This window comes from Panthera pardus, unplaced genomic scaffold, assembly GCF_024362965.1.
Source record: "Panthera pardus isolate Hobbes unplaced genomic scaffold, ASM2436296v1 HiC_scaffold_17, whole genome shotgun sequence".
NCBI classification, from domain to species: domain Eukaryota; kingdom Metazoa; phylum Chordata; class Mammalia; order Carnivora; family Felidae; genus Panthera; species Panthera pardus.
In genome coordinates, this window is record NW_026526732.1 from 32,098,520 (window position 1) to 32,208,168 (window position 109,649).

Sequence of the window (109,649 nt, forward strand, 5' to 3'; positions counted from 1 at the left end):
GAGCTCTTTTTTTTCCAGGTGGTCACTGATTAACACTGGGAAGAGACACACAGGAGAGCAGGGAGCTCTCTGGTTCATGCGGGAGTGGGTGGGGATCACTCTGGGCTGGGGACATCTTTTTCACACAGATGATGACAGTTGCTCTCCTAGGCTTCTCCCAGATGCTTATTTCCATTCCATTTAGTTCAACCCAGTTCCAGGAGGCTGGAGATGTTCTGAGCAGCAGACGATCCCCTTGATCTCTGGATCAAGGTCTGGATTTCCTCTCCAGGGGCTATGACATTCAGATCCCAAGATTGTACCAGTGCCCCGGACTCTTCCATGCGGGACATGGGCATCTTCTGTCCTGATGGTCTTGTGCTGGCTTTTTCTAGAATTCTTCCCTCTCTTTCCGAGACATTTGTCTGGTGACAGCATTAGTACCTGGTGGCCCCAGCCTCCTCACCACCCTTCACCCCATGCATGTTATGTAAGCGACCTCTGCCCCCTTTCTCTAGCATGAGGAGACTACAGAATCACCAGATCCTGTGAGTTTCTCCACTCCTACTCACGATGACTCAACAAACAAGCTGTCTCTCTGGAAGTTGTTTTGATCCTTATCTTTTAATACCACATGATTTTTATTTCTTTGACCTCTTTAGTCTCTCTCCTATCTCCCCCCCCCCCCCCCCCACTTTATTTACCATGACTTATAAATGAGGAGCTCTGATAGACTCACTCCTCAGAGCAGCGACTTCCTCATCTAAATTCTTTCTTTGGAGAGTGAAATCCTTCTTTTGGCTTCAGCTAGCATTCCTGAGTCAGCAGAGTATAATCTACAGGTGAGCAAAAATGTTTTTTTCTTCTTATGGGAGCCAGTTTGGCCACAGAACAATGGTTAGGACTGATAGTTAAAAAAATAAATGTTTTATTAAGTTCTGTGGCAAAAATATATACATTCTTACAATGTAAATAACTGTACCAATCAGATTCACGTCTGTAGAAAGTTGAAAGTGTTCTAGTCAGTAAGTATTAAATAACAAGAATTCAACTGAGTAAATTTAAAGACCAAATTGGCTTCATTCAGTGATTTATGAGTCCAGCAGCATTTCATCTAGGGGGGAAAAAACAAAAACAAAACTCCATTGAGGTTTAGAAAAAGGAAGGTTTTTAAAGGCAGAGAGGGAGTGGAAAAAGAAAAATTATTATCAAACAATGCATTATTTTATTCAAGGTGGCTCTCCTACGGGGAGCTTAAGGATTAAGTTCTAGTACAGCCCAGGAAATTTCAGGTTGTCTGGTTAAAGTTCACATTTCTGGGAGAAGCTGAAGCTGCCAGTTAGGTTAGGTATTAAGTCTTGGCGGGGTTTAGAATAAGTGACTCCGTTTTGGAACTGCTGTCTTCTTTTTAACAATATTAATATCTAGGCATATATATTCAGTAGCAACACAGAGGCAGATTTCTTATCTTTTATCATACATAACATACTCTAACTCTGACTCCGATCCCACTTCTGATCACCACCTACAATTCTGACACCCAATTCTGAGGTGGGGGAGGAGGGTCCCACACCATTAAGCAATTGTCTGACACCAGCTGGAGGTCCTACAATTCAACTCAATTCTGATACTATATACCTAGAGACAGTGCTGGGTCCCACAGTTGAGGGGCTTAGCCCCACAAAACTGCCCTCTCCCCACTTTAGACGTCAAGCCCAGATTGTCACCTGTGCTTCTGACTGACTGGTTATACAAAGGAGGGTCCAAGGACCCCCTCCTTCGGTTTGGTTAATTTGCCCTAGTGGCTCACTAGAACTCAGAAACATTTTACTTACTGGATTACTAGTGTAAAAAAAACAAAATTCAACCGAGTAAATTTGAAGATCTAATTGTCTTTGGAAATGATTCATGAGTCAGGCAGGCAGCCTCCCACTGCAAGTGGAGGGGAGCTCCCCGGAGCTAAACAAGAAAAAGCTATTTAAAGGCAGAGAAAGGGCATAAAAAGAAATAAGTAGAAAAATAAAGTAAAATAAAATAAAATGAAATGAAATGAAATAAACTAAACTAAAATAAAATAAAATAAAATAAAATAAAATAAAAAAGAAGAAGAAGGAGAAGGAGAAGAAAGGAATTTATTAGCAAGGAATGCATTGTTTAGGCCAAGTTGCCCTTCTAAGTGGTCTAGAATTGACCAGGAAATTTGATGTTGACTGGTTACAGGTTACATGGGGTAACATTTGGGGTGTTGCAGTTGCAGTAGGTTAGGTAGTAAGTCTTGGTTTACTTGATGGGGTTTTGGGGTGATGATGGGTTGGTCCAGAGCCAATGGCCAAGGAAGAATTCTTGAAGACATCTTTGGTGCAAAAAGGTGATTTTATGAAAGCACAGGGACAGGGCCCGTGGGCAGAAAGAGCTGCACTGGGGTTGTGACGGGTAACTGATTATATACCTTCAGGTTGGGAGGGGGTCAGGGATAGAGTAAGTCTCTAAGGTATTTTGGAAGCAAGGTTTTCAGGACCTTGAGGCAGCTGAGCTCCTAGAGGGAGGTCACTCTGTCTGTTTCAAGGACTTGTCGATGGGCCATAGGCAGTAAGGGGATTTACTTTTTCATTTGCCTTTGTTTCCCACATCATCATGGCAAGTACTTAAACCCCCTTCCATCTTGATGAGGGTGATAGTAGGGCTCCAGGAAACAGAGTCTATAGGTTTCTGGAGATTAAGCTACGGATAAGATTGCTTTTTTCTTGCAGTTTACTAAGTTATCTGTAAACTGAAGGCGACTCCTGTCCTGCATGACTGTGATCTCTATCAGTCAACCATTTGCTTTCTTTCCTTTCCCCTGTTCTTGGGCAGCCAGGGGTGTCTGAGAAATATCACTCATATCCCACCTAGTGATGGCAGGGGCTTCTGTTAGCCTGTACTTTGCCCTCAGCTTGCCCCAGGCTCCCTCATCCTACTTGATTTGGGGCCTTAACCTAAGTGATGCCATTTTGGGTCTGTGATTTTCTTTTTAACAATCCCCTCCTTTTGATCAGACTTTCAACTTACCTGAGAGATGTGATCAAAATTTAAGGCAGTAATGCCACTGCTCTGAAGTTCTTGAAGCTTTTGTTGATTCTTTGTGTGGCGTTCACAGGTCATGACTTTTTTCTTTACCTCTGTGATATCTGCGGATTATGAGTTTAGGTTTGCACCCTGTAAGTCAGTCATCCTTGGTTCCTTTGCTGATGCATTTAAAAATTTTGAAAGAATATCAGGTACCAGGAAGGCTATTATGATTACTATAAGTGGGATAATTCCCGACGTTTGGAGTGTACTTTGAAGTCATAGTCCCTGCTGTTGGGTCGTTGAGCGCAACAGTCAAGAAAGAAACCTTGAAACATTTTTGGTGCAAAAAAGGTGCTTTTATTAAAGCCAGGGACAGGACCCAGGGGCAGAAAGAGCTGCACTTGTGATGGTGAGGTGTGACTGATTATATATTTTGGGGTTTAACACGCAGGGATTTCTGTATGTTAAAGAAAACTTCTAGGATCCCGGAGGTCTGGCTATTGTCAAGCTAAGGTTGCTTTTCGTCTCTAGCAAAGCATTAACATTAAGGCAGTTTGTGAGTTCCTTAAGGAATGTCACACTCTGCAGGTCTCAAGTATTTATCAATGGGCTGCAGGTTGTAAGGAAATTTTATTTGCATTTTTTTGCCTTTGGTCTCTTCATTATTCTCTTCCCACCCCCACTCTCCACACCCCCCCCAACAATTTTGACCCTTAAATCTTTGAGATTGCTGAGGTGGAAGGTCTTGTCTTCTGTAACCTTTTCCTATGTAGAGATGTCCCTACCTATGGGTCAACATTGGTCAGTTGGGGAATTTATATAAAGGAGTTACGAAAGGCAGAGGCAGTCAAATCCAAGACAGACAACACACATGAATCTCTTTCATCTGTCAGCTTGAAGTCATGGAAGTGAAGGAGCTTAGGCACCAGGCAGGGAGACACTGGAAGAGACCACAAATTAAGATCAATATTATTATGAGAAAAAGAAGCCTAATAAAGAGACCTGTGGTAGTTGGACTGAAATTTTCCTTCCGTCCAGGAGTTTAACCAATCATTAAGGGAGAGAGAAGGATGATGTAAAGTGCCAATTTGGGGATTCATATCTTTTAGCAATCTTGTTATGTGTCTGTGATAATCTGGAATATATCTTTTAAATATTCTGGAATATATACACTACATTCCGTTTTGATAATGGCACAGGTAACTACTTGTGCAGCTGTTAAAGCAGGTAAGGTCATTTAATTTTGTAGAACTGCTTTACATATCTGCTTAATGTCAGCACTGAGTAAGGAAATACTGCTTTGTGAGTCATTTAGTGCTTTTACAGTTTATTGATTAAGGGCTTCCATATGCCAAATGACATTCTCTAGTCCCATTGATGGAACAAAGATGGACATTAAGTGATCATATCGGTGAAGTATTGATCGTGTCCATTGTTGTTTTAAATTTGGAAGATTAGTCAGGGTTGTCATGGTTTTGATAATACACCCATAAGCCCAAGCAAGACTCAAGGGGCAATGACCTATTATCCATCCTGGAGGAAGCCAGGGCCATAGGTTAGATCCACATAACCATTGGATCCCGTTTGGAGCTACCCATCCAATTCTGGGCTACCCTGTCCAATCAGTAGCAAACCAATCAGAAGTAAACCAATCAGTAGTCTGGAATACAATGGTTTGAGAACAGATTTCTAGAGATAGCCAGCCCAAATGTCATGTGCTGTTTGTCCAGGTATCATATATATGGTTTCTTTGTTTCCAGTGTAAAAATGCCTTTTGACTGAGTTGTCCAATGAAGGGGTGTGAGCCATAAATATTAATCCCAGATTTGGTATATATATTGTCCTGGGTAAATTGATAAGTAGAGTTTTATGATCTAGGCACTCCTTGATGGGCATTAACTAGTGGGCTTGTGAATTCAATTAAAACCTTAGTAGTTGGAGGGTATGAAAAAGTCTGGTTATGACCTGGAAAGTTCCAAGTCATACTGATCATGGGCCAAGAAGAAACATTATGTCTAATGATAGAATTATCACAATACATGCTAGTGTTAGGATTATGTATTATTCTAAAACATAAGTGCATAAGCAGTACTAAGCAGTGCCTTGTAAAGGAGAAACACATCAGGGTAACCCAGACATACGTGACATGGGCAAAACTCCACATATCCAACAATCTATTTGATTCTGAAGTCCAGTATAATGTTGTGCCCATTGTAGAAAGGAATTGTCTATTAAAATGGGTGCACAGAGAATGAAAAGAAATTATACAACCTACATCGTCATTTGACATCTTCTACAGGTCCACAAGAGTAAGAAGTCACATTAGTTTGTTCATTGTTTCCTATGAAGGAGTTACTGGTTTTATTCTAGATATGTGAGTTCAGGAAGAGTGTCCCTTTAATTTTATTGCAGTGGGAGTACATAATATGGCCTGATATGGACTTGGGGTTTAAGCCCTCTACTATATTTGACTTCCAATATTTTAAATAAACCATGCCTCCAGGGCTTGCATGGGGTAAGCTTTCAGTTATAGTTAAATTAGATTTGGGGAGCATACGTTTGGTATATGAAGTAATTTATGAATTAACCTGGCTTCAAGTGAGTAATTTAATAAAGTATTATAATCTTTATCTAATAACAGGTCCACTGTAAAATGGTTTTCCATATAAAAACTCAAAATAGCTTAGTCCTATAAGTTGTTTTGGAGCAGTCCTCATTCTGAGATGTCCTATTGGTAAGAAAGTAACCCAATTTTCTTGGATCTCCAGACTAAGTTTAGTAAGGTGTTGTTTTCAAGTATGATTAGCTTGGGGCACCTGAGGGGCTTTGTTGGTTGAGCATCTGACTCTTGATTTCGCCTCCGGTCATGTCTCAAGGTTTGCAAGATCGAGCTCCCTATCAGCTCTGCACTGACAGCATGGAGCCTGCTTGGGATTCTCTCTCTCAACCTCTTTCATTCTGCACCACCCCTGCTCATGCTCTCTCTTTCTCTCTCTTAAAAAATAAAAATAAAAATAAAAATAAATAAATAAATATTTTTAAAAACTGAAGTATGATTAGCTTTCTCTACCTTGCTCCAGTATCTGATGGCCACACCTCTAGCATGGGATCTTACCTTGTCCTTTGTCTGATACCTGCTTTTACTTTGGCTCCTGGTTAGTCTGGCATTGTGGCGAATCTGTGATAGTGGCAGCCAATATTTGAGCCTGTATTTGTCCCTGCAATTTAGCTCTTCAGTCCTTTTCTTGTCTTAAAACCATACTGCTATTATTAAAAATTCCAGTAGTCCTACCTCAAGAAGCAAGAAAATTCTCATATACACAGCTTAACCTTACACCTAGGAGCTAGAAAAGGAACAGCAAAAAGGAATGCTGAGGAAACTCAGCAGAAAGGAACTAATAAAGATTAGAGTGGAAATAAATGATATAGAAACAAAAACAACAACAAAAAGCCCAGTAGAACAAATCAGCAAAACTAGGAACTGGTTCTTTGAAAGAGTTAACAAAATTGATAACCCCCTAGCCAGACTATCAAAAAGAAAAGAGGAAGGACCCAAATAAATAAAATCATGAATGAAAGAGGAGAGATCACAACCAACACCACAGAAATACACACAATTATAACAAAATATTATGAAAAGTTATGTGCCAACAAATTGAGCAATCTGGAAGAAATGGATAAATTCCAAGAAACATACAAATTTCCCAAACAGGAATAAATAGAAAGTTTATTCTATTTATTCTATTTATTCTAAATAGAACAGATCCGTTACCAGAAATGAAAGTGAATGAGTAATCAAAAATCTCCCAAGAAACAAAAGTTCAAGGCCAGATGGTTTCCTAGGAGAATTCTACCGGACATTTTAAGAAGAGTTAATTTTTCTTAAACTGTTCCAAAAAATAGAAATGGAAGGAAAACCTTTGTTCCAACCTCATTATAAGAGGCCAACTTTATTTGATTCCAAAACCAGACAAAGCAAAGTTGGAGGCATCATGATTCTGGACTTCAAGCTATATAACATAGCTGTAATCATCAAGATAGTATGGTACTGGCACAAAAACAGACACATAGATCAATGGAACAGAATACAAAACCCAGAAATGGACCTACAGCTATATGATCAACTAATCTTTGACAAAACAGGAATATCCAATGGAAGAATGACAGTCTCTTCAACAAGTGGTGTTGGGAAAACTAGATAGCAACATGCAGAAGAATGAAACTGGGCCATTTTCTTACACTATACACAAAAATAAGTTTAAAATGGATGAAAGACCTAAATGTGAGACAGGAAACCATCAAAATCCTAGAGGAGAACATAGGCAGCAACCTCTTTGACCTTGGCCATAGCAACTTCTTACTAGACATGTCTCCAGAGACAAAGGGAAACAAAAGCAGACGTGAACTACTGGGACTTCATCAAGATAAAAAGCCTCTGCAGAGTGAAGGAGACAATCAACAAAACTGAAAGGCAGCCTATGGAATGGGAGAAGATATTTGCAAATGACATATCCGATAAAGGGTTTGTATCCAAAATCTATAAAGGACTTATCAAACTCAATAGCCAAAAACCAAATAATCCAATTAAGAAATGGGAAGAAGACATGAATAGACACTTTTCCAAAGAAGACATCCAGATGGCTAACAGGCACATAAAAAGATGCTCAACGCCACTTATCATCAGGGAAATGCAAATCAAAACCACCCTGATGAGATACCACCTCACACCTGTCAGAATGGCTAAACTTAACAACCCAAGAAACAACAGGTGTTGGCGAGGATGCAGAGAAAGGGGAACTCTCTTGCACTGTTGGTGGGAGTGCAAACTGGGGCAGCCACTCTGGAAAACAGTATGACATCCCTCAAGAAAGTAAAAATAGAACTACTTTACCATCCAGCAATTGCACTACTAAGTGTTTATCCAAAGGGTACAAAAATACAGATTTGAAGGGTTACATGCACCCTGATTTTTATAGCATCATTAGCAAGAATAAGCAAACTATGGAAAGAACCCAAATGTCCATTGAGTGATGAATGAATAAAGAAGATGTGGTATATACATATATAATGAAATATTACTCAGCTATCAAAAAGAAGGAAATCTTGCCATTTGCTGTAATGTGGATGCAGCTAGAGTGTATTATGCTAAGGGAAATAAGTCCATCAGGGAAACAAACCAAAAGAGACTCTTCGAATAGAGAACAAACTGAGGGTGGTTGGAGGGATGTGGGTGGGGGATGGGCTAAAGGGGGGATGGGCATTAAGGAAGGCGCTTGTCTTGTTGAGCACTGGGTGTTATATGTAAGTGATGAATCACTAAATTCTACTCCTGAAACCAATATCACACTACATGTTAACTAAGTAGATTTTTTTTAAAAAATTGGAGAAAAAAATAAAAAAATAAAATTTACCCTTCCCCCCCCGGAAAACTAAAACAAACAAACAAAAAAACGAAAGCAAAACGAACAAACAAACAAAATTAAAACAAAAAACTCCAGGAGGTACCTCTAGTAGACACTGGGTGGGGGTTTGAGGCCCTAAAGCCACTTTAGTCAATTTTTGACAGATGTCAGGTGCCAACTGATTTTTTATAAAATGTACGTTCAATGTAGTTGTTCACTCAGGTGAGGTTGGGTCCAGATTTATATATTTAAGTATGGCTTCTCCAAATGACCCCGAAATAGAGCTGGATTTTCATCAGCTCCTGGAGTAATTTTCTGAATTTTAGCAAAGTTTACAGGTTTAGAGAATCCTTTTTTCATTCCTACTATTGAACAAGTGATCATATGGTCTCATGTTTTCCTTCTCATCCTACCCTCCTGGTAATTCCAATGTGGTTTGGTATTTGGGCCAGCATTACCCTACTACATAATGATCTTTATCTCTGGGTGCTAGCTCATCAGCAAATTGTTGAGCTCTTGCCCAGAAGGTTCTTTTCCTGAGGGGTGCAGCCATGAGTTAATGTGATATATATATATATATATATCACATTATATATTGATATATATATGTCAATCTTGCCAGGTCAAGTGAAACATAATAGAAACTTGTTGAAAACCCTCAATAAATTGAGAAGAGTTTTCAGAATATCATCCTAATTGTTTTGTATGAGTCAAGTCTTCCATGAAGAATGGGATGCGGGTTCTAATAGTGCCCATTTCTCCATGAACAACGTCCCTAAGGGGATATAGTCCAGATGTAGGAGAAGCTCCTGGAAGATGGGGGATTCTGCTCCTGTTATGTCCAGCCAGGCTGGGAGCAGGAGAGTCTTTAGGGTTTGTAAGGAGGAGGGATAATAACAGAGCCAATGTTCTCCTTGTTTGAACTGGCCGGTGATTCCTCCAGTAGCCCAGGTTTGTTAGGAGGAGGGGGCCTATTTACACAATCATTATCCAATATGTCAAGAGTAAACCTTAAAAGAAAAAAAAAAGAGGGAAATCTTATGTTCCTATAAAAGTGCGTAAGTTTGTTACCATAATTGCCTCCCCTCCCCTGGTTCCTGGGTTGCATCCCATTCAGAATAATGTCGAGGGTTCCTGGTGTTCAAAGCAACCAGAGGCATCCCTCGAAAAGCTGTTTCGAACACCAGCTTGTTTACTGAAGTGATGTTGACGTCTCTTTGCTTCCCTATTTTTTTTTTTTTCCGGGACACAATAGGTGCCAGTAGATGGACCAAAGGCAGACTGCCATTTTAACCCATGGAGATGCTAAGAATTTGCAAGAGCAGAAGTACCTAATATTACAACTTAAGTACTCAGTAGGGGACATTGATGAGGAATAATAAAGTGGAAATCCATCACGGTCTAAGCGACATTCCGACACATGTAGTCTTTAAAACTGACTTCCCCACGTAACACTCCCTGGTTGCAACGGTTTTAAATTCAGTTGCGTACTGGTTTCAGCTGGCTTTAAGCAGAGGTCTTTTGGCCAGAAGTGACTAGACTAGAGATGTGGAGGGGATTGCAGTGACCAATGAGGAGGAAAACTGATATTGGAGTCTTAAGATTGGCAACCATCTTAGTGACTTAGGTGACTGTCCTGTGCCCAAGAAAGACAGCTTTGTATAAGAATAGGAATGAAGAGAGGGCATCAAATATCTGGATAAATATCTGGCATAAAAAGGTGCTTTCGTTAAAGCGCAGGGACAGGACCTGTGGGTATTGAAAGAGCTGCACTGGGGTTGTGAGGCATGACTGATTATATATTTTGGAGTTGGGGTGGTAGAGATAATGGAAGTCTCTAAAAGTATTTCTGGATGTTAAAGAAACCTTCTAGGATCCTGGAGATCTGGCTATTGTCAAGCTAAGGTTGCTTTTCGTCTCTAGCAAAGCATTAACATTAAGGCAGTTTGTGAGTTCCTTAAGGAATGTCACACTCTGCAGGTCTCAAGTATTTATCAGTGGGCTGCAGGTTGTGAGGAAATTTAACTTTATCTACATTTCTCTTGCCTTTGTGTTCCTCATCAGTCCCCTAGGCCCAATCTAATCAAAACCAAATAAAAAGACCTCACAGAAGGAGTCACCTTTTTAATCCAAATGGATCGCTTTGTGACCTTATGTAACGGAGTTTTAACTTCTGCAGAAGTGTTAATCCAGGTATAGCAGGAGAAATTGGTTACAGCAGACACCTCCTTGCTCAGCCAACAGATGATCAAGGGCTATCCTGTTATCAAGAACAACTTTAGCCAGACCGTCTAAGGATCTTTGTTGGGAAGCTATTGCTTTCGCAGTGGATTCTGCAACAATTTCAAGAATTAAAGAGGAGCTGCTGATCACAGCCTCATTTATATTTATCCCTTGCCAGAGAAGTCGGAACCTGCCAAAGGAGTGAGTCCCGAATCACGAGAGCCTCCTGGTAGGCCTTTTCTAACTTGATGATATAAATTCAGGGGAGTCAACCAACGAGATGTAGGGGGTCATTTAGATTTCAGCTTCCTAGCCTGAAATAAAAGGTTGTTGTTCTCAATTCCAGAGGTCACCCATCTCAGAAATGGCCTGGGAGATAAAGATGAGGGGGTTATTTTTCCCAGCCAATTCCAGAGGGAAGGAAGGGGAAGAAGTGAAGAAGAGTGAAGAAGGACAAGGGGTTTCATGTTCAATTAAAGGAGGAAGTCTATCTGGCATCTTGGGTGGAAACAGTCTCCCTCAGCTACTTCTCTTCCCTGTCACTTTGATTCAGAGCTCTCTAGTGTCTCCAGGACCAGGGGTCAGATTGAGTCTTCTTCACCTGTGCAATATGTACCTAAGGCTCTACACCTTCTAGTTTTGTAGCCGTGTCAGTGGTCAGGAACACCTGGTAAGCTTCTTTCTAACGGGGCCGGAGGTCTTGCTCTGATGACATATTCAGAATACCCAATCACGGGGCTCTAAACTGGGACCAACGGGATCCTTTGAATTGGGACCCAGGAAGGCTTCTTTACCCTGTTGATGACAGGCTTGAGCATAAGGCATTAGAGACTTACAGTAGTAGTGGCCATAATAGCATGAGACAGCAAGGAATCAGCAAAAGGTTATATATTGATAGAATTCAAGAAGTTTGCAAGGTTTTCATTAAGGCTCAGATGCTTCACCCAGTGAAGGGGGTGCCTTGATCACTGGAGATTAAAGAAAGTATACTCAAAGTGGGAAACACAGTTTTCAGCAGCATCCCACCCCCATCCCATGAGAGCTTCGACTCATCTGGGAAACATGCATACAATAACAAGGACATATTGGTAACCCCTACTAAGTGGCCATTGAATGAAGTCTAGCTGTAGGTAGGGGTTCAAAGAGTCTACAAGGAGATGGTCTGAGGACACTGTAGACAAAAATCAGTTTTTTTCAGGATTATGGGTCTGACACGTTAGACATTTTGGTAGACTGTTTTTGCAATTTTAGAGAGGCTTTCCCACTAATGTCTATGTATAATTTGAGTCATCTTAAATGCACTACAGTGGTTGAAGGAACACAAAAATCAAAAGAAGGGGTTTGTCAAGGACCTGGCAAAAACGAAGCAACCATCTTGGGTTTCCGATGGCCCCAACTATTTACAGCCATTTAATTTACAGCCATTGTCTACCCACCTCAATTTCTCTGATTCAGGGGCAGACTGTTGCCATGTTATACGGATATCAGGATGACAACAGCCTGGCAATGAGAAACCATTTTTGCAGAAGCAGAATGGACCTCATCCAGCTGTGCTATAATCATTATAGATTCTGTTGCTGCAGGCTTGTCACGGAAGCCAACTTGATCACATATTGAAAGTTCTTTCCAAATTCCTTTTTTTTTCTATAAACCTTCTATAATTTTCTTTCTTTAACTCAGATTTGTCCTAGGTTTTCCCTCTTTAAATAACCAGCCTCACTTTAGGACAAAATTACTTTATTTTCCCTCAACAAGAATGCATCTCTGTATCTCATAATTTTTTTTCACTGAAAACATCCATCTTATTTTCTTTGCATACAAAGCTTTTTCCCTTATTATTTCCGGTGGTCTAATACATTACATTCATTAGAATTTTGAAGTCTTAGAAACCTTCATTTCTAGTGAACATTAAGTAGTGATTGTGAACTGTCTGTCTTAGCACAGTTCTTCAGATTTGCACATTTATGAATATATTTCATAATTTTTAGAAGCATATGCCTTTTTAAATTTTCCAGTGGAGCATGAACAGATCAGGACATCTTTCAGTTTCTCTGTAACTAGAAGTCAAAAATACATAAACCTACATTTAGTAATTAATGTTTTAGTATCTTGTTTTATTTGGAAGTGATCTAGATATTTAATGAATTTATGTATGTATGTATGTATGTATGTATGTATGTATTCTCCATACCCAGCATGGAGCTCAGTGCGGAGCTTGAACTCGTGACCCCGAGATCAAGACCTGAGGTGAGATCAAGAGTCAGACACTTTTTGGACTGAGCTACCCAGGCGCCCCGATATTTAACAAATTTAACTGAACTCATCGTTTAACCTAACTCAGCAACTTTTCAAGGTTCTAGGTGACCAGTAAGATTTAGGAAAATTATTTAAAAGTTTAGTTTATTTATTTTTTTTATTTTAGTTATGCTTATTCAATTTACTTGTTCTCAACAATTTATGCTTAGGTTACTCATAAAAACTTTGTGATACATCAAAGTCTGTCTTCCAAGTAATTTTTCTTTTTTGTTAATTATTTTATTTTATTTTTTATTCTTTGAGAGAGAGAGAGAGCACAATCGGGGAGAAGGGCGGAGGGAGAGTGAGAGAGATAATCTTAAGTAGGCTGCATCCTCAACATGGAGCCTGACACGGGGCTTGATTCCATGACCCTGGGATCATGACCTAAGCTGAAACCAAGAGTCTGATGCCCACCCAACTGAGCCACCCAGGCGCTCCTCCAAGCTATTTTTTTTTTTTAATATTCTGTAACAGAGATAATACTGATTTATAGGACTTTAAGTAAACCCAGGCAGAATAAAAGTTTTAATTTTATTTTGCTGATAGCTCTGAAGACATGTTTATTTTAATCAAACCAACAACCTTAAACCAGCTTTCATATCGAATATTTTCCTGGATCACATGAACTTGAAAAAAAACACTTGGGTTAGTTTCTATCTTTTTTGGAGGTTTAGAATGGTCAGTCCTTATTAGCACTGGTCTTCAAACCAACTAAATAGAGCTCTTTTGAAAATTAATTTTGCTACAAATATTTGTGGAGATTTTTAACATTTGTATTTGTTCCTAAATTAATCTTAAGAAAGTTGTGTTGGGGTCTGGGCACAAGAGCCCTTTTAGCAGTTACTTTTATTTATTTATTTATTTATTTATTTTTTGAGAGGGAGAGAGAAAGAATCCCAAGCAGGCCACACATTCCCACATTCTGTGAGACATACACATGTCGTATTCTGACATGGGGCTCCAATTCACAAACCGTGAGGTCATGACCTGAGTCGAAATCAAGAGTCGGACGCTTAACCAACTGAGCCACCCAGGGGCCCTGGCAGTTTATTTTAAAAAAGACTCTTTTTCTTTCTTTTTTTCCCCTTCAGTCTCAGGTAGTTTGGGGCTATATTTACATTGCAAAGACATGATAAGATGTGTAACTTTAAGGGGAAGAGAAAAAAAGGGAGTTCTCCCAAGAAGGACTTTGGTTTTCTAAGGCCAATGATTTACAGGGTTTTTCAGGTAAAGAAGAGAAGTTTTGGGATTGGTAAAAGAATAGGCGAATTTGAATAGCCTGTAGACTGACTTTTGTTTTGTAAAAGATTTATAAGAATGTTGTTTTTAATTCCTCAAAGAACTGGGTTATAAATTAAATGACTTTATAGGTTAATCCATCTATCCTACTACATTATCCTCTTTTTTTTTTTTCTTTCCCTCTGGATACATAGCTTTGTTGTTTTTTTAATCCCAGTATAATTAGCATACAGTGTTATATTTGTTCCATGTGTAGAGTATAGTGATTCAACAATTGTATATACATTACTCAGTGCTCATCGTGATAAGTGTACTCTCAATCCCCTTTATCTTTTTCACCCATCTCCCCACAGATCTCCCCTCTGGTAACCATAAGTTTGTTCTCTGTATTTATGAGTCTTTTTTTTTTTTTGTCTCTTTTTTTTTTCTTTGTTGGTTTGTTTTGTTTCTTAAATTCCACATGACGAAATGACATACTATTTGTCTTCCTCTGACTGACTTATTTCAGTTAGCATTTGCTATATAGTTCTCTTTTGTGACCTCCTTTGCTGCATCTGAAAGGTTCTGAACTGTTATATTTTCATTTTCATTTGCTTCTATGTGTTTTTTTTTTATTTTTTCTTCAATTTTCTGGTTAACCCATTCATTATTTGGTAAGATGTTCTTTAACCTCCATGTATTTGTGGTCTTTCCAAATTTTTTCTTGTGTTTGATTTCATGTTTCATAGCATTGTGGTCTGAAAATATGCATGGTATGACTTCAATCTTTTTGTACTTGCTGAGGCCTGATTTGTGAGTCTGTATGTGATCTATTCTGGAGAATGCTCCATGTTCACTCAAAAAGGATGTGTATTCTGCTGCTTGAGGGTGAAATGTTTTGAATATAATTATAAGTCCATCTGATTCAATGTGGCATTCAAAGCCATTGTTCCCTTGTTGATTTTCTTTTAAGATGATCTGTCCTTTGTTGTAAGTGGGGTGTTAAAGTCTCTTACTATTATTGTATCGTTATCAATGAATTTCTTTATGTTTGTGATTAGGTGATTTATATATTTGGGTGTCACCACATGGGGGGCACATATATTTACAATTGTTAGATCTTGTTGGATAGACCCATTTATTATGATATAGTGACTTTATCTCTTGCTACAGTTCTGTTTAAAATATAGTTTGTCTGATATAAGTATGGTATGGCTACTCCAGCTTTCTGTTGATGTCCATTAGCATGATAGGTGGTGCTGTATCATCTCACTTTCAATTTGGATGTGTCTTTAGCTCAAAGTAACCTTCATGCCAAAATGGCCCTTCTTGGGACAGCCTCCCTTTTGCCCTACAGTCCCTTTGTCTGAAACTTCCCTGAAGTTTCACACATTAATAAATTGAGTTGGTAGATGATTTCATATTTTCAAACCAGTCTCTTAGTCCTGACAACAGGTCAATTTAGTTAAACTCATTTCAGGAGGTCATGATAAAGGTATATTCTCAAAGTTTGGCCTTTGGTATAAACAACCAGATATTAAATAAGAGACATTTTTATGGAAACAAAAGAAAACAATGGTTAAGGTTTGTATCAAATTATAGAGCAATTTCTGAGTTTTGAGGGTAGCCAATCAAGAAGATTTTTATATGTCAGGCTATCTTTTTTTTTTTTAATTTTTTTAATGTTTACTTATTTTTGAGAGAGGCAGAGACAGCGTGTGAGCGTGATCGTGACCTGAGTCAAAGTCAGAGGCTTAACCAACTGAGCCACCCAGGAGCCCGTCAGGCTATCTTTTTGAGCGGTCCACAGAGCAAGAGGCCTGAAGATTGTTTATACATGAGCTATGGTGGTGATTTCTCTAAAATTTATACCAAGTTGTTTATATTATTTGTAGAGCTTCAGAAATAAAGGCAGTTTTAGTTTTTAAACGATTTCAAGTCAGAAAGGTGAGAGAAAAAAAATGTTAGTTTGGAGAGTCATAACCAGGCATTGGAGAACACTAGAAGAAATCAGAATCTGGTCCAGTTTATAAGAAGCAGTATTAAAATCCAATACAGTAAAACCTCGTGTTGCGAGTAACTTGCTCGTGAGTGCTCCGCAAGATAATATTTGCTTATCTTTTTTTTACATTTTTTTTACATTTTTACATTTACATTATCTTTTTATCTTACATTTTAACTTGATAAAAGAGAACTGTCTTACAATATGAGTAGCACATGATGCTGAATGCCACATGATCATAAGTGAGCCAATGGTTCTTCTCTCTCTCTCTCTCTCTCTCTCTCTCACTGTGCGATTGTGGGTGATGGTCTCCCATGCTTGGATGCTCAGTCTCAGGCCACGGTGTTTGGCAGAAATCAGTGGTTTTTCAGAACATTAGAAAGTGCCCATAACTGGCACTAGTGTGTTTTTTATCACTTCATAGCAACTATGGGCAGTCCTCTACTTTTCCATACAAGAGTAAGCTTAGGAACGCTTTGCTTCATTCTAGGTCAGGCTGCTTGCAGATATAGACCCTTTCCTCTGCTGCCTTATTGCCAGTTACATTAAATACAGTATATGACACTGTACTGTAGTCAACATCCAGTGAAAGTGAAAATCATCCTATACAATAACCCTCTTCTCTCTTGTCTCCCTCACACCAGTCACTAGGGTTTTCAAAGGTAAGTGCAGGTTAATTTGTTTATTTTTCTTTATATTTTGTATTTTATTATTTTGTATTATATTACAGAATTGTAATTATTTTTATATGAATATTTTTGGGTTGTGGAAAAAATCATCTGAGTTTCCATTACTTCTTATGGGGAAATTCGCTTTGATATACTCACGCGTTGGATTACAAGCGTATTCCCTGAATGAATTATGCTCAGAAACCAAGATTTTACTGTACTTACAAAGATGTGTTGAGGAGGAAGAATTTCCTCTGCTATTCAAGGTCCTTCTAGCTGGACTAAGAATCAAATGGATATGAGACGAATGACAGGAGAAAATCAAATTTAATTTCATACATACAGGGAATCCACACAGGCATGAAATTCCTAAAGATACAAAGGGAAGAAAGATCATCAGCAGGAAGCTGAGGACATGTTTGGAAAACCATGCTTGCCTATTGTGCTGATAGATTTATTAGGTAGAGAGAAATCTCTGTTAATACCTGTTTTCCTGATGCAGGCAGTGGAGGAGGAGATAAAGAGTTTTCCTGAATCTGTTGGGTCTTTTGCTTTTAACTCAAAATAATGTTCATGCCAAAGTGGCCCATCTTGGGGCAGCCTGCCCTTGGCCCCGGCAGGTAGCTCATCTAAATTTAATTTTTCATTATCCTTTTGCAGTGGATCTTCCAATGAAACTATTTTGAAATTTTGAAACTTTTTGCAGGCGTCTGCTTGCCAATTAAAACAGGTATCCCATTCTGTTTACTTTGAGAACCTTTACTTTCAAGTGTACTCCTTAGATGGCCTTACCTAATTGAAACGTTCTGCATCATGGCCATCATAATTCTATGTTGTTTTGATTAAAGTTTTACCATTTCTGTAGATAATCACAGCCCCCAGCACCATAGTTTTTAGACATAAAATAAGCGGGTGTTCCAGAAGGTGACATGCTTGACTCTTCTGATTTTAAGAATCCCATTAGCTAAGTGTTTGTTCACAGGACACAAGACAAACAAACATGGGCACCTTAATGCACCAGCGGTAAACAAAAGTTGTCACTGTGGACTGGCCAAGGGAAGGCTGTGCCCACCACTAGCAATTCCCACTGTGGACTAAGCCAGCAGAATTCATTATGGAGACTGCAGACGGGAACTGGGGAAAGGACTAAACCGGGAAACCCCAGTAAATGGGGACTTCAGTGTGGAAGTTAAGAAGGAATCCCAATGTGGAATTGCAGACTGATCAAAGGGCTTAGGACTGGCACTCCATTAAAGCTTCCTATCTGTCTAGACCGACCTGTTGACCATGGACTGGAAAGCCAATTAGGTCAGGAGCTCGAATGCAAAAACAGCAGAGCTTAACTGAGAGGGACTTACCAATGGCCCTCAGAAGAAGCAAGACAGTGAACTCAGAAGTGTTCACAGAGCATTATACCTGTGTTTCTCATTGCTCCCAAATACAGTCAGAATTGTGCTTCAGATCCTGACAGTGCCCCCAAATCTGTTAAAACAAAACAAAACAAAACAAAACAATTCAGCTGAGTATATTTGAAGATCTAACTAGCTTTATTAAATGATTCATGAATCAGGCAGCATTCCATCTAGCAAATAGACGGGAGCTCCCTTGAGCTAAACAAGAGGCAGGTTTTGTAACTGAACCAACGTTAAGTTTGCTCCTTGGTGAGTCAGAAATTGAACTGGGTTGAGTTGGCACACAAAGAAAGATTTATTTGCAGCAAATAAGGACATTACAGGGAATGGCTTCCAATGCAGTGACTCTCCAAGCAAGGGTGAATGGATTCTCTTTACTTAGATTCAGGGTGAATATTTAGATTAGGAAGCCTCCCCTTTGTATGTAGAGGTAGTCATAAGGTCATGCACATGCCTTAGAGAAACATGCCTATACGTGCATTGTGTGTTATGTCAATGAGGTCTGTGCTCTTCCTTGGGCAGAGATTTTAGTATTATAATGAGGTAAAGGTAGTTTTTGGTCATTCTGGAGGTCACTCTATGGTCCTCCTGTGCAAGTGCAAGTCAGAAGTTAAGCTCAAACTGGTCTTGTTGGTCTGGGCTGGCTGGAGGTCTTGTCAGGGCCTGAGGAGTGCTTTTGGTTTTTATTTGTCTGAGTTAGGAGATAAGCTGGAAAGAAGAGCTTACGGAAAGATGTGGGACAAAGGTTGGTGAGTACAAGCAAGTGGGGAGTGAGGGTCAGGTCTTGGGGGTCTTGCAGGTAACAGTTTTTGAAGGGAGAGAGAAAGCATAAAAAAAAAAGAAAGAAAAAAGGAATTTATTACCAAGGAATGCATTGTTTAGGCAAGGTTGTCTTCCTAAGGGTAGTGGTAGGGGCCTATCAGTAAATTTTCTAGAATTGACCAGGAAATTCCGTGTTGGCTGGTGAATGGTCACATCCTTGGGGTGTTGCAATTATATACAGGTTAGGTATTAAGTCTTGGTTTACTGACTTGGGGCCCTAAGTGATGCCATTTTGGGGCCTGTGGCTTTCTTTTTAATATTAGTTTCATTAAAAAGGATACATGGAAAGGATGCACAGGGCAAGGTATGGGGAAGGGGCACAGAGTTTCCATCCCCTCTCCAAGCGTGCTGCTCTCCCCATACTTCCATGTGTTCGTCAACCCCAAAGCTCTCCAAACCCCTTCATTACATAGGCACTCATGATTAAATCATGGTTCTCTTGCATTGACCTCCCTTAGATCATCCGGAACAACTGGATTAGCTGCAACAACTGAACAGATAACCAATGAGGGAAGTAAATTATCCAAAGTTCTATCGAAAGCTGGTGGCAGTCCTGGGGTGATCCCTTAAATGGCACATTTGTTAGGTCTTTTGTGTACCAGGTATTGTGCTGGGTATTGGGTACATAGAGAAATGCAACAGGCAGTACCCACCCCATTCGGTCTTTGTTCTCCTCTCCTTTCTCCTGTTTCTGGCTCTTTCCACTTGGGCTGGGCAAGATGTGCTGCTGAGTTCCTTTTGGGGTTTGCTACCTGGGTTGCTGTCAGGGAAACCCCAGATGCTGGAGGTCTTATTCCAACACCAGGCAGTGGGATGTTACATATTCCCTCTCAGCGGGTAATCATCTCTATCCTTGCAGGTTTGGTTGGATGTCTGGTGGTATTAATTAAGATTTCTCTCTACCTAAAAGATTTGTTGGGGTTGGGGAGGAAAGTGGTGCCTGGGTGGCTCAGTCAGTTAAGCGTCCAACTCTTGATGTGGACTCAAGTCATGATCTAACGATTTGTGAGTTCAAGCCCCTGGTCCCTATGGAGTCTGCTCAGGATTCTCTGTCCCTCCCCTGCTCATGCTCATTCTCTCCTCTCTCTCTCTCTCTCTCTCAAAATAAATAAATAAACTTAGGGGCGCCTGGGTGGCTCAGTCAGTTGAGCGGCCGACTTCAGCTCAAGTCATGATCTCACAGCCTGTAAGTTTGAGCCCCGCATCGGGCTCTGTGCTGACAGCTCAGAGCCTGGATCCTGCTTCAGATCTGTGTCTCCCTCTCTCTCTGCCCCTAACCCACTCACATTCTGTCTCTGTCTCTCTCAAAAGTAGATAAAAATTAAAAAAATTTTTTTTAAATAAATAAACTTAAAAAAATAAGTTTTGTTCAGACCAAGGGCAGGCCACTCCAAAGTGTGCCACTTTGGCATATTATTTTAAATAAAAATTACTTAAGAAACAGCCAATGCAAAAAGAACAGTCTGACTCCTCCTTGTCGTGAGAAAACAAGAGGGCAAATCTCTTGTGTAAAAAGGTAGTCTCTCTGTGCCTGGAGGTAAATAGATTCTTATCACCAGAGATAGGACATTTAGAGCCAAAAAGGCTATTACTTTTTATTTAATTTACTACCGTAGTCCCTAAATTCTGTTTAGAATTCCTGACTCATTGAAGTTTCCAAAGTTATGTTTCTTTGTCCTGTCAATTCCTCACCACAGATTTACTTCCCCTTTGTCTAAAAAGTTGAGAAACTGTCTGCCTTGGTAATTTCTTTAGGACTCAATTTCATTATTGGGACTCTGTGTGCACGTATTAAAGCTTTGGCTCCCCCCCCTCCACCCCTCCCCGTTAATCTGTCTCATGTTCATTTAATTCTTAGACCAGCTGGAAATCTTTGAAAGCAGAGGAAGTTGTTCCTCCCCTATGGTTGGCGTGGCCAGCTGGATCAACTTCCGCTGGATATTTGCTCCGAAGATTCTGCAGCTTTGAGGTCTTGGGAGATCTGACGTACAGCCGGCAGAAGGTAAGATTTCTTACCATGCCAGCCTCCTGGAATCTGTGAGGTCTGGTGGAGTGAGAGTGATGACAGCGTTTCTCTCTCTCTCTGTCTCTCTCTCTTTCTCTCTCTCAGATTGGATTAGTAAGAGAAAATATTTCTGGAACTAGTTTCTTTGGCTTAGTGACTCTCGGTAAAAATTTGGTAGAGTACTGTTTGGTTAGTGATCCCTTTCCTCCCAGAGGTGGTCTTTTTTTTTCCCCCTTGGTCTGTGTCTTTTGTGTTATTTTTCCTTAAAAGGGATTATTGTAGAGAAGAACTCAAGCATAGACCCTACCAGCCTGCTGTGCAAGCTGATCCCACTGAGTGATGAGTTCACGGTTTCTCATCAGACAGTGTCAGTTCGGACGTACTTTGCTGTGAATCCCCTGTGTCATAACCGGATGAGGGTTTTCCTTTCATGTTGTTCTATGTGGTAAGAGCTTGGCTTTGTGATCAGTGAGAACATTCTCTCTGGCATTCGGAGGGTGCATTTACTGGGGTGCACTTCAGTGGCCAGTTGAATACAGTGGGGATCTGAGACACCCACGGACGAGGAGCCCTCTCTTTCTCCAGCTGTGCCAGCTCTCAGGGGAATTTGTCATAAGAAAATGTCTTATGTCTAGACCATAAGGACCTTTGTCCTCTCAACTTTCATTGCTTGTTAAGTGCTAGAAAAATCCCATTCTGGCAGCACCTGCCTGCTGACACAAATTAGTGGGTCAGGAAGCTTTGCACCTTTTGTGGGAGGCTGGAGACACAGGATATACCACGTCACTCTTCCCTACTGTCCCCCAAGGCCTTTGCTTTCTTAGGCTATTCTTGAGAGTAGACTTTTGGATCATGGGAACTTCATCAACTATGCCCTCTCTAGGGATGCCTTTTGTATCTTTGGTTAAGCCATGAAAAGACTTACTGGTTTGAGTCACTGTTAATAGTAAGATCTTACTCATCAATGACCAGAAGATGAATCTTTTAAATTAGCTAAATTTTAAAAAAATCTTTATAGAGAGCTCTGAATTGTCTTATTAGTATAAGGCTAGCCTTAGGGACTCGCTTAACAAGACAAAGAACAGAAATTAAACTTTCCACTCCGTACAAGATTTGTAGACAGCATTCCAGCTTAATCTCAAGTTCAAAGTATACAAATTACTCATAAATGCTGAAAGCCAAAAAGTAAATTTAGCAGAAGCACCTGAGACAGGCAGTAGGGCTTGCTTTGCTCTAATCAGGCTCTGCCACCTTTAGGCATTTCTATGCAATGACCCTGCCCCCAACAACCATAGAGTATTCATGTACTTTGAACAGCAGCAGATCTTTTAAGTTAGAATGCCCCTTTTCCTCCACTTTCAAAAGACCCTACCAGCTTGGATTAAGTTGGCTAAGCATCCAACTCTTGATCTCAGCTCAGGTCTTGATCTCATGGTCATGAGTTCAAACCCTGCATGGGGCTCCACCCTGGGCATGAAACCTACTAATATTTCAAAGAAAAGATCCTACCAAATTTAGAGGAATTGGCTTAATGGCTAGTCACAGCCTCACTCACAGAGAACTTGACTGGTTGCTAAGGGAAGTTTCTTTGAGCTCATGATTATATATATGGTTATTAGGCATGACAGAAGGCCCCCTGGAACTCTGCCCCCCTTCACAGAGGAAGCAGAAGACCAAAATTTCTCCTAGGCCCTCCCTCAATTAATCAGTGGAAGGCTGATTCTCAAGGCTTAATATAATAAAAGCTCAAGGTTAAATTTTGTACTTAGGGGGGGAAAAAGGCTTTTATTAGAGTGCTTTATATAGAGTTTACACAGGCATAAAGGTTTTGATTCCTATTTTCGTTAATCATCTCCCTGGTATAAATATATAATGTTTAGCTAAAAAGGCAGGATGGGCATCTGGGTGGCTCAGTTGGTTAAGCATCTAACTTCAGCTCAGGGTGTGATCTCACAGTTCATGAGTTTGAGTCCTGCTTCTTTCTCTCCCCCCACCCCCTTCTCCTTCTTTCTCTGCCCATCATGGGATTCTCCCTCTCTCTCTCTCTCTCTCTGCCCCTCACTCATTTGTGCTGTCTCTCTCTCGCTCAATCTCTCAAAAAAAAAAAAAAAAAAGAGGCAGGTCAATCCTTTGATATTCAGGGTGCAATCCAAATCTTTGGGGGAATTAAAAACAAGTGTCTTTATCTTATAAATCTCTACAAAACTCTAAAAGCAAGTCACACCCACCGATCTTTACTAATCTCAAATCTCACAATCTTTCCTATTCCTCTCAAAATGCTTATAGATATTATAAAAGATCAGGATATTGGAGCAAAATTGTCCTAAGAACAGAAATAAATTTTAAATAGCAATTAGCCCACATTTCTTTAAAAAACAAAACAAAACAAAACAAACTTGCATTCTTTCTCTGTCCCTTAAAATTATAAATTTTTATCATACCTTTGAAATGTAAACACAGCCCACAATTGCCTGAGACTGAAGGAAAAAGGCAGAGAAGAGAAAAGGTCTTTTAAAAATACAAACTACTAAAATGGCTCTTGTGCCCAGGCTCTAACATCTCTGATAAGAGGACAATATGTCCCCAAAAGTCCACGTTGGAGAAAACTTGGATGCTTTCTCTACGTCTTTGTGATATCAATTTTCTACCGAAAAGCCATCCTTTGAAATACAAACTCTAAAAAAAAAAGTTTCTCATCAGAAGGAAGACAGAGAGAGAGAGAAAAGGTATGTCAAAATCAGACCCATGATGTTCTCTCCACAAAACAAAAACGATAAGATCTTTGTTTACACCTGTAAGTATGTTTGTATGTATGTCCATACTGTTAAATCAACGAAAATCCAACAGAGTAAATTTTAAAGATCTAATCGGCTTTATTAATCAATTCATGAATTGGGAGCGTCCCATCTAACAATTAGAAAGGAACTCCAGAGTGCTACAGAAAAGGAACTGTTTTTGAAAGCAGAGGTGGAGTGGAAAAAGTTTCTAGCAAAGCATCCATTGTTGTAGGCTTGGTTGCCCTCCTAAGGGAAATGGAAGAGGTCTATCAATAAACTTCTTTTTTTTCAACGTTTTTTTTTTTTTTTTTTTTTTTTTTTTTTTAATTTATTTTTGGGACAGAGAGAGACAGAGCATGAACCGGGGAGGGGCAGAGAGAGAGGGAGACACAGAATCGGAAACAGGCTCCAGGCTCCGAGCCATCAGCCCAGAGCCTGACGCGGGGGTATCAATAAACTTCTTGTGCTGACCAGGAAATTCCATGTTGACTGGTTAAAGGTTGCATTCCTGGGGAATTGAAATTGCAGTTAGTTCAGGTATTTAGTCGTGGCTTACAGACTTGGAGCCTTAACCTAAGTAATTCCATTTTAGGCCTGTGGTTTTCCTTTTAACAACACATATGTTGTAAGTGTGAGATTTTTTCCCTACATCTGGATGGTATTACTAAAATTAATTTGTAAAAGAGCCCTATTTAGTTGGTTTAAAGGCAAGCGCTTATTTTCAAGTTCATATGATCTGGGAAAATATTCAGTGTTAAAGGTAATTTAAGGTGGTTGGTTTAATTAAAATAGACATGTTTTAAAATTATCACCGTTAAAACTAAAACTTTTATTCTGCCTCAGTTTAGTTCAAGTCAAATAAGTGGATACTACCTCTGTTGTAAAATGTTTTAAAAATATAATTAGCTTGGGAAGATTTTAGTGTCTCATGTAGTTTTTATTGGTAACCTACGCATGACTGTTAACAACAAGTAAATTGAAGAGATGTAACTTTTAAAAGGTTTTTAGGTAAACTTTTAAAGTAGTTTCTCCAGGGACACCTGGGTGGCTCTGTCACTTAAGCAACCAACTTTGGCTGGGGTCATGATCTCATGGTCCATGAGTTTGAGCCCTATGTTGGGTTCTGTGCTGACAGCTCAGAGCCTGGAGCCTACTTTGGATTCTGCGTCTCCCTCTCTCTGCCCCTCCCTACTCACACTCTGTCTCTCTCTCAAAAATAAATAATAAACATTAAAAAAATTTTTTTGAGTAGCGTTCCCAAATCTTTTTGGCAAGTTGAAACCTTGACGTTTTGCTAAGTGATAAGTTAAGTTGAATTCATTGACTATCTGGGTCATTTCCAAATAAGATAAAATAATAAACATTAAATACTAAACATAGGTTTATCTACTTATAATTTCCTTATTATAGAGAAACTAAAAATAAATTTGGATCTGTTAGCAACCATGTTTTGTGCTTTATTAAAAGATTGCACTATGAAGAAACACATGTTTCTAGAAGCTATGAAATATATTCAGAAAATTGCCAATCTAAAAAATGCTGGAGAAACAGACAATTCACATTTTTTACCACTTAGTTTTCACTAGAAATTAGTTTCTAAGGGTTAAAAGTTGTGATTAATGCATGTGATTAAAGCTGTTAAAAATTAGGGCACTTGGGTGGCTCAGTTGGTTAAGTGTCAGACTCCTGATTTTGGCTGAGGTCATGATCTCACGAACTGTGAGATCAAACCAGGTATCCAGCTTGGCATTGACAGTGTAGAGCCTGCTTGGGATTCTCTCTTTCCCTCTTTCTCTGTGCCTCCCCTACTCTCTCTTTCTCTCTCTCTCTCAAATAAATAAACTTAAAAAAAATTGTAAATGGCTAAGATTAGAATACATTTATTTAAGAATAAGTTTTCGTATCACAAGTACACTCATGGAAAGAAAATTAGAATTTGGTTTTTTCCTCTGTTAAAAGAAAAAAGCTTTCTTAGGTGATTTGTTTGCTTTTTATTAGAAATTGTAATAAAAAATTTCTTTACCTCTAATGTAATCTGCCTAGAAAAAGATTTTGTGTTTTGTTTTAATCAAATCTTTGATCATTCAAGAACCGAGTCTTCTTAATATTAAAAGAGCTAAGATTTGTTTATAACTACGTAATCCTCTATATGTGCCTTTAAAATTTTCTGTTGTCAGAGGGTGCCTGGGTGGCTCAGTTGGTTAGGCATTTGACTTTGGCTCAGGTCATGGTCTTGCGGTTCATGAGTTTCAGCCCCAAGTCGGGCTCTGTGCTGATAGCCTGGAGCCTGTTTTGGATTCTGTGTCTCCCTCTCTCTCTGCCCCTCCCCCTCTCATGCTCTCTCTCTTTCTCTCTCAAAGAATAAATAAACATTAAAAAAAATTTAAAAATCTTTTATTGTCACTTTGTTTAAACTGATAAGTAGTTTTATAATGATCTATGATCATTCTTTAATTAAATGTTTGAAACTTTTGATATTTTTTGATGACCTTCCCAAAATCAAATTTTTTTTAAGACTTTATTTTTAAGTTATCTCTACACCCAACATGGGGCTTGAACTCACTACCCTGAGATCAAGAGTCACACACTCTTCCAACTGAACCAGCCAGGCACCCGCCAAAATTGAGCTGTAAAATAGTGTTTTGACTACAAGCTAATTGAAATGTTCCAGAGGGCCCCTGGAATAGTTCGATGATTCTATTTCTCATCATAAAAGAGAGATATTAAACTACTTAGGCGTTCTTGGTATGTTAAATTACATAGGAGGTATTATCAAATAAGTAATACTAAACTGTCTTGTATTTGTGTAGATATATGTTACTAAAGTCAGTACTCTGGAAATTGTATGAAACGCCTAGAAATCTGATATGTCCTGGTATGTTATTATCTTAAAATGTTATGTACCAGAAAAATAACCAAATTTCCTTACCAATTACATTGTAATGATTTCTAATCACATCTTTAATCATGGATTTTTAAGGTCCTTTATCATTTACAGACCGTTATACTTTTTCTCAGATGCTTTTACAACAGTTTCCTGCACATGTGTTTTATTTCCGGTGAGACTCATGGAAAGAACTCTGAGTATAGGTTTATTGTTTTTAAAGCTTTTTGTTTAATTTTTTTAATGTTTGTTTCTTTTTGAGAGAGAGATAGACTGGGGGAGGGGCAAATAGAGGGAGACACAGAATCCTAAGCAGGCTCCAGGCTCTGAGCTGTCAGCCCAGAACCCGATGCAGGGCTCAAACTCATGGACCATGAGATCAGAACCTGAGCCGAAGTCAGATATTTCATTGACTGAGCCACCCAGGCACCACCAGGTTGTTTTAACAACCCTAAGACGTTAAAACTAAACTTGGTTTAGTGGGGAAATTGGATTCAAGCAGAACACAAATTAATATCCTGAGACTAAATGAACTGAGGATGATTATACTTTTTATGACTTTTTTTGTTTGAAACTTTGCTGATCTTTTAAGGTCTTGCTTTTCCAGATTTAACTAACTTTCTCTTAAGCTAACTATGACCTATAGCAATTTGACAAAATAAAACTTTTCAACAAATTAAAACATATACCTTTTTCTTCTATCTGATCCCTTCAGAATTTTCAGTGAATATTCTTATATTTTCATGGCAATGTATCCACTTGCATAAGTTCAGTAAGAACCGGTTCCTGTAACAGAACATAATTGGAAACATTGACTGTACTACTGAGGCTTTGACTGGAATGTTATATTTGAGGGAGACCTGCAAAAACTTAGATATTACCAGACAGCTTTAAGGAACTAGTATTAATGACAGGGAGCCAATAAAGCTCCTTGGGAAAACAGCCCAATACCTTGCTTATGGGGTTGCTAGCAACCTTACAGGTAAAGAAGGTCACTTCTTGGCAGGTGCAGGAACCTCAGGATGTTTTGAGGACTTCAAGAAGAGAAGAATTAACCTAAATCTATAAATATTAAAGGCAGAGTCTGATGGCAAGGATTTGACTTGGCTTCTAGCCTTCCGAGCCTGTTAAAAGTTGAGTCTAGAGGTTCTTTATAAAAAATTCCAGCAAAGCAGATTTAAAAGAGTCTGTATGATCAAATGCTATTCTTGCTGAACTTTTATAAAGAATCAGGGCAATATTTTCAAACTACGTTTATTTTATAAATAAATCAGTCTTAATTTGACTACCTTTGGTAAAATGAGGGTGCTTATAAAAAGAAAATTATGTTTCAGTAACACATCTTTATAGATATTAGATTCTAAAACAGTTCATTATAAATTAGACTAGATCCATGGGGTGCCTGGGTGGCTCAGTTAACTAGAAATCCTTTTAACTGGCTACTCTCAGAACTCAAAACCAGTTTTATAATGTATCTAATCTTAACCATTGTTTTTTTTTTATTTGTTTCCATAAAAATGCCTCGTATCTACTATATGATTATTTGAACCATCGGCTTCACTCTGAAAATACACAAGCAGCACAGCCTTCTAAAGTTCATTTAATTTACACTAACCCATTGTTACAACTAAAATACTGTTTAGTGACATAAAACAATCTGCCAGCTCAACTTTGAATGTGCGAAACTTACAGGGAAGTTTCCGAGGAGGAAACTATAGGGACCAAGGACAGGCCACCCCAAAACGTGACCACTTTGGCATATTGATTATTTTATCTATTTATTTTTATTTTCTTTGCTATCTTTTTCCAATTTTTATTATTTATTTATTTTTTTAAAATATAATTTATCGTCAAATTGGCTAACATCCAGTGTGTAAAGTGTGCTCTTGATTTTGGGGGTAGATTCCCGTAGTTCATTGCTTACATCCAACACCCAGCACTTATCCGAACAAGTGCACTTCTCAACACCCATCACTCATTTTCCCCGGCATGTTGATTATTTTATTTTATTTTTTTTTTATTTTTTATTTAAAAAAAAATTTTTTTTTTGACGTTTTTATTTATTTTTGAGACAGAGAGAGACAGAGCATGAAGGGGGGAGGGGCAGAGAGAGAAGGAGACACAGAATCGGAAGCAGGCTCCAGGCTCTGAGCCATCAGCCCAGAGCCTGACGCGGGGCTCGAACTCACGGACCGCGAGATCGTGACCTGAGCTGAATTGGACGCTTAACCGACTGCGCCACCCAGGCGCCCCATGTTGATTATTTTAAACAAAAGTGACTTAAGAAACAACCAAGGCAAAACAAAACAAAACAGAACAAAACAAAACAAAACAAAACCAGCTCTGGCACCCCCCATCTTCACCTCCAGAAAACAAGAAATACATCTCCCTTGTGAAAGGTAACCTCTCTGTACCAGGAGGTAGAGAGATCCTCATTACCAAAGATAGGAAATTTAGAGCCAAAAAGACTGTATGAACAGCCCTTGTTACTTTTTGTTTAATTTACAACTCTAGCCCAGATTCTGGAAGCCCTTACTAATTGAAGCTCCGGAAGCGTTCTTTGTCCTGTCAGTTTCTCACAGGTTTATTGTCTCATTGTCTAAAAAGTAGGAAAACTGCCTGCCTTGGTTATTTGCCGGAGCATCTGGCAATTAGTCAATGACAGTTAATGTGATCATACCAATTCTGGCTCCAACCACCTGTACCTTAGAATGTGACCTCATTTGGGAATAAGATTGTTTCAGATATAAGTTAAGATGAGGTCATTAGGGAGTAAGGTGGGCACTAAATCTAATGCTCCTGTCCTCGTCAAAAAGGGAAGTTTTGATTCAGACGTGCGCACAGGAGGAATCCATGAGTAGACACAGGGAGAATATCATGTGTAGACACAGGGAGAAGATAGCCGTCTACACAGAGAGAGGCCTTGCCTTCCCTTGTAGCCCTCAAGAGGAGCCAGATCTGTTTTCCTCTGAAACCTCTTGCCTCCAGAGCTGTGAGAAAATAAGCTTCTGTTGCTTAAACTCCCCAGTTTCTGGTCCTTTATTATGACAAGCTTGGCAAACTGAAACATACCTTTCCTCATCGGATCCTCACAAATCCCTACAATAAGAGTCCTTTGTTATGTAAGATTTGTTCGCATCTCTATGATGTAAAACCACACGCCTTGCTTATAGTGGATTTTAATTTACTTGTAAGGTACTAAGTCCTGGGAATCACATGATTTATTGTGTTTTCTCTCTGTACATATCAGGACTTGCTCTGTTTATCAGCAGTCATTGGACTTCAGCATGATTACTCCCCAGTTGCTGGCTTATGTGGCAATTTCAGTTTCCTGTATCTTAAAAGTCAGCTCCCTGGATACCTTCATTGCAGCTGTTTATGAACACGCCGTGATATTGCCTAATACTACCCTAATACCAGTGTCCCGTGAAGAGGCATTGGCGTTAATGAACCGAAATCTGGATCTTTTGGAGGGAGCGATCACTTCAGCAGCAAAACAGGTACCATCTCTTGAGTGTGCTAGATTCCATATAGAGGAAGAGTTGGGGGTCTTAGGAGACAGGGTCACTGGAAAGTTCAGTTATACTTTTGGATGACGTAAGTGTCAGGGTAGCCAACAACTTTTGCTGTACAATCAGAGTCCTACCTCCTTCTCAAAATTATTACAGCAAGGACACTATTATGCCTCCCTGAGTGAGACCAAGTGAGGAAAAAAAAGGCTTCCTCATCATTAAGGCTCAGCAGGCCTTTGAGGAACTTGCTGTGAATTCCACAACTTTGCTCCCGTCCTTTTGCTGCACATAAAGGGTGGAAGATAAATGGGTCAGGACCAGGTGCTGTGCTTTAGAGTGTTAGCAGCCTTGGTATACTTTTGTGCTCTTAAGTGGGTGCAGGTTTTCAGATTAGTTCATAACACCAAAATAAAGTTAGTAAGTTGCAAATTAATATGCATTATGTGCTTCCTACTTCATTCTAATTACAGGATAAAAGTATATGTTGATGCATAGTAAGTCCTTGAGTTCAATGAAGGGTTAAGTTTAAGTGCGTGGTCTGAATGGGTATGGTTTAAATAAGGCATTTGTAGATCAGGTGTAGAGGAGGGATATGTAAAGTGTGATGAGTCGTGAATACACACGTATAACGTACACATCACATCTCACACTTCATCAGCACACGTTCTTATACATACTTGCGAACATTTTAAAGGCTACAAGAATTCTGAGGTTCTTTTTCACCCTTAGTCCAGCCATTTTCTCAAAGGCTACAGTAGCTTTCAGGGTGATTCCCCTGTCTGAAGGTGCCCTGGTTAGCGTGGGGTGTACCTCTGGGCTTGGCACACTTCAGGGAACCAGGGTCTGAGTGCCCTCCTTCTGAGAAGCCAGAGTCACTTTTGCAGGATACGGAGCAGGGAAGGCTGGAACGGAGGAGGAAGTAAAACCAAGACTTTGAGTATAAATCAACCCGGTGGCACTCAGACACAACATCTGACTGAAGTCCAGAAAAGGGAAGTGATTTTGAGAAGACCAGGGTTTACAGTTAACTGCAGTGGGTGGAAAACTTGTAAGGCTATTGATGTTTATGGAAGAATGAAAAAGTTGTATAGAAATGGCGACGGTGGGATTAGACAATAAAAATGGCTGGGCCAAGAAAATAAATTCTAAAAATAGTGAAAACAAAGGATTAGGATTGAAAGGGGGAAAAAAAAGAAAGCCTGGATGGTTGTTTCTCATCCACTCAGTTGCTCAGGTCCTCTTATAAACCCTTCTTGGATCGTTTCCTCAATTGAGAAATATTTCAATTAAGCTACATTTTTCACAGGGTGCACATATTATTGTGACTCCAGAAGATGGTATCTATGGCTGGAATTTTAACAGAGAAACTATCTATCCATACTTGGAGGATATCCCAGACCCTCGAGTGAACTGGATCCCTTGTAATTATCCCAACAGGTAAAGAAACAGATGGTGGACAATTCAATCATGAACATGAACTTACTGTACCTGGGAGAACTTTGTAGAAGATCAGTGCATAAGATTCACTATCAACTCGAAGCTCAAGATGATTTTATTATTTTTCACCTCCTATGGGTACATTTATTAGGGAAGCAAATATGGATTGTGAAATCACAGAGATCAGTGTTGGAAGGTCTCATAGAAACCACCAAATTGTGAATATATTTTCATTGAGAGAATGAATCTGGAAGACAATAGCGTAACTTGCTTATGGTTTACAGGGGTAGTTGGTTAGTGGGAGAACCAGAATCAAACTCTAGTCTCTGACTTCTTACCAGTGAACAAAAAATTGTTTCCCCATGCGGGCACTGTAATCTGAAAACTGTGAGAAAATGGCAAAATAGAGTCATATGTTAGTTTAAGATTAAAAATTTCCCTTTTACATCAATAAGATAGCTAAATGAGGTTAATGTGAATGAAATCCTGAGAGCTTAAGGTAATTATTGGTGTCCTAGAACTGTGTGAGTGGTTTAAGTCTGGCGTAAACTAAAGAAATACAATGTATGATGAAAGCAGCACTATTTTTTTTTAACATAAGCAAAGCAATACCTTATAGATTTAAGAGAATTTTCTCTGTTAACTCACTTCTTTCCAAACGTGCTATTGCTAACATCATTAGGAACTCCCGTTTTGGAAATGCTCTCAAAACCATGCAAACTAACCACTGTAACTGCGTATGGAGACACCTTGATTTTGACACAGTTCAGTATTATTTATCTTAATCGTTTACTATCTTCATATTTCATTGTATCATAATTATTTTTTATTTGACCACCTCTCATGCCAGATTTTCGGTTGTTAAAGGGCAACACTCTGTGTTCACTTCCATTAGGTATTGACGTCACTTGCTTCTGAATGACCTTTTCCCAGAACCACATTTCCAAGGGTCTCCTGGAAATCCCCACCAGACCCTTCCAGACATCTCATTTCAAGAAATCTGGTTGCCCTTCTTTTTTTCCATCAACTAATGACATCTCCATTCCTTGCCTTCACTCATTTAGTCAACATTTTTTTTGTGTGTGTACTTATTATGTTCAGGCACTCACTATTCTGGACAGTAGAGTAGACAAAATAGATTAAAAATCTCTGTCTTCCTGGAGCTTATATTCTACTGTGGGGAGATAGTCAATGAAAAAAAGATAATATCTATTTAGCTATCTGTTATCTATCTACTGCTCTATGCCATGTAGCAAAGGTAAATGTTACAGAGAAAAACAAAAGCAGGACCGGTGAATATGGCGGAAAGCATGGGGCTTAAATTTTTGGTCATCAGTTGACTCCGTGGTAACATCTAAACAGAGACATGGAAGAAGTGAGTGAGTAGGTAATATGGGTGTATTTTCTAGCAAAGCATTTTGGAGCCTTTCCTGGATAGAGTAAACAGTCTGAAAAATGTGGTTTAAATGTAAATATATTAGAATATCTGATGTACTTTCAAGATTAATAGACAGGAGGGAAATATGTAATCGGGACTGTTTAAGAAATCCCAAACACCAGGCTTCTATCTCAATATACTATTCTACCATTTGTGGAGATCTGAAAAGACTTGGGCTAAATATGTTTCAAGTGGTTCAATGTGTTGTGTTTACATCTATGTCGTTCAGGAATTAATTGAAGAAAACAGGGAGAACAACTATCAAATAGTTGTTCTTTATATAAATGCATTAAAATAATAATTTTTACATGTGGTTTATCATCCTCATCGGTCTTTTTCAAGGATATGTTTTGTAGATAATTGCTTATGTTAATTTTACCGATTTGTAGATCTAACGGTATAGATTTGATACTCAAAGAAAGCTCCAGCAGATGGCATCAATATCCCATTCATTCAACAGTAATTTTACCCTTCTCAGCTATTCTTCAATAACCTAGTATTAACCATTTAATATTTAAGGATTGTGCCAGTAGAGTACATATGGCTATATGTTATATATTCTGAGGTCTCACTTCTGAAGATTGTATTTTAGTTGATTTACTGGGACAACTTGGTAACATGATAAAGAATAAAGAAATCAAACATTAACAAATGTTCCAATATTTCCAGTTTTCCATACTGTCTGGCATCGCCCTAGCCCAACCCTTGTTGCTTTTAACTTGAACTATTCCAACAGTTTCCCAACAATTCCCTACATTTAGTCTCTCACCATTCTAGTACATTCTATACCCTAATGCCCTATTATATGAAAAATAATTGAGATCATGTTACTTCTGTCTTTAAAACCTTTAATGGTACTTTTCTATCTATTAAATTTAAAATAAGCTTTTTAGCTTCTTGTGCTGAGCTCTATCTTTTATGACCCCCAAATGCATCTTTTTAAATTTCCTCTTCCCTTTTCTTCCTTAAGGATGCCTCTGCACCAGCCAGATTGACTAGTTCCCTGAACAAGATTTCCCTTTTCTTAGCCTACAAAAGGTTACTTTTTTCTAATATTCTTTACTGGGGTAAAATACACATAACATAAAATTTACCATCTTAACCCTTTTTAAATGTGCAGTCAGTAGTATTAAGTCTGTTTATGTTGTTGTTCGACCATCACTCTCATCCACCTCCAGAACTCTTTTTTATCTAGCAAAACACAAAACCTTGTGGCCCTTGCACAAGGATAACATGCAAATTCCTGAAGCATGCCATATTTTTAGAAATGAAAGAGGAGACATTATGTTTACATGATATCACAGAAGTACTACAGATCATAAGACACTACTCTGAACAATTATATGCCGACAAATTGGACAACTTAGAAGAAATTCATAGATTTCTAGAAACAGGCAACCTACCAAGACCAAATCATGAAGAAATAGAAAATCTGAACACACCGATAATGAGTAAGGATATTGGATCAGTAATCAAAAAACTCTCAACAAAGGAAAGCCCAGAACCAGATGGTTCACAGATAAATTCTATCAAACTTTTAAAGAATAATTAATTCCAGTTCATCTCAAACTCATCCAAAAAATTTAAGAGGAGAGAATAGTCCCAAACTTATTTTATGAGGCCAACATTACCTTAATGCCAGAGTTAGGTAAGGATACCACAATAAAATAAAACTACAGCCCAATATCTCTGATGAATATAGATGTAAAAATTCTTACCAAAATACTAGCAAACCAAATTCAACAGCATATTAAAAGGATCATAGACCATGGTTAAGTGGAATTTGTCCCTGGGATGCAAGAATGTTTCAACGCATGTAATCGAAGCATATGATACACCACATTAATAGAATGAAATATAAAAATCATATCATTTCAATAGATACAGAAAAATCATTTGACGAAATTCAACATCCTTTCATTTTAGAAACTTTCAACAAAATGGGTATAAAAGGAACATACCTCAACATAATGAAGGCCATAAATAGCAAGCCCACAGCTAACATCATATTCAGTGATGAAATTTGAAGATTTTCTCTCTAAGATCAAGAAAAGACAGTATCAGTACTCTATTTAATTAGTACTGGAAGTCTTAGCCAGAGCAATTAGGCAAGAAAAAGAAACACATAGACCAGTTGAACAGACTCGAGAGCCCAGAAATAAACCATGTGTATATGGTCAATGAACATTTGACTAAAGAGCCAGGAATACTCAATGGGGAGAGGACAGTCTGTTCAATAAATGGTGTTGGGAAAACTGTATATTCACATGCAAAAGAGTAAAATTGAACCTTTATCTTACACCATTCACAAAAATTAACTCAAAAGGGGTTAAAGACTTAAATATAAGACCTAAACAATAAAAATCCTAGAAGAAAACATGGGGGATAATCTCCTTGAAATTGGTATTGCCAGGGGCAGAAACTTCCTGAGAGAAAAAGCTCAGTGAAGACCAGGCAGGCCCATAAAAGGACAGGTCCTGTTGGCCATAACTAGGTTCTCATCCTTGAAACAAGTAGAAGCTCTGCATCTTGTAACAAGTCTCTGAAATACAAAGGGAAATAATAATCTGGCCAAGCACCTCTGATGAAAATCAAATCACAGGAGGGGCACCTGGGTGGCTCAGTCGGTTAAGCATCCGACTTTGGCTCAGGTCATGATCTCACAGTCCGTGAGTTCGAGCCCCACGTCGGGCTCTGTGCTGACAGCTCAGAGCCTGGAGCCTGCTTTGGATTCTGTGTCTCCATCTCTCTCTGACCCTCCCCCGTTCACGCTCTGTCTCTCTCTGTCTCAAAAATAAATAAACTTAAAAAAAAGAAAGAAAGAAAGAAAATCAAATCACAGGAGCAGCATCGAGACCCTGAGCTTGTTTCACTTCTGAAACACAGGTAGATCAGCTCCAAACCATTTTGAACACCGAAGAAACTGATCTGAGGATTAACACAACAATCTGCATAACTTGAGCCACAAAACTCAGCAGGTACATGGCATGGAAAGGTGAACAGGGGGAGAGAAAAGCCACAGAGGCTAGGGAGCTGTTTTTGCAGAGAGAGGACAAAGAGAAAGGGGGAGAGTGCAGCACATCAGATTGTGCAAGAAAAGTACTCCCCCAAAAATAGCTGGAGAGAAAGAGAGGGAAAGAGTGAAAATACTTGCAGGGGCCTGATCAAGAAATCTGTTCCCCAAAACCGTTGATGGGAAGAAAGGAGAGGATTACCACCAGGATTCTATAAACACTGGAGTGCAGAGTGTGAAGTTTCTGAGCTCAATGCCTGGTGGTACTCTGGTGAGGAAGTAGTGTGAATTCCCAGGAGCAGGCAGTGGGGTCTGAGGGGTCCATGTCCCACACAGGGGAAGCAGTTCCCTTGCTTGGAAAGCATTTGGTAAAGGCCATACATTCTCCCCATAGGCAAAGGTCCCAGCAGACGCTGGAGAGTGGCCACGTTTGCTGGTATTGGGACAAAGACTCCAGAGGGCAGTGAAATCTGGCACTGGCTGTGTGTTGTAATTTGCCATAATCTCTGAATCTGTGCTATTGAACGATTGCACAAATGTTTTCTGGGGCAAGCCAACACCTGGCCATTGCTCAGCGAGACCCTTCCCCAGAGAGTCAGATGGGTCCAACCCACGGGGGTCTCTGAAGTGTGGGATTTTGAAACACAACCCCATCTGAGATAAAACTCTGGAAAGAGATGTCACCTGGCAGGTGGACAGCTTGGACACAGACAAGGTAGAGGTGGGGAGTGGACAGAGGCCTCAGACAAAGGAGTGGTGCTTGATTGTAAGTCGGTAAGAGCACAGAGTTCCTGTTTTAGAGATTAGGGAGCTGGGTGAAGCCATTTCCACCTTTCCCACACACATGCAAGTGCACATGCACATGCATGCCACACTGATCCACCCCAGTAAGCTAAGCAGCACCACCTAGTGACGAATGGAACTATTACACCAAGCCCTGCCCAACTGCACCCTCCAAGCACATCCCCTAGAAGACCAGCACAAACCACTCCACCTGTTTAGTGTATGGACTATAGAAGTCTTCATAGTTTCAGTTCTAGAGGAAACTGGATGTAACTTCATCCAGAGTTCACTCTGTTTGCTGATTCATTTGTTTGTTCCTTTTCTTTCCATCTGTTTTTGCTTAAATTGTTTTCTTTTTTCTTTCTTTCCATCCTCTTTCTTGGATACAGAAAGAGAAACATTTATTTTTATTTCTTTTTTACATTATTTTTTATTAAAAAAATTTTTATTCTATTTCATTTTATTTTATTATATAAAATATTTTATTTAAAATTTTTTCTTACCTTTTTTTTCTTTCCTTTTTTTACTCTATTATATCAAGCTTCTTTCAACAAGCAGACTAAAACACACAAAACAGCTAGGATCTAGCTTCCTTTATTTGATTTTTTGTTTTGTGTTTAATTTTTTAATTTTAATTTTTAATCTTATTAATTTTTTTCTTCCTCCAAAATGAAAAAATGAAGGAATTTACCCCAAAATAAAGAACAGGAGGAAATGACAGCCAGGGGCTTAGTCAATACAGATATAAGAAAGATGTCTGAACTAGGATTTATAGCCACAATAATAGGAATATTAGCTGCTTTTGAAGAAAGCATAGAGTCCCTCTCTGTGGAGATAAAAAATAAAATCTAGTCGGGATGAGATTAAAAATGCTATAACCAAGATGCAATCTTGAATGATGCCACGATGGCAAGGATGGGCAGAGCAGAGCAGCAAATCCATGGTAGAGAAGATAAAATTATGGAGGATAATGAAGCAGAAAAAAAGGAGGGAAACAAAGACAAAAGATCATGATACAATTAGAGAACTCAGTGACTTGTCAACAAGGAATAGCATCCAAATCATAGGAGTCCCAGAAGATGAATAGAGAGAAAAAGAAGCAGAAGATTTATGTGAGCAAATTATAGTGGAAAACTTTCCTTAATCTGAGGAAGTTCACAGACATCAAAATCCAAGAAGCACAGAGAACTCCCATTAGATTCAACAAAAACCAACCATCACCAAGACCTATCACAGTCAAATTCACAAAATACATAGACAAGGAAAGAATTATGAAAGTGGCCAGGGAAAAAACGTCCTTAACCTATAAAGGAAGACAGATCAGGTGCACAGCAGACCTATCCACAGAAACTTGGCAGTCCAGAAAGGAGTGACAGGATATATTCAATGTGTTGCAGGATATACGCAGCCAAGAATTCTTTATCCAGCAAGGCTGTCATTCAAAATAGGAGAGATAAAGAGTTTCCCAGACAAACAAAAACTAAAGGAGTTTTTTTACCACTAAACCAGCCTTGCAAGAAATTTTAAGGGGGACTCTGTAAGTGGAGAAAAGACCAAACAAAACAAAAATTACCAAAAGCAACAAAGACTAGAAAGGACCAGAGAACATTACCAGAAACACCAATGCTACAGGGAACACAATGGCACTAAATTCACATCTTGCAGTACTCGCTGTAAATGTCAATGGACTAAATTCTCCAATCAAAAGACATAGGGTATCAGAATGCATAAGAAAACAAGACCCATCTATATGTTGCCTACAAAAGACTCATTATAGACCTAAAGACACCTGCAGAGTGGAAGTAAGGGGATGGAGAACCATCTATCATGCTAATGGTCATCAAAAGAAAGCTGGGGTAGCCATACTTATATCAGACAAACTAGATTTTAAAATAAAGACTGTAACAAGAGATAAAGAAGGGCATTATATTATAATTAAGGGGTCTATCCACCAATAAGATATAATGATTGTAAATATTTATGCCTCCAATATGCAGCCACCCAAATATATAAATCAGTTAATCACAAACATAAAGAAACTCATTGATAATAATACCATAATGGTAGGGGACTTCAACACCTCACTTACAGCAATGGACAGACCATATAGACAGAAAATCAACAAGGAAACAATGGCTTTGAATGACACACTCAACCAGATGGACTTAACAGATATATTTGGAACATTTCATCCTAAAGCAGAAGAATACACATTCATCTCAAGTGCACATGGAACATTCTCCAGTATAGATCACTTACTGGGACACAAATCAGCCCTCAACAAGTATAAAAAAACTGGGATCATACCTTGCATATTTTCAAACCACAACACTATGAAACTTGAAATCAACCACAAGAAAAAATTTGGAAAGACCCTGAATACTTGGAGATTAAAGAACATCCTACTAAAGAATGAATGAGTTAACCAAGAAATTAAAGAGGAAATTAAAAAGTACATGGAAGCCAATGAAAATGAAAACATGACAGTCCAAAACCTCTGGAATGCAGCAAAGATGGTTATAAGAGGGAAGTATATAGCAACCGAGGCCTTTCTAAAGAAGGAAGAAAGGTCTCAAATACACAACCTAACCTTACACCTAGAACATTTGGAAAAAGAAGAGCAAATTAAGCCCAAAACCAGCAGTAGAAGGGAAATAGTAAAGCATAGAGCAGACATCAATGATATCGAGGAAAAGCAACAACAGTAGAACAGATCAATGAAACCAGGAGCTGATTATTAGAAAGAATTAATAAATTGATAACCCCCTAGCCAGATTGATCAAAAAGAAAAAGGAAAGGACCCAAATTCATAAAATCACGAATGTGGGTGCCTGGGTGTCTCACTCAGTTAAGCGTCCAACTTCAGCTCAGGTCATGATCTCACGGCTTGTGAGTTCAAGCCTCGCATCGGGCTCCGTGCTGACAGCCCAGAGCCTGGAGCCTGCTTCAGATTCTGTGTCTCCCTCTCTCTCTGCCTCTTCCCTGCTTGTGCTCTGTCTCTCTCTCTCAAAAGTAAATAAACATTAAAAGTTTTTTAAAAATCATGAATGAAAGAGGAGAGATCACAACCAACACCACAGAAATGCAAACAATAATAGAATGTCATGAACAATTATATGCCAACAAATTGGACAATCTGGAAGAAATGTGCAAATTCGTAGAAACATAAACTGACAAACTGAAACAGGGAAAAATAGAAAATTTGAACAGATCCATAACCAGTAAAGAAAGTGAATCGGTAATCAAAAATCTCCCAAGAAACAAGAGTCCAGAGCCGGAAGGCTTTCCAGGGGAATTCTATCAAACATCTAAAGAGTTAACACCTATTCTTTTGAAGCTGTCCCAAAAAATAGAAACAGAAGGAAAACTTCCAAACTGTTTCTACAAGGCCAGCATTACCTTGATTCCAAAACCAGACAAAGACCTCACCAACGTTTTTGCATGAACACATATGCAAAAATTCTCAATAAGGTCCTAGCAAACCACATCAAACAATACACTAAAAGAATTATTCACCACGATCCGGTGGGATTTATTTATGGGATGCAGGGCTGGTTCAATATCTGCAAATCAATCAATGTGATACATCACATTAATAAAAGAAAGGATAAGAACCACATTATCCTCTCAATAGATGCGGAAAAAAGCTTTTGACGAAATATAACATCCTTTTTTTATTCCTTTAAAAATTTTTTTATTGATTGATTGATTGTTTAATTTACATCCAAGTTAGTTAGCATATAGTGCAATAATGATTTCAGGAGTAGATTCCAGTGATCCACCCTCTATGTGTAACACCCAGTGCCCATCCCAAGGGTCTTCCTTAATGTCCCTTACCCATTTAGCCCATTTAACCCCCTACCCAACACCCTGCCAGCAACCGTCAGTTTGTTCTCTAAGAGTCTCTTATGGTTTGTCTCCCTCTCTGTTGTTATATTATTTTTGCTTCCCTTCTCTTATGTTCATCTGTTTTGTTTCTTAAACTCCACATCTGAGTGAACTCATATGATATTTGTCTTTCTCTGACTAATTTCGCTTAGCATAAAACCCTCTGGTTCCATCCATGTAGTTGCAAATGGCAAGATTTCATTCTTTTTGATTGCCAAGTAATACTCCATTGTATATACCACATCTTCTTTATCCATTCGTCAGTCAATGGACATTTGGGCACTTTCCATACTTCAGCTATTGTCGATAGTGTTGCTATAAACATTGGGGTGCATGTGCCCCTTCGAAACACACACCTGTATCCCTTGGATAAATACCTAGTAGTGCAATTGCTGGATCGTAGGGTAGTTCTAGTTTTAATTTTTTGAGGAACCTCCACACTGTTTTTGAGAGTGGCTGCACCATCAGCAGTGCAAAAGAGATCCTCTTTCTCCACATCCTCACCAACACTGTAGTTGCCTGCGTTGTTAATTTTAGTCATTCTGACAGATGTGAGGTTTTAATTTGTATTTCCCTAATGATGAATGATGTTGAGCATATTTTCATGTGTCTGTTAGCTATCTGGATGCCTTCTTTGGAAAAGTGTCTATTCATATCTTTTGCCCATTTCTTCATTGGACTATTTGTTTTTGGGTGTTGAGTATGATAAGTTCTTTATAGATTTTGGATACTAATGCTTTATCTGATATGTCATTTGCAAATATCTTCTCCCATTCCATTGGTTGCCTTTTAGTTTTGTTGATTGTTTCCTTCAAGGTGCAGAAGCTTTTTATCTTGATGAGGTCCCAATAGTTCATGTTTTCTTTTGTTTCTCTTGCCTCTGGAGACATGTTGTGTAAGAAGTTGCTGCAGCCGAGGTCAGAGGTTTTTGCCTGCTTTCTCCTCTAGGATTTTGATGGCTTCCTGTCTCAAGTTTAGGTCTTTCATCCATTTTGAGTTTATTTTTGTATATGGTGTAAGAAAGTGGCCCAGGTTCATTCTTCTGCATGTCTCTATCCAGTTTTCCCAGTAGCATTTACTGAAGAGACTGTTTATATTCCATTGACTGTTGTTTCCTGCTTTGTCAAAGATTAGATGGCCATATGTTTGTGGGTCCATTTCTGGGTTCTCTATCATGTTCCATTGATCTATGTATCTGTTTTTGTTCCAGTACCATACTGTCTTGATGATTACAGCTTTGGAATACAGCTTGAAGTCCAGGATTGTGATGCCTCCATCTTTGGTTTTCTTTTTCAGGATTGCTTTGGCTATACAGGGTCTTTTCTGGTTCCATACAAATTTTAAGATTGTTTGTTCTAGCTCTGTGAAGAATGCTGGTGTTATTTTGATAGGGATTGCATTGAATATATACATTGCTTTGCGTAGTATCAACACTTTAACAATATTTGTTCTTCCAATCCATGAGCACGGAATATTTTTCCTTTTTTTGTGTGTGTCTTCTTCAATTTCTTTCATAAAGTTTCTATAGTTCTCAGTGTATAGGTTTTTCACCTCTTTGGTTAGGTTTATTCCTAGGTATTTTATGGTTTTGGTGCAATTGTAAATGGGATCGAATCCTTGATTTCTCTTTCTGTTGCTTCATTATTGGTTTATAAGAATGCAACTGATTTCTGTGCGTTGATTTTATGTCCTGTGACTTTGCTGAATTCATGGATCAGTTCTAGCAGTTTTTTGGTGGAATCTTTTGGGTTTTTCAGGTAGAGTATCATGTTAGCTGCAAAGAGTAAAAGTCTGACTTCCTCTTTGCCGATTTGGATGCCTTTTATTCCTTTGTGTTGTCTGATTGCTGAGGCCAGGACTTCCAACACTACGTTGAATAACAGTAGTGAGAGTGGACATCCCTGTCGTGTTCCGGATGTTAAGGGGAAAGCTCTCAATTTTTCCTCATTGAAGATGATACTAGCTGTGGGTCTTTCATATATGGTTTTAAGATCTTGAGGTATGGTCCTTCTATCCCTACTTTCTTGAGGGTTTTTATCAAAAAAAGAACTGACCTACCAGTAATATTGGCCATTTGTATGGCCTTTTTTTTTTTTTTTTTTTTTTTTTTTTGAGAAAAGTCTATTCCAGTCTTTTGCCCATTTTTAAATCAGGGTTTTTGTTGTTGAATTTTAAGAGTTCTCTGTTGTATTGTGAATATTAATATACAATGCTCTTCTCTGTCTCTTATAATCTTTTTTTTAATTTAAAGTCAATTATGTCAGATATTAGCATAGAATATCTTAATTTCCCCCTCACATTTGAAGGACAGTGTTGCTGAATATAGGATTTTTAGTTGAAAGTTTTTTTCTTTCAGTGCTTTAAATATATTGGCCCCCTGCTTTCTGGCCTCTAAAGTATCTGATTAAAAACTGTGATAATCTTACTGAGGATTGGTTGTATGTTATCAATCACTTATCTCTTGTGGCCTTCAACATTCTTATTTTGTCTTTGGCTTTTGATAATTTGATTAGAATGTGTGTTGATATGGGTGTCTTTGAGTTCATCCTTCTTGGAGATCATTTAACTTCTTGGATCTTTATAGTCATGTCTTTATTCAAATTTGGAAAGTTTTTGGACATTATTTCTTCAAATAATCTCTCTGTTCCTTTATCTCACTCTTCTTGAACTCCTAGAATGTGTATATTCGTCCTCTTGGTGGTGTCCTACAGCTCCCTTAGGCCTTGTTCACATCAGTCTTTTTCTCTTTTCATTCTTTCAACTCGATCATTTCAATTGCATTACCTTTAAGTTTATTGATTCTTTCTTCTGCCAACTCAAATCCATCTCTGAATCCCTTTAGTAAATTTTCTTATTTTAAACATTGTAATTTTCAGCTCCAGAATTTCTTTTTGGTTTATTTTAGGTTTTCCATCTTTTTTATTGATATTTCCTTTTTGTTCATACATCATTTTCTTGACTTCCTCTGCATTTGCTTTTAGTTCTTTGAGCATTTTTAAAACCGTTGTTTTTGTCTTTGTCCAGGAAGTTTGCCATCTGGTCGTACTCAAGGATAGTTTCTGTAGGTTTATTCTTATTTTCCTTGGAATGGGGACACACTTTCCTCTTTATTTGTATACCTTATGATTTTTTTGTTGACAAGTTGGTATTTGAATCTTAAAATGTGATAATTTTGGAAATCAAATTTTCCCCCTTCCCCAGGGTTTACTGCCTTTTGTTTGTTTATCTGTTTTGATTGCTGTAGGTGTTTCTGTGCTAGGCATAAGCTTGAGGTATAAAATCTTTTGAAGCCTTGTCTTAGCCTTTATTTTACCCTGAACATATGTGGCGACTTTTTAAAATCTCCTATATATATGATTGCTTTTGTATATCCTAGTCCTTCAATGTCTGGTTCCCAAAAGAAAGAAAAAAAAAAGCAAAATTAAGGAAGGGGGAGAGAAGAAGACTCTGGCTTTTTAAATCCTCTAGAAATTACTTCAGTTAGTGGGGGAAGGACTGACAACATTATAGTGGTGGAGATGAAACAATGGCTACCTGTCCCTGTGTCTGCACCTCCAGGATAAGAAGCAGTTATCAGTGATCAGAATATAGTTTCCTGATATTTAGAGGACAGGGTTTCTATTGTCTAACCTGATCCCATAAACTACCTACACAGTATTGCAGGAACACTTGCATGGCTGCCTGCCGTGGGGCTTGGGGTGGGGTAGAGCATGGGTAGCCACTACTGAGATAAGAGCTGAAATTGACTGAAACTAACTGAAATTTAGTGAAATTTAGTGAAATTACTGAAATAGTTAGCTTAGACAGACTAAATGTTAATGTGAGTTTAAAATAGCAATAGCAATCATGCAATCCCTTTTCACTTCTCTATTTCAAATGCCATTTCCAACATCACTTTCAGGAAGCGGCATCTATGCACCTTCCAAGCCTTCCCCTGGAACTCACAACCCTTGGAATAGACTCCAAAATTTCAGTTAGATTCTGCCAACACAAATATCATTTACGTGGAAGGATGGATTCCTGGTGCTTTGTACTCAGCCATCTTCCCCAAATTCTCTTAATTCCAAGTTGTTCTTATTTCAATTGAAATATTTTTTTTAATGCTTCTTTTCTGCCAGGGTTAATGAACAGAAGATGTATATCTTTGCCCAAAATATCTATGAGATATGACACGGATCATAAGATAAACACATAATGAATACTGATTATAGATGATGATAAATGCTGTGAAGAAAAAAGATACATGACCTAGAATCTTATCCTAGAACAGTTTTCTACAACCAAATTCCCACAAGTGTGTACTTCCTCCAGTCTATTCTCGTTTTAATCCTTCCCTTCTATTATGTTATTTAGAATTTAGTTTTGTGTATGTCACATAATAGCTTCAGGCAATATAACGCTGAATTTTATTAAGAGGTAAGCTTGATTTTTGTTTTCCTCTTCCAATGAACACATATTAGGTTTGGCCACACCCCAGTGCAAGAGAGACTCAGCTGCCTGGCCAAGCACAACTCTATCTACGTTGTGGCAAATATTGGGGACAAGAAGCCATGCAATGCCAGTGACCCTCAGTGTCCCCCCGATGGCCGTTACCAGTACAACACTGATGTGGTGTTTGATTCTCAGGGAAAACTGGTGGCACGCTACCATAAGGTAAAATTAATTTGCACACAGTTCAGATACTGAATGTTTTACAAAATAAAGTGGGAAAAAAGGGGAAAAAACATTAATGTTTATAAGAAGCATACTTTAGAAGCAGAGTAGAGACAAAGCATAGAAAACGATGATTAGGCGTGGTAAGCTCCTATAAAGAGGCTCAAGAGGTTTTCTATGCATTTAGGAGCACAGGAATGTATCTTTGGAAGTATGTGAGAATCAGCAGGAGGTACCTGCACTGAAATATAATGTTGCCTTTTAGACTTTGTCTTTTTAAGGACATGCCCTGGCAATGGGTCAAGACTAGAACAAAAAAACTACCTACCAGATAGACTTGGTTTTGAAGAGAAAGGAGCAATTTTGTCTACAGAAAATATTTAGGTGTTCTTGGCAAATAGAAGTTACCTATTTCACTCTTAGGTCTTGTAAGATTCAGTAGGGTCTTAATACATAAGGATTCCCTTCTACAGATCTCTAAAATGTAGAGATAGAACCAAAGGCTCCTACCAGCCATAGTAATCTCTGATTCTCTAACACTTTTTCCCTGTGAGGACGGTGGTTATGGATGAAATTGGCACTAAGAGATGTTGGCTTGCACTTTTTCAGACACATTGACACCCAGGCCAACTTCTGAAAAGAGACTTTTACCCACTTCATCTTCTGTTTATTGCAGTACAACCTTTTCATGGGTGAGAATCAATTCAATGTACCAAAGAAGCCTGAGGTTGTGACTTTCGACACCATCTTTGGAAGATTTGGCATTTTCACATGCTTCGATATACTTTTCCATGATCCCGCTGTTACTCTGGTGAAAGATTTCCATGTGGATACCATAGTTTTCCCAACAGCGTGGATGAACGTCTTGCCACATTTATCAGCTATTGAATTCCACTCGGCGTGGGCAGTGGGCATGGGGGTTAACTTCCTTGCAGCCAACATACACCACCCCCACAAGAGGATGACAGGTAATGTGTAATCTCTAAGATGTACAAACTTTATGCCATAACCAAAAAAGCAAAATAATGATTTCTTCTAGCTAACGTGTACTCCTTAATATAATGTTTTCCAACTCTTATTTTTTGCACCTCTGGCTGGTGACATACCGTAGAAGCCATCTCAATCTAAATTGTTTTGTAGATTTATTTAGTTCTATTCAACTTACAGGCACACTTTTTTTCCCCCCTCAAGATTGACCACTTCTGACCCGAAAGTTTCTCTTATTGGCTTCTCAGTAGCAAACCCTGTTGGATTTCCTCTCACCTGTTTCCTTGTCAGTATATTTTACTGAAATTACTGAAATAGTTAGCTTAGCCAGACTAAATGTTAATGTGACTTTAAAATAGCAGTAGCAATCATGCAATCCCTTTTCACTTCTCTATTTCAAATGCCATTTCCAACATCACTTTCAGGAAGCGGCATCTATGCACCTGACTCTCCAAGAGCATTTCATTATGACATGAAGACAAAGGAGGGAAAACTCCTCATCTCACGACTGAATTCTTCTTCATACGACCCTGGAGTGGTAAATTGGGCTTCTTATGCCAGTAGTATAAAAGCATTCTCCACAGGAAATCAGGAATTTAAAAGTACTGTGTTTTTTGATGAATTCACCTTCTTGGAGCTCACAAGAGTCACAGGAAATTACACAGTTTGTCAGAAAGAACTCTGCTGCCATCTAAGCTACAAGATGTCTGAGAAGAAACCAGATGAAGTTTATGCCCTAGGGGCATTTGATGGACTACATATTGTCGAAGGGAGTTATTATCTACAGGTAATGCTTGTTTTGCTGGCAGGGGCATTAACCAGGCAAAATATAGGACACCCAGTTGAATTTGACTCTCAGATAAACAATGAATTGTTTCATTGTAAGTGTGTCCCACTTCAAGAAAAAAAAATGGGGGGCGCCTGGGTGGCTCAGTCGGTTAAGCGTCCGACTTCGGCTCAGGTCAGAATCTCGCGGTCCGTGAGTTCGAGCCCCGCGTCGGGCTCTGGGCTGACGGCTCAGAGCCTGGAGCCTGTTTCCGATTCTGTGTCTCCCTCTCTCTCTGTCCCTCCCCCGTTCATGCTCTGTCTCTCTCTGTCTCAAAAATAAATAAACGTTAAAAAAAAAAATTTAAAAAAAAAAGAAAAAAAAAATGGGTCCCACTTTTGAGGATATATGCACGCTAAAAATTTTGTTATTTACCTGAAATTCAAACTTAGTTGGGCATCCTGAATTCTTATTTGCCAAAACTTGCAATCCTAGATGTCCAATTTTAAACTGGCTGGAAAAAGGCAGAAGATTTATTTACAGTACCCGCATTTAAAATGATACAGTAATCAAATTACAGATGATTTTAAAGGATGATTAATGTGATAGTTCTTCCCTGAACAAACATACCCATTTTCTTGATATGTTCGCTAAAGCTTTTTATTTTTATTTTTAATTTTTTTCAATATTTATTTTCGAGAGCAGGAGAGACAGAGCGTGAGTGGGGAGGGGCAGAGAGAGAGAGAGAGAGACGCACAGAATCTGAAGCAGGCTCCAAGCTCTAGGCTGTCAGCACAGAGCCCAACACGGGGCTCAAACTCACAAAGTGCGAGATCATGACCCGAGCCGAAGTCGGACGCTCAACTGACTGAGCCACCCAGCCCCCTGCCCCCCCTCTTTTTTTTTTACTTAAGAACTTGACACTAAGTATGTCCTGGAGACATCTAGGGTTGACCTCTGAGACATGCAGTAGAGTAGTTTACTGGTGCAGAGACTTGGTATCTCGCAGCCCTCAACATCAGAGGAAGAGCTATGGTGAGTTGCAACAAGCAACTTTCATGTTCCTCTCATTCTGCTCTCCTCTTCCTTGATCTGGCTCCTATCCTATGTCACCCACACTGTGCAACATCTGAACAGGGCTTTCTGTTGACAGTTTCAGCTCCATCCCATCCACTTCCCATACTCTAATTATACCAATTACTAAAAGCCATTTCTGATTATTTCCCTGCCTTGCTTAAAAGGCCTCACTGTCTTCTCATTGGCAAATCAACTTCCTCACCAAAAAGCTACTCAGAAATGCTTGACATGTACCTCTTCCTACTCTCTGTTCTCTTCTCTCACTTCTACCCACATGTGCCCTGGGCTCCTCTCATGTTGAGGCATTTCTTCATCCCCAATGTGCCGGCATCTGCAGAACCTCTGGATGTTTGCACAGGTTGTCTCCTTTATCTATGATGGCCCCACCTCCTCACCATTCATGGTGCTTTTCGGGTGTTATCTTCACCCCGAGGGCTGCCCTGACACTTCCTGTAGCACCAAGCCCACCTCCCCACCCGAGCTAGGTACCTCAGGCATCCTACGCTCAGCTTTATTAAGGACATATTATGTGAAATGATGCACATACTTGTGCATAAGTGCTGGAACTGTACCCAATGTGCAAAATGTTGTTTGCTGGGTGATAAGCACCGTCTTAATGCATCTTTACCTGGACACTGGTTGAGTGCCTACTGCATAGTAGGTGTATATATTCAGTGCTAATGATATGAAGACAAATAAGCCAAGCTCCTCCTCTTGAAGAATTTAGCAGGGGGGAAAGACATAGGACCAGGTAATGTCAGTACAAATCGGCATGTGATAGAACATAGAGTGCACATTTTGTTGTAGGAAATACTAAGGAGCTATACCTAGCCTGATTTGGGGATTCAGGGAGGTTTCTGGAGACATGATGTATGAGCTAATGCTTATGCTATTCTCCAGATGAAAAAGAGTGGGAGGAAATTCTAGGTGGAGTGGAGAGTGTGAGCAAGGGTGAGGACATGTCAAGAAGTAGGGTATACGGGTCAGTGTCACTAAGGCATAACGTAAGAAGCAAGGATTGGTGGAAGATGGGCTTAGAGGCAGGATCACGTTTGGCAGGATCTTACCCGTCATTCCTAAGGTTTGGGCTTTATTCTCTGGGTGCCAGTCTTCCGTGGGAAGGTGTTCAGCCAGGGAATGATGTGATCAGATCTGCTGTTGAGTTAGATCGCTGTGGCAGCACTGTGGAGGGGGGAGCGAGGGCACAAAGACTGGTTAGATTTTAAAAATAGTCCTATTAAAACCTGTATCAAGATTATGTCAGTAGGAGTAAGAGCAGGGTGTGGAGCCTGGCAATATGTAGAAGACTAAACTTAGTAGCTAATTGGATACAGAACAGGAAAGCAGAATGAAGGGGCTAGAATGCCAGGTTTCCGACAAGAGTAGCTGGGTGAATGTATGTTTCAGGATGTTAGGAGGGGAGCAGGCTGGAGGTGGAGAGATGCTCAGTTCAGCTTTGGATATTCTGGTTTCAAAGTATTTATGGGACATTCAGCTGGAGCCCTGGTACCTGACATCACCAGCAGAGTCTGGAGCAGCACCCCAGATAAAACGTGTTCATGTGTCTGCTGGAAAACGTGGGATTATGCACCCTAAATAACTTAAATAAAAACAGGATAGCCTTATGTTAGTTCAAGTTAGGTTTCAATGTCCAATGTGCTACAAAAGCCTTTATTTTCAGAGAAGTTTGGCCTTGGAATTAAGAATGAGGGATTTGGGAATTGGATTATATTCATAATCTTTCATAGTCTGTGACGATAATTAATGCCAGAAAAATCTCTATAACACCAACATCTAGTTCTTAACTAAGAAGAGAAGACAAAAAAAAAAAAAAAAAAAAAGGAAATAAGGGTACAATAACTCTGCATCTTGCCACGGAGATTTTCCAAATGTTCTATAGTGAATTTTATGGACTTAGGGAAAGAAGGTGCTTGTAGCATTTTCTAGAGTAGAGGATGGTAAAAGATAGGGTAAAAATTTATAGCAGTGGTTATAGGAGAGTGGGAGAAGCAGCCTACATATTTTAAAGAATCATTGAGTAAATCAACTAATAAAGAAGGAATAAACTAAACAAAAGTTCATTCCCTTTACCCCATATAACCTGGGAGATCTTCCTCTTGAGATTATTTTCTGTACCCTTTGTCCTCTCCATTTCCTCCCACCAAGGTAAGAGTCATCCAAATCACCAGCCTGTCTCTTCTAGAATGTAAAACTATTTCCCAACAGGGTAAGAAATTAGGGATATGACATGGTGAGAACATAGATTCTGGAGTCAGAAATTCTGGGTAAATCGCTTCTTAACTGTATAGTGGCCACCTGGCCCTGGGCCAGCCTCTTTAAATCCCTTGTTCCTCATCTGTAACATGTGGATTCATTTTCATTCACCAAATATTTATGTAATGCTTTCTGTGTGCAAGCACTTGGTACAGCCTGAGGATATTAAGATGAGCAAGACAGATACTGTCACTGTCTTCATAGAGCTTAATGCTGGTGGGGACACAGGCATTGAAGAGAAAACTAAGGAAATCACTAGTTGATTTTAGCTGGGACAAATGTTACCAAAGGAAAGTACCACGGACAATTAAACCATACAACTGGAGGACCTAACTTAATCCTAGGAGAGAAGAATGATGACAATAATAATAATAATAGCTATTATTATTATTTATGGCATTTGGGGGAACTTGGATTTCATAAATAAATGTAAACAGGGACACCCGGGTGGCTCAGTCAGTTAAGCGTCTAACTCTTCATTTTGGCTCAGGTCATGCTTTCATAGTTTGTGAATTTGAGCCCCACGTCTGGCTCCGCACTGCCTTCCTTTCTCTCTACCTCTCCCCTGCTCGTGCTCAATCTCTCTCTCTCCCTGCCCCCCCCCCCCCGATCAAAGTAAAGAAATAAACATTAAAAATAAGTAAATATATAAACTAACAAATAAATGTAAAGAATTCAGCACCGTGCCTACACATAAAAAGTCCTCAATGAATGTTAACTTTTATTGTTGTTGTTGCTGCTGCTAAAAAAAGTAACAAACTTTTCTTTTAACTGTCAGACCTATACGACCAGGTTTGCTCACGTGAACACTGGCTGCATTGCAAGCAGCTCCTGAGTCAACTCCTTTGTTTCTTGAGTCCTTGTCATATGCCAGATGTTCTCTCCCTTCCTACCACCTGGATTGCCTCTATCACGTCTTTCTTCATTTTAATAAAAGTAATGCATGGGCACACCTAAGAAGACAGCACTAAAATCTTGTGAAACACCGGTTTCTTCCCTAATCCATCCTGTCCTTCTTTCTGAAGGCAAACACTTTTGAATCTTTTAACTGTTTCTTCTGAAATTTACTCGTCTGACATCATCTACCAGGAGCTAATGCGGAGTCCACAGACTCAGGGCTCAGTCCCACAAGACTGGTCCCCTCCCCATTTGAGACTCCAATCACAAGTCCAGGTTGTCACCCATGCTTCTGACCTGACTGACAGTAAATCAGGGGCTCCCGCGATCTCTGCCTTGGGTTTGCTAATTTTCTGGAATGGCTCATAGAACCTAGGAAAGTGCTTTATGTACTACTAACAATTTATTACAGAGGACATTTCACAGAATACAAATGAACAGCCAGATGAAGAGACACATATGGCAAGGTCTGGGAGTATCCCAAGCATAGGAGTTTCTGTCCCATGGAGTTTGCGGTATGCCACCTTCCCATCATGTAGATACGGCATTCTTGTTCACCAACCTGGATTCTCTCTGAACTCCATACTTTAGGGATTTTCATGGAGGCTTAATTTCATGGACATGGTTGATTCAAGTTATTGACCATTGGTGCTTAATTTAGCCTCCAGCTCCTCTTCCCTCCGCAGATATAGGGGTGGAGATGGCAACGCTGAAAATTCCAACTCTCTAACCAGGTGGTTGGTTTCCCTGGTCACCAGTTTCCATCCTGTGGTTTATTTAAGGCTCTCCAAAAATCTCCTCATTAACATGAACTCAGTCGTGGTTGAAAGAGGCTTGTTATTAGTAACAAAAGCCCCTCTTTTCACATTTCACCTCTCATCACTAAGGAAATTCCAAGGATTTTAGAGCTCTTCTTGCCAGGCACTAGAAAAAGACCAAATATATATTTCATATATATATACATACATACATATATATATATATATATATTTCATATATATATATATATATATTTCTTATATATATATAAAGTCTGCAAATGCCTTTCCTTTCATATTTGATGGAGGATTTCCCTAGGTATAAAATTCAAGGTCATTGTATTGCTACTGAGAATTCTTGAGTTATTTTGATTCCTTCTGCTTTGTATGTGTATCCCTCTTCCTACTGTTTGCTCAGAAACCTTATAGAATTTCCTCCCCTCCATGGTTTCCTCTTTTGGAACTCTTATTTTTGGAATCATTTGTTTTTTGGGTTTGTCCTCTAATATTTTTGTATCTTTTCTTTGTTTTCTTTCTTTCTTTCTTTCTTTCTTTCTTTCTTTCTTTCTTTCTTTCTTCTTCTTCTTTTCTTTCTTTCTTTCTTTCTTTCTTGCTTTCTCTTTCTTTCTTTTTTTCTTTCTCTCTTTTTTCATTTACTCCTCTTGATCTTTCAAGCCTTACATTGAGTCACTTATTTTTGTTGACATGTTTTTATTTTTCAAGAACTATTTTTTTTTGCTTTATGAATTTTTTTCTGTTGATGTTGTTTTGTGGATCCAGTATTTTATCTCTCTGAGACTAATAAGGAATTTTTTTCTTTTTTTCTTTCTTTTAAATGTTTATTAATTTATTTTGAGAGAGAGAGAGAGAGAGAGAGAGAGAGACAGACAATAAGGATGAGTGGGGGAGGCACAGAGAGATGGGAGAGAGAGAATTCCAAGCGGACGCTGCACTGTCAGTGCAGAGTTTGAAAGGGGGCTCAATCTCCAGAGCTGTGAGATCACAACTTGAGTCAAAATCAAGATTTAGAGACTTAACTGACTGAGTCACCCAGGTGCCCCACAGAAAATTTTTTCTTGAAGCTTCTTCTCCTTAAATAGTCTCTTTTTCCCTAAAGTTTCTTTTATCTACCTGTTCTGCTCTCTCTTTCATGTTAGAAGCTTTCCTCATAAATATAGCAACCCTTTAACCTTACCAAAAACTAAGTGAAAGGCTGAGCATGAGCGATATTTGCCCATTTAAACTCCAAAGTAGGGTGATCTAACCAGGCATTTTGTTAGGGGAAACCCTGAGTAAGTATATTTGGAGACTTCCTCTTGGGATGGGTCAGGTTTCTCAGTCTTTAAAATTCTTCTAATTCTCTTCCTGAATAATGTTATCTAATTTAGCAAATTGAAATACAGGGTGCCCTAGTAAATTCAAAGTTTGGATAAACAACAAATATTTAAAAAATATAAGATTGTCCCATTCAATATTTGAGACATACTTACACACTAAAAACCATTTTTGATACTATTAGTATATTTAAACTTCAAATTTAAATTGGGCTCCTGTCCTATATTTATCTGGTAATTTTATTTCTGAAGGGTAAATTCATTGCTGACAGCGTTTAGAGAACCAGGTGGGAGCAATGACCTTGCTGGATGCATCCATGGTGGAGGGGGATGATCTCAACAAAATTTCATTCATGTAATCCCCTTCAACCAGGTTTTTTCAAACCTTTACTAAAAATCGTCTGCCTTACCCTCTCTGGGAATAAATGCCCCATCTTATACTGGAATAGAGGAAGGAGAGTTGCCCATCCGTGGTGGGGGACTCAGAATCTGAGGCATCCTTAACAAATTCCTACCAATTTTCCTTACATTAGCCACCACAACTTTACCAGTTCCTGAGGTACCTGGTGCTCCCAGGGGTGGAATCTTCTGAGTATTCTGCCGTGTAGATAGGGTTGATTTGTGGCTCTCTTATTGCCAGATTAGGACTTGGCTTTCCTGAGGCTTGGGAAATCAGCCACTACTTTTGCATCAACCGTCCCAACTTCCAGCATTAAGCCATGCTCTAGCCTCCTGTTTTCCTATCCTTATGGGTTCATGTCTTAAACAAACTAAGTTTGGCTTAGGTAAGATATAGGGAATAAAACAGACGCATGTATTCATTGTTTCTTTATCTGAAAGCTATTTGTATCCCATCTTAACATACTTGCTCTAAAGCTCTTACTCTCTGACTTCAAAAGTAGAAACAGGGAGACCAGTTAAAGCTGTTGTTTTAGTCAGGCAGGAGGTAAGGTGGCTTGAAATAAGGTTTGGAAGATGCAGTACAGGTTCAATGAATATGGATCTTCCTTTTGGGGACTTTGCATCTGCATAGTGAGATGATTCCTATACTTAGATTTTACATTTACATTTACATGTACATTACATTTACATTATTATGTAGTAGAGTAGAGTAGAGTAGAATATAACTGTGTAGTACAGTGAGAACTATTTCAGTTCTTGCTCAGATATAAAGTGTGTGACTTTTCCCATTCACAGGGATTGCCTCTAGATCAACTCTGGGGTTCATTACAACTTTAAATTTCTTTTATTGCGGGAAATAGGCAAAAATGCAGAGATGAAACTAGATTTAACCTTTTGAAAAAAAAATGGAAGTCAATGATTAAAAGCATTGCCATCTTGAGAACAATGAGGGTATAGTTGTTCATCGCTATAGACCAAGGGTCTGATTGTTTCTTCATGAGATTTAATCTGTTTGACCATGAATGGCAGAAAGCGTTAGGGTCTGAAGTCGTTTATTTTTATTACTAGTTGAATTAGCTATCCATCAATGAATTGAATTAATCGAATGGAAAAATAACATTATTTTATCAAACAAAAGAGACTAGGCATAGCAGAGGCAATATTTGTAGGTCAGAAGGGTGCATCAGTTGGCTTTCTTAGGACTCACTGGTTTGCATTTACTTTCCTAGATTTGTACTCTGCTGAAGTGTAAAACACCAGACTTACGCACTTGTGGTGATGCGGTTGAATCTGCTTCCACCAGGTTTGAAATGTTTTCCCTCAGTGGCACTTTTGGAACCCAATATGTCTTCCCTGAGGTGTTGCTGAGTGACAGTCAGCTTGCACCTGGGGAATTTCAGGTAAGAATCTTTGCTGAATATTGACAATTCATTTCATGTAAGAGGGAGCACTTTTTGAGTATGAAACCGACTCAAGTGTTTACAAATATCACAAAAATCTCCATTTGGAAAGGATAAAATTGTTCTTAGGAATCAGGAGTCACACTGAGCAGGTTGAATTTTTTGTCTGGAAATTCTTACTATTATAATTAGTATCCTTGAGAATAATATATATATATGTATATACATATATATATTATGTACATATATTATGTACATAATATATATATGTATATATATATTATGTATACATATATACATATATATATTATGGAGACTACTGGGAGGAGGCTGGCTGTTTCGGATCCCCTGAGTAGGAAGAAGACTCCAGAAGGGTTTTAGGACCAGTCCCACCAGAGGGAACCCCTTCACATCAAGAGCAGTGATAGCCTAGCAAAATTAAAGGGAATTCCTTTCATTGTTGTGTAAAGACCTTCTGTGATCACAGGAGGAAAAAGAAGGAAGGAAAAGCTAAGGAGAGAGAATCTGATGGTAGCTGAAATTGTCAAGACACAAAACACTTTTTTTTTTTTTTTTAAAGGCCGGAAATAGTTCCTTACTGTATAAGCTCTGCCCAGCCACATTCTTCCCCTGGCTTTCCTGCAGGTTCTGCTCTTACTCTGTATTCCTTGTAGGAACAGCTACTGTGGGGCATTGGGTCAATGAACATGTTGGGGGGCTGTGGTGAGCGAGTGACAGGGTTGACGGAGGCTCAGCTCAACCCCCTCAGTCAGTCCCTTCTGTCCACTTGGAAGAGCCTATTTTGTCTGAGAGCATTAGATTTCCCAAACCCATTGCTTTATGCTTGTTTCCTCATGGAATGCTTCCTCAGATAAGTCAATTATAAGATATCGATTATAGCCATTTCAATAATAAATGAATCCATGCCAATTCCACACCTCCAATTTTTCCCGTGATCTGTACCATTTCAAAATTTCTGACAGAAGGTAGCCATTGTTTTTACTGTTTCTTCATCCAGTTGCACTGAATTTTAAAAGTGTGTGGTGGGGTTGTAGAACTTCCAGGGAGACCCGGTTAACTTCTCTGTGCTTTCATTAGGTGTTACGTGATGGACGCTTGTTTAGCGTGAAGCCGCCATCTGGACCTGTCTTGACCGTAACTCTGTTTGGGAGGTTGTATGAGAAGGACTGGATATTAAAGGCTTCATCCGACCTCAGGGCACAAGCACCGGGAGTAATGCTCGTAGTTATAGCACTGACTGTGTGCTCATTCAGTTGGTAAAATAGTTCTATTTCCCTTTTTATTTTGCATGATTTAAAAAATGATGGGTGACAACAGAAGCATGGATGTGGGCTTTTGATAAGAGTGGTCATGGTCTTTTGTACAAGTGAATACAATTATTTATACGTATATATTTCTCTGTTTTTAGACGCATACACACACACACACACACACACACACACAGACACCAGATAATAGAAGCCAGATACACAGTGACATAATTTTGAAAGGTAAAAATCCATAAAATGAAAATAACAATTATACCTACATTTTAGGGATTTTGGGTGAGGAAAAAAAAAATACACTTAAAGTCCTTAGACCAGTTACTGGATCATGGAAAGGACTGCACGTGTGCTAACTATCACAACTGTGAATGGCTGTCACAGGAAAACCATGCACGATACATTGACTGCTAAAACTGTATCACTCTAATTGTCTAAAGTGCAAACATTTTCCAATGGTTCAGTCACCCTGCATATTTCAGTTAGAAAATCAGTGAATTCGGGGTGCCTGGGTGGCTTAGTCGGTTAAGCATCTGACTTGAGCTCAGGTCATGATCTCAAAGTCCATGAGTTCAAGCCCCGTTACTGCACTCTGTGCTGACAGCTCAGAGCCTGGAGCCTGCTTCAGATTCTGTGTCTCCCTCTCTCTCTCTGCCCCTTCCCCACTCATGCTCTGTCTCTCAGAGCGTGTCTCTCAATGAATTCAACATCAGCTAATTGGCTTTGGCTTGGTACCTAGCAATGAGGTATTCTAGAAGGCAGCTGGGCTTCCACCTAGGAACTTGTTAGAAGGCCTTCATGTTTTTTGTGGTTTTCAGCGTCTCTTTAGTGTTTTGTCTACCTTGTCAGCCTATAAGTATAGTAATAAGGAGGCTCTAAGACATTTACCACATCTGGCCTGCGATCTATTTTTGCATAGCCCGTTAGCTAAGAAAGGGTTTTATGTTTCTAAATGGTTGAAAAAGAGGAAGAATCCCAAGAAGAAGAATATTTTGTGATACATGAAAACGATCTGAAGTTCAAATTTTAGTCTTAATACCTAAAGTTTTATTGAACACAGCCACGTTTGTTTAAGTATTGCTGGTGACTGTTTTTAATTTAAAAAAAAAATTTTTTTTAACGTTTATTTATTTTTGAGACAGACAGAGACAGAGCATGAATGGGGGAGGGGCAGAGAGAGAGGGAGACACAGAATCGGAAGCAGGCTCCAGGCTCTGAGCCATCAGCCCAGAGCCCGACGCGGGGCTCGAACTCACGGACCGCAAGATCGTGACCTGAGCTGAAGTCGGACGCTTAACCGACTGAGCCACCCAGGCGCCCCTGCTGATGACTGTTTTTATGCTATGGTGACAAAGTTGGGTAGTTATGACACAGAAAAGCTGTTATGGCCAGTTATGGCCAGAAAAGCTGCAAATATTTACTGCTTGGCCCTTTCCACAAAAAGTTTGTTAACTCCTGCTCTGAAGTATTAAATAACTACAGATGTTAGTATTAAAAGCCTTTAAAGAAATTCAGTGGGCAAATTGCCTGTGTCTTTCATAAAAAGAGAAATAGAATATCTTTATTTGCTTTGTATTACATACCATCACACACACACATGTGCAAAGATTACCTTGATTAACGTATGGCCAAATGTGCTAAGTAGATTAATACCCCAAATAAGATCATTTTTATAAACATGGTTGATGTCCATTCACTGTAAGATACCACATCACAAAACCTTTTGATGGATTTGGTATGTTCTCAAATTCCTGGGAGAAAGCACATTAGTTTTTATTTTCAAATTTTTCCTGGAGATCAACTAAGAACTATTCATATGAATACACTATCTGGTATTTTAACTTCAGCAAACCCACCAGCTTGTCTTAGAATGATTTTTCTTAAAATTAAACATTACAGGCAATGAATTTACTTTTTCAAAAATGGTATTTACAACATCCATACCCAGATCTGATTACTTTTTCGCTCTGCATTTCTTTAACACATACGTACGTATTTTACAATAGTTTTGATGTGCTTTTTAACTGTGATTTTTTTTCTTCTGCGTAAAACGTTTGTAATACTCTTTTAATACAAACAACCCAATTCCAAAAAAGACCAATGCTCAAATATATGTTCCTTAATCTCTTTATACCTGGATCAATTTGAATGGTCCTGTCTATGGCCATACCACCCTGAACGCATCCGATCTCCTCTGAATGGTCCAGAGAGCAATTTTTGATACTTCCTCATTTAAAGATATCATTTGTTATCAACTTCATGATGATGATGTAACCACTTCCTCTCTCACTGTAGTAGCCTTTTTCCAAGCTGGTCCCCAGTGATTCCCACCCAGGCTCCATGGAGAAATTCTCCACGATTAATTGTTTTGTTGTTACTGATTCTTATATTAATTTTTATATGGCTTCTGAGCCTTGTCACTTATAATAAATATGAATTCATTCTTACTTGTGTTATAACATATCTGTTATTCAGCTCTGCTTAAGTGTTCTATTGATTTTACTTATTTGGTCTTTTAGTTTTTTTATCGAAACAATCTATTTCAGGTCTCCTATAGGTTGAATTATGTCCCCCCTCAAATTCACATATTGAAGTCTGAATTCCATACCTCAGAATGTGATTGCATTTGAAGATAAAGTCTTTTAAGAGGTAAAATGATGGCATTAGGGTGGGCCCTAATCCAATATGACTGGTATTGTTATAAGAAGAGAAGATTAGGACATAGACACTATGGAAACTATGTGAAACTATGTGAAGACACAAAGGAAGATGGCCATCTACAAGCCAAGGAGAAAGGCCCTCAGAAGAAATCAACCCTGTTGACAGTTTGATTTGGATTTCTGGCCTCCCGAATCTTGAGAAAATAAATTTCTGTTGTTTAAACTAATCTGTGGTACTTTATAATGGCAGCCCTAGAAAACCGGTACAAATTCTAATCCCCTCTCCTCTCCATTTTTACCATAAATTGAAGCTTAAACAGAATGGTTACCTAGTTAAGAAGATCCAGCTAGCCTGGTTCCGTGAGACTCAACTAGATACTCTCAGAGAAGCATTGCTGATGAACTGATGCTGAAACCATCAGACCATCTGGATGCTGGGAAAGCAGAAAGTCACACGGATGAAATCATGTAATTGATCTGTCCTTAAATATTCTTTTTTAGTAACAAAAGAATCTGTTGATACAACTTAGTGAAACAAAGGACATCGTTTAAGTCAAAAACATCTCTCAACCGGTAGACTATCCACATCTGGGGCTGAGATCAGCCCCACACTATACGAAGCATGCCCTTCTGCAAAGGAGAGCATGATCCATACCAGTAATATATCATTTTGAAGTAAACATTTTTGCGGTAGATACTTTAAAAAAAAAAAACACTATCTCATCCAATAATATTTGAGTAAAATTCATCTTATACTTTTGGGTGATATTAACTACCTTTTAAAAAGAGCCCATTAGAAAATAACCCCCTATGTATTTAGGGACCGCAATCATCATGGCAAGCCTCAATACTTCATACAATTTTAATTTAAAGAAGAAAATTGTTGTAACGGTGTTAAGTTTAAAATATTAAAGCCTTCAATAAACCCTAAGGGCTTCTTTGCTATTCTATTTTGTCAAATATATCACATATCCATTGTAGCACAGCAAATTACTGGTAATGTAACAGCTTAAAACGGCAAACATTTATTATCTGACACAGTTTCTAGGAGTCAGGATCTGGGAATGGCTTAAATGGGTTTTCTGGCTTAAGGTCTCCCTTAACGTTGTAATAAACCTGTCCCCAGGGTTACAATCATCTTAAGTTCCTCTGGGCCTGAAGACTCCACTGCTAAGATCACTCACATGGTTGTTGATGGTCCTCAGCTCCTTGCTGGAAGCTGGCTGTGGCCTTTTTCCTTATGCATGGGCTACCTGAAATTTTTCACAAAAAAGCAACTGGTGTCTCCAAGAGTGAGTGATGAGATAGACAAATATATCTATCTATATCTGTATCTATATCTATATCTACATCTATATCTATATCTATCTATATCATTGATATCTATATCATCTATATCTATATCTATATATAGAAGGGTGTGGATATTTCAGTCTTTTATAGCCTAATTTTGGAAGTGACGTCACTTCTGCCATACGCTATTTATCACACAGACCAACAGTGGTACAATGTGGGAGAGAATCACACAAAGGTAAGAATATCAAGAGACAAGGATCTTTGCAGATCAATTAGGATGCTGGCTATTACGATAAGTATGTATTTATATTTATATGTATTTCTATATAATTTTAAAACATAGGACCGTTTCCTTTTCTTTTTGCTATATATGTAATATGTCTTTCAAAATATACTCCCAATATTTACATATGAAAAGTATTGTGCCAAAGCACTTTCTACAATTATTTTCTATGCTAAAGATTAAATAATTTAATGATTTCTGCTCTTGGTAAAATTTAAATTGGTTGGATTAACTCATTTGTGGTGACATCATCTTCTCCTGATACACACCTGTGACTTTTACATTCACTTCTTAGAAGTCTACTTTATAAAAGAATACACATTAAAAAGTAACATAGAATAGGAGTGCCTGGGTGGCTCAGTCGGTTGGGCGTCTGACTTCGGCTCAGGTCATGATCACGCGGTTCATGAGTTCGAGCCCCAAATTGGGCTCTGTGCTGACAGCTCAGAGCCTGGAGCCTGCTTCAGATTCTGTGTCTCCCTCTCTCTGCTCCTCCCTCACTCATGCTCTCTCTCTCTTTCTCTCTCTGTCTCTCTCTCTGTCTCTCAAAAATAAAGCTTAAAAAAAAAAAGTAACATAGAATAAACAGCATAAGTTCCAGAATCATTAATTCATGAAATGACACTACTAGGAAAAAGGGTCTTTAAGAACATCAACATATTAACTGTTTTTTTTTTTTTTTGAATCAGCAAGGATTTTTTTCTACTAATCTATAAAAATATAAAACAAATGGAAAATAACAATTGAAGTGTTCTGAATATGTCAACAATCAACTAGAAAGTCATTATCAATGTCAAAAGCTGCACTGAAATCTATCACTTGGCTCTTACATCGAAAATTAACCTTGCATTCCCCACATTCTTCCAATTCTCTATTCTGGATGTCTTGAGTGTATTCCAAATGCATTACCTTAATTTTGCTTTTGTAATCACCGAGTCTTGGATGGGGAAAATACCTATATCCACGAGTAATACTGTAGCATGCTGCCATAATCGCAAGGTTTAGTGTTTTAAGTACAGACACTACAAAACCAAATTTCTTTCACTCTGCTATACTTTTTCTTTATCGTGTGTATTAGGATAGGCTAGCTTGTGGTGTAGTAACAAATAAAACCAAAAATCTCCTGGCTAAATAAGATGAAAATTCATTTCTCACTCAAAGGCTACTCCAGGGCAGCTAGCCTCTGTGTCAAAGCTCAGAACCTCAGGCTTTTTCATTATGTGTTGTTTCCTTATTACCAATGCTCCCATAATTTCTGGAGCATGACAGAAGAATATGGAGAAATTGCACACTGTCTTTTAAATGCTTTCATCTAGGAGCGACCGGGTGGCTCAGTTGGTTGGGCATCTGAACCCAGCTCAGGTCATGATCTTGTGCTCTGTGAGTTTGAGCCCCACATTGGGCTCTGTGCTGTCAGTGTGGAGCCCACTTCAGATCTTCTGTCCCCCCTACCCTGCCCTTTCCCTGCTATGTGTGCTCTTTCTCTCTCTCAAAAATGATAAACATTTTTAAAAAAGGCTTTCATCTAGTGATACTTGTCATTCCCATTCGTATTTTCTTGGCCAAAGCAAGTCCTATGGACTTGCCAAATTGAAATGCACAGAAAGCATAATTTCCCTGTGTGTCCAGGAAAGGGAAGGGATTCATAAATATTGGTTAGCACTAGTAATATCTATCATTTAATGAAAGTCTTCAAAGGCATGCATCTTACGTTCTTTTTCCACTTCCATTTATTTCCACCCAATAAATGTCTGCCATGAGTCACCAGCACTGCTATTTCTCATTTATTTTCCAATGTATAGTGAGACTATAATCCTTGCCTCCTACCCCATACTTTGTTGACAGCCCCATGTGCCTGCAAGTTGCAAACCAAGATGACCACTTCCTTCAGACTTTACTTGCCCTTCCCATTAATCTGAAGGCAACTTCGCCTGTGTCTTCTTACCCAGAGTATGCAAAGACATCACTAATGTCTTACATATGGTGTTTCATAGTTTACAAAACATTTTCAGATACATTTTCTATTATTTCACAAAGTAGGTACTTTTTTTTTCTTCTTCCATTTTTTACCTTAGAGAGCAAAGTGTTGTTTTCTGCTCTTCTTACTTAGGTGTATCAGATCCTCAAAGGGGAATCTTTTAATTTTATGTCCAATGCTTTTTCTAGTATTACAGGTTACTAATGGTTTCTTACACACTAGACTGTGGCTTTCTGAAAGACTCAGTGTTAATCTTGTTGATTCAAATGCTGGATACTGATTATTTGCTTAGTGAGCTGGACACTGATTATTTGCTTAGGATTGTTATTATATTTTTAAGAATATTTTTTTAAATTTTTTAATGTTTACTTACTTTTGAGAGAGACAGAGAGAGAGAGAGAGAGAGAGAGAGAGCAGGAGAGGGACAAGGAGAGAGGGAGAGAGAGAATCCCAAGCAGGTTCCATGCTGTCAGCATAGAGCCTGATGTGGGTTCAAATTCACGAATTGTGAGATCATGACCTGAGTCAAAATCAAGAGTTGGAAGCTTAACCAACTAAGCCACCCAGGCACCCCTTTGCTTAGTGATTATTAAAGCCAGATTTTAATTGCATCCTTACCTTTACAGGAAAGATATGCCACATTCTACATAGTCTCATAGCTTTAATAGCTCAGACTTTGACAGAATGCAGGATGAGAGCTAAGGTGAAAGTACACGATTAATACTAAAGCATATATATCTCCTGGAACAAAGATTGAACTTAGTTGGTCATATTTGTTGACGTGGCATGGAGAATAAAAATTTGCCTTGAAAAATTAGGAGAAGATTATCAAAATGAAGAGTGGGAATTTTTCAGTCTTGAGAGGTAAGTTTAGAAGCATCAATGACTAGGTGTTAACAGTAGAGTGAGCTCTTTTAATCTTTCTATTTTGAAATTAGTTGCATATGGTGGTCTAGCCACAGAAATATGGCAAGAGCTCTTATCAGTGTTAGCAGCTATTCAGCTATCAATACCTTCTAGAAACTTTGAACTCCTGCCAAGGCAAATAAGGCCCACCTGTCAGTATGGTGGTAGATTACCTAATAAAAAGTTAATGTTTGGGCAATGTGCTTTGTAGACATGTTTATTGGATAAACTTTGAATTGAGTTGTGAAAATATTAGTAAAACAAAATACTCTTTTAACAGATTGCAATGTTGACTTAACTGAAATTCATTGTGAACCAGCTGATTTTTTTCTTTCTGTCTATGATAAAATTTCATCTTGTTCTATCAAAGACAATTACTGAGGGTTTATTTGCTGTTGCAATATGAATAAAAATTGATTGAAAAGCCTGCCTGCCACTGTGTACCTAGTTATAGGAAAGTAGTTGTTCTAGAGGTAGATTATGAAAGCACTATGGCAAAAAAATAAAATAAAATCTAAACACTGAAATTATTCCTTAAGTACATATATAATTTAATTTTAACTGAAATAAAGATGTGAGCATTATCTTCAGAGACTGTTGATAAAAATATATTACAATGATGTTATTAAGACAATTACAAATACTATTTTGAAAATGTTCTGATACTACTATTTAGTTTGTTATAACTTCACCTTGCTTAGCTTGTAATTAATAAGATTCCCCAACCCACCGATCCATAGAGGGATGTTAGCTGAAATTTTCATTAAGGTAGTAATTATCTCAGTTTTCCCTATCCAGCTATTTGGAGGGTATTGGGAATAAACCAGAGAGATTTCATGTAATGCCTTTTGCCCAGTGACTGGTCTAAGTTCAGTAAGTTTTTCCCCCTCCCTTTCTCTTCTCTTCCTCTTTCTCTTTTTTTCCTCCTCCTCCTATGTTCCCTCCTCTTCTTTCTCTTCCTCCTTCACCACTGCTCTTTACCCTTCTCATCCTCTTTATAATTTCTCTTTATTACTATTGACATGAACCAAGCATTGGCTGTGCCCACACGAGCAGTATGTTCAGGTTCTGTCTTCAAGATCCTAAAATGTGAGAAAAGGTTCTGAGCAGCACACTGTGGGGGAATTCACTATTTTAAATTGCTGCCCTAGTTTATTCCTCCTCTCGCCTCCAATGGGGAAAACAAACAAAAAAGGTGAAAGAGATGAAGTTACTTTATACTGGGTCTCTCCATTCTGGGGCCCTGGGGAGTAGAGATCTGATATAAAAACCCAAAGGCTGCCTTCTATAGGTTCAAGTGAATATAATATCTGGCTCAGAGATTCAAGTTCAATAAGAAACTAACATTCAAGGTGACATGTCTTAGGGTAGGTTCAAAAAGAGAAAATATCCTTCCTAAAATATATAAATAAGAAACTAACATTCAAGGTGACATGTCTTAGGATAGGTTCAAAAAGAGAAAATATCCTTCCTCAAATATATAAGCTGAATGCCCCTTACATTCCATTCTTCTCTTTGTAGTGGCCAAAGAATAGATATACAGACAATCCTCTAAAACTCATGAAAATATTCAGGGTTTATGGCATCAGGATGATTTTATTTATCTGTCAACCTATTTTCTGAAAGCGGTTTTAAGAGATTTATGAGACTTGCTAGCATTTGGTCTATCCTCAGGACTCCGAACTGAACACAGTTTTTGAAGCATCACTTGCTATTTAGCCTCCTTATTATTATTAGTTTCCAGAACTATTACTTACTGGGTTTCTAGACCCCAGAGGCTGTACTAGGCCCTTAAGATATAAATGCTTCAGGGGCACCTGGGTGGCTCAGTAGGTTAAATGTGGGACTTCGGCTCAGGTCATGATCTCCCAGTTCACAAGTGGTTCACGAGTTCGAGTCACATGTGGGGCTCTGTGCTGACAGCTCAGAGTCTGGAGCCTGCTTTCTATTGTGTGTCTCCCTTTCTCTCTCTGCCCCTCCCCCACTCACATCCTCTCCTTCTCTTTCTCTCTCTCACTCAAAAATAAACATTAAAAAAATATATAAATGATGCAGATACACTAAGGTATTTAGATAGAAGTGGCCTCAGATAGAATATTCAGCCCTAATGTAGAGATTTGCATGGAATTTTCTGTAGAGTCACTTGCTTCAGTAGCTACTGGATTCCATGCCCTTGGATGGCCTCATGCTTTCACAAGGTATCATGGTCATATCCTGTACTTATACACTGTCTGAAAATATAGTCAAGAGATTGATATTGTACAAAGTTGCCCTTTTTTGGAAGGGAGACGGTTCTATTCCCTGTCTGTTCTCTATACTGTAAGCTCTAAAACTCAGTCTCAGTGTCACCAGAAATGATCAGCCTCTGGGAAACTGAGCCACTTTAACTAAACTCACCAAAGACAATTTATAAATCGGAGTGTGTCTAGTTGTCTGTAAAACGGGAGAAATAAAATGACAGCAGAGAGAAATGGAACTTCAGAGTTAGACCTTCCTTTGATTCCTGGCTTTGCCACTTTCTGCTATGAGACCAAATTCCTTAGTTGCCTTGAGCATCAGTCTTTTTAAAGGCAATAGGACAGTACGTGTCTGGCATCCAGGAAGCACTCCATAAATCATTGACTGCGTCTTACCAAACCAGTTGGATACTCATGTCAGAACAGCAGCATCTTTCATGATATAAAGCTTGCTTGGGAAACCCAAATACAATTGATCCTTGAACAACACAAGTTTGAACTGTGTGGGTCCACTTATACTCATATTTTTTAAATAAATACAGTACAGAACTGTAAATGTATTTTCTATTCTCCAAAATTTTCTTAATAAGATTTTCTTTTCTCTAGCTTATTTTGAGAACACAATATGTAATACATGTAACATGCAAAATATATGTTAATTGTGTTATCAATAAGGCTTCCAGTCAACATAGGCTATTCATAGTTAAGTTTCTGGAGACTCAAAAGTTATACACAGATTTTCAACTGTATGAGAGGTCAGCACCCATAACACCTGCATTGTTCAAGAGTCAACTGTAATACATATAGGTTTGCTTGCTAAAAATCAATTAAAAATTATAGTAAAAGACATTTATATTCATGTGGAATATTTTTCAGGAGGCCATGATAGTTTGCTGGGTCAGTTTTCTTTCACAATAGAAGGAGTATTGCCTACCTGACCATATACATGTCCCATGTAAGGAAAGGCTTCGTCCTAGACAATGCCAGGGCTATCCTGTGATTTCAAGGGCTTGAAGCCACATTCTTTATACCAAGATCTTTGTCCCATCTGCCCCAAATTCCATAAGTTGAGAAATTCTTTTATGCATTGAAGACCTGGTTTGTTTAAGTTCTTTCAATGGAAGCATCTCTGGGCATAGCCATATTTGTTTTGCTGTTGAAAAGTTGGGGTCATTGATGACCATTCACTGGAAAGATGGGTTCTAAAATGGAAAGAAGAGGGAGGGCATCTGAGAATAATGAAACCATCAGAAAAAAATCTTTGCTACATTTACAGTAAAAAATTTAGGGGTGCTTAGGAAAGGGGAAGGCTCTGCATATCAGAGATTTCTCCTTAAGTCTAAGCCATTCTGAAATAGTTTCCAAGTAATAACCAATCATGCCTATGGTAACTTTATAAAGAGGCTTATATTACAGTTTCTTGCTGTAACAACCTTGCTTTCTTTTTATGTCAGTAGAAAACATCCCCAAATGTAAAACTCAAATGGAATTATAAAGTCTTTCCTTTTCCTTATTTTTGCCTCCATAGACTGATTTTTTCCCCATTGCAAGTGATATCTCTACCCTAGTTATCTTCTGTATTTTTAGCAGAATGGAGAAAAGGATCTTACCAGTAAAATGGATTTGAATTCCCATTATTTTGCTTTGATTGATGATATGAACCCCCATAATATCTCTTCTATAGTCCATATCAGGGGTCAGTAAACTATTTCCTGTAAATATAATTTTATTGGACACTGATACACCCATTCATTTATGTATCATCTATGACTACTTTCATGTTAACAATGACAGAATTGAATAGTTGCCACGTACCTATGGCCTTCAAATCGTATAGCATTTACTATCTAGCCTTTTACAGAAACAATTTGCTGATTCCTCACCTACATGGTAAGGAAAACCTCTATGAATCTAAAAGCAGACACTTTACTCCTTGCCTATACATTTCATGACTTATCATCTTTTCTAAAAATTTGATTCATTTATGGTGCTAGCTGGCCTTAGTACTCATCTTTTTCCATCATATTGGAAAAGAGTATTTGTGCCAACTACATTCTTCCCTGATGAAAAAAGAAATATTAGTTTGATTTCTGGCTTTGCCATTTGCTAGTAATATGACATTGGAAAAGCTACTTAAGTTCTCCCAGACTCATCATAACCTGTAAAGTGGAATAATGAGATCTACTCCATTTGGTTACTGTGAGGGTTAAGTGAAAATATTACTTTAGCACTTAACATAATTCCACTCATAATGAGTGCTCAATGCGTTTTATTTACATATAATAGAAGTAACTTTAAAAACATATTTTGAAAATATCAACATACCCACAGAAACATGCCATTTATAAAAATGATACTAAGTAATTCCCAATACAAACAAAGATACCTTAGTTTTGTTCTTTGCAAATAAAACAAGAGGGATAAAGCTAATCATTAACTTGGAGTTCATTGAGCTTTGATAGTGAGAATGAAGACATTTGCTAATTTCTATTTTTTAAGTGTGTGTGTGTGTGTGTGTGTGTGTGTGTGTGTGTGTGTAACAAGAAGGAATTAGAAACTAACTTGAATGCCTACAGTACACAGTCAAAACACTTCTGTTGATAAAAAAAAAAGGTGCTGGAATAAGATAATAAAAATGTAAAACATGATTGTTACTGATTAACAGATTTTAATTGTCTGCTATGAAATTATTTTCTTAGGATTAAATATGAAGTTTTTGCATATGTTTCCCTATTCTAAATTTAGCCTCTTTGTGAAGTGCTCTGAGTCCTTCTTTTCTGTTTCAGTTTATATGCGACCTGCAGGCAATCCTTTCCTAGCTACCGTGTGTGGGTTCCAGATCTGTCTTATGTGCTCCCATAACTCAACCTTTCTGTTTTTCTTTAGCACTTTCTATATTGTACTTTATCTGTTTGCATGGCTAACTCACCATTAGCTACATATTCCTGGAAAGAAGAATCATAATTATATTTTATCCTTCACACTTACCACGCAGTGATTGTCAGTCAGTTAAATAAATGTTCAGGTTAAAAGAAAGAATGTGACACACATAAAATGGAAAGAAGGCTTTTCAGTGCAGTTTTATAATTAACACAAGTGAAATTATGAGAATCCCATATTCATGCAATATTCTGATTTAAAAACCTTTAAAAATGAAAAATGAAGTCAATTAGTAATTTAACATCATTCAACCAACAAATATTTATTGAGCAAATGATTTGCAGGCACTATTTTAGGTGATGGGGAGACAGTAATGAACAAAGCAGGTAAGATCTCTGATTTCCTAGAGCATCATAAACTCCCATACATGAGGCATTGTGCTTGCTTGCAAAGAAAACTCACTCACAAAATGACAGATGTATGTGTTATTGAGGCAAACTCTGAACTCATGTTTGGAAAGATGAATGATATTTTCTATTCACTGTTGTAAGCCGTGAACTTGGGTGTTATTTCTTGAACCATCCTTTAATATCTAGAAATTTCTGAAGCAGGAGTTATAATCGCCTAGTAAAATGTCAACGTCACTTATGTAAAACATAATTTTCATTTTATGCTGTTTCTGTTTTTGCTATCACAGTTTTTGTTAGTGACTATTTAGATCACAAGTGACCCATCATGTGGTATCAGTGTTTCTCTGTGTCAGTGTTTCTGCAAGGTGGGGGATTGGGGTAATAGATCTCAGTGGCTTCTTTCAGAAAAACAATTAGCACAGTAATTTATTGCCATGAAAATTCTGTGTAGCAAACCACCCTGAAACTCATTGGACCAATGGGCTTCACTGGGGCTTGGTCTTCTCATGGGAAAGCATGGAGGACATTCATAAATATAGAGTTCTCCTAATGACACGGCTTAGAACTGGCACACTTTTATTTCTGTCCATATTTTTTTGGCTAAAACAAGTAAAGTAGCAAAGCTCAAGTTCTAAGGACAGGGTAGTAGCTTCCATTCTCAGAGAAGAAAAGACACAAGTGTAGATGCCAGGAGAGTGGAGAACTGGGACCAACAGTAGCCTATCACAATAATCCTATGATTTACTATGGCTGAGTAACAAACAGAAATGGATGAGAAATTGTACTTAAGATAGTCATTTTGCTCTACTGAAGGATCTGGCTCCATTTTGGGAGTTTTATACAGAGGAATTAAAAAATTGATGGACCGAACGTATGTGACCACCTACCCTCAAAACCGGTGTTTCTGTAATTGCGATTAGTAACATTATTGGGGGGATAAATCCCACTAATTAAACAAAGAGATAAAATAGAAAATATCAGAGTGGGTTGAATGAAGTAAGCATTTTGTTTAATGAAAACGTTTGCTTCTGTTATGGAGGCATACTTACATGTGTACTGAGTCATGATACAAAATACGTTTCTTCCTATTGTGGTTAAAACAAAGCTTGGGAAAGCCGTTGTTCTAACTTATTTTCTATCTGTAAGATGTTATTGGGTTTAAGTACATTCTAATTTTTCAAAATAGTCCTTGGGCAGGCGTGTCATCTGTTTTGAAATTGAACCGTTTTTTCAGTGCTCGTTTTTTCCTTTGTAAGGATATCTAATACAGGAGTACTTTTCTTTCAAATCAATCAACAATTAAGGCAGTTTTAATGGACACGTGTTTTTATATATATGCTGGTAACACCCATGACTGTGGTTACTGGTGGCCCATGTTTGAGATTATTTTAAAAGTAATGGTAATATTTACCTTCTCTATTTAGCTTGCTCATTGCCAGCTTCCTGATGCTGGTTTAGAATAAAAGCACCTCCCAGTTATATGTATCAATAATAATACTGTTACCTTACTTCAGAAAGATTTATTATCAGCTTATCTTTTCCAGATTTCAATATTTGCGTCATCTGTCTAGGTGAACTGTGGCCTATGGTAACACAGCAGTGGCTCTAGTCAGTAGCTGTCCAGGGGACACATGCGGAGGGGGCCTCCTCCCCAAAGGCAGTGTTTCTGCAGCCGGCTTGTCCCCTCTCTGGTCACTCTTACCTGAGAAGGTAGGTCTGAATGCTCATAGGGACTAGCCCGAGGGCCTAGGTAATCTTTCACTGAGAAAATGCTGACAGCCAGGAAAGTTATAAATGGTTTGGTACTTACTAATACATTAAAATTTAGGATTATTTAATAGAAAAGTTAACAAGGTTTCTGTAATTTAGTTTCATAAAACCTGAGTTAGTAAGAGAAGGTAAAAAATAGTGACATATTTTTAAATAGCATGCTTTACCTGTGCTTTTAAAATGTTTCACGTTTATTAAAAATTCACCTATGAGGACCTAGGAAACCTGAAAAGTTGAAACATGATTTTTTATCTCCATTTCTCGTAAATGAAGGAAATTCCTTCTGTGTATGTTGGCTAGTGTTAGCATTATAAAAACGATCCCCACAGAGATTTTTATACATTTTAAAATTAAATCGCATGTTATTGTTACTATTTGCTCAATTACAAAACTAAAATCTTATTTGCACAAGTATTATTTGGTGGGAAAAATCCTGGCCCTTTGCCAAATGACTTCACTCTTTAGCGCGTGTGTGTGTGTGTGTGTGTGTGTGTGTCTGTTTACGTGCCATATATTAGATTGATTAGATTAGGAAGTTTTTAGTTATGATGACCTAAATTTGATACATATCATCTTATGCAAGTCTACATACCAGAAAAATTTTCCAGTATAGTTGATTTACCTGCTCATAATATTGCTGAAGATTCTTTTTTCTCTTTTCAATTGGAATGGGTTGATGGATAAGCAAACGAATGGAATTTGCCATGCTTCCTGTTTCTTTAAGATGGAAAAGATTGCTTCCAGTGATATCACCTTCTCAAGACTCATGACTTAAATATTTGAAAAAGTTGTTTCTCCTACCCCTTCTTTCTTTCTCTTTTTTAAAATAAGTGTTTTACCCTAGAGGAGAAAGCAGGAAAAGACCTCTCTGACCTCAGCTGTAGCAATTTCTTACTTGACACATCCCCAAAGGCAAGGGAATTAAAAGCAAAAATGAACTACTGGGACCTTAAGATAAAAAGCTTCTGCACAGCAAAGGAAACAACCAACAAAACTAAAAGGCAACCAACGGAATGGGAAAAGATCTTTGCAAATGACATATCGGACAAAGGGCTAGTATCCAAAATATATAAAGAGCTCACCAAACTCCACACCCAAAAAACAAATAACCCAGTGAAGAAATGGGCAGAAAACATGAATAGACATTTCTCTAAAGAAGACATCCAGATGGCCAACAGGCACATGAAAAGATGCTCAACGTCACTCCTCATCAGGGAAATACAAATCAAAACCACACTCAGATATCACCTCACACCAGTCAGAGTGGCCAAAATGAACAAATCAGGAGACTATAGATGCTGGAGAGGATGTGGAGAAACAGGAACCCTCTCACACTGTTGGTGGGAATGCAAACTGGTGCAGCCACTCTGGAAAAGTGTGGAGGTTCCTCAAAAAATTAAAAATAGACCTACCCTACGACCCAGCAATAGCACTGCTAGGAATTTACCCAAGGGATACAGGAGTACTGATGCATAGGGGCACTTGTACCCCAATGTTTATAGCAGCACTCTCAACAATAACCAAATTATGGAAAGAGCCTAAATGTCCATCAACTGACGAATGGATAAAGAATGGAGCCTGTTTCGGATTCTGTGTCTCCCTCTCTCTCTGCCCCTCCCCCGCTCATGCTCTGCCTCTCTCTGTCAAAAACAAATAAGCAGTAAAAATTAAAAAAAAAAAAAAAAGAAATTGTTGTTTATATACACAATGGAGTACTACGTGGCAATGAGAAAGAATGAAATATGGCCTTTTGTAGCAACATGGATGGAACTGGAGAGTGTGATGCTAAGTGAAATAAGCCATACAGAGAAAGACAGATACCATATGGTTTGACTCTTATGTGGATCCTGAGAAACTTAACAGAAATCCATGGGGGGAGGGGAAGGAAAAAAAAAAGAGGTTAGAGTGGAAGAGAGCCAAAGCATAAGAGACTCTTAAAAACTGAGAACAAACTGAGGGTTGATGGGGGGTGGGAGGGAGGGGAGGGTGGGTGATAGGTATTGAGGAGGGCACCTTTTGGGATGAGCACTGGGTGTTGTATGGAAACCAATTTGACAATAAACTTCATATATTGAAAAAAATAAAAATAAAATAAGTGTTTTACAAAACACTTTTGGTATTGTAATAAAGAATAGTGGATAAATTAGAGAGCTGCAAACCTATTTTTAGAATAAAATTATTATCAAGTTTATTTCTAGTTTTATTTCTAAATCTGTATAGAACAAAAACAGGATATGAGGGCATTTCAGAAACTTTAGGGCATTTAGCAAAACTTTAATTTTAATATAAGACTAATGTGGATAAATAACTCATGTAAAGAATTATATAAGCACAAAAAGCACAAATTGTATAATTTCTTAATAATTACTCACCAAGAAGTTTTTTTTTTTAAAGTATGGTTAAAGTTTTGTTTGAAGCAATTCATAGACAATACATTTAATTTTATTAAATACTTTTTTCTGGTTATGAAAGTAAAACATTCTTATAGTAGAAAACTTGGAATATGTAGAAAACATAGAGAAGAAAGTAAAACCTTCCTATTCTTTCACCACCCAGGAAATTTTGTTGGTAAAATTTGGTATTATTTTTCTTATTTGCTGTTGTTTAATTTTTTTTTTTTTTGAGTTTCAATCTTACCACCTCTGAGTTAATGATATTAAGCATTTAGACTATACCATTCCATACCTATTTTCCATGCCTATACAAATGTGTGTGTGTGTGTGTGTGTGTGTGTTTAAGCAGCATTGTTGAGATATAATTGATATGCAAAGAACCATACACATTTAACATGTACAATGAAGGAATTTCTAACTGGATGGCTAGAAGATTTTCTTCTTTATCTTTGAAATCAGAACCAAGCTAAGTGTATGTGCCCTACTTTATAATGGCCCCAGGGGGCACAGAAATGAACTAATGAACTCCTTAGTTCATTTGTTCATTCATTCAATCCTTTATTCATTTTTGTGCTCAATGTTCTAGACATTTCCCAGGCCCTGGGGCTATAGCAATGAATAAAACAGTCCATTCCCTTATGACATACTCCCTTCTTTGATTCATTTCATCTTGATTTTTCCCTGTTCATCCCCCTTTTCTCATTGCTTTCCCTCTGCCTATAGTGACCTTTAAAATTTTTTTTTTAACGTTTTATTTATTTTTGAGACAGAGAGAGACAGAGCATGAACAGGGGAGGAGCAGAGAGAGAGGGAGACACAGAATCTGAAGCAGGCTCCAGGCTCTGAGCTGTCAGCCCAGACCCTGACGCGGGACTCGAACTCACGGACCGTGAGATCGTGACCTGAGCTGAAGTCGGCCGCTTAACCGACTGAGCCACCCAGGCGCCCCTATAGTGACCTTTTAGAATGTACCTTTTTAATGTTGATTTAAATATATGTGTATTCTTGTAAGAGTTTCCTGACGCTTTTTTATATATTCCCTTAACATGTCTATAACATTCTTCTTGGATGTTTACTTATTTGATAAACTATGCACAGGATACTATTGTAAGTAAACACTTTACAAATGTTAACTCATTCCAGCCTCATAAAACCTCAAGAAATAGATTTTTTATTTATTTATTTATTTATTTATTTATTTATTTATTTATTGCATAAGAAAACTATAGGCCCAAGAGTTTGGGTAGCCTGTCCAAGGGCACAGAATAGGTGAATGGCCAGACCTGCCTGGACTTGAAAGGCCACACTCTTCAGCACACAGCTCCAACCTCATAAATTCAAAACCCAACTCCTGATTTCTTCCTGTTTCTTGCCCTTCTCCAATCACCATCTTTTTCATCTCCTTAAACGGGACCCTCCACCTTCAAGCTGCTCAAAACAAAAGCCTTGCTATTTCCCTTGATAACTTCCTCCCAGCCCACACTCAGTCGATGTGCAAGTTCTGCCTGCTGTATCTTTAGAACATTTCCAAACTTGACCACTACTCTCCACACTCACTGCCCCTGCTATGTCCAAACCATCATCTTCCCTCACCAGGTTATAGTGACAACGTCCTAATCATCTCATCTTTGTCCTTACCCTCTGCCTCTGTTCTCAGCACAGTAGCCAGGGTGGATCTGTCAGAACCTGTCAACTCATGTTGCTGGGTTCAAAACCCTCCAGTGACTTCCTTTTTTCACTCAAGGGCAAACAAAGCTAAAATTCTTACTGTGACCCAAAAGGCCCTATTCAGTGTAGCTCTGTACAGCTTCCGTGGCTTCCCCATCTATTTTTTCTCTGTGTTGCTGGCTCTGTGCTATCCCCATTGACATCTGCTAATTTTGCAAACACACTGAGCATGTTCCCATCTCAAGACTTTGGAGTCTGCTATATCCCCTCCCTGGATTGTGCTTCCCCTACATATCCATGTGGTTAGCTTCTCGGTTCCTTCAGATATATATATATTATTCAGTCAGCTTTTTATTTAAGTTTTCCATGGCTACCTTATCCTGAAGCTCAATCCTCTCCCCAAACCTTGCAGTTCTCTCTTCTTTGCTTTATTTTTTTCTCCTTAGTAACTATTGCAATCTAATTTCATGTTTATTGAGAACATGAAGTGTCCCCCAACCCACACCTGAATGTAAGCTCCTGAAGGGCAGGAAGTTTTGTTATGTCTTTTCACCCCAGTACCTGGTATCTGACAGAGGGAAGGCATTTACCCAATATTTATGAAAAAGGATGTGTGAATTTCTATTTCTTTGTATTTTAGCTTAATGTATGTCATGTTCTTCCACTTGATTCACAAGGTCAGTGATTTGGTCTTCAGTTGTGACTATTCTCTTTTATAACTTCTTTACGGATTTTAAAAATACCCGAGATAATTTCTTTTGCTTTCAGAACCTTTTTCCGTGCTCTAATTTGATCTTCTTGGGTGCTTTTGCTAAATTTTGTTTAAAGCTCTCATTTTTCTGTCTCTAGAGTAGTTTTTTTCTTTTCTTTTTTAATTCAAATGTTTATTTATTTATGGAGAAAGAGAGAGAGAGAGAGAGCAAGTGTGAGAGGGACAGAGAGAGAGGGAGAAAGAGGATCCCAAGCAGGCTCTGCACTGTCAGCATGCAGCCCAACGTGGGGCTCAAACTCACAAACTATGAGATCAGGATCTGAGCCAAAATCAAGAGTCGGATGCTTAACCTACTGATCCACCCAGATGCCCCAGGTCCGTATTACTTTTTAAAAATTCCCTCCCTCACATCAGTCAGAGTACTATATACCTCAAAGTTTCTCTTATAAATAGCCATGGATAGTTCTAGAACAAAAAATGAAATCCTGGGTTACAAGGTTTTATATCTCTATTCCGAATTTTGCATTATGTATTAACTACAAAGTCACCATCTAGAAGAAATGGAAAGTCACTTAAATGAATCCAAAGAAGCCAACAAAGCATTGAGACTGGCTTCTATCTAGGCCAAGGACAGCTATTTATTCTTAGTTTCCTTTAAGGTATCAAGCAGTCCTTGCCTTGAATTCCCTGGTAATTTAACTGCTCTACATTTCCTCCTTGGAAACTGCTTTTGTATTTCTACATTTTGTACATTTCTACATTTGTGCATTTTGCTAAGGACATACCAGAAGATTCTGCACTGTTGTAACTCCAGGCCATTCATTTTACTATTGTTTCCTTGAATAGCTGCCAGTTCCCTTGGGGCAAAAGGTCTTGATATCTCTCTAAATGTGCCTTCGAATCAGGTGACTTTTTCCTGTAGTGTTTGGGAGTGCTGAGAAATTCCTTATCTAAGCTTGTGTAACTTCTGCTTCTCCCTGGTTCTGTTCACCAGTGATTGCAGCTTTATTAAAAGAATTTTTTTAATGTTTGTTATATATCTTTGAGAGAGAGACAGAGTGCAAGTGGGGAAGGGGCAGAGAGAGAGGGAGACACAGAATCTGAAGCAGGCTCCAGGCTCTGAGCTATTAGCACAGAGCCCAATGTGGGGCTCAAACCCACGAACCATGAGATCATGACCTGAGCTGAAGTTGGATCCTTAGCCAACTGAGCCACCCAGGCTCCCCAACAGTTTTATTTTTAAAAGCTATGACTTTTCCACTCTATTCTCCGTGATTATCTTTTGAAGGGGCACAGTGGGCCTCCTTTCCTTTCACTTTATAACTAATTATTACAACTGATGGCAAACAGAATGAATTTCTCTTCTGCTTAACATTGTCTGTCAGACATACTTTCCATTCCTTTCACATAATTCACTCATATTCTTTACCTTTTACGAAAGAGTGGTGAGGAAGAAACCAATCTACTCCTTGGCTTAGAAGCTATGTATTCAAGTAAAACAGAAAGGAAGGGAAAAAAGAAAAGAATCAGGGAAGCCAGCTAGGAGCTACTAATTTGACAGTGTTTGGTGGCTCGGACCATGAGAACTGGTCCATTATGGATATATTTTCAATGAAGTGTCAAAATATCTACTGATGGGTTGGCTATATTGTTGAGTGTAAGAAAGAGTAGTCAATGATTACTTCAAGGACTAGGACTGAGGATTTTCAAGAATGAGTTGCCATTTTCTAGATGTGTAGGAAGGAAGAGGAGCTGGACACATGTTGTGAAGATTTGAGGCTTTAAACATGGTCAGTGGTTATATCCTCTAGGCAGCAGGAGATGTTTGTCCAGAGTACAAGCAGGAAGCCATGGCTGGAGGTATTTATTTGAGACCCATCAGCGTACAGATTAGCCTAAAGCCTGGAGACTAAGAAATCACGTAGGGAGCTGTTCTAAGTAGAGAAGAGAATCAAAGACTTGCCTTAGGGCAAGTGACTTAAGGACGAACTAGCAACGAAGACTGAAAAGAGTAACCAGTGAGGTATCAGAGCTTTAAGAGTGGTGACCTGGGAGCCAAGAAAAGAAATCGTTTCAAGAAGTACCTTGAGATACGGAGCATGATGAGTAGATGAAGTCTGAGCATTTATCACTGGGTTTAGAACAGAGGACAACATGATTAAAAATTGTTTTGCACTCTCAGCATCAGTGCCATCTTCTGGGAAACCTCTGCGCCACAGAGCCAAGTGGAAGAAGCAGTGGATGAACAGGCTGAAGCGAAAAAGAAGAAAGATGAGGCAGAGGTCCAAGTAAACTGCCAGCTTGTGCACCCACGGAAGTCACAGGAACAGAAATAAAGAAAGCCAGAGGTCAGGGATGTTTGTACAAATTGTTGGACTGCACGCCTACTTTCTAGAACTTGATCCAGTGGATCTAGACATCCATCATCATTTGATCATAATGACCACCTTTGAGAAACCCACCTTTCTCATACCAAAACAGTCCCTTTTGATCCTTTGCCAAGGAGCCTTGACTTCCAGGACTCATTCTGTTTTCATCTGTGGCTGAATGTAACACATGTAAAATAAATCATCTCTTCTGCTGTCTTAGCTGAAGAAAAAAGCTTTTAATGAAGTGCTGACAATAAAAGTCTCTTTGGAGTGTATTCAAAGGGTTAGTAAGAGGGGCACCCGGGTGGTTCAGTTACATGAGTTTTAGACTCTTGATTTTCGGCTCAGGTCATGATCCCAGCGTCAGGGGCTCTGCACTGAGTATGGAGCCTGCTTAACATTCTCTGTCTCTCCCTCTGCCCCTCTCCCCACCCCGCTTTCTCTCAAATAATAATAAAAACAGGTTAGTAGGAGAAGAAAGGAAGACAGGGAGTGAAAATTACTCTTTTGAAGAAGTTTTGTTTTTCGAAGTGAATTTAAAAATAATTGCTTTTTGTGGAATTTATTCTTTTTATGGAAGAGTACTACATATTTGGGTACTGCAGGTAATTATTTACAAGGGAAATACTAAAGAGCCAGGGAAGAGAGGAGAATTGTAGGTTATGTCCTTGAACAGGTACAAAGAGATGTTTACTGGGCATGTGCAATGAGACATGGTTGGTTATTTGCATTAATAAGACAGAGGATTAAGTATACAAACAGATGTAGGCTGGGAGGTAAGTGAAGAGATACAGTGTGGACATTTTCTTCTGATCGGGTGTGTTTTTTCAGTGAAACAGGATCAAGGCCATCAGAGAATGAAGATGAGAGAGAAGGTATCTGAGATAGAAAGAGGGAGCAGGTGTGAAACAGTCATCTCAGAGAGTAGGAGAACAAAAGTAATAGAAGGAGGGGTAGGATCCTTGAGCAGTTCTAGTGGCCAATACTTGTCATGAATTTAACAGGAGGCCCCTTGTGTGTTTTTCTCCACCACACTCAGCTGCATGAATGCAGGAGGAGAGCAAGAGGAGAACTGGATTGGACAAAGGTTCAGGTTTTGCTAGGAAAGTTTGTTAATGAGGAGTCGTAAGATAATGTCAAAAACTATTGGAATCTAACTGGGTAAACAGGGGTGCCTGGGTGGCTCAGTCGGTTGAACGTCTGACTTCAGCTCAGGTCACGATCCCACGGTCTGTGAGTTCGAGCCCCACGTCAGGCTCTGTGCTGTCAGTTCAGAGCCTGGAGCCTGCTTCGGATTCTGTGTCTCCTTCTCTCTCTGCCCCTCCCGCACTCAGGTTCTGTCTCTCTCTATCAAAAAATGAATAAACGTTAAAACAAAATTAAAAAAAAAAAACGAAATGAGCCTGAGGGAATGAGGAATAGTGAAAAGATGATAAAATAAACGAATGAAGGGCTTCAAGGGGGTTGAAAAGTGTTAAAAGAAGAGCACTAGTGGCATAGATTAGGAAGACAAAGTGTGGAGCTTGAAGTTAATATTTTGAAATGACTGCATTACTGATGAAGACAAATTCCAGGGCATGGCCATGGGAGTTTGAGATAAAATAGAATGGGGGTCATACTTATTGGAAGACAAAGGGTCAAGGAGCTGAAAGCTCATTCCTGGATCATTATGTGACATTAAAATTATCAAGAGTTTTGGCAGGAGTAAACTTGGAGAGAGTGGCGGTAGGTCAGGAGCTAACCTTTGCAAGAAATAAAGAGAAATGACTTGGGAGTCTGTAGATGTCTACAAATGAAGGAGGTGTAGTTTGAACACAGAACTTCAAACTTTCAAGGGGTATTGGTTAGGAAGGATGGCGGCACAACGATCTGCAGTGGCAGTCGATACAAGGGGAATCTACTTTTCCTCTAAGCTGTATGGTACAAAGGGGGAGTAAGGATGCAGGAGAGAGAACAGCCACCTTTGACAAGGCTCCAGGTGATGAGGTGTACTCAGGGGAGAGATGGTTTTGGTTAGAACAACGTGAGGGAAATATTTGGGAGGAGTTTGAGGAGTTTGAGGAGTAGGGTGATGACCCAAGCTCCAGAAGGCACACTTGGAAGGGTTTTGCGAGTAATGGCAGATAGGTGCAGATTAGGGAGTTGTACAGAACAGAGACTGAGCCGTTAGAGGTGGAACCAGGGACCAAGGGCATGGTGAGATTAGTGCTGATGGTCTTTTACCGGGAAGTGGGAACACTCGACCACTGAGTTCCTATCATGTCAGACAGATCTATTTTAAACTACAACTCCTATCAGTATATTTTTAATTCATATGCCATTTTCAAACATTAGGTGATCAGATCATTTGTACAGAATTGGTTGTTTAGCGAGCTGATCAAAGAGATTCATTAACTTTCCATATTACAATCTTGCATTATTTATATATACAAGTAATGATTATTTCTAGTTAGCTAAATTCTCAGAGCTGGAAGAAAAGAAACAAAAGGACTATTATGTCATGTTCTTAGGTAAGCATTTAACGCATAATATCATCATACGCCATTTATTTAAGCAATTAAATCTGTTTAAAAGCAAATTATAACACTTTAATCAATACTTGCTATAAATTATGTGTAATATTCTTTAAGATAAGCAGGAAAAAGTTTTAAGTTTATTTTTGAGAGAGAGAGAGTGAGAGAGAGAGAGGGGGCATGAGTGGGGGAGGGGCAGAGGGAGAGGGAGACACAGAATCTGAAGCAGGCTCCAGGCTCCGAACTGTCAGCACAGCTCTTTTATTTTTTTTTTTTTTCATTTATTTGGAGACAGACAGAGACAGCACGAGTGGGTGAAGGGCAGAGAGAGGGAGAGAGAGAATCTGTACTGTCAGCGCAAAGCCTGATGTGGGGCCTGAACTCACGAACTGTGAGATCCTGACCTGTGCCCAAACCAAGAGTCAGACGCCTAACCGTTGACTGAGCCACCCAGGCGCCCCACAGGAAAATTTTTTCTATTCAAGTGTCATTAATTTATCAACAATTTCCAAGATATTGTGCTTAACACTATTTCTCTGAAACCAGTATGTACAACTATGAGAAGAAAGCCTCTGAGTCCTTTGTTTTTTATCTAGGAACCGAATATTTTGATTCACAAAGAACAAAGTATACAGAGTTGTCAGATGACTTTCCCATCCTCTATGAATTTCATATTCAAAAACTGAACAGCAAGTTTGTTCCCCCTGCGCCCCCCCCCCCCCACCTCCCCTTACTTCTTTTTGGACTCTGAATCCGTATTTAGCATACCAGGTAAGGATGTGATTTTGACTGACAGAAATTAATTAGCAAACATTCCTAAACAGTGATTAGCGTGTGTTGCTTGATTCCTTTAATATGTCAAAAGCATACGTAAAAGAAGGAAGGAAAAGGGGGAAATAGACAAAAAGTCTATGTAGAAGATTTATAACTTAAGTGATAGGGTATATTTGGGTGCACATTTAAATTACATAGTAAAAAACCCACCATTCTTTTCGTGAAATCTGAATTATAATTCAAATGTTACTGAGTTCAAATAACCTAACTAGTTGTAACTTGCTATTTGTTCTGTCATGGAAGAGGCCTGGGTGTCTGTGGAAATGCATCTTACAGATTCATTTGGCATAAATATGTTTCTTTCCGGGAATAGAGAGCAGGAAGGAATTGGGGAGAGGTGTTTCAAATTTATTAAAATATGCATTTTAGTACCTAAATATTTTATTCCTCCAATTCTAGTTCTGGATACATTTAGTTTTTTTTATTTCGTTTTGAGAGAGAGAGAGAGACAGAGACAGAGAGAGAGACAAAGTGCGCACAAGGAGAGGAGGGGCAGAGAGAGAGGGAGACACAGAATCTGAAACAGGCTTCAGGCTCTGAGCTGTCAGCACAGAGCTTGGCACAGGACTCAAACCTGCAAACTGCGAGATCATGATCTGAACCGAACCAAAGTCAGGTGCTTAACCAACTGAGCCACCCAGGCACCCCTGGATGCATTTAGATTTCTATGTAGTCTTGATCTAAACTGTCAGCCCAGAGGGAAATGCAGGAGATGGAAACGATGACAGACTCCTGGAATTCTAAGGCTTGTTGCTGTTTTCTAGCATTTCAACCTAGTGACAGTTTGTTCATTGACAGCAGAAATTCACATTCTTCTCCCTCTCTCTCTCTCTCCCTCTCTCTGTGTATATGTATGTGTGTGTATACATATACACACACACACACATATTTGTGTATATATATACTACATATATACATATATTTTCAAAATATATTGAAAATTCCAGAATTTAGCTGAGAATTGCAGAATCATATAGAAACAGAGGGGACATTTTTAAACTCGGTCTCATGGAGACTTGGGTTTTTAATGAGGCATGAGGAAGAAGGAAGTGCCATCTCTGTTTTAACAAGATTTTACTTTTATTTGTTTTATAAATTGGGATTGCATGAAAAAAAATTTGTTTTAATCAGTTTCAGAGCTTTAAAGAAAAAACCAAAACAGGCTCCAGTGCTGTGCCCACAGCCCACACCGAAGCTCAGTTTCCCTGGGTTTCTCACCTCAGCCGTCTTTTCTCTGGGCCACATCATTTCTTACCATAACTTTGGTCCGTATACTTAAAATCCTTAATACTTTGGACCACAGTATAGTACTTCACTGGCGGGTACCACTTTTCAAGACAGCCTATGTCCTCACATGAAAACTAAAAGCTTAATATTCTTGAAAATAATTCATCTGTGTTGGTGCTTTCTGCCGTGGAAAGAAAATATGGATTGGTAACGATGAAACTGTACAAGTAATTGAGACCTCAGATCATATTCCAGCTTTAATGGTTTCGTGAACTAAGCCTCGATTTCTTGCCAGTATAATTACACTTACAAAACGTGTCATGTCCTCCTTATAAGGAACAGTGTTTACACTGTAGATGTGAAATGTTAAATGAAGTAACACTTGGAATATTATATCTCAGTGCTTTGCAAACTGGAAGTAAAGGTATGTAAGCTTCTTTCCATTGCAATTCATTCTGTAATTAGAAATGACTTATATGGGGCACCTGGGTGGCTCAGTCGGTTAAGCGTCCAGCTTCAGCACAGGTCATGATCTCACAGGTGGTGGGTTCGAGCCCTGCATCGGACTCTGTGCTGACAGTTCAGAGCCTGGATCTTGCTTCAGATTCTGTGTCTCCCTCTCTCTCTGTGCCCCTCCCCCATTCATGCTTGGTCTCTCTCTTTCTCAAAAATAAAAAAAAAAAAAAACATTAAAAAAAAAGAAAGAACTTATATATTATCAAGTGCAAAAGGAGGCACTAGGGGATATTACCTGTGTACAAGAGGCACACGTAAAATATTTCACTTTTTCTTCTAAAATTTCTAAAATTTTAATTCTAAAATTTCTGGGAACTTGTATCTACCCTTTAGAATATAAAAATCTCCCTCAAGACTGTCTTTTGAACAAAGACTATTTCCATAGATTAAGCATATAAAGAATTCATCATTTGACCTTCTCTGGCCTCAAAAAGTGCTGTTTCATATACTTTAACCTAATAATTCAACTTTTCATTTCTAGCACAGTATCCGACATCAAGTAGATGTTTAAAAAAAATTATTGAACTGAACCATTGAATTAAGCTTAGAAATGAAGCTCTTTCTAAAATAACTATTTTGGTGGGGCGCCTGGGTGGCTCAGTTGGTTAAGCGTCCGACTTCGGCTCAGGTCATGATCTCACAGTTCGTGAGTTCAAGCCCCGCTTCGGGCTCTGTGCTGACAGCTCGGAGCCTGGAGCCTATTTCAGATTCTGTGTCTCCCTCTCTCTCTCTGACCCTCCCCTGTTCATGCTCTGTCTCTCTCTGTCTCAAAAATAAATAAACGTTAAAAAAAATAAATAAAATAACTATTTTGGTGGGGGGGGCACCTGGGTGGTTCAGTCGGTTGGGCGGCCATCTACAGCTCAGGTCATGATCTCACGGTCTGTGAGTTCGAGTCCTGCGTTGGGCTCTGTCCTGAGAGCTCAGAGCCTGGAGCCTGCTTCGGATTCTGTGTCTCCCTCTCTCTCTGCCCCTTCCCTGCTTGCTTTCTGTTTCTCTGTCTCTCTCAAAAATAATAAACAATAAACAAATTTTAAAAAAAGAATTAGTTTTTTAGCAAGAAGTAATAGGTAAATGTGTTAGAAGTTAAAAGAATCAAATTGCCAATGATTCGCTCTCTCTTTTTTTTTTCCCCTCCCAGGTTTCTGGAATAGGTTTACGGAAAGCAAAGAAGAAACTCTAACCTGAGTATGGATTTTGAAGAAAGATTCCTCAACATGCAAAGGAAGAAATAAGCTGGTGGATAGCCCTCAGAAATGATGTCCTTTTGCCACAATGTCATTAATATTTCTTGTGTGAAAAGCAGCTGGTCAAATGATGTCCGTGCTTCCCTGTACAGCTTAATGGTGCTCATAATTCTGACCACACTCATTGGCAATCTGATAGTCATTATTTCCATATCACACTTCAGGCAACTTCATACCCCAACGAATTGGCTCATTCATTCCATGGCGACCGCGGATTTTCTGCTGGGGTGCCTGGTCATGCCTTATAGTATGGTGAGATCTGTTGAGCATGGCTGGTACTTTGGAGAAGTCTTCTGTAAAATTCACACCAGCACTGACATTATGCTGAGCTCGGCGTCCATTTTCCACTTGTCCTTCATTTCCATTGACCGCTACTATGCCGTGTGTGACCCACTGAGATACAAAGCCAAGATCAGTATCTTGGTTATTTTTGTGATGATCTTCATTAGTTGGAGTGTCCCCGCTCTTTTTGCATTTGGAATGATCTTTCTGGAGCTCAACTTCAAAGGAGCTGAAGAGGTATATTACAAGTACATTCACTGCATAGGAGGTTGCTCTGTCTTCTTTAGCAAAACATCTGGGGTACTGGCCTTTATGACTTCTTTCTATATACCTGGATCTATTATGTTGTGTGTCTATTCCAGAATATACTTCATAGCTCAAGGACAGGCCAGATCAATTAATGATGCAATTGGATTGGAAGAGAAAAATGGAATGTCACAAAACAAAGAAAGGAAAGCTGCAAAGACTTTAGGGATTGTGGTGGGAGTTTTCCTAATATGCTGGTGTCCTTTCTTTGTCTGCATGGTCATGGACCCTTTCCTGGACTATGCTATTCCACCCACCTTAAATGATGCATTGGTCTGGTGTGGCTACCTGAACTCTACTTTCAATCCAATGGTTTATGCATTTTTCTACCCCTGGTTCAGAAAAGCACTGAAGATGATTCTATGTGGTAAAATTTTCCAAAAAGACTCTTGTAGGCATAAACTATTTTTAGAGTCACATCCATAGAATTATTATATTTACTGTTTACTGCTTTGCAAAACAGCTGGTGATCATAATTTTGAACACAACATAATTAACCACATGCACCAATTGCGGGGTCTTTCATCAAATGTTTGAGCCAGAGAATGGATAGTGACATATAATGCTTTTATTTCACTTCCTTTTTGGGACACAGTGGGTGTAATCCTTGCCATGCTTACTATTACATAGAAGCTTTGCAAGTCCAGAATTTAAGGCCCTATGTTAAGAGCCTTTCTTGCCCTTAGCTGAACTGCCATGAATTGACAATTGTTCAATGCTGGAAATTATGGGGCCGCAATTGGATATGCAAATTAGAATTACTTTGTCATCCATTTGCTCGAATATATATGTCTTTTTGTGAAATCAAATAAAGTACACATTAAATGATATTAAATACTTTTTATACATAATTTGCTATTTATCATGAATTCTTATTAATATATATTCCACTTTTAAAATATTTTGATTTTCATCTTTTTATAATATGCTTTCTTGATTCTCATACTTGCAGAAATTTGGAAAATAAGGAAAAAATAAAAATAAAATATCGTATAGAAACAAAATGAAAATAAAGATATCACTCATAGTTCACCTCCTGAAAAAACTTAAAATTCTTGACAACATAATTTTTTGGTAACTGTATAATGTTACATTGTATGGATGCACAAAGATTTTTTTAGACCATTTCTCTGTTGACCACTTAGACTTCAGTTTCTTTTTTTTTGTTTTGTTTTTTAATAATGGAAGTGAAACCAAGTTTCTGTCTGTCACCTGCTACTGAAAGTTAGGAAAGTGTCTGAAAGGATTTCACTGTATTTCAAAGGTTGTGCCTGGTATGGCAGGACTCAAAATACAAGCTCTAGGAAGTAAGACAAATCCATTTGTTGGGTGCCAGGCTGCATCGAAAGAGAAACAGATGGCATCCACACGAAGGAAAAAAGGAACAGGGGCGCCTGGGTGGCTCAGTCGGTTGAGCCTCCGGCTTCGGCTCAGGTCATGATCTCACAGCTTGTGAGTTTGAGCCCCGCGTCGGGCTCTGTGTCTCCCTCTCTCTCTCTGCCCTCTCTCTCTTCCCCAACTCATGCTCTGCCTCTTTCTCTCTCAGGAATAAACATTAAAAAAAAAAAAAAGAAAGGGGCGCCTGGGTGGCTCAGTCGGTTGAGCGTCCGACTTCAGCTCAGGTCACCATCTCGCGGTCTGTGAGTTCGAGTCCCGCGTCGGGCTCTGGGCTGATGGCTCAGAGCCTGGAGCCTGCTTCCGATTCTGTGTCTCCCTCTCTTTCTGCCCCTCCCCCGTTCGTGCTCTGTCTCTCTCTGTCTCAAAAATAAATAAATGTTAAAAAAAAAAAAAAAGAAAAAGAAAAAAAAGAACAAATGATAGTTTCAAATAAGATTCCCTAACAGGAGTGGGCAACCATTCTAAATTATAAGCACTGATTTCCAGTTGAACTGTTTCTCATACAGGCTTCAAGTAGTCTGTTGCATGGGGAGTAACCTTAGGGATTCGGATTTATTTATTTAATAAAAGTGACTTATGCTCATGAGTACGTTAGGGTAAGGCAGCTAATTTTAAATGAAATTAAAACACACCTTCTTGCATGCAAATGTGTGTTCACAAACTTGATGATCTCCGAGGATATGTTAAATCCTTCTAGCTCTCACAGTCTGTTTCAAGACTACATGTTCTGTTTCATTGATCTCACTAGAGTTTTGTTCTGGTACATTTAAAAAACACAAGTTACCTTTTCATTGAGTGTATGATAAGACAAATTGCCATTATTTACTCCTAGTGTCAAAAATTACCTTGACTTTTTTTTAGCTGAGACGATTCTGTCAGATTCTAAGAAGGGAACAAAAGCATTTAGACGGCTTTCTGTACATTATAGCAAGTTTCTGTGGTGTTCTCCATTTGCTCCCACACAATCCTCTTAAAATTATTCCTAGACATTTTGTACTTTTGTGTATGTGTGTTTTGCCTATTGTGAATAAATCTTTTTTTAAGCCACTATGTTTTTTGGTACCCAATATTGCTGGCATGCAGTAAATTTGATTTTAGCTTTTCTGTTGATTTGTTTGGGCTTCTACACTATAGTCATATTATCCTCAAACAATGCTAAATTTTATCTCCTGTCCAATAGTTATGATTTTTATTTATATTCTTTGTTATACTTTATTAGTCAGAATTTCCGAAGAAATACTGATAGTGGTAATAAGAGTCATCCTTGTCTTACATCTATTTTAAATTAATACTCAGGTTTTAATATTGATTCCACATTTTTCTTGGGACAAGTTCATGACTCAGATAATTCTACCTTTTTTACTCAACGTTATGGCCTCATAGCCTATGTTTTTAATACTCATAATAAGAGATAGCCCATAACCCACCCTCTCAGTGAAACAAGAAGAAAGACTCATTTTGTCTTTCCATATTTCCAGCTTTATTCCAGCTTTCACTCTGTCATGAAGAAAGCATTTTTGTCTTTTAGCTGTCCAGAATCCATTTCCCAACTGGCATTCAATTAGCTTTTGAGAAATGTCGCATTCCGACATTGTTATGGGTATCCATAGTTCTGGATATAGTTTGTGGGAACTATAGGGAAAAGATAGACCCCTGCTGTTCCCCCTAGCTAAATAGACAGGTTGGTAAACCAAGCTAAGATTTTCAGAAAGCCTTTCTTTGGAATTTGGACCTTTACCAGAGTGAGAAAGACAGTGATCTTTAGCAGAATCGTTAGTAGAAAACAGTGAAAACATGTGGATTTCCATGACATCTACATGGTAAAATCATGATCAGACTGCTCTTGGTCTTGCTGGGGCTCTTGCTTACCAGACCCTGGAGCTGCCTCACTGTCCATTTCCAAATTAACTTCTCCAGTCTCTCGTGTATTCCATGAATCCCAGATAATCTTCTGATAAATCCTCTTTGAGAATAATTCTTGGTTGCATCCACGGAAAGAACCTTACCTTGATATACTGTGTTATGGTAAAGGCCAAGAAAATGACTGCAATGGCATAACATTCCTTTCTTCAAGTCCAGCCAATTTCCAATCAAAACAGTCTCCTTTTCCACTCTCCTCTCAAAGAGGAGAATTTTTATAAAGTACCACTAAGGAAGAGATAAAAATAGACACATTAGCAAGGAAGTGTGTTGGAACTTATTTATTATTATTATTTTTTTTTTTATAAATTATTTTCTTCAACGTTTATTTATTTTTGGGACAGAGAGAGACAGAGCATGAACGGGGGAGGGGCAGAGAGAGAGGGAGACACAGAATCGGAAACAGGCTCCAGGCTCCGAGCCATCAGCCCAGAGCCTGACGCTGGGCTCGAACTCACGGACCGCAAGATAGTGACCTGGCTGAAGTCGGACGCCCAACCGACTGCGCCACCCAGGCGCCCCGGAACTTATTTATTATTGATGATAATAAAGCCATCTTAAGAGATCAATAGACTAGAAGACCCATTCCCATTTAAACTTGATTCTTAAACTCAATAATCCAGTCTTTGGAGCGTCATAAATACTTGCCAAAAACATAAGGCAAACCATATGAACTCTAACCCATTGCAGATTCTGGTGAGTCATAGTTTCTGTTTAGTTGAACATTGTCAACAAGAACTTGAACTTTAACTTCAGTGTGTAAAGATGTATGAAGAATGATTTGTTTTTAAATTTAGCAGACTATTAAGTGTACTAATAAAATAACTCTCCAAAGAGATATTTTGAATGCTGCACTCAAATAATTTAGATGACATAAGAATCAGATCGAAGTTTTTTTTTTTTTTTTTTAAGATAAGGTATATGTGCATTTTCCAACACAGGTTATTGAGTATATGGTCAGCAGTAAAAAGTATTCAAAGGACATAAATTTATCTTTGCCAGGTCCCGACCATCTTTTCTGCATCACTCCTTCTCCTGAAACCCCTTTCCCAAGTCATTACACCCCCAGTGATTTTATACAACATTTTAACTTGGTTGAGGCTGGTTCTCCTGTGAAGTCATAACAAATATCAGCATGTAATTTGTTTCTGTCTTTGATTTTTCCTGGGAGAGAGAAATCCTTGACTCATACAAATTAAAAGTTCTTAGCGTATATATCAACTTATGTGACTTTGAAGCTTGAAGTGAAGCCACTCACAATGGTTTATCAATAGTAAACTGTCTTCTTCCTAAATATACAAGTCAGATAAACAATGATAGATAGATGATAAACTCTAAGATTTGTTTATTGGTCAATGTCTTCACTATGCGATGTGTTAAAAAGTAGAGCCTCTCAACCCTGGCTGCTGCTCAGGGAGCAATAATGTAGAATAAGTAGTGTGGATACTCGGGTCCTATGCCAAGAAAACGATCTGCAGTGGAAAGGGAAAGCTTAGAAGCCAACCACTGTGGGTTTATATTCTGGAGCCTTATTTATCAGTTATTATTTGGACAAAGTTATTTAAAAACTCTAAGCTTTAGTTCACTCACCTACAAAAGGAGGCCAGTGATAGCACTCACCCCACTGACTGTTGATTACTGGGTGAACATGGGGCCTCTCACGAAAATGCTCAGCAAACATACATTATTAGTATTATCCTTGTCATTTTATTGGCATACGCTACGGTGATGCTCGCTCAGAATATGCTCAGGCAATGTACACAGAGAAGTTGACACAGGCAAACAGTCCATAGCAGGTTGTTTTGTGGGTTTTTTTTTAAGGTAGTGCAGAATTACATCATCCTCGTTCCTAATAAATTTCAAAATTACAATTATGCCACAGAATAGCAGAAGATTTATTTCCAGGTCTATACACAGAAGGAAGTTGAACATGGTGTTTACATTTTTAGATTGGTGGTCTGTGGCGTGTCGATGTTTGGCATACAGTATGTTTGAGAGGCTATGGGGATTTTTATTTCTTTAGAAAATAATTTATATAAAAATGTGTGTGTGTATCATACCTATGTATTTATATATACATATATGATACTGATATTTGCAAAATAACTATTATCTGCCTATCTAATAAGTTTGAATGGATACTTTGTGTAAGCCCTGGTGCACATTGGCGTAAAACAGAGTCCTACAGCACCCCACACATGGGGGTGTCTTCAGGCTCTGGAATCGGGCAAACCTGGGTTCAAATCCTAGCTCTCTTCGTAGTCCCTGTGCTTTCTCTCCTTTGTGCCTTTGCTTCTGCAGCCCCTGATGCCTGGAATGCCTCCTCCCTAACTCCACCTCCCTTTACTGGCTGACATTTACTCATTTTAAAGGACTCATCTTGAGGGGAACCTCTCCAGGAAGCCATCTTTAATCCTTCCAGATCAGGTAAGTGTTTTTCCCTGAACTCCCAAATACCCTACGCACTTCCTTGTTGGTGCACTTATTACTTGTGTTAAGATGTCCTTTGCCCCAGAGAACTTTGAATTGCTGAAGTAAGAGAGTATGTTTTAGTCATCGTTGTACCCTGTGCTTAGCACAGTGCCTGGCACAGACAAGCCACTCTATGCATGTTTTTAAGAGGGAGTAAATGAAGACGGGATGATTAGGTATCCAAGGGGATCAAGCTTATAAAAGTTAGAGACAGATTTGAGCCCCAGTCTGTCTGGCTACAAACTCCACCTTCCAGGAAACCTATTTCAGAGAGTGGAGCCAACTATAGGGAAACTATAAGGACTCATAGTTTTAAAAAAAAAAAAATTTTTTTTAACATTTATTTATTTATTTTTTAAATTTTTTTTTTAACGTTTTATTTATTTTTGAGACAGAGAGAGACAGAGCGTGAACAGGGGAGGGGCAGAGAGAGAGGGAGACAGAGAATCCGAAACAGGCTCCAGGCTCTGAGCTGTCAGCACAGAGCCCGACGCGGGGCTCGAACCCACAGACTGCGAGATCAAGACCTGAGCCGAAGTCGGACACTTAACTGACCGAGCCACCCAGGCGCCCCACATTTATTTATTTTTGAGACAGAGAGAGAGAGAGTGAGCATGAACAGGGGAGGGTCAGAGGAAGAGGGAGACATAGAATCTGAAACAGGCTCCAGGCTCTGAGCTGTCAGCACAGAGCCTGACGCGGGGCTCGAACCCACAGACCGCAAGATCATGACCTGAGCCAAAGCCGGACGCTTAACCAACTGAGCCACCCAGGCGCCCCCAAGGACTCATAGTTTTATCTCCAGTCAACTCTAAGCAGATGTGCCTAGATGGGTTTAATTTGGGTAATAAATGCATATTCATTGTGAATAGAAATGATTTGAAGAGTTAAGTTATTAAAACTTGTATTCTGAGACTAACTACGTTTAGCTTACAGCTACTACCTAAGGCAATGTTTGAAGCCCTAACCGCCCTGGAAGTTTTGGGGCATGTTTGGACTGAGACTGAGAAATCTTTAGTTTCAACTAGCAACCTAGGTCCTTTGAGCTACATTTCTTCTAACAACCATGGACTTGGATCCTTAAGATAAAGGTATTCTGAATTTTTCAGTTCATATAGTACAGTGAAAACTTAGAGAGATAATAAATACTATACCATGTTTTAAAAGGAGCTCAGAAACCCTGGTGTGTTCATCTCCAGCACCTGCCACAGGGCCTTGGTACAGGGTGGTTGCCCCAGGAAAGTTTGTTCAAGGACAGGAGAGAAGAAAGATAAGTGATTAGAATGTGGCATTTTTAAAGCAGCAAGAAAGATTATTTCTCAAGTTATCTTTTGAAATTTAGGAATTTTATTTTATTTATTTATTTATTATTTTTTAATGTTTATTTATTTTTTGAGAGAGAGAGGGGGGGACAGAGCAAGAGCAAGGGAGGGGCAGAGAGAGAGAGGGAGACAGAATTCAAAGCAGGTACCAGGCTCTGAGCTGTCAGTACAGACGGCGAGATCATGACCTGAGCTGAAGTCGGACGTTTAATCGACTGAGCCACCCAGGTGCCCCCAAATTTAGGCATTTTAATGTCATTTTCTCAAAGTAACGGTGCCTTGGCAGTCTGACTCAGGACTTCCCAAGTCCTCTCAGTCTGTGGATTAGTGCTGGATATGACAAACATTTTACAGATCATTGTGAAATAAGAAAATAACAAGGTAGTGAGCTTTTCATTTTGGAATGCTTATTCAACTTAATAGATTTTCTTTCATCTAAGATCATGGCCTTGCTAAATGTTCAGGATTAAGATGTTTCTTTTCTTTTATGAAAATATGATAATAATAGATGGAGGTTTTTAAAATGACTATTTGACAACCTGACAATTACCCCCATGTTTTTAAAACTTTTTATTTATGAAATTTCCAAACCCACTATTCTGCCCGGTTACTAACCCCACCTCAGCTCTGGTTGGCTGAGGTGTGATGTTAGTTGAATGGTTTTCCTGAGACTTGTGAAATCTTCCAGACGGTGATTCTTTGTTTTTTGGGTTTTTTTTTTTTTTTTTTTTTTTTTTTTTTTTTGCTCATTATGCCCGCTCTGTAAACATATTTACATCAAATAAGAAAATAGACTAAGGTAGAAGTCACTGTTTTGCTTTCTTGCATCGACTAAAGTTTTCTTCCTCAGATTTACACTTTGCCTTTGCTTAATAGTCTGAGAATTCCCCAAACATTTGGTTCCTCAAATAAAGTTCTCTGATAAATGTTTTCCTATCTCTACTAAGTACAACTGCTTCCCTAATGACTTACAGTGTGAAATTATTTCCCATCATGACCAAGGCAGAACAGCAGATGTGTTAATGATGCCCTCTGGTCTCTATTTACCTGGAAGTTTGGCAAAGGAAAACAAAGTAAAAGAGATGCTGCTTATACTTGTCTCTTTGGACTGTGGACTCAGATTGCACCTTTAGAGTGTCAAACTGTAAATGAATTGCGGTGAGCATTGGTAAGTATCCAATCAACACATTTAATTACTATTATTAGCAATTCTCATAAGACTTTGAACAAACAGAAGAGTTTCCAAACAGTGATATCATACGCTTGAAATACGTTAGCTTTATTTTTTAAATGGTTTAGGGTTTCATCTTGTCTGTATATTGTCCTAAGCATGGAAAACTATGAAAATTTGGGGAATAAGGAAAAGCCCATAAAACATCCATTGGTTTTCCTTCCACGGTTCATATTACAAGGAATAATAAAATAAAACACAACAAAACAAAACAGGACAGTGACCCCTATTTTACTACCAGGTAGTAGACTAGATACGGAATTACCACAAGGCTACATTTGATCATGGACAGCAATGTGACAGGTTAGTTCTATAGAAAAAGATGAAGTGAAAAATGGTAGTCATGACCTGGGTAGGTGAGTCCCCTAAACTCTTCTTCCTGGTTCCTGTTTGCATCATCAGATAAAACCATAACCAAAAGAGACCAGAATCATGGTTTGTGATGTCATTGGAAGCATATTAGCCTGAGTTTATATTCAAATACTGTTGATTATCAACTGTTTAGCAATGTTCAACAGCAGAGAGCAATTTGCTAAACCTCTTTAAATTTCATTTTTGTTATTGACAGAGGGGTAGTATGTAACTTTCAGTGTATTGTGAAGATTTTTTTCATTCATTAAATCCCTTATCCGTTCATATAACAGTATGAATTATTGAGCCCCTGTTTTATATATATCCAATTATTGAGCACCTGTTATATATATCCATTCATATAACAAGTATGAATTATTAAGCACCTGTTAGAGCCCATTGTGTTAGCTGCCTGCTAAGGGTACAGACGGGAACAAGGCCAACACGTTCCCTGTCCCTCTGGAATCTTTGTGGAGATAAAATGCAGGTTTTGGAAATGAAATGAGATTGCATTTTATCACACATTGGCACGACGTACAGTACGTGGTTCATATCACACAGTCAACAAGTTGGTTATTATGATTATGATTATGATTTCCAATTCACTTAGGCATTGTCAGCCTCGTCCATGCTGCAGAGAGAATTTAAAAATATATCCCCGACTATCCATTTTGAGCTCAGATCTCTTTCTGTTTAGCTGATATAACAAATCCTCAAAGTCATTGTGATCATACTCTCGCTGCCCCCTCCTCGTTTCTGTTCTTGTCTGGCCAACTTACATAAAACACACTGGTGTCTTTGTCTATTGGGAAGCTCCCCTTCAGCAGGTGCCAAAATCCTGTATGTGCCTAATTAAACTAAGTTGTTCCATTATCCCATCTTCTCCTATGTTCTCCATTGAAAGACACCCGCTATCCTTGCAATTGCTCAAGCTGAGAGTCTGGGAGGAATCCTTGGCTCTTCCTCATCCTTACACCCCACTTCCTGTCAAGTATGGGCCACGCATTGTAATTCCGGACGCAACTTTCTCTCCATGGACTCTGGATAAATCCCACAACTGGTTTCATTCCTCAAGTCTTGACCTCTCTAGTCCAGTAGCCTCTCAGCGCAGCAGCCACCGATTCCTCTAAAACCCATGTTTGGCCCCTTGTCGAAATGTCTTTCTGCTGTTGAACATCTTTAAGTGTTTTGTAGTACTTTTTATATTATTTGCCCCACAACGCCCAAGTTCCTGGCTAACATAAAAGACCGTCTGTTGTCTGTCCCGCCTACTTTTCTATCTGTATTTCCTACCCCTCTTATAAGCATATTATATTTCAGCCACACCAGGCTACCTACATTTCCTGAAAATTCTGTGTCTTTTTGGAACCAGTCTTTTCAAAACCCAGGCTTTGAACACTCGATTTCTGCTATTCAGAATGCCCTTCATCAAATTGTTTATGTCCTCATTCTCAAGGCCTTCCCACAGCAGAACTTTTTTGCTAAAGCTCAACTGATAACACCTCAGACCCAGGTGCTACTTTCTTCTCTGATCTCCAAAAGACACTCAGGCATAGTTCTATTACGACATGTAACGCATTGCAGTGTAATGATCTGTCTGTATAAGCAAATTAGTTTTTAATCAATATTGCGCAGAATATTTGACACAGTATATGTAAGGTACAAATATTAGGCATAAAAATCACTAAGAGCATGCACACAGCTTAATTCTCACTTTAGGAAAAATAACATTATTTTTAAAAATTCCATTGCTTTGTAGTTCTTTGCATATTCTTGTTGCTAACTCTTTGCCAGGTACACGTGTGACAAATGTCTTCCCCCAATTATTAGCTTATTTTTTCAGCTTTTTTTCTGATGACGTATTGAACAAATTCTTTATCCTCATATAGTCAGATTCATTAAGCATTTATTTTTTGTCCTTTTTTGGTGACAGCGGTAATCCTTTTATACAATGAAAGCATAAAGACATTTTCCTATATGTCTTCTAAGCATTTTTTTTTTTAATTTGAGAGAGAGAGAGAGAGAGCATGGGTGGTGGAGGGGGGCAGAGGGAGAGAGAAAGAGTCTTAAGCAGACTCCACATTCAGCATGGAGTCTGCCGTGGGGCTCTACCCCACGACCCTGGGATCATTACCTGAGCTGAAATCAAGAATTGGACCCTCAACTAAGACACCTGAGCCCCTCTGCCTTCTAAGAGTTTTGTAGCTTTGTCTTTCATATTTAGGTTTTTAATTCACCTTAATTCTAGAATTGATTGCTGTGTGTGGTTGAGACAAGGCCCAATTTCATTCATCTTTTCTTTTTCAAAGTCTGGGAAATTAAAAAAAATTTTTTTTAATGTTTATTTATGTTTGAGAAAGGCGGTGGGGGGAGGGAGACACAGAATCGGAAGCAGACTCCAGGCTCCGAGCTGTCAGCACAGAGCCAAATGTAGGACTCAAACCCACCAACCGTGAGATCATGACCTGAGCCGAAGTCAGTGGCTCAACAAACTGAGCCACCCAGGCACCACTCATTTATCTTTTCTGTGTAACTAATTGTCCTAGCACCTCTAACCATTCTCCATTAATCTGTTGTGAGCAGTATCATAACTCACATTTCCATATATATATATATATATATATATATATATATATATATATATAGGAAGCCATATGTTTTTGGGCTCTTTGAAGCCTTCATTTACCTATACCAACACCACATTGTCTTAATTACTATAACTTTATATTAAGTCTTTGAATGAGATAAAGGAAAATTCCCTTCATCCCATTTTTTTCCTCCTTCTCTTCTTGCTTTTTCTTTTTCTTCATCTGGAGACTTTAGGTTTATGAGGACCTTCATAATTTCTTATACATTATTGAGACAACTTGTCAAGTTGCATACACACACACACACGCACTTGCACACCCTCTGAGATTTTAATAGAGAATGTATTAACTCTATAGATCATTTTGGATCTAAGGAAAATTAGTACCTTTATTACAATAATTCTTCTAATCCCAGAATACGGTATGGTTCTTCATTTATTTAGGGCTTCATTTATGCCTTTAAATAAAATTGAAAACTTTTTCCATAAAGAACTTTCACATCTATTTCTCAAGGTATTTTATATATATTTTTTGATTATGTTGTAAAGGTAAACTTATAAAAAGTTATGATTTTTACTCCTTTTTTGATGCAATATTTCTGTACACTGGTTTTTTAAAAAATATAGCAAACTTTGTTAACCTCTTTTATTGATTGTAAAAATGTAAACATATATTTTGAATATTTTACAGAGATATTTGTATCATTTGTCAATAATAACAGTTTTTCCTGTTTCTAATCTTTATACGTTTTTCCTCTGCTTTTCTGCATGGCCAAAGCCTTCAGCAAAAGAAGGAAATGAAATGATTTTGGAGTGTTTTCAGGAGGTTTGCCTCATCCTCAAGAGAATCATGTCTCATCAGTAAGATGTCTCTTGAAAACTTTTCATTTTTTGCAGAGATACCCTTAATTGGGTTAAGGAAATCACTTTTCCGCCTGGTCTGCTGCAAGTTATTTTTTAAAATAATAAGTAGATTTTAATTTTATCATGTGTCTATTAAGATAACAAAAGGATCATCCACTCTTATTCTGACATGGTAGTGAATGACTGCAAGTCATGTCTAATGTCAAAACGTCAAACCATGCTTACATGGTCCAATTTTGGCTCAGGTCATGATCTTGCAGTTTGTGAGTTCGAGCCCTGCATCAGGCCCCACGTTGGGTTCTGTGCTGATAGCTCGGAGCCTGGAGCCTGCTTCAGATTCTGTGTCTCCCTCTCTGTCTGTCTCTCCCCTGCTTGTGCTCTCTCTCTCTCTCAAAAATAAATAAACATTAAAATTTAAAAAAATAACTCAGAACTCTATAGACTGTTACATTTGTGTTTACGAGTAAGAATAAGCTTTGATTTTCCTATCCAGCATATCCTTGTGAGGATTTGGCACCCTCATATGAAGTTTATGCTAACCTCATAAAATCAACTCGCAAACTGACTGTTTTCTGTATTCTAGATAGTTTGTGTAAGACAGGAATCATTGGGTCCTTGAATGTTCAGTAGAGCTTGCTATTAAAACCATCTGGACCTGAAACATTCTTTATGAGAACATTTCCAACTATTCATTTTAATGGTCACAGACTGTTTAGTCACAGATGTTTCTGTTTTAATGCAATGTGTGGGTACCTGAGAAACCAATGTTATTAAAATTGTGCTCTGTGAATAATAGAGCTAATGGGAAAAATAGGATTACTGGCAGACCACCCAAGTCCCATGTAGCACTGGAACTGGGGCCCTAACAAAAGCAAATATAATCCTAACAAAAACATCAGTAGAGTAAATTTCCACTGGAATCTGCACTCAGCTTCACAGTGAACTTCTCTGACGGGGCTTCTGCTCGCTCCTTTGAATTCCGGATCCGTGAGCGCATTTGTTTCCAATAGAGATCCGTTTAACAACAAAATAAAATTAAAAATCTAACCTTGGGCATGCTATGGATCATTAATTAGAAAAAAAAAAAAGTTAACATCAGAGGAAATAACTGCTGCCTTTTCATATGTACCCTCGGCTTCCCCAGAGGGATTAGAGCTGTGGCTAAGAGCCGTTTTCAAAACCACCAAAACCGCTACCTCTCGCTTCAGGAAGATCCCTAAGACCTCTATATATTGCTAAGACTTTTTTTTTTCTAGTTGCAAGGAAGCCTGTCATAATTATTTCAAAACTTTCATGTGTTGGGAAAGATCACATAAGAATCAAAATATAATTCTGAATTATGCTGACATCATCTTACTACGGATCAGTCGGATATGAGCTCATGTGTATTCTGGAAACACACACTGTAGAACAGACTGTCTTCCTTTTCTCCTTGAGTCAGTTTTTATGAGCCATATTTTTCCAGGAGTTTGTTTCACAAGGGTTTTCAGATTTTTGGTGTAAAGTTGTTCATGATGTCCTATGACCTTTTTAAATATTTGCTGAATATATAGTTACACATATTCATATGCCTTTTATTTCTGATATTATTTATTTTCTCTTTCTCTTTCTCAAAAATAGCTAGGCTTTATTTAGCCTTTCTATTATTGTATGTTGGTTTCCTGTATCAATTGCTGCTGTTATTTTATTATTTTTTCCTTCCTTTTCTCTCTGTATTCCACTGCTCTTTTTCTTTCTTTTTAAGTTTTTATTTATTCCTTTTGAGAGAGAGAGTATGAGCAAAGGAGGGACAGAGAGAGAGAGAGAGAAGGAGAATCCCAAGCAGGCTCCACGCTGACAGCACAGAGCCCAACGCAGGGCTTGAACTCACAGACCGTGAGATCATGACCTGAGCCCAAATCAAGACGCAGACGCTTAACCAACTGAGCCTCTCCGCTGCTCTTTTTCTAACTTCTTAATATGGATGATTATTTAGCTAATTTTCAGTCTCTCTTCTTTTATATTAGCAATTAAGGGAAAATTTATCCCATTCAGTTTTATTTTTAGATGACTCTTTCAAGCCTTAATACATTGTTTTCATTGATTAGCTCAAAATAAGTTCCAATTTCAATGTTTGATTCCTTTTTAGTCAATGTGTGATTTAGAAGTATGTTTTTAATATCCTAAGACAAGGGGTTTCCTTAGTTGCTTGTTTCTGGCTTAATTGCTCTGTGTTTTGACAACCTGGCACATACAATGTCAGTCCCTTGAAATTAGTTGAGACTTCATGTTATATCCCAGTATTTTATCAATTTTTATAAATGTTTTGTGTATGCCTGAGAAGACCATGTGTTCTGCAGTTGTTTTGTTGTATTGTACTTATTTACTTATTTAAAATCTTACTTATATTTGTATTTATCCTTTTTCTCCTTACAATGTTTTTTTCTTTTTCTTTTTCTAAGTAGGCTCCATGCTCAACGCTTGGTTCACACTCCTGACCCTGAGATCAAGAGTCACGTGCTGGACCAACTGAGCCAGCCAGGTGCTCCTGGTACTTATCCTTTCATTTATTGATAGACATGTGTTAAAAGATCCCACAAAGATTGTGGATTTTGTCTATTTTTCTTTGTAGTTTGGTTAGTTTTTTTTCTTTATGGATTTGTAGACTGATTGAATTTACATGCATTACATCATCTTGGTAAACGGAACTCTTTTTTGTTATGTATCCTTTTCATTAGTAATGCTTTTGCCCTTAACATATATATTGTCTTATATTAATATAACTACACAAGTTTTTTTTTGATTTAACTTTATTTTTTATTTTTTAAAATTTACATCCAAATTAGTATATAGTGAAGAAATGATTTCAGTAGATTCCTTAATGCCGCTTACCCATTTAGCCCATCCCCCATCCCACAAGCCCTCCAGGAACCCTCAGTTTGTTCTCCATGTTTATAAGTCTCTTTTGTTTTGTCCCCCTCCCTGTTTTTATATTATTTTTGTTTCCCTTCCCTTATGTTCATCTGTTTTACACAAGTTTTATTTTGATTTATATTTGTTTGGAATATTTTTTTCTAATTTTTGTTTTAATTTCAAAATGTCTCTATCCGTATGTTTTCAATGCATCTCTTCAAAAACAGCTCATAGTTGGATTTGTTTCTCAAATATCTGATCCTTTTTTTTTTTAAGAAGGAAAGTTACAGAAGATGAGACCAAATAGATGGCCAGAATGGCTGACCTTTTAAGCTAAAATTAGGTCTTTGAATGTTATTCTAAGAAAGGAAACCGCTGGGGAGTTTTGAGCATGAGTGTGTCATGGGTGTCTTTCTCCTTTCATGCCTCTCTCATTTCTTTTCCTCCTCCTTCCTTCCTTTCTTCCTTCCTCCTTCCTTCCTCCCTTCCTTCCTCCTTCCTTCCTTCCTTCCTCCCTTCCTTCCTCCTTCTTTCCTTCCTTCTTTCCTTCCTTCCTCCCTTCCTTCCTCCCTTCCTTCCTTCCTTCTTTCCTTCTTTCTTCCCTTCCTTCCTCCTTCCTTCCTCCTTCCTTCCTTCCTTCCTTCCTTCCTTCCTTCCTTCCTACCTTTCTTCCTTCCTTTAATTCCTTTCTCTTTTGTCGTATAAAAAATTATTTGTTTAAAATCTACTTTGCTGGCACATGTTTGGTTTGGGGAAGGATAAGGAATAAACTGGAAACAGAGTACAGCAGTGCAATATACACTGACACTTTCAATACAAAGCATGTGAGTGACAAGTTGCCGCAATGAGAGCTTTACTAATTCAGAGTAGTGAGAAGTCATTATCAGACTAAAGTAAAGCTAATCCTATTTTTTTGCGGGTTAAATACACATATATTTGTAAAAATCTTTAATATGAATTTGGATTTTCAGAAACAGTAAGAAACCATTAAAGCAAAGTCTCAGTGATTTGACTAAGTAATAAACTATGGTATTTATTTTCTAAAAATGAATACTAACTACCGTAAGGCTACTTTTTGTGTCTGAATAAAAGACAATCAGGAGTTCCCAAACAGTTTGGAACCATATCATCTCTAAAAGATCTTTGAGTTCCTAGGAACATATAAACTACCAAAACTTAAACAGGAAAAAATAGAAAATTTGAACAGACCCATAACCAGTAAAGAAAATGAATCAGTAATCAAAAACCTCCTAATAAACAAAAGTCTAGGGCCAGATGGCTTCCCAAGGGAATCGTACCAGACATCTAAGAAGAGTTAATACCTGTTCTCCTGAAACTGTTCCAAAAAATAGAAATGGAAGAAAAAATTCCAAACTTATTCTACAAAGCCAGCATTACCTTGATTCCAAAACCAGACAAAGACCCCACTAAAAAGGAGAAATACAAGCCAGTATCTCTCAGGAACATGGCAGCAAAAATTCTCAACAAGATACTATCCAATCAAATTCAACAGCACATTAAAAGAATTATTTACCATGCAGACAGTGCCGGGGTGGCTCAGTTGGTTAAGCGTCTAACTCTTGATCTCAGCTCAGGTCATGATTTCACAGTTTGTGAGTTTGAGCCCTGTATCAGGCTCTGGGCTGCCAGCGTGGAGCCTGCTTGGGATTCTGTCTCTTATTCTCTCTGCCCCTTCCCTGCTGGCACTCTCTCTCTCTTTCTCTCTCTCTAAATAAGCTTAAAAAATGAAAAAAAGAATTATTCATCATGATCAAGTAGGATTTATTCCTGGGCTGCCAAACTGCCAGAGTGGTTCAATATTCACAAATCAATCAAGCTGATATACCATATTAATAAAAGAAAGGATAAGAACCATATGATCTTCTCAAGAGATGCAGAAAACATTTGACAAAGTACAGCATCCATTCTTGATAAAACCCTCAACAAAGTAAAAATAGATGGAACATACCTCAACATCATATATGAAGGCCACATATGAAGGATCCACAGCTAATATCATCCTTAATGGAGGATGACAGGTGTTTCTTTACAGTCAAGGAATGTGACAGGGATGTCCACTCTCACCATTGTTATTTAGCATAGTACTGGAAGTCCTAGCTTCAGCAATCAGACAATAAAAAGAAATAAAAGGCATCCAAATCATCAAGGAAGAAGTCAAGATTCACTCTTCGCTGATGACATAATCTCTATGTAGAAAACCCGGAAGACTCCACCAAAAAAAAATTGCTAGAACTGATGCATGAATTCAACAAGGTCACAGGATACAAAAGCAATATACAGAAATCTGTTGTATTTCTATACACCAATAATGAAGCAGCAGAAAGTGAAATAAAGAAATTTAACCCCATTTACAATCTCACCAAAACCCATAAGTTATCTAGGAATAACTAAAGAGGTAGAAGATCTGTACTCTGAAAACTATAGAATAGTTAATGAAGGAAATTGAAGAGGGCACAAAGAAGTGATAAAGCATTCCATTCTTATGGATCAGAAGAACAAACATTGTTAAAATGTCTATACTACCCAAAGCAATCTACATATTTAATGCAATGCCTATCAAAATACCATCAGCATTTTTCACAGAGCTAGAACACACAATCCTAAAATTTGTATGGAACCACAAAAGACCCCAAAGAGCCAAAGCAATTTTGAAAAGGAAAAGCAAAGCAAGAGACATCATGATTCTGGACTTCAGTCTATATTACAAAGCTGTAATCATCAAGACAGTGTGGTACTGGCACAAAAACAGACACATAGATGAATGGAACAGAATAGAGAACCCCCACAAATGTATGGCCAACTAATCTTTGACAAAGCAGGAAAGAATATCCAATGGAAAAAAGATATATCCAAGAATATCCAAAAAAGAACATCCAATGGAAAAAAGCCTCTTCAACAAATGGTGTTGGGAAAACTGGACAGCAACATGCAAAAGAAGGAAACTGGACCACTTTTTTACACCATACACAAAAATTAACTCAAGGGGTGCCTGGGTGGCTCAGTCGGTTAAGCGGCCGACTTCGGCTCAGGTCATGATCTCGCAGGGCGTGAGTTCGAGCCCCGCATCGGGCTCTGTGCTGACAGCTCAGAGCCTGGAGCCTGTTTCAGATTCTGTGTCTCCCTCTCTCTCTGACCCTCCCCTGTTCATGCTCTCTCTCTGTCTCAAAAATAAATAAATATCAAAAAAATTAAAAATAAATAAATTCAAAATGGATGAAAGAGCTAAATGTGAGACAGGAAACCATCAAAATCATAGAGGAGAACACAGGCAGCCACTTCTTTGACCTTGGCAGTAACAGCTTCTTACTAGACATGTTTCCAGAGGCAAGGAAAACAAAAGCAGACATGAATAATTGGGACTTCATCAAGATAAAAATCTTCTGCACAGCAAAAGAAAGCAATCAACAACGTTTAAAGACAACCTATGGAATAGGAGAAGATATTTGCAAATGACATATCTGATAAAGGGTTAGTATCCAAAATCTATAAAGAACTTATCAAACAACACCCAAAAAACAAATAATCCAGTTAAGAAATGGACAGAAGACATGAATAGACATTTTTCCAAAGAAGACATCCAGGTGGCTAACAGGCACATGAAAAGATGCTTAACATCATTCATCATCAGGGAAATACAAATCAAAACCATGATAAGCTATCACCTCACACTATTAGAATGGCTAAAATTAACAACACAGGAAACAACATATTTGGTGAGGATGTGGAGAAAGGGGAATCCTCTTGCACTGCTGGTGGGATTGAAAACTTGGAAATAGCCACTCTGGAAAACAGTATGGAGGTTCCTCAAAAAGTTAAAAATAAAACTACCTTATGACCCAGCAATTGCACTACTCAGTGTTTCTCAAAGCATACAAAAATACTGATTCGAAGGGGCACATGCACCCCAATGCTTATAGGAGCATTATCAACAGTAGCCAATCTATGAAAAGAGCCCAAACGTCCATAGACTGATGAATGATAAAGAAGATATGGTGTGTGTGTGTGTGTATATATATATATATATATATATATATATATATATATATAATGGAATATTACTCAGCCATCAAAAAGAATGAAATCTTTTCATTTGCAATCACATGAATGGAACTAGAGTATATTATGATAAGCAAAATAAGTCAGTCAGAGAAAGACAAATACCACATGATTTCACTCATGTGTGGAATTAAAAAAAACAAAACAGGTGAACATAGGGGAAAGGGGAAAAAAAAGAGAGAGTGGCAAACCATAAAGACCTTAACTCTAGGGAACAAACTGAGGTTTGCTGGAAGGGAAGTGGGCAAAGGATGGGCTAAGTGGGTGATGGGTATTAAGGAGGGCACTCGTGATGAGAAGTTATATAGGAGTTTTATATGTAAGTGATGAATCACTAAGTCCTACTTCTGAAACTAATATTACACTACATGTTAAGTAACTAGAATTTAAATAAAACTTAGAAAAAGAACAGAAGACTTTTAACAGTCATAACAAGTATGAGTTTTTTTTAAAAGCTGCTTCATCATTTTGTAATTGTACCTTAATCAACACTGTTCTAGAGGTCTTAGCACAATATGTTAAGAATAAGGAACTGAAAGCCTAAAGGATTGAAAAGGAGGAAACAAAACCATAGTTACTTATAGATAGTATTATTAACCACATAGAAAACCCACAAAAATCCACAGAGAAACTTTTAAAATAATAAGAGAATTCAGCAAGTTGCCCCATTCTTCCTGGTCTAAGAGGGTTGATGAGAATTGTTCTTCTAATCACATTTTTGCTAGGGAAAAAAGAAAAAGAAAAACAATGGATGGTAAGGCCTCTTCTCAGTGGCTGGAATGTGAGACAAATACGAACTGTGACGATCTCAGATTTTCCTAAAGAGTTGGAGGACACATGTCCATTTTTCTACTGGAATCATTGTGTGGTTGGGATCAGCTTCCTTAGGGCCACCTGAAATGCAACAGGTCAGCTGCGTTTTTATAGTCATTATGCAATAGCGGACTTAGGGACCAAAGGTTCAGATGATGACAACTTAGGCAGCAGAGACTCCTGAGAGGATAGAGGAGTGGTTTAGGCTTATTAAGCTGTTAGACTTTAGAAAGCAAGGGTTTGTTTTTGCTTTTTTCCCCCTCTCTTAAGTATTTCAGTCCCAATTCCCTTGAGATTAATTGGTAAATTCTAGAATAGCACCATTCACATAGTGCAGGTCTTCTAGTTCCGTATAAACATTCACAGTGGTTAGAAAAGAAACAAGGAAATAAAGGTCCTGCTAGATGGAGTTTGATTAACAATGGCCTCATCTACAACACAACAGGTATGTGGAGAAGGGATTAAGGACAGACCTGTGTGTTTTCTCTTTCCTGAGGTTTTGTTAGGAAGTAAACTGTCATTCGTATTATGCAACAGCATTATTCATGACCTGATTCTTCTTTTTTGCATTTTTGTCATGTGCAGAGAGAATGTGTAGGAATATAAAAGATAGTAGGTGCACAATTCAGTATGAATTTTTAATAAAAGGCAGAGTCTTTTTATTATGTGAACGGGATAATAGGTTGCTCTGCAGTATAATACGTTTCTTGGGAAGAAGATATAGAATCCTGGAAAGTGTTACCTCTTCACAAATGGCTGAGTAAATTATCACTGTCGTTAACCTAAGTGAAGCAGAGGATTAAAGCAGGCCTCAGATTTTACATACAACCCCAATCCTTTATTTTTGTAGGAAAAATATTTTCTGGTGAAATATATTCTTGAATGTTCATCCCAACAAAGAAGGAAGAAAGATGAAAAGAAAGTCATCTTGATAGTGTTCTTTGTACGTCAGGCATTGTGCTAAGGCTGTTCATGTGTGTTATTTAATATGTTAGGATTCATTACCATTGAATATTTGATAGAAATTGAAAAACTGAAAGAAAACAAAAGCTTGGATAAGGGCAGAATAATTCCAGAAAGGTAGAAAGAATGATTGGCAGGAAGAAGGACTTTTAAAGTCCCGTTAAAAGTTGAAAAAAATGGTTGCTAAAGCAGAGGAATGTTTAATATGGAAGCACTTACCAATTTAATAAGGTAAAGAGACAAGAGATTACATTAGAAAAATCAGAAAATACTTTATTATTGCAGGCAATGGTCTGCAAAGAAAACACTTTTATTTTTAACAATACAGTGGAATAAATTTTAGGCATGGTATTTATTAATTATTCGTGAATGTGCAAGCAATTCATTGTGTTCTGTGTCTTTAGTTTTTGTTCTTCTTGTAGATATACCAACAATGGAGAAAAGATTATGCTTTAATTCTTTAACATTCATGTAGCTATATATGCTTATATTAACAGGTTTAAAATTTTTTTAATTCATTTTGAGAGAGAGAGAGAAAGAGAGAGAGAGAACATGCTCCAGTGGGGGAGGGGTAGAGAGAGAGGGAGAGACAGAATCCCAAGCAGGCTCCATGCTGACAGCACAGAGCCTGACATGAGGCTTGAACCCACGAACCATGAGATCATGACCTGAGCCTAAATCAAGAGTTGGACACTCAGCTGACTGAGCCACCCAGGTGCCCTGGTTTAAAAAAAGTTTAATGATACTTGAAGAATATAGTCCTGAAAGAATTGTTTTATGCATTTAGCATTCACAGACTATCACTGTAAAAGATGTGAAAGATGTGACCATTGAAATGTTTGAATTGTTGATGGATGTCACACGCAAGAAACGTTCCAAATACACCATACAGGACAATGATGCTTAGAGGGAAGTTACTTAAAAGTCCTATTTGATGAAGTCATAAAATAGTCATCCACTGTGCCCTTTTCTGCTCTGTGGCAGGGGTATGAGGAACACCCTTCATGACGTATACTAACATACACATCATGCTCTGCATTTCAAAGAACTTTATTAAGGTTCCTAAAGCTTGTTGGCTATGTAAGTTTCCTGAATATTAAAGGGAGGTAAGCTCTGCGCCCTATGATCTGAAGCTTAAAAGGATTGAGTATGACTTTCAAAAATGGACAGTAAGCTGATTATAATAGGAAAGTCACTAAACCAGGAACACAAAAAGTTTGCAATTAAATCCTAAAATGTATTGTCATGGAGTTGCCTTTAGCACAAGAATACTCTGTGGTGTGTGTGTGTGTGTGTGTGTGTGTGTGTGTGTGCCATTTTCATTAAAATGAAATTATTTATTTCTCTTAGCTTTCCTTTCTAAGAAGTAAAGTGGCTTAAAAATAAGCCAACAAAATAGAACTTTCCTTTCTATTTCATAGTACAGTTGACCCTTGAACAACTTGGGGGTTATGGGCACCAAGCACCCCTACTCAAGAATACATGTATAACTTTTGACTCCCCCAAAACTTAACTACTAATAGCCTACATTGACTGGAAGCCTTACTGGTAACATGAACAGTTGATTAACACATGTTTTATATGTGATATGTATATATGCTGTATTCTTATAATGAAGTAAGCCAGAGAAAAGAAAATGCTATTAAGAAAATCATTCAAGGGGAGCCTGGGTGGCTCAGTCAGTTAAGTGTCTGACTTCAGCTCAGGTCATGATCTTGAGTTTGAGCCCAGCTTTGGGCTCTGTGCTGACAGCTTGGAGCCTGGAGCCTGCTTTGGATTCTGTGTCTCCCTCTCTCTCTGCCCCTCTCTCCCTTCTCTCTCTCTTTGTCAAAAATAAAAATTAAAAATTAAACAGAAAAGAACATCATTAAAAAGAAAGACTACGTTTAGACTAACTACTGAAAACAATCTACATATAGGTAAATCCATCTGTGCAGTTCAAGCCTGCATTGTTAAAGTATTTTCTTCTGTGCTGATACTTAACTGGTAAGCACGTGGGTGACTAAAGTAATTGGTTAAAAAAACTTGGTACCAAAAGGGGGGGAAATTCCTTGCCTATTGTTTTTCCTTCTACCTTCTTTCCTATGAGAATGTCAGGATGAATGTTACATACGTAATAGAAACTGCTACAGTAGCTGCTAAAACTGAGTGTAACTTGTGAACCAGTGGTACACATTTTAAAAATTTGGGGATGAAAATGTTTTGGCAAAACTGTCTTTCAAGAATAAGCCTGTCGTTTCTGTAAATAGTCGTTAGGGCATTAGCTGGCAGAGACCCCAAGTGCAGTTTGGTAGTGTTCCTCTGTGGTTGTAAACAGTCGTGTTCCTCCTTCTCTAACTTTAGCTCCATTGCTAAAATGTGTCCCATCTCACAGTTAGGCTATTAGTTCTGTATAGGGGGAGATAGAACCCCAGAGTAGGAAGGATAAGTAGGATATAATTGCTTTGGATTCAACACTTAGAATTAGTTGGAGAATTAACATCCAGAATATCAGTTGGAAGGTGAACAGCCAACTCATACAACTCAATGTCAAAAAAACAAAAAACAAAAACAAACAGAAAGAAAAACAACAACAAGCCCAATCTAACTAAAAAAAATGGGCAGAGCACTGGGTATCATATGTAAGAGATGAATGGCTGGATTCTACTCCTGAAGCTAAGACTACACTGTATGTTAACTAACTAGAGAATAAAAAAATAAACAAAACAAAATAATATAAAAAAATGGGCCGAGGACTCGAATAGACTTTTTGTTTTCCCCCAAGAAAACAACATACAGATGGCCGACAGGCACATGAAAAAATGCTCACCATCACTAAAGGAAATACAAATCAAAACCACAATGAGATATCATCTCACACCTGTGAGAATGGTCATTATCAAAAAGATAAGAAATGACAAGTGTTGACAAGGATGTGGAAAGAAGGGAACCCTTGTGCACTGGTGGTGGGAATGTCAACTGGTGTAGCCACTACAGAAAATAGTACGGAGTTTCCTCAAAAAATTAAAAACAAAACTACCATATGATCTAGTAATTGTCCTTCCAGGTATTTACCTGAAGAAAAAAAAAAAAAAACTTTAATCTGTAAAGACATATGCACTCCTATGTTCACCGCAGCATTATTTACAATAGTTAAGATATGAAAACAATCTAAATGTCCATTGATAGATGAATGGATAATGACGTGGTCCTTATATTTACATTGAAATATTATTCATCCTTAAAAGAGAAAGAATCTTGCGATTTGCGACAACTTGGATAGACCTTGAGGGTATTATGCTAAGTGAAATAAGTCAGGCAGAGCCAGACAAATACCATATGGTTTCATTTATATGTGGAACGTAAAAACCAAAACAAGTGAACGAATAAACAAAACAGAAACCGATTCACAGCTACAGAAAACAAACTGATGGTCATCAGAAGGGAGATGGGTGGGATGGACAAAATTGGTGAATGGAATTAGGAAGTACAATCTTTCAGTTATAAAATAAATAAGACATGGGGATATAATGCACAGCATAGGAAATATACTCAACAACATTGTAGCAACTTTGCCTGGTGACAGATGATAACTAGACTTATTGTAGTGACCATTTTATAATATATAAATATCAAATCACTACACCTGAAAC

The 109,649-nt window shown here is 38.4% G+C and overlaps 2 protein-coding genes across 5 annotated transcripts; both read left to right on the top strand.

Moving 5' to 3' along the window:
• Window positions 1-688: 688 nt before the first annotated feature.
• Window positions 689-84,461, top strand: LOC109249916 (pantetheinase). Of its 4 annotated transcripts, none has more exons than XM_019420552.2 (10): window positions 689-821; window positions 20,931-21,074; window positions 29,989-30,238; window positions 31,557-31,687; window positions 45,270-45,462; window positions 46,139-46,430; window positions 46,875-47,236; window positions 55,187-55,357; window positions 56,456-56,634; window positions 84,434-84,461. In XM_019420552.2, exons 3-10 carry the CDS (start codon window positions 30,026-30,028, stop codon window positions 84,444-84,446), a joined length of 1,554 nt encoding a protein of 517 aa, XP_019276097.2. In that variant the 5' UTR covers window positions 689-821; window positions 20,931-21,074; window positions 29,989-30,025; the 3' UTR covers window positions 84,447-84,461. The 4 variants fall into 4 exon arrangements, with proteins under 4 accessions (XP_019276097.2, XP_019276095.2, XP_019276099.2 ...); XM_019420550.2 differs by lacking the exon at window positions 84,434-84,461 and adding an exon at window positions 59,187-59,527; XM_019420551.2 differs by lacking the exons at window positions 689-821; window positions 84,434-84,461 and adding exons at window positions 20,643-20,814; window positions 59,187-59,527.
• Window positions 84,462-84,548: 87 nt separating this feature from the next.
• Window positions 84,549-86,252, top strand: TAAR1 (trace amine associated receptor 1). Its single transcript, XM_019420562.2, has one exon. The coding sequence runs from the start codon at window positions 84,549-84,551 to the stop codon at window positions 85,551-85,553; it is 1,005 nt and encodes a 334-aa protein (XP_019276107.1). The 3' UTR covers window positions 85,554-86,252.
• The last annotated feature ends 23,397 nt before the right edge of the window (window positions 86,253-109,649 follow it).

Bases quoted from the DNA above. Each gene is read 5' to 3' on its own strand.
- TAAR1 (XM_019420562.2), top strand. From the start codon at position 84,549: ATGATGTCCTTTTGCCACAATGTCATTAATATTTCTTGTGTGAAAAGC.
- LOC109249916 (XM_019420550.2), top strand. From the start codon at position 30,026: ATGATTACTCCCCAGTTGCTGGCTTATGTGGCAATTTCAGTTTCCTGT. The intron at 31,688-45,269 runs GTAAAGAAACAG...AACACATATTAG, and splicing joins CCTTGTAATTATCCCAACAG to GTTTGGCCACACCCCAGTGC. The intron at 47,237-55,186 runs GTAATGCTTGTT...TTACTTTCCTAG, and splicing joins AAGGGAGTTATTATCTACAG to ATTTGTACTCTGCTGAAGTG.